This window comes from Salmo salar, chromosome 01 (genome assembly GCF_965601325.2).
Source record: "Salmo salar chromosome 01, fSalSal1, whole genome shotgun sequence".
NCBI lineage: Eukaryota > Metazoa > Chordata > Actinopteri > Salmoniformes > Salmonidae > Salmo > Salmo salar.
Genome location: NC_138291.1, coordinates 103,372,596 through 103,489,216, shown reverse-complemented (window position 1 = coordinate 103,489,216; position 116,621 = coordinate 103,372,596). Strand labels below are relative to the sequence as shown.

At 41.8% G+C, this 116,621-nt stretch overlaps 2 protein-coding genes across 10 annotated transcripts; one reads left to right on the top strand and one right to left on the bottom strand.

The window, feature by feature from the left end:
• The first annotated feature begins 8,853 nt into the window (after positions 1-8,853).
• Positions 8,854-93,111, top strand: LOC106611248 (mitogen-activated protein kinase kinase kinase 4). 7 transcript variants are annotated; one of them, XM_045687015.1, is made up of 28 exons: positions 8,854-9,106; positions 44,349-44,512; positions 44,853-45,457; positions 45,549-46,193; positions 46,460-46,969; positions 49,701-49,964; positions 50,185-50,337; positions 53,181-53,338; positions 53,491-53,607; positions 56,223-56,322; positions 56,580-56,663; positions 56,894-57,178; positions 57,540-57,689; positions 58,066-58,227; positions 74,925-75,137; positions 75,249-75,327; positions 75,588-75,681; positions 76,015-76,152; positions 79,037-79,137; positions 79,607-79,690; positions 79,921-80,112; positions 80,353-80,423; positions 80,626-80,742; positions 80,990-81,149; positions 81,456-81,575; positions 82,992-83,098; positions 91,026-91,205; positions 91,342-93,111. In XM_045687015.1, exons 1-28 carry the CDS (start codon positions 9,075-9,077, stop codon positions 91,360-91,362), a joined length of 5,106 nt encoding a protein of 1,701 aa, XP_045542971.1. In that variant the 5' UTR covers positions 8,854-9,074; the 3' UTR covers positions 91,363-93,111. The 7 variants fall into 7 exon arrangements, with proteins under 7 accessions (XP_045542971.1, XP_045542968.1, XP_045542966.1 ...); XM_045687012.1 differs by having other exon boundaries at positions 44,349-44,548; XM_045687010.1 differs by having other exon boundaries at positions 44,349-44,548; positions 44,850-45,457.
• On the bottom strand, positions 92,764-113,315 carry plcd (1-acyl-sn-glycerol-3-phosphate acyltransferase delta). Of its 3 annotated transcripts, none has more exons than XM_045718041.2 (9): positions 113,011-113,315; positions 103,925-104,102; positions 103,572-103,741; positions 103,190-103,351; positions 102,720-102,873; positions 102,473-102,575; positions 100,842-100,917; positions 99,066-99,264; positions 92,764-95,077 (listed from the first exon to the last, which is right to left on the bottom strand). In XM_045718041.2, exons 2-9 carry the CDS (start codon positions 104,100-104,102, stop codon positions 95,001-95,003), a joined length of 1,119 nt encoding a protein of 372 aa, XP_045573997.1. In that variant the 5' UTR covers positions 113,011-113,315; the 3' UTR covers positions 92,764-95,000.
• Between the last annotated feature and the right edge of the window lie 3,306 nt (positions 113,316-116,621).

Below are 116,621 nucleotides of genomic sequence, written 5' to 3'. Positions count from 1 at the left end.
TTAGGCTACACACTACCATGATACACTTTCACACTCCATCCCCAGGTGGCAACACCAACTGGGTCATGGCTGTGTTCTGACAGAAAGCCTTGGTAATTCCTTAGATGATTGTCAGTCTGGGAAAGAGATAGTTCAGAAGCCAGTCCGGGAAAGAGAGAGGAGGCCAGAAGCCTCTCAGCCGGTATTTGTTTGTTTCGTTGTTGTTAGTTAACCTCTTTAGTTGGGCATGCCATTTTGTAGTTAGTTTTTTGTACATATATATTTTGTTCCCATGAACATATGAATAATTTGCTTGCCCGGGCCAACTAAGAGGTCAAGATGGAGCTGGCCCTGAACTCGGTAAGTTCGCTGTCTCCTGGGCACACATGTAAATACAACATACACTGATTTCTTACATTTATGCACACATCAAATCAGGTTGCAGACCATGTAGCTGGGCCTACGACCCCTAGACATAATGAGTCAGGTTACAGACCATGTAGCTGGGCCTACGACCCCTAGACATAATGAGTCAGGTTACAGACCATGTAGCTGGGCCTACGACTCCTAGACATAATGAGTCAGGTTACAGACCATGTAGCTGGGCCTAAGACCCCTAGACATAATGAGTCAGGTTACAGACCATGTAGCTGGGCCTACAACCCCTAAACATAATGAGTCAGGTTACAGACCATGTAGCTGGGCCTGAGACCCCTAGACATAATGAGTCAGGTTACAGACCATGTAGCTTGGCCTTCGACCCCTAGACATAATGAGTCAGGTTACAGACCATGTAGCTGGGCCTAAGACCCCTAGATATAATGAGTCAGGTTATAGAAAGTGTAGCTGGGCCTAAGACATCAGAAGGCTAGTTATTGGTTTTATAATATAAGTTTGACTCCCTGTTGCTGGCTAGCATCAGAATCTCATGTGCTACCTACTGTTGTTGTGTCCTTGAGCAAGGTTCTTTACAACTAACCTGATCCAGGGGCATCATTCTATGGTTGACCCTCTGCTTCAACCACTCCAACCTCTGTGTGGGTATATATTTTCGGCGGGGTTGAAATGAAAAAGAAATGTGCGTTGGACATTTCTGGACATTGAAAAATAAAGTCCTTCTTTTTAGCAAGATGGTCAAAGGATATCTCTGTTGTCATAGTGACTTGACCCACTGATGCCTTATTGTTTAGAGAAGAAGAATCCACATTGCATGATTACAACAGAACCACAAATTCTATAAAACTAGAATAGGGTTCTAAAAGAACAATACTGTAGAACAGAATGCGTGCCAAAAAGCGGCCATGACTATGACCCATATAGATTGTAAATTGTTAAATACACAGAAAACAAAAGAACCATGCTGTCTATGACTGATGAAGACTTATTGGCTGAAACGTGTCAATGTGACTGCTGATTGAAAACAAATCAAAGGGAAAGTTTAATTGCGAGTGCTGACTGTCTTCTTCATAACATACACGTTTCCTGTTCATAATTAGCCCAGATCCCTTCAAGCCCATTCAAGTTGAGTGGTGTGTGGTAATTGTGAGGTAAATGTGTTACTGGGCCACAAATTGTATTTTTCATCAGACATAACCACATTACAACACACTGGGGTTGTGCAATTTTGATCCAATTTAAAAAACCAACAGACACTGGGATCTCATAAACCCTGGACTAACCATGTTTCAAATGGAAACTAATGGAATTACCTTTTATGTGAAAGACGTTGGAAGGACAAACAGACAAAGAAGCTGGAAGCTAGAATTTGAATAATCAGTCATATACTGCAGTTTTGGTACCATCCCCTGTGTTGTGCTCAGGGACAGACTGGCCATAGGGCACACCTCATGGAAATAAATGGACCAGTGTTTGGGCCTCAAGGAAATACATGGACCAGTGTTTGGGCCTCAAGGAAATACATGGACCAGTGTTTGGGCCTCAAGGAAATAAATGGACCAGTGTTTGGGCCTCAAGGAAATACATGGACCAGTGTTTGGGCCTCAAGGAAATAAATGGACCAGTGTGAGGGCCTCAAGTGTCACGTCTGCTCCTGCTCCCCCCTCCGGCATACGATGTCGCCAGAGTACTAACCACTGGTCCTAGGATTCGTCATTATGCACACCAGGCACTCATCATTGCGCACACCTGTGAATCATTATGATCATTATGATTCACACCTGGACTCCATTACCTTCATAATTTCCTCTCTTTTGTATGTCACTCTCCCAGGTTCACTCACCAGTTGGTATTGTTCTTGTGTCTCGGCGTACTGCCTTATGTTAGTGACATGCTCTTGGTTTTGTTTTTTTATTAAAATGTTTCACCTGCTTCCGACTAACCGCCCCATCATTACATCAAGGAAAGAAATGGACTAGTGTGGGGGCCTCATGGAAATAAATGGACCAGTGTGTTGGAAATGTGTCATGGACGTTGAAAGGATTGGACCAAGGCGCAGCGGGTATAGTGCTCATCTTCTTAATTTATTTAAAGAAGACACTTAAACAAAATGACAAAACAGTTCCGTAAGGCAACACAGGCTATACAGGAAAACAACCACCCACAAAACCCAAGTGAAAACAAACCCAACTAAATATGGCCTCCAATTAGAGACAACGACAACCAGTTGCCTCTAATTGGAGGTCATTGCCAAAAACCCAACATAGAAATAGAAAACTAGATATAGAAATATAAAATATAAAACATAAACCAAAAACACAGAACCACACAAAACAAACACCCCCTGCCACGCCCTGACCAAACTACAATGACAAATAACCCCTTTTACTGGTCAGGACATGACAGTACCCCCCCCCAAAGGTGCAGACCCTGAATGCACCTCAAAAACAAAAAAAAACACAAAACAACCCCAAACTTAAAGGGAGGGAAGGGAGGGTGGCCACCGTCAACAACAGTCCCTGTGCTACACCCCCACTTCCCAATCCTCCCACTACGGAGGTGGCTCTGGCTCTGGGCGTAGCTCCCGTTCAGAAGACCCTAGGCTGGGAAGCGTCGCCGAAGGCTCCCGGCTGAGGAGCGTCGCCGGAGACTCCGGGCTGAGGAGCGTCGCCGGAGGCTCCGGGTTGAGGAGCGTCGCCGGAGGCTCCGGGCTGAGGAGCGTCGCCGGATGCTCCGGGCTGAGGAGCGTCGCCGGAGGCTCCGGGCTGAGGAGCGTCGCCGGAGGCTCAGGGCTGAGGAGCGTCGCCGGAGGCTGCAGACTGGTGAGCGTCGATGGAGGCTGCAGACTGGAGAGCGTCGCTGGAGGCTGCAGACTGGAGTGCGTCGCTGGAGGCTGCAGACTGGAGAGCGTCGCTGAAGACTGCAGACTGGAGAGCGTCGCTGGAGGCCGAGTGATCACAGCAGGCACTGGCTGTACCGGGTTATGGAGGCGCACTGGAGGGTGAGTGCGCGGAGCAGGAACAGGACGTACTGGACTGGGCAGGCGCACTGGATGCCTGATGCGTGGGGCTGGCTTTGGAGGCGCCAGACTAGTAACACGCACCTCAGGGCTAGTCCGGGGAACAGGAACAGGACGTACTGGACTGGGCAGGCGCACTAGAGGCCTGATGCGTGGGCTGGCTTTGGAGGCGCCAGACTAGTGACATGCACCTCAGGGCTAGTGCGAGGAGCAGGAACAGGACGTACTGGACTGGGCAGGCGCACTAGAGGCCTGATGCGTGGGACTGGCTTTGGAGGCGCCAGACTAGTGACATGCACCTCAGGGCTAGTGCGAGGAGCAGGAACAGGACGTACTGGACTGGGCAGGCGCACTAGAGGCCTGATGCGTGGGACTGGCTTTGGAGGCGCCAGACTAGTGACATGCACCTCAGGGCTAGTGCGAGGAGCAGGAACAGGACGTACTGGACTGGGCAGGCGCACTAGAGGCCTGATGCGTGGGACTGGCTTTGGAGGCGCCAGTCTAGTAACACGCACCTCAGGGCTAGTGCGAGGAGCAGGAACAGGGTAAACTGGACCGAGGAGATGCACTGGTGGCCAGATGCGCTGTGCCGGCGCACTTCTCCCTGGCTGCCGGCCAACTCTCGCCTGGCAACGCTGCGGAGCCCTTATTGACCGCACCGGACTGAGCACGCTTATGGGCGACACAGTGCGTATCTCCGCATAACAAGGTGCTTGCTTGATCCGTCGCTCCCCATAATAAGCACGGGGAGTTGGCTCAGGTCTCCATCCTGACTCTGCCCAACTCCCCATGTGCACCCCCCAATTTTTTGGGGGGGGATGACTCTCGGCCTCGTCTAGCTCCCTTAGTTTCCTCTCCCCGAAACGTTGTTCTGCCTCCCACGTCCATCCTTCTCTTCGGTGCTCCAATCCCCGCTGCTTGGTCCTTGTTTGGTGGGTGGTTCTGTCATGGACGTCGTAAGGATTGGACCAAGGCGCAGCGGGTATAGTGCTCATCTTCTTAATTTATTTAAAGAAGACACTTAAAAAAAATAAACAAAACGACGAAACAGTTCCATAAGGCAACACAGGCTATACAGGAAAATAACCACCCACAAAACCCAAGTGAAAACAAACCCAGCTAAATATGGCCTCCAATTAGAGACAACGACAACCAGCTGACTCTAATTGGAGGTCATTGCCAAAAACTCAACGTAGAAATAGAAAACTAGATATACACATAGAAATAGAAAATATAGAACATAAACCAAAAACACCGAACCACACACAACAAACAGCCCCTGCCACGCCCTGACCAAACTACAATGACAAATAACCCCTTTTACTGGTCAGGACGTGACAAAATGACAGGATTGATTTCTGGTCCAGGACCAAGTCCATCCCTGGTTGTACTGTTTGATGACACTTGTGCTGGGGACCTAAGTGTGTACAGTATTCATGCCTCTAGCATCATGCAAAGCATAACATCTACTGTTACAGTGTTCTATTCAACTGACAATAGCACTCCACAATAATGAGGTCATTCCATTATTCTTTGAGCACCATTATGTTCACTGACCCAAAGAGCCTGCAGGGCAACGACCATACAGTAGGAGTTAGCTACACGGCACAAACAGATCTGGGACCAGGCTACATCTGAAAGGCTGAAATATGTGTTGAGATAGGATGACTTATCATACCGTTGTTATAGCACTGTAATATTCACAATATGTTTTCAGATAGGAATGCTTTTAGGATGACTTATCGGGCCATTGGTATAGCACTGTAATATTCACACTAAATCCAGGTGTTAAATAAACGGTAAAGAAGAGGAAAGGAACAAGACTGTTGAATGCCTGTGTTGTTCCCATAAGGAAACTGTAAATGGCTTATTTTCACTTCCTCACACGTACCTTCATCTGATAGACCTTCCCTTCCATAAACTGTACATTCATTGATTGACTTCCTGGTTAATCACGGGAAACCCACAAAATCCCTGGACCAGAACTAGACTACGAGCGACACTGCACACCAGGAACTCTCATGCCCAAGGGCCATAGATAACCCTGTAAATGAGAGGCCATGTATTTTCATCAACTCTATTTCCCTTTTTTACAGCTCTGAAGGCTGTGTGTGTGTGTGTGTGTGTGTGTGTGTGTGTGTGTGTGTGTGTGTGTGTGTGTGTGTGTGTGTGTGTGTGTGTGTGTGCATTCACGTAAACATTTCTGCATAGAGATTGGGAAAAAAAAGTGACGATAGTTTCAGATAAGAGACGATAGATTGGCGTGAGTGAGAAAGATTGACTGCGATTGTAACTGTGTGAAAGAACTGAGGTGTGGCATGGGTTTTAAAGGAGATAGCAACAAATGCTAATCTACCAACTACATAATCTATTAACCCTTTATACCAGATACATCTACTTTGCAGGTTACGCAATTATACTGCTCACAGTCCAGCAAACTTCATTAAGCTTTTCATTGCCTATGTGTGGACTTCTTCACTTCCCTTCACTGGTTTAAGGGAAATTATGGAACCTCCCTCTAGCCCATGGCTCCAGTAATCAATTGCTTTTAGATTTGTGAGAAGTAGGGCATGCTTTTCAGTAGTTTGTGGTGTTATTCACCTGCTTTTGTAAAAAAAAGAATCAAGAAGTTCTCTCTCTCTAACTGCAAACTATCTTTGGATAGTAATATTGTCCTGACACCTTGTGGTTGTAAGTAGAACTGCAAGTCAGGAAACTGCAGGAAATTAACGTTAGACCACAACACAGGCAGCCCAATTCTGAAGGGAATCTTTTTCACTTAATTGCTCTTTTGACTAATCAGATCAGTTCTGAAAAAGATCTGATGTGAAAAGATCTAATGTGATTGGTCAATAGACCAAATAGTGGAAAAATTGCCAGCAGCATACTACCCTGCATGCCACTGCTGCTTGCCTCTGAAGCTAAGCAGGGTCAGTCCCTGGATGGGAGACCAGATGCTGCTAAAAGTGGTGTTGGAGGGCCAGTAGGAGGCACCCTTTCCTCTGGTCAAAAAATAAATAAAATATCTCAATACGCCAGGGCAGTGATTGGGGACATTTCCCTGTGTAGGGCGCTGTCTTTCGGATGGGACATAAACGGGTATCCTGACTCTCTGTGGTCACTAAAGATCCCATGGCACTTATCATAAGACTAGGGGTGTTAACCCTGGTGTCCTGGCTAAATTCCCAATCTGGCCTTCATACCATCATAGCCACCTAATCATAGCCAGTTTACAATTGGCTCATTCATCCCTGTAACTATTTCCCTGGTCATTGCTGTAAATGAGAATGTGTTTTCAGTCAATTTACATGGTAAAATAAGGGTTAAAAAAAATTGGGCTCCCTGTCTAAATACGGCCTATTATAGTAGAAATAGTGCCTCCCACAATGCAGATGATGGCTGCCGGTGAGGAGCAACTGCAGAAAATATAAGTCAACTGCAGTTGAAATGTCATGAACTTTGATCACATGGTTGTTGTAAAGTTCATGTAGGCACAAGTTGGACAATTTGTATTCCCATAATGCAACACACTTTGAAAGGTGGTGACCAATGATGATTATCTGCTTGAATGCACACGCCCATTGTATCGATGACAGACATTACCATAGAATATACACAGTCAAACATACAGTAGCCAAGTGCACAGACACACACACATACAGTTTTGTTCAGGCAGTACCCACATTTCCCAGTTTTGTTTTTTTAAATCTGTCATGCCATTAAATCTTGTTAAGGAGGCCTACATACAAACAATTATTGGGAATTGATTGTAAGTTAATTAAAAGTACTTAATTGTTCAACCAAAGATTTTTCAAACTAAGGTTTTAGCGCATCTGTTTCTGTGACAAACTAATATTTCAGACTCATAGTATACTTCCTGGTTCAATCAGCTGTTTTCCCCCGTTTGGTCAAAGGGTGTCCTTGGCCAGAGGTGCACACTGTTATTGATTGGTTTGATGTCACTGCAGAAGTCCACTTTGCTTATGTTTATTATTGTGTGTGTATTGATTTATATAAATGTTCAAATTTCCGAAATATTTACTAGAATGTATAGAGATTAAGTTTATGATAACGTGTTTATCATTGAGACACTTACCTGTGGTTGAAGGAAATGTAGCCTACCCCTGTTATTGAACTAGATGGTAGGCTTGAAGCAAATTTACACACACACACACACACACACACACACACACACACACACACACACACACACACACACACACACACACACACACACACACACACACACACACACACACACACACACCTGTCACGCCCTGACCGTAGAGAGCCTTTTTATTTCTCTATTTGGTTAGGTCAGGGTGTGATTTGGGTGGGCAGTCTAGATTATGTTTATCAATGTTTTTTTTTATTTCTATGTTGGCCTGATATGGTTCCCAATCAGAGGCAGCTGTCTTTTGTTGTCTCTGATTGGGGATCATATTTAGGCAGCCTTTTCCCACTGGGTTTTTGTGGGATCTTGTTTTTGTATAGCTGCTTTGAAGCCTGCAGAACTTTACGTTTGTTTTTGTATTTTGTTGTTTTGACGGTGTTCATTTAAATAAAGAGAACATTTTCGCCTGCCACCCTGCGCCTTGGTCTCCTTCTTCAGACGAATGTAACAACACCATGTAAGGGTACTCTAGTTATTCTATGTAACTATGCAATTTTCTGTCAAACAGACAAAATGTCCACATGAATGAGCTCCATATATAAACTATACAGTCCTTTCTGTGATCAACAAAAATGACTAGCTACCCCCAACAGACCACATCCTTTTGAAGGGGACATTTGTTGTTCACTGTATGAAGAAGAAATGTTGAAGAAATGTTGCTCCATATATAAACTCCCAGTAATTTATTGGGTATTTACCAACGCTTCGGTATCACTGTGCCTTCTTCACTGTGCCTTCTTATGGATCTATTTTATCAAATAGAACCAGAATTACTCTAGTGCTTTAGGCGATGGAGAGGCCAACAATCTCTAGAATGCAATGAAATAATGTAAAATAGTTGCAATAAATAAAGACAATTCCTTATAAAGAGTGAATCTTATGAGCATTTAGAGAGCACTGAGAGCAGGGAACATTCCTATTAGCCCCTTTTTGTAAGCTACAATTGTATCTAAGGAAGTAAGTATTTTCCAGTAATCTCAAAAAACAATGTAATTCTGACAGTTGAAACGATTGTCTTTTGTGTGATATAAAATAGATTTTATAACAAGATAGAAAATGAGGTAGTCTGGCCCTGGTAACGCTTTAGTCGAGAAAGCCAACAAATAATGCGTTGATGCTCGTTATAAGCATGCATGATCCTTTATAATTACATTGTAAGGGGACAGAATTCGATACATGCTTATCGCAAGTGTTATAATGCATTATAACCACATCATACTTGTCACACCATTTGGCTATATTACTTGGCTGCTGAACGGAGGAACTGTGCGGGTTGCCGTAGCCATATATACAGTCATTGGCCGTAGCTCTCCTCAATGACTGCTGGAAAGATGGCGACAGCACCCAAACCGGGGAGCTGCAACTCTGCAGGGGGATAAAAAAACTTCGCAGAAAGACGCCTTTTCGACCAGCTCTTGCAAAAAGAAAACGTGCAAACAGCGTTTAAACTGTTATGGTCATGGATGGTCCCATGCACCACTAGAACCGAGGATTTGTCGACCTACTATGGAGCCTCCGGATAATAACGAACCTAGCAGGTAGGCGAATAATCAGTGCGATTTCGTGAAAATAAAGAAACTACACAGCCGGGGTTTAGCTAGCTGCCACATTGTGAGCTGAACGTGACAACCCAAGCGGGTCAATTGGCGCGCTTGCGCATTTATAGGCAACCACCTACTGTCAAAAAGTGAGCCGCGTACAGTTGCAACATTTTTGCAGCGTTCAAGTTGCAAAGTTTTTAGGAGATAAATCTGTTCTCTGAAATATCACTTTGCACAGTGTTTATATTTGTTGTGGAATTCCTGGAGGATGGAGGAAATGCTTGCCTTTTGAAAGTGGTAACTATTTTCACTTCACATTGGATTTGCAACATCAAAAGGCAGCTAGCTAGTTTTCTAGGCTAGTCAACTAGCTATGTGGCTAACGTTGCTTTAGCGCTTCGTTGTTTATTGTTCACAGTTTTGTCGAAGTGGCAAGTTACTTCATCCTTGCAAAGTTTGGTATCGTTTTTCACCAGGATTGTGGTAACACTTTCTAGATGTATGCACAACATCTCAATAGAACTGTATTTGAAACATGAGTTGAAATGTTGCACTCATTTTCTTGATTTGTTAACCAACGTTAGCTAGCTAACTTTAGCCTGTTAGCTAGGCAGTTACCTAGGCTGTACGTCACAACTAGTTAGCCAACTTTGCTGGTGACCGGTTCAAGTAACTATTCAGTGGCTGGGCTGATATGCTGTCTTGCTATGACTTCTTGGACGGAGGAAGTTGATGGGGAAACAACTCATGTTTTGAAATGTGTGATATAGTTTTCCTAGAAATGGAAGCTGTTCTCAGAAAGAAATGCACGTAGCTGTGCCGTGTGGCTCCGTTGGTAGAGCATGGGGCTTGCAACGCCAGGGTTGTTGGTTCGATTCCCACCGGGGACCAGTACGAACAAGTACGGCTAATGGCGTCTGCTAAATTACAAAAATCCAAATGTTTGTTGTAAGTTACAATGTGGAACATGGATTACTAGATATAATAGCCCACTGATTGCTTAGATTGATTGCAAATGTGTAATATATGCTAAATTATATACTGGGTGGTTTGAGCCCTGGATGTTGATTGGCTGACAGCCGTGGTATATCAGACCATATACCACGGGTATGACACGGGCACGGTGATGCTGTTTTAAAATGAAACACAATACCTTGCTCTTGTTAAAGCTTTTAGAATTGATTTGTTTTATACCACGACTAACGGCTGTGTCCAGGCACTCGGCGTTGTGTCGTGCTCGGGAACAGCCCTTAGCAGTGTTACATTGGCCATATACCACACCCCCTGGGCCTTATTACCTGTTTACCCAGCCAGGAATTTCCTGCACGCTGTTGTCTATGATCATTCATCATGTACACAGTGCAAGCATCAGGGAAAATATTGGTTCCCAGCTTGAGCGAATGGAACTAGTATTGCAGTATATCCAATGATGCCTGCTCTTTGTTCGGGGAGAGAATGTTCACGTGTTTTCTACTAGAGCATCTTTGAAGCTTTTCACATGCCATTTGTTATTAGTCAGGGACTGTATGTACACTCTGTATGCTCTGGAATCCATTGGAAAATGCCCTCCGAGTTAAATTATAATGGTTCTAGAATCTGCTAAATCATATATTTCTAGATTCTATAAAGCAATTTTGGAATGAATGCTCACGGAACAGTTTTTTTCATGTGATTTTTATTGTCAATGATTGTGTATTAGTTTAGATTGCGGCAGCATCACACTACTACAGATATTTCATTGCCAATTGTTTCTAGCTGTTTTTCGTGCCAGTGGAATGCATGCTGTTGAATGTTTTTCCTTCTATGTACGTCCTTTCTGACCCCACACGACGTCATCACGCTTGTTTGCTCCCGGTGACAGATTCTCTGGAATCCAATGTTATGTCTCTCTCCCCTCCTCCTTCCCCTCCTCCCTCCCTTGAAGCATTTTAAATGTCATTTTTTATTGGACCTTTATTTAACTAGACAAGTCAGTTAAGAACAAATAATTATTTACAATTATTTAAATAATTATCTACAAGCATGCAACAGTGCCTGGCCTACACTGCATGGCTTACTGAATTGAACAGATAGCAGTCAACAGCATGTGCTAAATCGTGTTCAATGCTTTCAAGTGTGGTTCTTGATTATGGTCTGTGTCATCACTTTGATCGTTCCGGCTGACTGTGTTTTCAATCCAAGTCTTCTTTGCAAGCACACAGACTTGTCTTGATGTCGAGTCACTGTACTGGTGATGTCAGACTAGCCTAGTCCCACATTTGTTTGCACTCTTTCCAACTCCATTGCTCTTGTTGTCAAGCTGAAAATGGCATGACCATTAGTTTAAGTAGCTGGCGGGATGCCACAGGCTGTTGAAATCATTGCCTATAGTGTGCATCCCAAATGACTCCCTATTTAGTGTAATACTTTTGACCTGGTAAAGTTAAAAAATTGTGCACTATGTAGGGGATAGGGTGTCATTTGGGACCTAAGCATAGTTATGCAGCATATGAGTGGGGACTGGGGAGCTTGAAGTTCCCCTCTCCCAGGAATCAGTTTGTGTACTGCTCATTTTATTTGTGTACTGCTCATTTTATTTGTGTCCTAACTCATAGGTGTGTCCCACACAGCACCCTATTTCCCCTTAGTACACTACCTCTTTACACTACCTCTTACCAGAACCCAATGGCACCCTGTTCTCTAAGTAGTGCACTACTTCTGACCAGGGCCCATAGGGCTGGAACTGGGATTGCATTGGGCTTGAATATTTGAGCGATGATGTCATGGTGTCAATCTTAAAGTTATAAGTTCCAACAAAGCTGTGTCCCAAATGAGGAAATGGCACTCTATTTCCTACGGGCCCTGGCCAAAAGTAGTGCACTATATAGGCTGCCATGTGGGACACAGCCCCTATGCTGAACAGAGACAAACAAGGCACATGGTTGTGCAACTGTCTGTCATCTGGAGTTAAGGTCACCCCTGTCCCTAGCTATTAAAAATATTGCCTAGTCAGACCATTATTCTGTTCCAGCTGGCTGATGGATGGTATTAGATGGCTACTGTTTGGCGTATCACAGAGAATTTTAGACCAACCTTAACTTGTCCATACTTCCCCAACAATGTGTACACCGCCATCTTGTCCATTTTAAAGTATTTTCTTATTGATCGAGACCGGTGCGTGTCATCATGAGGGGGTAGTCTTACCCTGGTCCAGTCAGTGTGCCCCCTCCGCAAAATACCGCTGGGCTAAAAAATGAAGTTTAGTAATTAATTTAACATCTGAATTATTATTATTTTTTATCTGAGGGGGCACGTGTCTTTTGTGCCCCCTATGGGCATGAGGGGTGGCAGGTAGCCTAGTGGTTAGAGTGTTGGACAAATAACCGAAAGGTTGCTGGATCTTAATCCCTGAGCTGACAAGATAAAAATCAGTTGTTCTGCCCCTGAACAAGGCAGTTAACCCACTGCCCCGGTAGGCTGTCATTGTAAATAAGAATTTGTTCTTAACTGACTTGCCTAGTTAAATAAATAAAGGCTACATTTTTTTTTAAGTACTTTTTTTTTTTAAGAAATTGGTTGTCTTCCAAGTCAGGAATTGAGGAAGTATCACCAAGTTAAGGTATGTCAAATTCTCTGTGCTACGCCAAACATGACCTAACCTTTAATGCTAATGGAACATCCCATTAGCCCCTTACAATCTGCAGCTACCCTGTCCCTGACTGTGCAAGACCACATCATTTGCAAGCATGGTTAGAAATGCATATGCAATTTACTCACTAACTATTCATTGCTGCTGCCAACCATTGCAGGGAAGGACAGGATGGAAATCTTTTGTCAATGCTGTTTTGGGATTCTGGCTGGCCCAGTAGCATTCAGGCATTCTCCCACAAGCATTCCATGGATTTCAGGATAGTGCTGCGTAGAGAAGATGATAGCCATCTCATGGCCCAGAGCAGGAGGAGCCCTTGGCTAGAACTCGTTAATGCAACTCTGTGGATGGAACACTCAGGACCCACCCACCCAAGCATTCCCAGCCTACAGCCCATCACTGCCCTTCAGGCTCCATCACTGCTTCAGGGATACAAGGCTACAAAGCTCTCATCATAGCACTGTTAAAGACGTCTGCCACTTAGTATTTTTGTTTTTCTCTCCGTCTCTCTCTAATAAACAGCTGCTGCATTTGCATTTGCACGCTTGGAAAAGACTGGTGCGCATCATGCCACACCATGTGATTCAGGAAGGAAGTGTCCTAAGGTTATTCAGGCCATAATCATTACATGATTGTCTGATTACATTACTCCCTAGCAGTGTTTCCTCTGGAAAGGTTGTAGAATTTTTGTTGAAGTACTGAGAAGCTCAGCTCTGGTGTGTTTTTAAAAGGACTTTCTACTCCAAAATGACTGAAAATAGAATTATGCTGACGCTGTTTAAAATATTATTTCCACCTCCAGAAATGAGCCCAATAACATATTGGTAAAATGATTTCACATATTAGAACATGCATATATCCTATACATGGTCCATATTATCAGGTATGCTATTAGCAATAAGCATTATGACCTGTAGCCCAACTGAAAATAGGCTGAAGCATGGGGTTGCCTATCTGCATTTACCGTATTGGGCTAATCATTAGCAAGATCTCAAATGTGATCCTTCTACTAGTTAGCATCCTATTGATGAATTTTATGTCCCAGAAAATGTGCATAAACACAGTGAATATAATGTAGGCCTACCTGTTACAATAACTTTGAGTAACACGCTCCCTGCCTGTAGTTTTCACTGAAGCCACTTCAATGTCACAATTTCCCCCCAACACTTTTCCTGTTTGCCACTACTCTTGCAAAATTTTTTTTTATAATAATCTGTCTCCTCACAACTTAAGTCACATCCCCCAAAAAGATGTTGAGGTAGGGTGGCGTTTTACCCCAAGTAACCCTAGAATTGTCTTACATTTAGCCCCACTCTCCGATATGCACTAGGCAAATTGTGATTGGAAGAATTGTTGTGCATTGAATGTATGTTCCCCTCTATGGCACACGTAACTGGAATGCCCCTTGAGAGGAATATTTCTCTCACACAGAACACACAACAAGCCGACTAGGTAACTAGATAAACTATTCTACTGTGGGATTGTCTGGTTGTTCTAGTCATTACTCTTTTCGTTTGCAGAGAAAGTCAATGTGAACTGTTCTAGCATCTTCAAATTGGTGTTGTGGCAATGATTTTTGTCGTGGCACAGTGCCAAATCTAAATGACTGCAGTGGAAACACTGCACCCTAGCTAGTACTGTTTGGCTTTAGCAGGGAGGGCAAGCTTCTCACCACTTTTTTTCTCCTGTCCCTGTTGTCTTTCACTGTTGTGTATTATGCCATGTGTTGTGTGGACCCCAGGAAGAGTAGCTGCTGCTTTTGCAACAGCTAATGGGGATCCTAATAAAATCCCAACTCATATCGTCAGCCAAGGCTGTGGTTGCCTTTTCTGTGTTCTATGTGGCAATCAGAGGATTCTCGGGGTTAGACGTGATTCTCGGGGTTAGACGTGATTCTCGGGGTTAGACCCTCTGTTCTCCCATGGATCTGAAACATTGGCAGGGCATTCCAATCCAGGCATTACAGTTCTAGATTTCAGTTTTAAATGCCACCAGCTGGTCTCTTGGGATGCAATGTCATGTTTCATTGTTGTCGTAAGTACTGTGCAGCAAGCAGCACCAAAAATGATGAATTTCCCTTTTTTTGCAAAATTATTTTGATCAGGGTTCAAGCGCATTCTTCATGCAATCAAAGCTGTGTGTGGGCATGGCTGTGTGGGCATGGCTGTGTGGGCATGGCTGTGCTTGTGTGTGTGGTGCTGTCCGATGTAGGGCTGTGGTATTTTTCACATTTCTGACGGTATTTGACAGTATTTTAGGTTTTTGATTAATGAAAGCCCTACATTTGCTTTATGAGTAGTGCGTGACCATAGGGTGGCAACACGTATATTCTAAATTATTTCAATGGGTCTTTCTCCATTCTGATTGGTTTATACTGTTCAATTCAACTTCAACCTAAAATAACTTCTTGCATTTCCATCAGTTTCTGCATTTCCTGCACTAATTTGAGATCATTTCCACACTGCCACGAAATGGGCAAAATACTAGGCCTTATTTTTAACCAGATGTTGCAATTGCGATTTAGATCAAAACACTTGGGTGAACTTTTGGAATCATGGAAATAGAATGTTTATTCTAATTCTATAGTTAGAATATAATAGTGGGCACTTTGAATACAATAGTGGGCACTTTGAATACAGTGTTGGACATGACAACAAATGAAAATGCCATGGACGCGTTATTGTGACAGGGTAGGAACCAAAGTGATGTTCAGTGTTTCCTAGGGAACCCTATAATCTTTGGCTACATTAAATCTTTATTCATGTAGCCAACATATTCATGCTTTGCCTATTCCTCTTTGATTTAGAAGATACTGTTGCACAAACAACATGTTGATTTAGGCCTCCAAGGCACTGGTATCAGGCTGTATTAGCTAGCTACATTTGCTCTGACTCAGTACTTTTCATTAGCCACCAATACTAACACAATTTAGCTTAACCTCTTGGGGCTAGGTGGGACGCTAGCGTGCCACCTGTGGTGCACTCCATCAACAGCAGGTGCATTTCAAGAGCGGCAAATTTGAATCCAAATAAATGTCAAAATTCAAATTTTTCAAAAATACAACTATGTTACACCATTTGAAAGATAAACATCTCCTTAATCTAACCACGTTTTACGATTTCAAAAAGGTTTTACGGCGAAAGCATAAATTTAGAGTATGTTAGGACAGTACATTTACAAGAGTTGTGTGTAATGTTTTGTCAAGTCAAAGACAGGGTCACCAAAACCATAAAACCAGCTAAAATGATACACTAACCTTTTACAATCTCCATCAGATGACACTCCTAGGACATTATGTTAGACAATGCATGCATTTTTAGTTCTATCAAGTTCATATTTATATACAAAAACAGCGTTTTACTATGGCATTGATGTTGAGGAAATCGTTTCCCTCCAATAACCGGCAGTCAAGTCAGCGTCAGAAATTAAATAATTAAAATTAGAAAACATTGTTAAAATATTATATTGTCATTTAAAGAATTATAGATTTACATCTTTTGAACGCAATCAACTTGCCAGATTTAAAAATAACCTTACTGGGAAATCACACTTTGCAATAATCTGAGCACTGTGCCCAGAAAAATACGCGTTGCGATACAGACTAGACGTCATGTTGGGGAGATCTAAAATCGAAAATACTATGTAAATAATCCATTACCTTTGATTCTCTTCATCAGATGTCACTTCCAGGTATCACAGGTCCATAACGAATGTAGTTTTGTTCAAAAAAGCTCATCATTTATGTCCAAAAATCTCCGTCTCGTTAGCACATGATGTAAGCCAGCCGGACTTCTCGTCATGAACGAGGGGAAAAAATATATTTCCGTTCGTTCAAACATGTCAAACGTTGTATAGCATAAATCATTAGGGCCTTTTTTAACCAGAACATGAATAATATTCAAGGTGGACGAATGCATAGCCTTTTATAACGTATTGGAACGAGGGTACCCAACATGAAGTAGCGCGCCAGGTGTCTAATGGGACATCACCGTTCCATGGCTCTTGTTCGGTCAGATCTCCCTCCAGAAGACTCAAAACACTTTGTAAAGGCTGGTGACATCTAGTGGAAGCAATAGGAAGTGCCAAAATATTCCTAAACCCCTGTGTCTTTCAATGGGATAGCTTTAAAGTCAATACAACACATCAGGTATCCACTTCCTGTCAGAAAATGTCTCAGGGTTTTGCCTGCCAAATGAGTTCTGTTATACTCACAGACACCATTCAAACAGTTTTGGAAACTTTAGAGTGTTTTCTATCCATATATAATAAGTATATGCATATTCTAGTTACTGGGTAGGATTAGTAACCAGATTAAATCGGGTACATTTTTTTTATCCAGACGTGCAAATGCTGCCCCCTAGACCCAACAGGTTAACTTGCTAAGAAAATACAAACTAGCTGTTTGCAGATGTAAGAAACACAAACTAATATTGTAATTATAGAACGCTTGTGGACTTATATTAAGATCAAAGTGGAAACAACATTGTTGCATGTGCTGCATTGACCATGCAGGCTGAACGCAAGCGTCTCGTGGTCGAGCAACAACAACATGCTCTCCTTGAGTGGAGTGGGAGAGTGACTCAAGTAGCGGAATCAACTATACAAATGGGCGTTACACACGGCGTATCACATTTAACAAACCAAACATTCAAATAAAGTTATAGAAGGTAAAGTTAAAAACCCAAACCGGTCCCCGCATCAATACCGGTCTATATAGTAAATTACGGTATACCGCCCAGCCCTAGTCCAATGTTGCTATATCAAATCAAAGTTTATTTGTCATGTGCGCCAAATACAACAGGTGTAGACCTTACAGTGAAATGCTTACTTACAGGCTCTAACCAATAGTGCGAAAAAAGGTGTGTGGGTAAGTAAAGAAATAAAATAACAGTAGCGAGGCTATAAAAGTAGCGAGGCTACATACAGACACCGGTTAGTCAGGCTGATTTTGAGGTAGTATGTACATGTAGATCTGGTTAAAGTGACTATGCATATATGATGAACCGAGAGTAGCAGTAGTGTAAAAGAGGGGTTGGCGGGTGGTGGGACACAATGCCGATAGCCCGGTTAGCCAATGTGCGGGAGCACTGGTTGGTCGGGCCAATGGAGGTAATATGAACGTATAGTTAGTGACTATGCATATAAGATAAACAGAGTAGTAAGAGAGGGGTTGGGCGTCAGTCACACATTCACACTGTTTTCTGAACAGGCTGGGGTCCGGTTTGGCCTGTTCTGTTCTTCTAATTTTCTTCTGGTTTAGTGGCAGATATTCCGCTGTCATCTTACTGGTGTTACAGAGAATGTTGTTGAGGAGCTAGAGACACCGATACATTCAACACAAGAATGGTAATTGCATAACACTTGCATAGAATTAAAAAGAAACTCAATTGCACCTTTCAGTAATTCCAAAGCTGTAGCCTATGTTCTGACATAGTGGTTTCAGATAAGATCCATTACTGAGTTTTTTTGCAACCTAAAATCTTTCCAGAGTGGAGTGTGGCATCATCACGTTCACGTGTGGTTGTGTGAACCATAGTAAGCTTCTGCATCCGATGGAGCTTTTCTGTCATTCTTCCTCACTACAGTGAAAAGTGGGCAACAGGCACATGCTTTCTTGTAAAAGTGACTCAGAAATGCTCCTCCCTAAAAATAAAAATCCTCCTTGTCAATTGTACAAGAATGACACATTTTTGCTGAGAGCTTGTTGCTCCTGCAAAAATAATCCAGCCAATCCCCCCCTCCGGCCCCCTCCTAGCTGAACAATCATTCAATTTGTTTTTTAAGGCAATAGGCATTGTGAGCAAGGGAGTGTTCCAAATGGCACCCTATTCCCTATGTAAGGCACTACTTTTGACCAGGGCCCATAAGTAGTGCACTTTTTAGGGAATGATGTGCCATTTGGGACATAATCCAAGTGTGCTGCTCTCAAACATATGACTATTTTACACCATTTTAAAGACAAGACTCTCGTTAATCTAACCACACAGTCCGATTTCAAAAAGGCTTTACAACGAAAGCAAAACATTAGATTATGTCAGCAGAGTACCCAGCCAGAAATAATCAAACACCCATTTTTCAAGCTAGCATATAATGTCACAAAAACCCAGAAGACAGCTAAATGCAGCACTAACCTTTGATCTTCATCAGATGACACACCTAGGACATTATGTTATACAATACATGCATGTTTTGTTCAATCAAGTTCATATTTATATCAAAAACCAGCTTTTTACATTAGCATGTGACGTTCAGAACTAGCAAACTTCCGGTGAATTTACTAAATTACTCACGATAAACGTTTACAAAAAGCATAACAATTATTTTAAGAATTAGAGATACAGAACTCCTCTATGCACTCGATATGTCCGATTTTAAAATAGCTTTTCGGTGAAAGCACATTTTGCAATATTCTCAGTAGATAGCCCGGCATCACAGGGCTAGCTATTTAGACACCCAGCAAGTTTAGCACTCACCAAAGTCAGATTTACTATAAGAAACATTTTATTACCTTTGCTGTTCTTCGTCAGAATGCACTCCCAGGACTTCTACTTCAATAACAAATGTTGGTTTGGTCCCAAATAATCCATACTTATATCCAAACAGCGGCGTTTTGTTCGTGCGTTCAAGACACTATCCGAAAGGGTAAATAAGGGTTACGAGCATGGCGCATTTCGTGACAAAAAATGTCTAAATATTCCATTACCGTACTTCGAAGCATGTCAACCGCTGTTTAAAATCCATTTTTATGCCATTTTTCTCGTAAAAAAGCGATAATATTCCGACCGGGAATCTGCATTTAGGTAAACAGACGAAAGAAAATAAATTATGGGGTCGACTCGGGCACGCGCCTAAGCCCATAGTACTCTGATCGGCCACTTGCCAAAAGCGATAGTGTGTTTCAGCCAGAGGCTGCCTCGATATCGTTCAGCTTTTTCCCGGGCTCTGAGAGCCTATGGGAGCCGTAGGAAGTGTCACGTTAGAGCAAAGATCCTCAGTCTTCAATAAAAAGAGCCCAGATGAACAACAACTTGTCAGACAGGCCACTTCCCATATAGAATCCTCTCAGGTTTTTGCCTGCCATATGAGTTCTGTTATACTCAGACACCATTCAAACAGTTTTAGAAACTTTAGGGTGTTTTCTATCCAAAGCCAATAATTATATGCATATTCTAGTTACTGGGCAGGAGTAGTAACCAGATTAAATCGGGTATGTTTTTTTTATCCGGCCGTGTCAATACTGCCCCCTACCCCCAACAGGTTAATGGCCTTGCCTACACCTAGCAACTTTTTAAAAATTATATGAGCAAAACCTATTCTATTTTATTTGGAAAGGCAGGCCATACAAAATTTAAACGGGCCTACAGTGGCTTGCTAAAGTATTCCTTGGCATTTCTCCTATTTTGTTGCCTTACAACCTGGAATTAAAAAGACATTTTTTTTTAGGTTTGTATCATTTGATTTACACAACATGCCTACTAGAGGTTGACCAATTTAATCGACATGGCTGATTTTAATTAGGGCCGATTTCAAGTTTTCAGAACAATTTGCATTTTTGGATGCTGATTATGGCCGATTACATTGCAATCCACGAGGAGACTGCGTGGCAGGCTGTTACGCGAGTGCAGCATCAAAAGGACCTTGTGGCTGCAAGGAGCCAAGGTAAGTTGCTAGCTAGCATTAAACTTATCTTAAAAAAACAACCTTCACATAATCACTAGTTAACTACACATGGTTGACGATAATACTAGTTTAACTAGCTTGTCCTGCGTTGCATATAATCAATGCGGTGCCTGTTAATTTATCATCGAATCACAGCCTACTTCAACTTCGCCAAACGGGGGATGATTTAACCTGTTTAGGATGGGGGCAGTATTTTCACGGCCGGATAAAAAACGTACCCGATTTAATCTGGTTATTACTCCTGCCCAGAAACTAGAATATGCATATAATTATTTGATTTGGATAGAAAACACCCTAAAGTTTCTAAAACGGTTTGAATGGTGTCTGTGAGTATAACAGAACTCATATGGCAGGCCAAAACCTGAGAGGATTCTATATGGGAAGTGCCCTGTCTGACCATTTCTTGTCCTTCTATAGCCTCTTTATCGAAAATAGAGGATCTCTGCTGTAACGTGACATTTTCTAAGGCTCCCATAGGCTCTCAGAAGGCGGCAGAACGGGGAATGATGACTCTGCAGTCCCTGGGCGAAAAACAGTAGGGGTTTTGGAAAGTGGTCGTTCTGAGAACAATGACACTGGCGCGCGCGTGCATGTGAAGACTCCATTTTCTATTTTCAGTGTTTGAACGAAAACAAGGTCTCCCGGTCGGAATATTATCGCTATTTTACGAGAAAAATCGCATAAAAATTGATTTTTAAACAGCGTTTGACATGCTTCGAAGTACGGTAATGGAATATTTTGAAAAAATTGTCACGATACGCGCCGGCGCATCACCCTTCGGATAGTGTCTTGAACGCAAGAACAAAACGCAGCTATTTGGATATAACTATGGATTATTTGGAACCAAAACAACATTGGGTGTAAAGTAGAAGTCCTGGGAGTGCATTCTGACGAAGAACAGCAAAGGTAATCCAATTTTTCTTATAGTAAATCTGAGTTTGGTGAGTGCCAAACTTGGTGGGTGTCAAAATAGCTAGCCATGATGGCCGGGCTATCTACTCAGAATATTGCAAAATGTGCTTTCACCGAAAAGCTATTTTAAAATCGGACGCTGCGATTGCATAAAGGAGTTCTGTATCTATAATTCTTAAAATAATGTATGTTTTTTGTGAACGTTTATCGTGAGTAATTTAGTAAATTCACCGGAAGTTTTCGGTGGGTATGCTAGTTCTGAACGTCACATGCTAATGTAAAAAGCTGGTTTTTGATATAAATATGAACTTGATTGAACAAAACATGCATGTATTGTATAACATAATGTCCTAGGAGTGTCATCTGATGAAGATCATCAAAGGTTAGTGCTGCATTTAGCTGTGGTTTTGGTTTTTGTGACATTATATGCTAGCTTGAAAAATGGGTGTGTGATTATTTCTGGCTGGGTACTCTCCTGACATAATCTAATGTTTTGCTTTCGTTGTATAGCCTTTTTGAAATCGGACAATGTGGTTAGATAAAGGAGAGTCTTGTCTTTTAAAATGGTGTAAAATAGTCAAATGTTTGAAAAATTGAAGTTTTGGGATTTTTTAGGTGTTTGTAATTCGCACCACGCTCTCATTGGATATTGGCGAGGCGTTCCGCTAGCGGAACATCTAGATGTAAGAGGTTTTAACAAAAGCACATTCGTGAACAAAAGCACATTCGTGAATAAAGCACAATCGTTGCACCAATGTGTATCTAACCATAAACATCAATGCCTTCTTAAAATCAATACACAAGTATATATTTTTAAACCTGCATATTTAGTTAATATTGTCTGATAACATGAATTTATTTTAACTAGGGAAATTGTGTCACTTCTCTTGTGTTCAGTGCAAGCAGAGTCAGGGTATATGCAGCAGTTTGGATCACCTGGCTCGTTGCAAACTGTGTGAAGACCATTTTTTTCCCCCCTAACATAGACTGTAATTAATTTGCCAGAATTTTACATAATCATGACATATAATTGAAGGTTGTGCAATGTAACAGCAATATTTAGACTTAGGGTTGCCACCCGTTCAATAAAGTACGGAATGGTTCCGTATTTCTCTGAAAGAATAAACGTTTTGTTTTTGAAAAGAGTTTCTGGATTTGACCATATTAATGACCTAAGGCTTGTATTTCTGTGTTTATTATAATTAAGTCTATTATTTGATAGAGCAGTCTGACTGAGCGGTGGTAGGCAGAAGCGGGCTCGTAAGCATTCATTCAAACAGCACTTTACTGCGTTTTCCAGCAGCTCTTAGCAGTGCTTGAGGCACAGCGATGTTATAACTTCAAGCCTATCAACTCCTGAGATTTGGCTGGCAATTCTAAAGTGCCTATAATACTAAAGTTCCAATAAGAACATCCAACTACAACCTAAAACTTCTTAACTGGGAATATTGAACCACCAGCTTTCATATGTTCTGAGCAAGGAACTTTAAAGTTAGCTTTTTTACATGGCACTTTTACTTTCTTCTCCAACACTTTTTTTTTCTTCATATTTTTATTTTTTTAACCAAATTGGGCATGTTTCATTATTTACTTGAGACTAAATAGATTTTATTTATGTATTATATCAAGTTAAAATAAGTGTTCATTGTTCATTCAGTATTGTTGTAATTGTCATTATTACATACATTTTTATTTTTTTACATTTATTTAAAAAAAAATCAGTATAGGCTTTTTTTTGGGTCCTCCAATAATCGGTATCGGGATTGAAAAATCATAATCGGTCGACCTCTACTTCTTTCCCCAAATGCAGGTGTGCCAAGCTTGTAGTGTCATACCCAAGAAGACTTGAGGCTGTAATCGCAGCCAAAGGTGCTTCAACAAAGTACTCAGTAAAGGGTCTGAATACTTACCTTAATGTGATATTTCATTTTTTTATGTTTAATACATTTGCAAAATTTCTAAAAAGCTGTTTTTGCTTTGTCATTATGAGGTATTGTGTGTAGATTGAGGGGGGGAAAAACAAATCAATTTTGGATAAGGCTGTAACGTAACAACATTTGGAAAAAGTCAAGCGGTCTGAATACTTACCGAATGCACTGTATAACAACCAGCCTTTCACATCACAAGCACACAGTAGCATAACCAAGTTACAGGATTTAAACCGTAATATAACAGTCAGCTACTCTAGTAGTGTATATGTGCAGCCTTCTTTTCCCCACTAAAATGAAGTGCAAGGTTGATTCAAAGTGTTTGAGGTGACCAGGACATGGGTGTGTCCTCCGACGGATACGAAGAAGCCGGTGGTGGTAGTTCTGGGGCCTGGCCAGCAGCCGGTGGTTCTGGGGCCTGGCCAGCTTGCACAGCTAACTGGTCATTCTGGGCAAGCTGCAGTGACAAAGGCAGAATCCTCCCTGTATGACTCACAAGCTTTCAGCACCAGCTGTCAGAGCAGCTCACAGATCACTGCACCTGTACATAGCTCATCTGTAAATAGCCCATCCAATCTACCTCATCCCCATACTGTATTTATTTATTTATCTTGCTCCTTTGCACCCCAGTATCTCTACTTGCACATTCATCCTCTGCACATCCTACCATTCCAGTGTTTCATTTCTATATTGTAATAACTTTGCCACCATGGCCTATTTATTGCCTTACCTCTCTTATCCTACCTCATTTGCACATGCTGTATATAGATTTTCCTACTGTATTATTGTATGTTTGTTTTATTCAATGTGTAACTCAGTGTTGTTGTATGTGTCGAACTGCTTTGCTTTATCTTGGCCAGGTCGCAGTTGCAAATGAGAACTTGTTCTCAACTAGCCTACCTGATTAAAGGTGAAATAAAAACATTTAATAAAAAAAAAGTGACTGGAGTGGAATTGGGGCTATAGAGTGATCAGTTTCCATTTCTACAGTTCGGTATAAGCAGTCAGCAGATGCAACTTGCATACCAAAGAGACCCATTGACTAACTGGAACATTATCCCAGCCTGAATGATGCTGGGGATTAGGGCTGGCCCCAACAACAACAACAATATCTGATGACTGAGAGTAGTCTGTTCTTTCAACTAATCGATTTGTGTATTTTTCCATAAGATCTGCATCTGATGGTCAGTCTGGAGGGAGGGAAGAGGCTGCCTCAGCATTCATGCGCTCTTTCTCCCTCTGAGAATGACGGGGACACAATCTTCCAGCTAATGGCGGAACTCGAGTCGCACTTCATTATTTCTGCCTCATTCACCAATTCATGTTACTCCTATGACCAGAGAACACAGTATTCCTTGATATTAAAGACAAAAGCCACCAATAATAACACACAAGCCTATTGATTCACTTTGTAGCGTGAGGGGATAGCCTGGGCTGGAGAGGGTGTTATATGGTTTGTAAATTTGCTGAACCATTCTGAATAAAATCTTAAACATGAACTCACCCATGAAAACAGCAGCCCTTTCCTCTATTTGTTGACAGTCGCTCTCTCGTCATTGTTTAGAAATCTCCTTCAGTAACCTATCAAGCTGTGAAAGCTGCTGACACAAGCTCTGGCCAGCGGTAGGCCTATAGGTGCACTTGATTTACTCTCTGGACCTGCCGGGTAGGCGGAGTTTATAACTTCTGACACATGAGATGGCTGGATGGAACAGTTTGACTACCAGGTGCACAGGGCAGCTGAATCAAGTGCACTACTGCAAACAGCGCCATTTCCGCGGCCTCTGAAATGGGTTAGTCCACGGAAACAGGCGTTTATCAGACGGGTGTCTCATACCCCATGAAAATCAATTTGCGACAGCTCGACTAAAGAGATCTCTGTCAACCAACAGCATATTGACCAAACAATCGACCATAAATGGGGTCAGCTCTACTGGGGATACTCCAGTAGTGGAATGGTTGGTTGTCTGATTGTGGAGAGTCTGTGAAAGCTGTCACCTAATTGGCCTGTGAGTGGATTTTTTTTTTTTTTATGTTGAATGGCAAAGGAAAAAGTCCTAATTCTTCATATTCCTTTTGGAAGTCCTGTAGGATAATTTTGCCGATATTAACTGTGAGTGGTTGGTATTGGGGGGGGGGGCACACGCACGCCCAGCAGGAGATATGGGGCGTGACAGAACTTGTGCGTGTGACCTCAGGTTAGTTAGTCATCATAGCCTATGACCTAGTTACACTAAGAAGTTTTGGTTGTGAGGGACATGGCAGAGCTCCACACTAGAGGTCGACCGATTATGATTTTTCAACGCCGATACCGATTTTATTGGAGGACCAAAAAAAAGCCGATACCGATTAATCGGTATTATTATTATAATATTTTTTTTTGTATATTTATTTATTTGTAATGACAATTACAACAATACTGAATGAACACTTATTTTAACTTAATATAATACATCAAAATCAATTTAGCCTCAAATAAATAATGAAACGTGTTCAATTTGGTTAAAATCATGCAAAACAAAGTGTTGGAGAAGAAAGTAAAAGTGCAATATGTGCCATGTAAGAAAGCTAACGTCTAAGTGCCTTGCTCAGAACATGGGAACATATGAAAGCTGGTGGTTCCTTTTAACATGAGTCTTCAATATTCCCAGGTAAGAAGTTTTAGGTTGTAGTTATTATAGGACTATTTCTCTCTATACAATTTGTATTTCATATACCTTTGACTATTGGATGTTCTTATAGGCACTTTAGTATTGCCAGTGTAACAGTATAGCTTCCGTCCCTCTCCTCGCTCCTACCTGGGCTCGAACCAGGAACACATCGACAACAGCCACCCTCGAAGCAGCGTTACCCATGTAGAGGAAGGGGAACAACTACTCCAAGTCTCAGAGCGAGTGACGTTTGAAACGCTATTAGCGCGCACCCGCTAACTAGCTAGCCATTTCACATCGGTTACACCAGTCTAATCTTGGGAGTTGATAGGCTTGAAGGGGTGGGTATAATTTGTGGAACGTTCCAACAGGAATCTGTTCCAAAAAACGTAAAGTAAAAGGTTGCCAACCAACAACGCATACAAAGTAGCAACACATACAAACCTAGCTGCCGAATAGGCATCAACTCACCACGTAGCTTATTCTTAATGTTTGTCCATAGGCAACCAGAGTGAGGACAGACATTTTTCGGAATAAACGTGATGAGTGAAAAACGCAATGAAATAGACCACTCCCTACCCGGTATCTTATTCTGCCGCCATACAACTTTGTATGCGTTGTTTTTTTGGCAACCTTGTTATTTACGAAGTTTTTGGAATAGATTCCTGTTGGAACGTTCCACAAATTATACCCACCCGGCTTGAAGTCATAAACAGCTTGAAGCACAGCAAAGAGCTGCTGGCAAAACGCACGAAAGTGCGGTTTGAATGAATGCTTACGAGCCTGCTGCTGCCTACCACTGCTCTATCAAATATTAAATCATAGACTTAATTATAACATAATAACACACAGAAATACGAGCCTAAGCTCATTAATATGGTCGAATCCGGAAACTATCATCTCGAAAACAAAACGTATTTATTTATTTTTTTCAGTGAAATACGGAACCGTTCCGTATTTTATCTAACGGGTGGCATCCCTAAGTCTAAATATTCCTGTTACATTGCACAACCTTCAATGTTATGTCATAATTACGTAAAATTCTGGCAAATTAGTTCGCAACGAGCCAGGCAGCCCAAACTGTTGCATATACCCTGACTGTGTGCAATGAACGCAAGATAAGTGACACAATTTCATGTTAGCAGGCAATATTAACTAAATATGCAGGTTTAAAAATATATACTTGTGTATTGGTTTTAACTTCTATGGGCTAGACCTGCGGGACACAGCCAGTGAAATTTCAGGGCGGCAAATTCAAAAACAACTTTCATAATTCAACTTTCTCAAACATACAACTGTTTTACACCATTTTAAAGATACACTTCTCCTTGATGTAACCACATTGTCCGATTTCAAAAAGGCTTTACAGCGAAAGCAAACCATTATATTATGTTAGGAGAGTACATGGAAAATGGCTGTGTGATTTATTTTTTGTCAAAGCAAGGACGTGTCAATAAAACCCAAAACACAGCTAAATGAAGCACTAACGATCTTCATCAGATGACACTCCTAGGACATTATGTTACACAATACATGTATGTTTTGTTCGATAAAGTTCATATTTATATCCAAAAAAGCATTTTACATTTGCACGTGATGTTCAGAAAAAGTTTTCCCACCAGAACGTCCGGTGAATGTGCACATCAATTTACAAAAATACTCATCAACGTTGACAAAATACATAATTATTTAAAGAATTATAGATAGACTACTCCTGGATGCAACCGCTGTGTCAGATTTTAAAATGGCTTTACGGAGAAAGCACATTTTTCAATATTCTGAGTACATAGCTCAGCCATCACGGTGAGCTATACAGACACCCGCCAAGTTCGGGACAACCTAAACTCAGAATTAGTATTAGAAATATTCTCTTACCTTTGCTGATCTTCGTCAGAATGCACTCCCAGGACTGCTACTTCCACAAGAAATGTTTTTTTTTTCTTCTCGAAATAATCCATATTTATGTCCAAATATCTCAGTTTTTGTTCGTGCGTTCAGATCACTTATCCAAAGGCATAACGCGCGAGCGCAGAACCAGAGACAAAGTCAAAATGTTCCATTACCGTACTTAGAAGCATGTCAAACGCTGTTTAAAATCAATCTTTATGGCATTGTTAACGTAAAATTGCGATAATATTCCAACCGGACAATAGCGTATTCATTCAAGGAGAAAAAGAAGGAACAGCGTGGTCGCGTGAACGTGCATATCCAATCCCTTTGTTGCCAGGCAGTCCACTCAGAAACTGAGCTCCTATTATCTGCCCAGTGACAGAATGCTCAAACCACTTTCTGAAGGCTTTAGACAGCCAATGGAAGCCTTAGGAAGTGCAACGTAACCCCACGGATAGTGTAGTTTCGAAAGGGACTAGAAAGAACTACAATTCTCAGATCCTCCACTTCCTGGTTGACTTTTTCTCAGGTTTTTGCCTGCCATATGAGTTCTGTTATACATAGACACCAAACAGTTTTAGAAACTTCAGTGTTTTCTATCCAAATCTTCTAATAATATGCATATTCTAGTTTCTGGGCCAGAGTAGTAACCTGTTTAAAGTGGGTACGTTTTTCATCCGGCCGTGAAAATACTGCCCCCTAGCCCAGACAGGTTAAAGAAAGGCATTGATGTTTATGGTTAGGTACATTGGTGCAATGACAGTGCTTTTTTTTCGCAAATGCGCTTGTTAAATCAACACCCGTTTGTCGAAGTAGGCTGTGATTCAATGAGAAATTAACAAATTAACGTTAGAGAAACTAGTAATATCATCAACCATGTGTAGTTAACTAGTGATTATGTTAAGATTGATCGGTTTTTATAAGATAAGTTTAATGCTAGCAAGCAACTTATCTTGGCTTCTTGCTGCCCTCGCGTAACAGGTAGTCAGCCTGCCATCCAGGCTCCTCGTGGAGTGCAATGTAAGGCAGGTGGTTAGAGCGTTGGCCTAGTAACCAGAAGGTTGCAAAAACGAATCCCCGAAACCCCCATGAACAAGGCAGTTAACCCCCGTTCCTAGGCCGTCATTGAAAATAAGAATGCATTCTTAATCTGACTTGCCTAGTTAAATAAAGGTGTAAAAACATTTTTTTTTAAAATACAATTTGGCAAATCGGTGGCCAAAAATACCGATTAACGATTGTTATGAAAACTTGAAATCGGCCCTAATTAATCGGTCGACCTCTACTCCACACACTTGAAGATTACCCCTGGGCTTTGATGAACAGTGAAAGTGTTGCAGAGGAGGTGGATCTGATCAAGCATGGTACACAAAGACCACTATGTCACAGTCAATCCCCATCTACCATAAACGATCACATACAGCAAGTTGTATTATTCTAAGGGGCCTCTTGTTTGTCATAAATGTCTACAGCAACTCCAGGACAGAAAGTAATTTGGCAACTCCAAATGCAGTGAGGCAGTAGGTCATGTTGGATTCAGGCAGACTTATTGGACTAGCAATGAATCAAAGCTCACTTCTAAATGATAAGGAGGTGACTTAAGAGCACAAGTTATACCACAGTGGGGGCAAGTTTGTTTCTCACTATTGTATCTGCGTTTACAGGTCTATATTTACAAAATGCTTTAAGATACACAAACAAAAAGCATTAGGATATGTCATTTTTACAATATCAGAGCTTGCAATATGGGGTTACAGGAGTTTATTCCACCACCCCTCCTCCAGCCAAGTATTATTTTGCACTGTTTAAGGGTGTGTGTCACGTCTATCAATTTAACCACTTTTGCAGTAAAATATTTTTATACAACCATCCATTTCATATATAGGAGACCTTAAAGATATGGGAAAAACAACATGGCTGTGCTTTGTTATACCTCCGGAAGAGGTATCTCAAATTAAAGCACTTTTTGCAGACTGGCCACTAGCTGAATGTGTAGCAAGCAACATGGGAGATCTCTAAACAATGCAAAATGGAATAAAAATTATGGAATTAAGTTAGTTAAATGAGGAGTACGTAGGCTGTTGTTTAATCGGCATGGAGTTGTTGTACACTAGGACAGTAAGTGCAGCAAAATGGCTCCAATTAACATAGCTGGCTAACATAGTTAGGGATTTTGGAAATCCTTGGGCTGGCCGACCGAGCGTTAAAAAAAAAATATAATAATTATATATATATATATATATATATATATATATATATATATATATATATATATATATATATATATATATATATATATATATATATATATATATATATATATATATATATATAAAAAAAAAAAAAAAAGAGAAATCCCCTTTGGTTCGCCCATGTCCAAAAAAAAATAAAAACTTTGGGATGGAAAAATGTTTTCAGTGTAAACTTAAACCACTAAAACAAGCAGCTACAAAGTATGTAGAAAGCTGATGGACCTATATTTTTCAATTATATATTATTTGTTTATTCTCAATCACAAAAATAAAAGCAGGACTGTCATGGATCATTTTGAATTCCAAAAACAAATTTAGCAGTATTGATTTTATGTTTGAGCAAAAGAACACACAACATTTTTAGAATTGCAGAACATTTTCTTTGAAAGTGCAAAAATATATCATGGAGAAATGTGTAGAATTGCAGAAAATGTACTTAAACCGCCAAGATAGGGTCCTGTAGAGTTTGCTCTAAAATTCAGCCACGCCAACAACACCCATTGCCACAGCCCCTTCTACGCCCACCACCTTAGCCCTTTTGTGAACCAGAAAAAGCCCTGTTCGCTAGCTTCTTTAGTGATTTGATGCAGTCAAGACGAGCAGTACCAGATGGGATGATAACCTATGGCATCTAAAAGTTTGTCTAACTAGCTTGTGTCTGTATGGCTACTCTCTCTACCCCCCTAGTCTATGGCTTGGGTGGTTGGAGCATGATTTTCTGGGCCTTCCTTTCACACCGCCTGATATAGATGTTCTGGATGGCAGGGAGCTCAGCTCCATTGATGTACTGGGCTGTCTGCACCACCCTCTGTAGCACCATACGATCGAGAGCGGTGCTATTGCCATACCAAGCAGTGATGCAGCCAGTCAAAAAGCTCTCAATGGTACAGCTGTAGAACTTTTTGAGGATTTGAGGGCCCATGCCGAACTTTTTCAACCACAACATTTTAAGCCTTTAGTGATTTGGACACCGAGGAACTTGAAGCTCTCGACCTGCTCCACTGCGGCCCCGTCGATATGGATGGGGGCGTGCTCGCCTCCCTGTTTCCTGTAGTCCACAATCAGATCCTTGGTCTTACTCAAAATCGAATTTTATTGGTCACATACACATGATTAGCAGATGTCATTGAGAGTGCAGTGAAATGCTTATGCTTCTAGATCCGACAGTGCAGCAGTATCGAACAGGTAGTATCTAACAATTCCACAAGAAAACCTAATACACACCATCTAGTACATTTAAAAAATAAAAAATGCACCTTTATTTTACTAGGCAAGTCAGTTAAAAACAAATTCTTATTTACAATGATGGCCTACCGGGGAACAGTGGGTTAACTGCCTTGTTCAGGGGCAGAAGGACAGATTTTTACCTTGTCAGCTCAGGGATTCGATCATGCAACCTTTTGGTTACTGGCACAACGCTCTAACCACTAGGCTACATTCCGCCCCACAAAAGGAATGGGATGAGAGTATATAAGTATAAAATATATGGATGAGCTGTGAGCGCAGCTAAGGTGCAATAGATGGTGAAGTGTGTGTATATATAGTATATACAATATAGTATATACATAAACTCAGCAAAAAAAGAAATGTCCCTTTTGCAGGACCGTCTTTCAAAGATCATTTGTAAAAATGATTAATGAACATGCACCTGTGGAACGGTCATTAAGACACTAACAGCTTACTAACAGGTAGGCAATTAAGGTCACAGTTATGAAAACTTAGGACACTAAAGAGGCCTTTCTACTGACTCTGAAAAACACAAAAAGAAAGATGCCCAGGGTCCCTGCTCATCTGCGTGAATGTGGCTTAGGCATGCTGCAAGGAGGCATGAGGACTGCAGATGTTGCCAGGGCAATAAATTGCAATGTCCGTACTGTGAGACGCCTAAGGCAGCGCTACAGGGAGACAGAATGGACAGCTGATCGTCCTCACAGTGGCAGACCACGTGTAACATCCGAACATCACACCTGCGGGACAGGTACAGGATGGCAACAACTGCCTGAGTTACACCAGGAACGCACAATCCCGCCATCAGTGCTCAGACTGTCCGCAATAGGCTGAGAAAGGCTGGACTGAGTGCTTGTAGGCCTGTTGTAAGGCAGGTCCTCACAAGACATCACCGGCAACAACGTCGCGTATGGGCACAAACTAGAGGTGACCGATTATGATTTTTCACCTCCGATTATTAGAGGACCAAAAAAAGCCGCTACCGATTTAAATCGGCGGATTTTATTTTTTTATATATAATAATAATAATAATAATAATAATAATAATAATAATAATAATAATAATAATTACAACAATACAGAATGAACTTATTTTAACTTCATAGAACACAAAAATAAAATCAATTTTAGTAAAAAAAAAAAATAATGAAACATCTTCAATTTGGTTTAAATAATTCAAAAAGTGTTGGAGAAGAAAGTAAATGTGCAATATGTGCCATGTAAGAAAGCTAACGTTTAAGTTCCTTGCTGAGAACATATGAAAGCTGGTGGTTCCTTTTAACATGAGTCTTCAATATTCCCAGTTATGAAGTTTTAGGTTGAAGTTATTATAGTACTATTTCTCTCTATACCATTTGTATTTCATTGACATTTGACTATTGGATGTTCTTATAGGCACTTTAGTATTGCCAGCCTAATCTCGGGAGTTGATAGGCTTGAAGTCATAAACAGCGCTGTGCTTCAAGCATTGCGAAGAACTGCTGGCAAAGGCTGTAAAGTGCTGTTTGAATGAATGCTTACGAGCCTGCTGCTGCCTACCACCGCTCAGTCAGACTGCTCTATCAAATCATAGACTTAATTATAATATAATAAACACAGAAATACGAGCCTCAGGTCATTAATATGGTCAAATCCGGAAACAATCATTTCGAAAACAAAACGTTTATTCTTTCAGTGAAATACCCTCAACATTTATTTCTATGGTCGTAATATTGGCAAGTCTACTTTGAAACAAGGTAAGGTATGCTTCATAAAATGACATAAAAAAAAAAAAAAAAAAATCCTGGTTTTAAACAATTACAGATTGCATTATGCAGAAATTGCTCCGCCATTTCCTGGTTGCTAAAATTAGAATAGTTCACCTAGTTTCAGTTTGTGACAAAACCGCTATGAAAGCTCTTTTCAATAACCAAAAATATTGCAGTTTCAGCTGGTGTACAAAACCGAAAGTAAAACTAAAACGTAAGCGTGGGAAGCATAGAAATGGCACACATAGAACAGATCTACCATTTCTTAGACTTGCTTTCAAGAAGAATGACAGATCTATAAATCACATTTCTATGTGAATTTGGTCAGTTCGCCCAAAAAAGTTAAATATCGCAGCTTTAAGTTGATGGTTAAATAGTTTTAAAATGCTGACCAGCTCAGATTCAAGGTGGGTGATGTGCAGTTAGCAACAGGCACCGTCCTTCACTCTCAGGCCTTGTGACCATTTGATCTAAACAAACCATACGTTATGGTTAATGTTCGTTATACATTAATGTTCATTATATTTGTCAAACATGACTGGCCTTTAGCCTCCTTTTAAAGTTTGGCTACATTTTCTGGCACCTCCATGTCAGCATGGGTTTGGACATGCATATTACCTTCACTTTGACCTGTAGGCTTTTTAATTTATGTAAGCCAAATGAAAAGTAGATTTGAATATTATTCCATTGTTGGCCTCTCTTATCAAGAGTAAATGTTTGATAGTGTGATTTGTGTGAATTATTTTGTCCATTTGGACAATTTAAATCTATATTCCTCTTGTGCACCTATTTGTTATACTTTTCCCAGACAAAAGGACCAGCATTAATGTCGAGCCCGGCAGAGTAAGAGTGATATTACTGAACCCATTAGCACAGAGAATAAAAACTAACCAAGCTCTCAAAGCACTTCCACACTTCCTTTTAAGTGAAAGAAACAAAGACAAACAATTAAAACAAAGGAAGAATGCAGGGAGGGGGCATGCAGTCCCAGATTACCCTGGCTGGATGCGGGGAGGGGGCATGTCGTCCCAGATTACCCTGGCTGGATGCGGGGAGGGGGCATGCCGTCCCAGATTACCCTGGCTGGATGCGGGGAGGGGGCATGCCGTCCCAGATTACCCTGGCTGGATGCGGGGAGAGAGCATGCCGTCCCAGATTACCCTGGCTGGATGCGGGGAGGGGGCATGCCGTCCCAGATTACCCTGGCTGGATGCGGGGAGGGGGCATGCCGTCCCAGATTACCCTGGCTGGATGCGGGGAGGGGGCATGCCGTCCCAGATTACCCTGGCTGGATGCGGGGAGGGGGCATGCCGTCCCAGATTACCCTGGCTGGATGCGGGGAGGGGGCATGCCGTCCCAGATTACCCTGGCTGGATGCGGGGAGGGGGCATGCTGTCCCAGATTACCCTGGCTGGATGCGGGGAGGGGGCATGCCGTCCCAGATCACCCTGGCTGGCGCAGCTTTGTCCCTCTAAAGCTTTTCAGAGGGGATTTTAATACGATTAGAGAGGGGAGGGCGGGCGGGGGAAGTTGACCCCGAGAACTAAAGCCAATAGAGATCGGGGAGAAATGGGTCCCCTAAACATCAGCAGTCTCTCCATCCATCAACTGATTCGAAGACATTCCCCCACACGCGTGTGTGTGTGTGTGTGTGTGTGTGTGTGTGTGTCACTTGATTGGGTGGAGGGGCATTGGTGGATCGCTTTCACTAATAGGAGAAATACTGGCCAAAGCCTTTCAGTGAGGGAGAAAGACACATGGAGAGGGGGAGCACACACAAAGAGCCACATGGAGAGCACAGGCCCCTACTGCCCATCTGGCTGGCTCAACGCAGAGACCATAGAAAGTGGCCACCCCTCTACCCACCGACTCTTCTATACACACACTTCACTCTGTCCCCAGGGAGCAACCAAGGACTTCCAAACAAGACACCTGCTGCAAGACGTTGGGCTTCCAACGTGCCAGAGCAGTGTGTGTGTACGTGGCTGTGCCAGACAGGAGTCCAGATGCACCCAGTGTTTGGGTTAGATAATAGGAGGGCTGGGAGAGTAGATTCATCTGGGCTTTACCATAGATGCACATTCCTGGAATTAGTCATTTAAAACTTTAACAGGACAAGGACAGTCATAGAATTACATATCAGAACTTAGTAATCGGACCTCTGTGGACATAGTGCTATTTTTCATTAGTCCTACTCCAGTCTCCTTTCCACCTCATTTAACACCGATTTACTTAGCAAAAGGCACCTCTCAACAGGTGGTCCAGGTATGACATGTCACAAGTGGGGGGGGGCTTTCCTCTTGTCCTGTATTGTTTATCAAAATGTGTGTTTTTTGGGGGGCAGAAATGCCTTCTGGAACATGTGAACTTTCATGTACCTTAACAACAAAGTTGTATGACATCTGTAAATATGAATATAATTGTTAAATTATAAGCCGAGTTGGTATAGCCACAGAAAAAGGCAGCAACCTTCCCGCTAGCCATGGTTGGCTGAGATAATGAGTGGGCTGGACATTTATTTAACCTTTATTTAACTAGGCAAGTCAGTTAAGGACAAATTCTTATATACAATGAAGGTGTACCTCAGCCAAACCTTAACCCGGGCGACACTGGGCCAATTGTGCATCGCCCTATGGGACTCCAATCACAGCCAGATGTGATACAGTCCAGGATCGAACCAGGGACTGTAGTGACGCCTCTAGCACAGATGCAGTGCCTTAGACCGCTGCGCCACTCGAGAGCCAAGAGAGATGAGTTTGGATTGGTCTGCCATGTAGCACGCTTCTGTCTGTTTGAGCTGGTCATGTGTGTAGTAGGTAATCCTTTTTAACGCAGCTTTTCTTGGAAAGATATCATGTAGTAGAACTGCATAAGTGCTGCTCTCTACTTTCTGGAGGACCAAGTTTTGAAATCAGTGGAATTAGAGTATGATCCCTAAGGAGATGGTGAAAACACCTGTCTCCGGATTACATCTTCAAATTAAGGGCAACCATGGCATCCTTGACAGGTGGAGAAGCGTCCATCTATCTTACATGGTCTAGCTAGCTACATTTTCAGACATTACACGTTTCTAATTTTGTTGAGGGAGCGTGCAATTGGCATGCTGGGTGCAGGAAAGTCCAACAGAGCTGTTTCTCTACCATAAGCCGTCTCCAACATTGTTTTAGAGAATTTGGCAGTACGGCCAACCGGCCTCACAACCACAGACCACGTGTAACCACGCCAGCCCAGGACATCAACATCCGGCTTCTTCACCTGCGGGATCATCTGAGACCACCCACTCGGACAGCTGACGAAACGGAGGAGTATTTCGGTCTGTAATAAAACCCTTGTGGGGATAAACTCATTCCGATTCACCCATGACTGCGTGGCCACAGACGACTCCAACACGATTATCAAGTTTGCTGATGTCACGGCGGTGGTAGGCCTGATCACCAGCAACGACGAGGCAGCATACAGAGAGGTCTGTGACCTGGCAGTGTGGTGCCAGAACAACAACCTCTTCAACGTCAGTAGACAAGATGGTGCCGATAGAGATGGCAGCTTCGCTTCAAGTCCTTAGGAACTGAGTCATTTTTTAAAAATGTATTATTTCTTACATTGCTAGCCCAGAAAACCTTAACCTCTCTAGGGTAGGGGGCAGTATTTGCACGGCCGGATAAAAAAACGTACCCGATTTAATCTGGTTATTACTACTGCCCAGAAACTAGAATATGCATATAATTATTGGCTTTGGATAGAAAAAACCCTAAAGTTTCTAAAACTGTTTGAATGGTGTCTGTGAGTATAACAGAACTCATATGGCAGGCAAAAACCTGAAGATTCCTTACAGGAAGCGCCCTCTCTGACCATTTCTTGGGCTTCTACACTCTCTTTATTGAAAACTGAGCATCTCTGCTGTAACGTGACACTTCCTACGGCTCCCATGGGCTCTCAGAAGGCGGCTGAATGATGTCTTCCCAGGCCCTGGCTGAAAAACAGTAGCGCATTTGGATAATGGTCGATCAGAGAACAATGAGACTGAGGCGCGTGCACGAGGCCACACCATGTTTTTATTTTCTCTGTCTTTGAACGTAAACAGGGTTTCCCGGTCGGAATATTATCGCTTTTTTACGAGAAAAATCGATTTTAAACAGCGGTTGACATGCTTCGAAGTACGGTAATGGAATATTTAGACATTTTTTGTCACGAAACGCGTTGGGCGCGTCACCCTTCGGATAGTGTCTTGAACGCACGAACAAAACAGAGGATATTTTAACATGACTATGGATTATTTTGAACTAAACCAACATTTGTTATTGAAGTAGAAGTCCTGGGTGTGCATTCTGATGAAGAACAGCAAAGGTAATCAAATTTTTCTAATAGTAAATCGGAGTTTGGTGAGGGTCAAACTTGGTGAGTGTCTAAATAGCTAGCCCGTGATGGCTGGGCTATCTACTCAGAATATTGCAAAATGTGCTTTTGCCGAAAAGCTATTTTAAAATCTGACATAGCGATTGCATAAAGGAGTTCTGTATCTATAATTCTTAAAATAATGTATGTTTTTTGTGAACGTTTATCGTGAGTAATTTAGTAAATTCACCGGAAGTTTGCAGTGGGTATGCTAGTTCTGAACGTCACATGCTAATGTGAAAAGCTGTTTTTTGATATAAATATGAACTTGATTGAACAAAACATGCATGTATTGTATAACAATGTCCTAGAAGTGTCATCTGATGAAGATCATCAAAGGTTAGTGCTGCATTTAGCTGTCTTTTGGTTATTTGTGATGCTTGTGGTTGGTCGGAAAATGGCTATGTGGCTACTTTTACGATATACTCCTCTAACAAAATCTAATGTTTTGCTTTTGCTGTAAAGCCTTTTTGAAATCGGACAACGTGGTTCGATTCAGGGGAGGTGTATCTATAAAACGATATAACATAGTCCTATATTTGAAAACAAAGTGTACAATTTTTTTTTTATGCTAATGGCGATAGGATTTTTCGCTGGATGTCGGACGGAGCCCGTCCAGAGGTTAAAAGTGCCTTCCTCACCATCTTAAATAAGCATGCTCCATTCAACAAAATTTGAACTAGGAATAGATATAGTCCTTGGTTCACTCCAGACCTGTCTGCCTTTGACCAGCACAAAAACATCCTGTGGCGTTCTGCATTAGCATCAAATAGCCCCCGTGATATGCAACTTTTCAGGGAAGTTAGGAACAAATATACACAGGCAGTTAGGAAAGCTAAGCCTGGCTTTTTCAAGCAGAAATTTGCATCCTGTAGTACTTACTCAAAAAGGTTCTGGGACACTGTAAAGTCCATGGAGAATAAGAGCACCTCCTCTGTTGCTCACTGCTCTGAGGCTAGGAAACACTGATACCACCGATAAATCCACTATAATTTCAATAAGCATTTCTCTACGGCTGGCCTTGCTTTCCACCTGGCTACCCCTACCCCGGTCAACTGCCCGGCACCCTACACAGCAACCCGCCAAAGCCCCCACCATTTCTCCTTCACCCAAATCCAGATAGCTGATGTTCTGAAAGAGCTGCACAATCTGGACCCCTACAAATCAGCCGGGCTAGACAATCTAGACCCTCTCATTCTAAAATTATCTGCCCAAACTTTTGCAACCCCTATTTACTAGCCTGTTTAACCTCTTTCGTATCGTCTGAGATTCCCAAAGATTGGAAAGCTGCCGCAGTCATCCCCCTCTTCAAAGGGGGTGACACTCTAGACCCAAACTGCTACAGACCTATATCTATCCTACCCTGTCTTTTCTAAGGTCTTCGAAAGCCAAGTTAAGAAACAGATTACCTATCATTTCGAATCCCACCGTACCTTCTCCGCTATGCAATCTGGTTTCCGAGCTGGTCATGGGTGCACCTCAGCCATGCTCAAGGTCCTAAACGACATCATAACCGCCATCGATAAGAGACATTACTGTGCAGCCGTATTCATCGACCTGGCCAAGGCTTTCGACTCTGTCAATCACCACATTCTTACTGGCAGACTCGACAGCTTTGGTTTCTCAAATGATTGCCTCGCCTGGTTTACCAACTACATTTACATTTACATTTTAGTCATTTAGCAGACGCTCTTATCCAGAGCGACTTACAGTAGTGAATGCATACATTTCATTTCATACATTTAATTTTTTCCGTACTGGCCCCCCGTGGGAATCAAACCCACAACCCTGGCGTTGCAAACACCATGCGTTGCAAACACCATGCTCTACCAACTGAGCTACAGGGAAGGCTAATTTTCTTCCAAACTAATTTTCTTCCGATCGTAGTAGGCTTTTCCCTTTGCTGTTGATTTCTCCATGTTTCTAATGGCGATGTCATAGGCTTCCGCCATCTGTTGCTGCCACTTCTTAGCATAATCCTGGTATGATTTCTCCTGTTCCTTTATCTGTAACCCAAAAGACAAGGTCAACAGGTAGCCGTGGAGCCTTTCCAAATAGCAGGAAATACAGTGAGAACCCAGTAGCATCACTGGTGGTAGAGGTTGACTGATTATGATTTTTCAACGCCGATACCGATTTATTGAAGGACCTATATATATATATATATATATATATATATATGAGGTCGACCGATTAATCAGAATGGCCGATTAACTACTTCTCTGATAGAGTTCAGTGTGTCAAATCGGAGGGCCTGTTGTCCGAACCTCTATCAGTCTCTATGGGGGTGCCAATGGGTTCAATTCTCAGGCCGACTCTCTTCTCTGTATACATCAATGATATTGCTCTTGCTGCTGGTGATTCTCTGATCCACCTCTACGCCGACAGCACCATTCTGTATACTTCTGGCCCCTCTTTGGACACTGTGTTAACTAACCTCCAGATGAGCTTCAATGCCATACAACTCTCCTTCCGTGGCCTCCAACTGCTCTTAAATGCAAGTAAAACTAAATGCATGCTCTTCAACCGATCGCTGCCCCCACCTGCTTGCCCGTCCAGCATCACTACTCTGGACGGCTCTGACTTAGAATATGTGGACAACTACAAATACCTAGGTGTCTGGTTAGACTGTAAACTCTCCTTCCAGACTCACATTAAGCATCTCCAATCCAATATGAAATCTAGAATCGGCTTCCTATATCGCAACAAAGCATCCTTCACTCATGCTGCCAAACTTACCCTCGTAAATCGCACTATCCTACCGATCCTCGACTTCGGTGATGTCATCTTTAAAATAGCCTCAAACACTCTACTCAACAAATTGGATGCAGTCTATCACAGTGCCATCAGTTTTGTCACCAAAGCCTCATACACTACCCACCATTGCGACCTGTACGCTCTCGTTGGTTGGCCCTTGCTTCATACTCGTCGCCAAACCCACTGGCTACAGGTTATCTACAAGTCTCTGCTAGGTAAAGCCCCGCCTTAGCAGCACCCACCCATAGCACATGCTCCAGCAGGTATATCTCCCTGGTCACCCCCAAAGCCAATTCCTCCTTTGGTCATCTTTCCTTCCAGTTCTCTGCTGCCAATGACTGGACGAACTGCAAAAATCTCTGAAGCTGGAGACTCATATCTCCCTCACTAGCTTTAACCTCTCTAGGATATATGGGACGGTAGCATCTCATCTCGCCAACAGCCAGTGAAATAGCAGAGCGCCAAATTCAAAACAACAAAAATCTCATAATTCAAATTTCTCAGACATACAAGTATTATACACCATTTTAAAGATAATCTTCTCATTAATCCAACCACATTGTCCGATTTCAAAAAGGCTTTACGGCGAAAGCATAGCATACGATTATATTAGGACAGCACCGAGACAAGAAAAACCACACAGCCATTTTCCAAGCAAGGAGAGGCGTAACAAAAACCAGAAATACAGCTAAAATTAATCACTAACCTTTGATCTTCATCAGATGACACTCCCAGCACTCAATGTTACAAAATACATGTATGTTTGGTTCGATAAAGTTCATATTTATATCCATAAACCCCATTTTACATTGGCGCGTGATGTTCAGAAAATGTATTCCCACCAAAACCTCCGGTGAATGAGCACATCAATTTACAAAAATACTCATCATAAACGTTTATAAAATTTACAACAGTTATTGAAAGAATAATAGATACACTTCTCCTTGATGCAACCGCTGTGTCAGATTTTAAAATTGCTTTACGGCGAAAGCACATTGTAATATTCTGAGTACAGAGCTCAGCCATCAAAGCTAGCTAGACAGTTACCCGCCAAGTTCTGGAGTCAACTAAACTCAGAATTAGTATTATAAATCTTCCCTTACCTTTGCTGATCTTCGTCGGAATGCACTCCCAGGACTCCTGTTCTTTTTGTTCGAAATACTCCATATTTATGTCCAAATACCTCCGTTTTGTTCGCGCGTTCAGATCACTAATCCAAAGGCGCGAGCGTAAACCAGAGACAAAAAGTAAAATAGTTCCATTACCATTCGTAGAAACATGTCAAACAATGTTTACAATCAATCCTTAACCTTAATTGCCTACCATCTGTAAGCTGTTTGTGTCTTAATGACCATTCCACAGGTGCATGATCATTAATTGTTTATGGTTCATTGAACATGCATGGGAAACAGTGTTTAAAACCCTTTACAGTGAAGATCTGTGAAGTTAATTCGTAAAAATCCAAATATCTTTGAAAGACAGGGTCCTGAAAAAGGGACGTTTCTTTTTTTGCTGAGTTTAGTTCCTAGCTGTGCCTTACAAAATGACAATGTGCGCATTGGTTCTAGTTGTTTTTAACAGAATAGCCTGAAATGTTTTTTCAGCTCCGATTTACTCAAGGCATACAACACAGCTTATAGGCCTAGTGTTTTTGTTTGTATTCAAAACATTTTCAGGTCACTGCTTTTATTAATTTTTTAACACACCAGAGGGCAAGTGAGCTGGGGTGGCTTTGCGTGACCTTTAGGTTAACCTTTTGAACTTTGACTTAGTGCCGTATGGATGGACTTCACTAGTTACAACAGACATAAACACCGCCTATTTCTACAATTTATATTCTTAAAATCTGGTTTTAAACCTAACCTTAACCACACTGCTAACCTTATAAGACCAAAAAGCAAATTTTTGTTTAAATGAAGTTTTATGATATAGCCAATTTTTACTTTGTGGCTGTGGTAACCAGTGACAGGCCTAAGTGGTTATGTCCTTTCTTCTGAAATGTGCACTTGTTCACTTCACTCTCCTTCACGGATTTAACAGCATAGGATTCTAAGTATCAGCTGGAGGGAGTTATTTTTGTCCATGATTGTTATATTTCCCAATTGTTAAATCCATTCAAGAAAGTGTGGAAGCAGAAGGGTTGGGAGACAACCCTACAGAGGGGTACTACTTGCTCTCTTCAGGCTGAGAACCAGCAGTGAGGTTTACCTAGTAGTGAAATGTGAATCCCCGTAACTTATTCAGGGCTCCAGACTAATATTTGCTCAGGGTCAGACAATTATAATACATTTGAGTCATCTTATAATGTAATTCACTATGCTTTATTAAGAGGTGTAATAGATTACTAAGATGTAACACATTTATTGAATACCATCTAACATGTCCAAGCAGGAATGCATGATTCAAAATATTTTGATATGAATCCTAATCCAGTGATTGTCATGAATTTTGGACAATTAGCCAATTGTTTTTGTTATATTACTGTCAAAATATGCACTAATAAGGCTTGTAAATACGGAGCGAGCGAAATTGCGCATCGGCCATTGCAAGTGCACTTGGTCTCCATTGTACATCATTTAAACATATATTTTTTTTTTAGGACATTACATTTAATCAAGGCCCAGAGGGGTGTGGTATATGGCTAAGAGTTGTTCTACGGTGAAACGTGGAATGCCTGGGCCATATTCCATAAACCCTGAAGTGCCTTATTGCAATTATAAATTGGTTACCGAAATAATTAGAACAGTGAACAAGTAGTTTTGCATCATACCCGTGGCATATTGTCTTTATATACCAGGTCTTTCAGCATTCAGGGCTTGAACCACCTGGTTTATAATTAGAGTTAGCGATCTAGCTAATGTGTTTTGAGTTTCCACTTCCTCAGGTGGTGAATTAGCATCAATTGAATAAGGCCTATCTTGACTGTAAAAAAGTATGCTTTGAGCTCAGTAATGATTGTTGAGAAATAAACATTATATAAAGCTGAGACCCTCTTAATGTGGATGACTAGTTGCACCCCCCCCCCCCCCCCCCCACACACACACACACACACACACACACACACACACACACACACTTGCATTTTGGGATGTTCTACAATCACAAGGGGCACACGAGGGTGGAGAGAGTGTGTGAGTCTTAATCATTACATTGGCAGAGCAGACACTTTTATTACACGGATCATGAGGATAATACTGTTTAACAAATTCAGGATTTTATCCGCTTAAAAAAAAATGGGATGTTTGAGGTGACCAGGTAGAATGTGTAGCTCGCACCAGTGTGACCATTTTAAAATGTTTTACTCGCACAGCCAAACCAAATGGTTGCATTTTTCGGTGTCTGTCTGGCCGTCTGCGGTACATAGCCTACACATCATTGCTACTGTTGGGGGAGCTGAAGGAAGCAGCCAGTCAGTAAGGCTCCAGACAGACAGTAAGGCTCCAGACAGACATCTGATATGCTATAGCAAATATGGTGCCGTTCCCGATGTAGTGCTATAATAAGGAATATGGGGAAATATCAGACACCGTCATGTTTACCTTAGAGATGTGAACTATGAACACCCACCACAGTCCATTGTCCTGTCTGTCTGGCCCTCTGTGGTCATACAGAGGGCCAGGAGGCAGTGGAGGCTGCATCCCGGCAGGCTCCAGACTAGACGGACGTCCTAGTCAAACCACTCATTATCAGTCAGATGTACCTAGAGCAGGTAGTCAGTCTGGCTGCAGTTAAAGGAATAGTTTGACATTTTGTCAATTAAGCCATTTGTCTACTACCCAGAGTCAGATGATCTCATGGATACCATTTGTATGTCTCTGTGTGCAGTTTGAAGGTAGTTTCGCGAGCCATTGCTAGCTAGCATTAGCACAATGACTGGAAGTCTATGGGATCAGCTAGCATGCTACTAATTGCCAAAATCTCGCACTATCCCTTTAAGTGGAGAGCAAACCCACTGCATGAGAATAGATTGGCTGGCTGCCTGCCATGGATAGGCCTACACATGGATTGGATAAATAGGAAATCTTGACAACTCTAGTAATGTACATATCATCAACTTTCAGATTTCTTTCTCTCTGACCACACCCCTCATCTCCTCCATAGGACGTTTTCCGTTGAAGACACTAGGTTTGTTTTCATAGAATCCCTACTAAACAACTCTACTCTTGTCCCGCAGGCAGGCCAATCCCTCAAAATATGGTTTGGTGCATCAGAACTGCGAGGTGGAAGAGTTGTGGGACAAGCGCAGCAAGGAAGAGGAAGCTCTGCACAGCACGTCTCCCCCCTGCACCCCCCGGCAGATGAAACGCATGTCGGGGAAACACCAGAAGAACCGCCAAGGTCAGGGAAGGTCGGCTAGACGCTCTCCTAACAAGGGTAAGTTAGGGGGTTAAGATGTGGTCAGACGTAGAGAGGACAGGGGGGTAGTGTGGTAAACATGTCACGCAAACGCCAGAGGAACAGCCAGGGCAAGTCAACTGGACGCGCTCATAACAAGGGTAAGAGAAATAAACATTAGATAAACCCACTCTACCTGTTAGGGTAACTGCAACCAACATAGTGGCCTGAATTTGGAATGAGCCAGTAGCAGTGAGTAAAGGAACCATAATGTGGATTTTCTTGACAAGTAAAGGTTCTAGAATTAGTATTGATTTTCCACTCTCTCTCTGGATTTCAGCAGACAAGCAGACGTCCCCCTCCAGCCCATCCCAGCTCCAGAGAGAGAGGCAGCCCAACCCCAACAGGATCAGAGAAGGGGCCGAGCGAGACCAAGACAAAGACCCCCACCTCCAGCCCCCGGAGGCCGGGCAACATAACTACAAGTTGGGCAAGAAACAGACCGACCCTTCTGAGGGGATCCAAATAAACAAACAAGTAAAGAAACAAAGCGAGGATCAACAACACAGCTACAAACAGGGTCAAAAACAACGCGCCACCCTGCGTTCCAGCGAGAGAGACCACAAGAAGACCTTCCACGGTTCCTTCATGCTGGACCCGCTCACCAAGACCTCCAGCCCCTTCGGTGGAGGCTCAGCCCTCAACATGGACCCCAGGAAACCCTACCTGTCGTTGGGCTGCGGCAGCGGCAAGCTCCTGGTCACTATGCCACACTCCATGGCCCACCGCACGCACCGCCAGACGTCCCGTACAGACTGCCCTGCTGATAGACTCAAGTTCTTTGAGACGCTGAGGTTGTTATTGAAGCTGACATCCATGTCGTCCAAGAAGAAGGAGAAGGAGCAGCGCGGCCTGGAGAACACCGCCTTCATGGCCCAGAACAATGATGTATTTATTCACTGACTTATTTACATATTTGTTTATTCACTTATTTATGCATACTGGTGTATTTTTATCTCGCTCTCTCTCCAACACCCAGGTGGTGTGGCTGGAGCTCCAGGCGTGGCACGCGAGACGCTCCGTCAACGACCAGGACCTGTTCCTGTTCACAGCTCGTCAGGCCATCCCAGACATCATCCACGAGGTCCTCCACTTCAAGGTTAACTACCACAGCCTGAGCCCCAGCACCGTAGGCCTTGGGCAACCTAGCCTGCGGACGGGGGTAGGAGTGGGAGTACCAGGGGCATCTCTAGACCAGGGGGCCCAGAGGACTCTAGTGTTCACAGAGTCCGGCTGTGGAGGTCCAGGCCAGGTGTCCAAGCAGAGGTCTCCAACCCAGGGCTCAGAGACTGTTTCTGGGGAGGAAAGAAACTCTAACCAGCCTGCTGCTGGTGGAGCTCCAGAGACTAACCATGCTGTTTCAGTTGACCCGTGGGGCTTCAGCGCCAACCCCTCCTCGGCGGTAGACGCAGCGGCCCCCCTGGGTTCCGGGGTGGGGTACAGGGAACACCTCCAGCGCCAGCGGCTGGCTTTCGAGCAGGTCAAACGGGTGATGGAGCTCCTGGAGTCAGTAGAGGCTTTGTACCCGTCCCTGCAGACCCTCCAGAAGGACTATGAGAAGTACGCGGCCAGGGACTTCCAGGGCAGGGTGCAGGCACTCTGTCTCTGGCTCAACATCACACAGGTATGGTGGGGGATGGAGGAGGGTTTTACTCTATGCACATTCAAAGTAATACCAGAGCTGGGCAATGGGAACGGGATTGTCCTCTCAATGGCAAAGCAATCCCTTTTTTCTCTCTTCTGTGGTCCTAGGTGGCTCAGTTGGTAAAGCAGGGTGCTTGCAACACCAGGCTCATGGGTTTGACCATTATGTCAAAATGTAACCAATGGGTGTGAAAAATGTTTGTATAAAAGCGTCTGGTAAGTGGCATATATTTGTTATTATATTAGGATCTGAACCAGAAGCTGCGTGTCATGGCCACTGTCCTTGGCCTCCGGGACCTCTCCCGTATCGGCTGGCCCGTCTTCGAGATCCCCTCGCCACGCTGTTCCCGCGGCAATGACGACGAGGATGAAGACGAGAACGACTCCACGGCAACCTTCATCGCCGGCGACAGCGATGGAGAGGACCGGGACCTAGTGGTGGAGGATGGGGGAACGGACGAGCCCCAAGGGATCAAGACGATGGGAGAGCTCTTCCCCTGTTTGACTCCTAAATTCCCCCACTTACTATCCGAAGACAAATTCCTCCCAGCGGCCGGGACTGGGACTATAGAGGTGGTGTCAGGGGGAACGGGGACAGGGGGGATATACTGTCCCACAGCCATCTACAGACCCTTTGTAGATAAGGCCTTGAAACAGATGGGGCTGAGGAAACTGATCCTGAGGCTACACAAGCTGATGGACCCCTCCCTCCAGAGGTCCCGGGCAGCCCTGCTCAGCCACATGCCTGCACAGGAGGTAAGAGAGCGAGAGCTGCCATATTGTTTTAATGTGGTTTTATACAGGAAAAGATTACATACGAGTAGGCTTTGATGGTATCCAGATTGTCATACCTTCATACTGACCTTGTGCCAAACCGGGATATTCGGTAATACTGGCACTGAACACGAGGCGCTTTTTTTCAAACCCAACTGATGTTCTGTTATCTGAAGGTACGCAGTGCTAACAAGTACATGTAAAATCACATAGAGAATGCTAACAAGCCCATTGCGAACATTTTCTACTGTCTCTGAACTAAAGTATTTGTAGGACAGACATCCCAGCTCATACAAGTAACTCAAAACGGCTACTCAGTTTGCTGCGCACACAAAACAAATATTAGACAGCAAGGCTCTTGATTCAGGAGGGGATTCTCTGCTCTTTGATTTTATTTTGGAAGAAGCTAAGCACTTCGCTAACTAGCTACTAAATTAGCAAACCAAATGCACAAACTAATGGACAACACTTAGGCTTCTACTTCCAGCTTATACAAACTATATACATTTTACAATAGTTTTATTTTGTTTGGTGTTAGTCCTGGCCTTCCGCTAACCTTCACCTCTCCCATATATTTCTGATGTACATCCAGTTTGATTTCTATTTGCCATATGCTTTTTTTAACTGTGCTATAACACAAAAGTTCTGAACCTATTTACATTTTCCACACAGTACATTTTAGACAGTTAACTTAATAGTTAAGATGTCTATCTGGCAAACATTTATACTGAACAAAAATATAAACGCAACATGCAACCATTTCAAAGATTTTACTGAGTAAGGAAATCAGTCAATTGAAATAAATTCATTAGGCCCTAATCTGGATTTCACATGACTGGGAAGGGGTGCAGGCATGGGTGGGGAGCCAGGCCCAGCCAATCAGAATGAGTTTTTCCCCACAAAAGGGCTTCATTACAGACAGATACTCTTCAGTTTCATCAGCTGTCCGGGTGGCTGGTCTCAGACAATCCCGCAGGTGAAGAAGCCGGATGTGTAGGTCCTGGGCTGGCGTGTTTACACGTGGTCTGCGGTTGTGAGGCCGGTTGAACATTCAATTCTCTGGCAGCGGCTCTGGTGGACATTCCTGCAGTCAGCATGCCAGTTGCACGCTCCCTCAAATTGAGACATCTGTGGCATTGTGTTGTGTGACAAACCTGCACATTTTAGAGTGGCCTTTTGTTACCCCAGCACAAGGTGCACCTGTGTAATGATCATGCTGTTTTAGTCAGCTTCTCGATATGCCGCACCTGTCAGGTGGATGGAATATCTTGGCTTAGGAGGAATGCTCAAAAACAGGGATATAAACAAATTTGTGCACATAATTTGAGAGAAATTAGGTTTTTGTGCATATGGAAAATGTCCAGGATCTTTCATTTCAGCTCCTGAAACATGGGACCAACACTTTACATGTTGCGTTTATATTTTTGTTCAGTATAGTTGTGAGTTCCATACTTGAACTACATCACCTGACGCGTGCTGTACAACAGTGAGTGACTCACAAGGCTCCGGTCTCTTGTCATTGTGTGCTTGTAAACAAACACCACGTGACTGGGGACTACCGGTAAGTTTCATAATTAAACATTTCACCGGTCACAATGTTTAACGCAATCATCTTTATCTCCTAACACGTTGAACAAGTTGACTTCAGGTATTTACTTAGAAAGTAGATGGGTTCGGTTACGCCTTGATCACACCGATAGTGTCATTGCGCAAAATGGTACGCAGCATGATCTGGATATTTGTGCAACAAAAGTCCAAAATTCACCTTCTGCTACCATTTGCCAAGCCGTCTACGCATACAGTTTGACACATACATTAGATAAATCCAACATATGCACCACACAGAACACACTGCAATTGCCTCTGCTATGCAATGCTGCAAGGAAAACGCAGTGTTCCATTGGAAACTAATGTACTTCTGGTGTACCAAAATGCAATGATACTGTCGGTGTGATGGAGGCGTTAGGGTTTAGGGTAGCGATGTCCCAAGGATCCTGGGGACATCGCTACATAAGCTCACAGAACGGGACCGCCAAGTGCTGAAATAGGTAGCCCGTACAAATCGTCTTTCCTCGGTTGCAGCGCTTACTAACGAGTTCCAAACTGCCTCTGGAAGCAACGTCAGCGCAAGAACTGTTCGTCGGGAGCTTCATGAAATGGGTTTCCATAGCCGAGCAGCCACACACAAGCCTATCACCATGCACAATGCATGTTATACTAGCTAAGTGCTCTCTCAGCTGTGACTGGTCCATGTGTTATACTAGCTAAGTGCTTTCTCAGCTGTGACTGGTCCATGTGTTATACTAGCTAAGCGCTCTCTCAGCTGTGACTGGTCCATGTGTAGAATCACAGTGTGCACAAAAAGCTATCCATAAACATTCAGGATGACTAAGTCACCTTCCCTGGGGCCCTAGGAGGGAAGGCTTGGTCTCTTCTCTCTGAGGTGGTCAATTATCTGTGAAAGCAACAACGCTGTGCTGGTTGAAAAACAAAGTTCACCACACACTCAACTTGTAAACAGCAAGAGATTCAGCTAGGAATGTACACTGCTCTTGTTAGGGATATTTTGAGATTTTTTTTCTTCTCAGTTGACCACTCAAGAGGTTTGGAAACTCCATTCCACTATCCTTACCTCATCCTCTCCTTCTCTGTAGTTTGTCGACATGCTAACCTGTCTGTATTGTGTGTTTTGTATGCGTGTGTCTACCCCTAGTTCACAGACTTCCCAGACCCCATGCTGTACAGTGACTACCTACCAGAACTGTCCCGCCACCTGTCCTCCTGTAGCGCCCCCTGTGGCCCGGAGCTGGGGGCAGACCAGGTCTCTTGGGAGGAGCTGTTGGACATGGACCTGCCCTCGTTCCGACCTGCCTTCTTGGTCCTTTGCCGGGTCCTGCTGAACGTGATACACGAGTGCCTTAAACTGAGACTGGAACAGAGACCTGCAGGGGAGCCTTCACTGCTCAGCATCAAACAGGTCAGCAGGCACACTGTTTTCTTTATTGACTGATTAACGCTATTGGGCTGACCAGAACCTCAGATATTGTCCTTTTTAAAGCACAGTTCTATCATCTATGGTGGATGTGTAACCAGGCCAGCCTAGTACAGCTCGGCCTGCTCTGTTTGGCTCAGTAAAATGAAATGGTTAGGCTATATGTTGATGCCCATGTTAACCGGTGTCTCCATCTGTCCTGTAGTTGGTGCGTGAATGTAAGGAGGTGTTGAAAGGTGGTCTCCTGATGAAGCAGTATTACCAGTACATGCTGAGGCGGGTGGTCACAGACCCCCAGGGACTCCAGACCAACGCCAACATAGACGAGTTTGAGGACGACCTCCACAAGATGCTAGTGGTAAAACAGACCTACTGAGTCACGATTAGGGTTTCCAGAAATCCTGGATGGAAGATTAGTGGTAGCGTCCCACCTGGCCAACATCCGGTGAAATTGCAGAGCGTAAATTTCAAATGACAGAAATATAAATATTTAACATTCATGAAAATACAAGTATTATCCATCAAAATAAAGCTGAACTTCTTGTTAATCCAGCCGCTGTGTCAGATTTGAAAAAGGCTTTACGGCAAAAGCACACCATGCGATTATCTGAGGACAGCGCCCCGCATACAAAAAAAAAATTCAACCAGGCAGGTGCGACACGAAAGTCAGAAATAGTGATATAATAAATGCCTTACCTTTGAAGATCTTCTTCTGTTGGCACTCCAAACGGTCTGTTACTCAAAAGGACCATTTGTAATGTAACGGGCAGTTTACTTTGGGCACGCTTTTCATCCGGATGTGAAAATATTGCCCCCTACCCAAGAGAGGTTAAGAGGTCTTGAGGACAGGAATGATGGTCATCTTAAACGTGTGGATTACAGACTGACAAGGAGAGTTTGTCCCAGGTCTGGTAGAGCGGCATCATTGGGCAGATCACGGTTGGGTCTTCCTTTGTAATGCGTAGTAGTCTGTAGCCCCTGCCACATGCGGTGGGCGTCGGAGCCTGTGTAGTATCATTCCACCTTATTCCTATATTGTCATTTTGCTCATTTGATGACTCTGCGGAGGTCATAGTGGGACTTCTTGTTCCTGTCCTCAGCCGTAGCATCAGGGTTGTCTACGATAGCTCTGTGTGCGGTAGCCCTGCTCTTTAGTTTAGAGCCAACCTCTGTGTTAATCCTGGGCTATTGATTGGGGGACAATGTTGCCGATGCATTTTCTAATGCAACCGGTGACTCGGGTGGTTAGCTCGTTGGCGGAGTCTCAAAACATATTCCAATCAGCGCTAGCAAAGCAGACCTGTAGCATAAGCTCTGATTCTGGTGACAATTCTTCAACCGAGCGAGTCACGGGTACTTCCTGTTTTGAGTTTCTGGTTGTAAACAGGAAGTAGGAGTACATGATCTGATTTGGCGGATAAGGAAGGACCTTACATGCTTGCTTGTTGGTAGAATAACAGTGGTCTAGGACTTTATCGCCCCTAGGGAATAGGGTGCCGTTTGGGACTCATCCAGATTAGAGGTGTACTATATGAGAGGCTGTCTCTCTGGATAGCTGGCCAGTACCCAGGACTGAGGCTCAAAGGTATAGCTCCTGGTAAATCTGCTTAAGAACACTGTGTGCTGATTTCTGGTGTGAGTGTGTTTTAACCAACCACTGCAAAGCTGAAGCAGCACATGGTAGGGGTGTGGCAGGAATTGGCTTTAGTCAATCACTGATTACTTCTCAGGAATTTAGGCGGCATAGTTTTCTTTCCTCGCTGTCGGTCTTTTTCTCTGAACAGACGGCCGGCCAGTAGTCTGATAAAAGCCTGATTTAACACTATGTTCCTGAATTCCAAGAAGGCTCAGAACAACAGCACTGTCAGGGAAAAAGTTTAGTCTAGTCTACTGCCTGCTGCCAGCACTCAACGCTTTCCTTTAGGAATATCACGGGCCTGCAGAGCATGGGGTGGGGCCTGCAGAGCATGGGGTGGGGCCTGCAGAGCATGGGGTGGGGCCTGCAGAGCATGGGGTGGGGCCTGCAGAGCATGGGGTGGGGCCTGCAGAGCATGGGGTGGGGCCTGCAGAGCATGGGGTGGGGCCAATACAATAAGAATGAATGTATTCTCCAGTATCTCTGCCATCTGCTGACGAATACAGAGCAACACCACCAGATGCCTTAGGGAGGATGGTATACATTATAGGGGGAATTTGTGTTAGGATAATGGTGGCGATATCACAAGCTAGGTTTATGTCCCAATTTGCGACAGATTTTCATGAGAATATTATAAAATCTGCATAAAAAAATATGTGCGTCTTCATCAGACTGACGTTGTTGCGGATAAAAGGCTGTACGTGATGACGTAGTGCACATATAAGCCACTTTTTTGTGTTTAAGTTTTCATGTACTGAATAGAAAACCATGAGTTGGTTTCCATTGCATTTTCCACTCTAGCAATTTTAGTTTTGTTACAAACTGTTGCGATAGATGGCAGACTTGCCCATTCTGGTTTTCGCACATGCATGTTCTCTAGACAGTTGGCTGATATAGTGGACACTGGACAGATTAGGGTATATGATGAGATTGATAAAAGTAAAATAGTTGTTACTTGGCAGCTAAGCACCGATCTTCATGTCACTAGCATACAAATGAAGACCCTGAATTTTATTGGAATGGAGCATCAGTCTCACTGTGCACTTTCATCATCCTGTAGCCTAAACTGCATGCTTTTCCAAGTAGCAATGGGAGGACCACACAACATAGCATCGCGGGACTACAAATTTACCTCCACATGGTTATTCTATCAACAATTGCGCAATAAATTGTTTCCACTGCAATTCGTCGCATAATACAATTTTACCAACACAAAAAGATCCCACCATGTCAAACTAAGAAATTGTCTGTCGACATTTTATAAAATTGTAACGACACTTTCTGTTTCCATCAGAGCTGTCGTGATTTTGTTTTTTTTATTCAGCATGACTTGACTGGCATAAAAACGGTAGACAATCATACGGTGGAGAAACCATGCAAAGCAATTGTGAAAACATACATTTAGGAACTAGATTTGATTATCAAATGTCTCAAACTTGAGACGAAACTAACTGATGCATGCACCTTTTATTTAAATTAATAACATTGGAAATACACCTTCCTGCAGGTAGGCAAAAATATCCACTTACCTGATAATCACCACACATTCATCCCTCTGTCTGCAGGTGTACTTTGACTACATGCACAGCTGGATCCAGATGCTGCAGCAGCTTCCCCAAGCCTCCCACAGCCTGAAGAACCTTCTAGAGGAGGAGTGGGACTTTACCAAGGTCATCACCCCTTACATCAGAGGAGGGGAGGCTCAGTCTGGGAAACTCTTCTGGTTGGTGTTTGACTGATTTTGTTTCCTTGTTCTATTGTATCTCATGTTGAGTGTCTATGCTCCTTGGAAGCATCCAACTTGCTTCCTCTTTTTAACATTGTGTTTAGTTAGCTCCGCTTGGCTGAAGATCCCCTGCCTCTTCTCTCTCGCAGTGATATTGCTGGGATGCTGCTCAAGTCCACTGGGGACTTCCTGGACGCGGGCCTGCAGAGGAGTGGTGATGAATTCTGGGAAAGTGCCGATGACAGTACAGTCTCAGATGAGATCAGGTATGTCTTGTTTTAGATGGTAGGAACTGCCAAGGACCTCATGATATGATATTATCACCATACTTAGGTTTTATGTTTTAGATGGTAGGAACTGCCAGGGTCCTCATGATATGATATTATCACCATACTTAGGTTTTATGTTTTAGATGGTAGGAACTGCCAAGGACCTCATGATATGATATTATCACCATACTTAGGTTTTATGTTTTAGATGGTAGGAACTGCCAGGGTCCTCATGATATGATATTATCACCATACTTAGGTTTTATGTTTTAGATGGTAGGAACTGCCAGGGTCCTCATGATATGATATTATCACCATACTTAGGTTTTATGTTTTAGATGGTAGGAACTGCCAGGGTCCTCATGATATGATATTATCACCATACTTAGGTGCCAAAACAGTGTGTATTGCAATTCTCACAATTTTAATTACATTTTATCTTCCAAATGTATTGCTCATTGTATAGGTCTGCTGCAGAGAGATGAGAGTGCATGAGAAAATGGATTTTGATCAGTCATGGAAATAAGTGTTGAAACCTTGTTGGCTCACTATTTCAAAAGAAGATGAACAAGCTATATGATGAAAAATATCTGCATTTGTGGTACAGCCGACTAGCACCAGCTCACGCAACTTTGCAAAAAGTATATACACAGAGTATACAAAACGTTAACATCTGCTCTTTCCATGACATAGACTGACCAGGTGAAAGCTATGATCCCTTATTGATGTCACTTGTTAAATCCACTTCCATCAGTGTAGATGAAGGGGAGGAGATGGGTTAAAGAAGGAGTTTTAAGCCTTGAGACAACTGAGACATGGATTGTGTATGTGTGCCATTCAGAGGGGGAATGGGCAAGACAAAAGATTTAAGTGCCTTTTAACAGGGTATGGTAGTAGGTGCCAGGCGCACCGGTTTGTGTCAAGAACTGCAATGCTACTGGGTTTTTCTCGCTCAACAGTTTCCCGTGTGTATTAAGAATGGTTCACCACCCAAAGGAAATTCAGGCAACTTGACACAACTGTGGGAAGCATTGGAGTCAACATGGGCCAGCATTCCTGTGGAAACCTTTCGACACCTTGTAGAGTCCATGCCCCAACGAATTGAGGCTGTTCTGAGGGCAAAGGGGTTGGGGTGCAAATCAATATTATAATGTAATTTATATTTTTTTATTTAACATTTTTTTAACTAGGCAAATCAGTTAAGAACAAATTCTTATTTACAATGACGGCCTACCCCGGCCAAACCTGGACGACGCTGGGCCAATTGTACGCCGCCCTATAGGACTCCCAATCCAGGGCCGGTTGTGATACAGCCTGGAATCAAACCAGGGTCTGTAGTGCCGCCTCTAGCACTGAGATGCAGTTCCTTAGTTCCTTAGACCGCTGCACTACTCGGGAGCCCCATTAGGAAGGTGTTCCTAATGTTTGGTATAGTCGGTGTATATATAGATTTATACAACAGGTGGGTCAAATCCTGAATGCTGATAGTTTAAAATCGCATTCCAGCCGGTGTCTTTTCCACAAGTTACCACAGATTTAGTCGGTGACGTTAAAATGCCTATTTACTCTGTTCCATCTGACTGCGCAATCCACTGTCTCATTAGCCCAGCCAGGCAATTTATGAACTTGATCTCCACTATAAAAAGCATCTAGATATTATCTCACATTTTCTTTTAGACTAACATTTAGTTCTCAACAACAGAAAAGACTAGAAAACAGCTTAAACAAATGCAGTTACATTTGTTATTCTGGCTGCACTGTTTGATGTTACTAAGTTAGCAAGCAAAGGATAAGAACGTTGCCAGCCAGTATGGCAATGGAACATTTAGAATGAACAACTGGGTCGCTCGCGTCCATAAATACAGAACAAAAAGTCTGAACGACTGTGTTGTTCAACCGAACCTATAGAACGACCAGCCGGCTTGGGTAGCAACTCTAGATTTGTGTCGGGGCTATATCTTGTGGAAGGATGAGTATGAATAAAGTCATCAAAATACAATTTTTAATGAAAATATGTCAATCATTATTTAAATATGTTGGTAACCCGTTGTATAAAAGCGATAATGCCCTGGAAGCCGGTGTTTGGAGAATATATTGGCACGGTTTTCCTCGACTTTGTCTCGAGCCTAGCACCCGTGCCATTAAATCCTCCAAACACCGGCTTCTCGGGCATTATCACTTAAATATGTACTGAACAAAAATATAAATGCAACCATTTCAAAGATTTTACTGGGTTATAGTTCATATGAGGAAATCAGTCAGTTTAAATAAATTGAATCAGGTTCTAATATATGGATTTCACATGACAGGGCAGGGGTGCAGCCATGGGTGGGCCTTGGAGTGTATAGGCCCACCCACTTGGCAGCCAGGCCCAGCCAATAAGAATGTGTGTATATATTATTCATGTTTGTACATGTTTTAAAAAAAAATGTATTACATTTTTTACAAATTGATACTTGGAGTCAAAGCATCGCTATAATATTGTGATATGTAATAATGGATTACCCCCTGTCACTATTAGATATGACCAACTGAATTCCTCACTGTTGGGTTAATAAAGTGAACTTGATTATCTAAGAGGCTAATGTTGAGCTGGTTTGTTGTTCTACTAGGCGGTCGGTAATCGAGACGAGCCGGTCACTCAAGGAACTGTTCCATGAGGCTAGAGAGAGGGCGTCCAAAGCTCTGGGCTTTGCCAAAATGCTCCGTAAGGTGAGAGACAGCAGTTTTTGTTTTCCCCCATTTTCTTCCTGCTTATTTTTACTTGGCAAATGCACAGATGTATTGTGTATGCAAGTAAATGTATGCTGCGTTTTTTGGTTATGGCTCACTTGTAAAAAATAAATAAAAAAAAAAGAACAAAAAAAGGAAAAGGTTAGCGATCTCAATGTGATTTCCCAGGTTAAATCTAGGAAGTATGAACATAAAATAATTGTATTTTGAGTGCTCTGACTCCCTCTCCACTACAGGACCTGGAGATTGCTGCAGACTTCAGCATTACCAGTGGGGTACCATGCCTCCTGGAGGCCCTCATGGAGAGAAACTATGTCAAGGTGCCTCAAATGACCCCTTTTGTTCCTTTTCAATCTCCGTGCTATTCATTCTGTGTTCTACAGAGGGTCTGGGTCAATCCAGTTCAGGAAGTTTCCATTCCGGAGCTAAACTAAAATTCAAATATTCATCATTGCTTTTTCATTGAAATTGCCATTTTGATGTACTTCCTGAATGTCCCTTCCCTTTTTGAAGGATGAAAATGCTAACCTGTCTGTCTGATTGTCTGCAGGTCCAGATCCCAGGGCTGGAGGAGCTGGAGGTGTTTGTCCCCTGTTCCCTGATGGACCAGCGGGCCCTCATTCTCCAACTTCTTAATGCTGCAGCTGGTAAGGACTGCAGTAAAGAGCCTGACGAGATGATGGCAGAGGATGAGGCCTACCTGCTGATGAGCAAGCACGGAGCAGGGGACTCTCCTGGCGAGGCAGGCCAGGCTGCGGTGCAGTGGCAATGGGACGGGGAGCTGGTCAAACTGGTGCCTCAGATGGAGACTGTGGACACGCTACGGGCCATGAAGGTCGGTTTGTGGGAATTCTGGGAACAGGGTTTATTAATCAATTTGCAGTGTAGCCATGACAAGGTGTGTGTGATCCCATCTCCCATTCTGAAGTAGATTATTAAGCCTGCTTTGCAATGGGACCCTATGTATAACATAATATGTTGCTGCTTTGCACTAACTAACATGTGTAAGAGAAGAGAGACTGATGACTTGACTCAAACTCAGCTGTTAGACTTGACTGTACTATGACTCGTCCTCAAGGAATTGAGACTTGACTCTGTAAGACTTGAGATTGACACTGACTTGTCTGAAGTGATGCAGCCGGGCCACCTGGTGGCCCAAAGGAATTGTTTGATTGTTTTCTTATTATATTGATCAGGTGGAGAACCTGCTCCTGATAGTGATGCAGTCAGCCCACCTGGTGGCCCAGCGTAAGGCCTTCCAGCAGAGCATGGATGATCTGCTCACCCTCCACAGGGAACAAACTTCCAGCCAGCCCCTCATCGCCCACTCCCTGGAGCAACTCAAGGTACAATCCACTGTATTTATTTACCTTGATCATGTACTGCTTTTCATTTCCCTGTTGTAAATAAATATTCACATTAAGCCCAAGTTTATTGAGCTGCTATTGGGTAAGTTCACAAATTACTTTGCACAAATGTCATGTTTATACTGCAGTGAGCTGTGAAAAAAAAGTCATGCACATCACTGTTGTCTTATTCTACATCACATTGTTTTCAAAATCTGTTAGCTTTCTCTCTCCTCGACTAGATTCCTGTGTGTCTGTGGTTGAAGCAGCCCTCATGAAGTGATGTATTTTTCCTTTTAGTTTGTGTTTTTGACTCCCTCTCTAACTCATTATTTCTCTTTTTCTCTCCATCCCTCTTCTCTTTCTTCTCCCACAGAACGAAGCCTTACAGCTGTGTATAAAGATCAACACAGCCATCGACCGGGTGGAGTACATGTTCACGTCAGAGTTTGAGGTGGAGGTGGAGGAGTCGGAGTCGGCCACACTACAGCAGTACTACAGAGAAGCCATGATACAGGGATACAACTTTGCCTTCGAGGTTAGATAATACTACAAAATATTATAATGGTTGGGTTGATGAGGGTGGGTGTATGATGAGCAGTATTGTAGCAGTCCAGTCTCCAGACACATAGTGTCTCGGTCTTGTCTCGGTGTCAGATACATTTGTATTCTGTCTCGGGACAGTGAGGACTCATCATTTAGTTTTTTACTGCACTGGTCTCCGGAAAAAATTATCAGCTTCCATTCAGTCAGCGCATAACCGCTTCGCCAGGCCACATATTCTTAAAACATGAATACAGTATCTCAACAGCCTTTATAGCTATTATAGACCATGTTTGTGCAGTGGCAAACCTATAGTGTGTAACATGTTGGTGATTCTGAAAAGGACAGCAACACAGTAATACTAGTGTACTTTTTGTAAAAACACAAACACGGTATACGCAGGCCAGTGGTGTAGTGGAGGGTGTACGCAGGCCAGTGGTGTAGGGGAGGGTGTACGCAGGCCAGTGGTGTGGTGTAGGGGAGGGTGTACGCAGGCCAGTAGTGTGGTGTAGGGGAGGGTGTACGCAGGCCAGTGGTGTGGTGTAGGGGAGGGTGTACGCAGGCCAGTGGTGTGGTGTAGGGGAGGGTGTACGCAGGCCAGTGGTGTGGTGTAGGGGAGGGTATACGCAGGCCAGTGGTGTGGTGTAGGGGAGGGTATACGCAGGCCAGTGGTGTGGTGTAGGGGAGGGTATACGCAGGCCAGTGGTGTGGTGTAGGGGAGGGTATACGCAGGCCAGTGGTGTGGTGTAGGGGAGGGTATACGCAGGCCAGTGGTGTGGTGTAGGGGAGGGTATACGCAGGCCAGTGGTGTGGTGTAGGGGAGGGTGTACGCAGGCCAGTGGTGTGGTGTAGGGGAGGGTGTACGCAGGCCAGTGGTGTGGTGTAGGGGAGGGTGTACGCAGGCCAGTGGTGTGGTGTAGGGGAGGGTGTACGCAGGCCAGTGGTGTGGTGTAGGGGAGGGTGTACGCAGGCCAGTGGTGTGGTGTAGGGGAGGGTGTACGCAGGCCAGTGGTGTGGTGTAGGGGAGGGTGTACGCAGGCCAGTGGTGTGGTGTAGGGGAGGGTGTACGCAGGCCAGTGGTGTGGTGTAGGGGAGGGTGTACGCAGGCCAGTGGTGTGGTGTAGGGGAGGGTGTACGCAGGCCAGTGGTGTGGTGTAAGGGAGGGTGTACGCAGGCCAGTGGTGTGGTGGAGGGGAGGGTGTACGCAGGCCAGTGGTGTGGTGGAGGGGAGGGTATACGCAGGCCAGTGGTGTGGTGGAGGGTATACGCAGTAGAGGTCGACCAATTAATCGGAATGGCCAATTAATTAGGGCCGATTTCAAGTTTTCATAACAATCGGAATTTCTTTTCCCCAATTGTTTTAATTTTTCACATTTTTTATTATTATTATATATATATTTTTAGATTTAACAAGCACATTTGTGAAAAAAGCACTGTCGTTGCACCAATGTACCTAACCATAAACATCAATGCCTTTCTTTAAAATCAATACACATGTATATATTTTTAAACCTGCATATTTAGTTAATAACCTGTTAGGGCTAGGGGGCAGTATTTGCACGGCTGGATAAAAAAATGTACCCGATTTAATCTGGTTACTAATCCTACCCAGTAACTAGAATATGCACATACTTATTATATATGGATAGAAAACACTCTAAAGTTTCTAAAACTGTTTGAATGGTGTCTGTGAGTATAACAGAACTCATTTGGCAGGCAAAACCCTGAGACATTTTCTGACAGGAAGTGGATACCTGATGTGTTGTATTACCTTTAAACCTATGCCATTGAAAAACACAGGGGCTGAGGAATATTTTGGCACTTCCTATTGCTTCCACTAGATGTCACCAGCCTTTACAAAGTGTTTTGAGTCTTCTGGAGGGAGATCTGACCAAACAAGAGCCATGGAACGATGATGGCCCATTAGACACCTGCCGCGCGAGTTCATGTTGGGTACCCTCGTTCCAATACGTTATAAAAGAGAATGCATTCGTCCACCTTGAATATTATTCATGTTCTGGTTAAAAAAGGCCCTAATGATTTATGCTATACAACGTTTGACATGTTTGAACGAACGGAAATATATTTTTTCCCCTCGTTCATGAAGTGAAGTCCGGCGGGCTTAGATCATGTGCTAACAAGACGGAGATTATTGGACATAAATGATGAGCTTTTTTGAACAAAACTACATTCGTTATGGACCTGTGATACCTGGAAGTGACATCTGATGAAGAGAATCAAAGGTAATGGATTATTTACATAGTATTTTCGATTTTAGATCTCCCCAACATGACGGCTTGTCTGTATCGCAACGCGTATTTTTCTGGGCGCAGTGCTCAGATTATTGCAAAGTGTGATTTCCCAGTAAGGTTATTTTTAAATCTGGCAAGTTGATTGCGTTCAAGAGATGTAAATCTATAATTCTTTAAATGACAATATAATATTTTACCAATGTTTTCTAATTTTAATTATTTAATTTGTGTTGCTGACTTGACTGCCGGTTATTGGAGGGAAACGATTTCCTCAACATCAATGCCATAGTAAAACGCTGTTTTTGGATATAAATATGAACTTGATAGAACTAAAAATGCATGCATTGTCTAACATAATGTCCTAGGAGTGTCATCTGATGGAGATTGTAAAAGGTTAGTGCATCATTTTAGCTGGTTTTATGGTTTTGGTGACCCTGTCTTTGAATTGACAAAACATTACACACAAGTCTCGTAAATGTACTGTCCTAACATACTCTAAATTTATGCTTTCGCCGTAAAACCTTTTTGAAATCGTAAAACGTGGTTAGATTAAGGAGATGTTTATCTTTCAAATGGTGTAAAATAGTTGTATTTTTGAAAAATTTGAATTTTGACATTTATTTGGATTCAAATTTGCCGCTCTTGAAATGCACCTGCTGTTGATGGAGTGCACCACGGGTGGGACGCTTGCGTCCCACCTAGCCCATAGAGGTTAATATTGCCTGCTAACATGAAATTGTGTCACTTATCTTGCGTTCATTGCACACAGTCAGGGTATATGCAACAGTTTGGGCTGCCTGGCTCGTTGCGAACTAATTTGCCAGAATTTTACGTAATTATGACATAACATTGAAGGTTGTGCAATGTAACAGGAATATTTAGACTTAGGGATGCCACCCGTTAGATAAAATACGGAACGGTTCCGTATTTCACTGAAAAAAATAAATAAATACGTTTTGTTTTCGAGATGATAGTTTCCGGATTCGACCATATTAATGAGCTTAGGCTCGTATTTCTGTGTGTTATTATGTTATAATTAAGTCTATGATTTAATATTTGATAGAGCAGTGGTAGGCAGCAGCAGGCTCGTAAGCATTCATTCAAACCGCACTTTCGTGCGTTTTGCCAGCAGCTCTTTGCTGTGCTTCAAGCTGTTTATGACTTCAAGCCGGGTGGGTATAATTTGTGTAACGTTCCAACAGGAATCTATTCCAAAAACTTCATAAATAACAAGGTTGCCAAAAAACAACGCATACAAAGTTGTATAGCGGCAGAATAACATACCGGGTAGGGAGTGGTCTATTTCATTGCGTTTTTCACTAATGTTTATTCCGAAAAATGTCTGTCCTCACTCTGGTTGCCTATGGACAAACATTAAGAATAAGCTACGTGGTGAGTTGATGCCTATTTGGAAGCTAGTTAGCTAGGTTTGTATGCGTTGCTACTTTGTATGCGTTGTTGGTTGGCAACCTTTTACTTTACGTTTTTTGGAACAGATTCCTGTTGGAACGTTCCACAAATTATACCCACCCCTTCAAGCCTATCAACTCCCAAGATTAGGCTGGTGTAACCGATGTGAAATGGCTAGCTAGTTAGCGGGTGCGCGCTAATAGCGTTTCAAACGTCACTCGCTCTGAGACTTGGAGTAGTTGTTCCCCTTGCTCTGCATGCGTAACACTGCTTCGAGGGTGGCTGTTGTCGATGTGTTCCTGGTTCGAGCCCAGGTAGGAGCGAGGAGAGGGACGGAAGCTATACTGTTACACTGGCAATACTAAAGTGCCTATAAGAACATCCAATAGTCAAAGGTATATGAAATACAAATTGTATAGAGAGAAATAGTCCTATAATAACTACAACCTAAAACTTCTTACCTGGGAATATTGAAGACTCATGTTAAAAGGAACCACCAGCTTTCATATGTTCCCATGTTCTGAGCAAGCCACTTAAACGTTAGCTTTCTTACATGGCACATATTGCACGTTTACTTTCTTCTCCAACACTTTGTTTTGCATTATTTAAACCAAATTGAACATGTTTCATTATTTATTTGAGGCTAAATTGATTTTATTGATGTATTATATTAAGTTAAAATAAGTGTTCATTCAGTATTGTTGTAATTGTCATTATTACAAATAAATAAATAAATAAAAAATCGGCATCAGCTTTTTTTGGTCCTCCAATAATCGGTATCGGTGTTGAAAAATCATAATCGGTCGACCTCTAATACGCAGGCCAGTGGTGTAGTGGAGGGTATACGCAGGCCAGTAGTGTAGGGGAGGGTATACGCAGGCCAGTAGTGTAGGGGAGGGTATACGCAGGCCAGTAGTGTAGGGGAGGGTATACGCAGGCCAGTAGTGTAGGGGAGGGTATACGCAGGCCAGTAGTGTAGGGGAGGGTATACGCAGGCCAGTAGTGTAGGGGAGGGTATACGCAGGCCAGTAGTGTAGGGGAGGGTATACGCAGGCCAGTGGTGTAGGGGAGGGTATACGCAGGCCAGTGGTGTAGGGGAGGGTATACGCAGGCCAGTGGTGTAGGGGAGGGTATACGCAGGCCAGTGGTGTAGGGGAGGGTATACGCAGGCCAGTGGTGTAGGGGAGGGTATACGCAGGCCAGTGGTGTAGGGGAGGGTATACGCAGGCCAGTGGTGTAGGGGAGGGTATACGCAGGCCAGTGGTGTAGGGGAGGGTATACGCAGGCCAGTGGTGTAGGGGAGGGTATACGCAGGCCAGTGGTGTAGGGGAGGGTATACGCAGGCCAGTGGTGTAGGGGAGGGTATACGCAGGCCAGTGGTGTAGGGGAGGGTATACGCAGGCCAGTGGTGTAGGGGAGGGTATACGCAGGCCAGTGGTGTAGGGGAGGGTATACGCAGGCCAGTGGTGTAGGGGAGGGTATACGCAGGCCAGTGGTGTAGGGGAGGGTATACGCAGGCCAGTGGTGTAGGGGAGGGTATACGCAGGCCAGTGGTGTAGGGGAGGGTATACGCAGGCCAGTGGTGTAGGGGAGGGTATACGCAGGCCAGTGGTGTAGGGGAGGGTATACGCAGGCCAGTGGTGTAGGGGAGGGTATACGCAGGCCAGTGGTGTAGGGGAGGGTATACGCAGGCCAGTGGTGTAGGGGAGGGTATACGCAGGCCAGTGGTGTAGGGGAGGGTATACGCAGGCCAGTGGTGTAGGGGAGGGTATACGCAGGCCAGTGGTGTGGTGTGGTGTAGGGTGTACGCAGGCCAGTGGCGTAGTGGAGGGTATACGCAGGCCAGGTATAAGCCATATACCTTATTTCAGTGGGCATTGCCTATACCCACTTCTTAATCCCTACTGATGTGTATCAAAGTAGTGTAGTTGAGGTATATGATATAGTACAATAGAGAAATGGTGCACAAAGTAGCCTACACAATTGCAAAGCACATGAAATGTATTAATATGCACACAGCCTAGTTTCAGCGGAATATCATCTGCAGACAGCAAGAGTATGCAGCTGTCAACTGGATTTGGCATGGAGCAGCTCACAGAACACTGACATCGGTAGCTGGTAGGGTAGGAAAGACATTTAAATGTATGATATCGAACAGCAAATGCAACAATGGGTATGCAAACCAGGTATTAAAAAAGTTTCGTCCGAAGTGTTGGTTAGTAGGCTATTTGATGCGCAATTGTCATCATGCACTGTTTGCATCAGGGGCGTAGACATGGGTGGACTGAGGCCCACCCACTGGGGAGACAGCCCCTGACAGGCCCACCTAATCAGATTGATGTGGTTTAAGCATTGTTCATTTTTTTCTTCTATGAAAACAAAGTGTGAAATCGGAAAAATCTATAGGAAAGCTCATAAAAAAAAACAGGAAACCATAGGATTTTTCATACAGGGTGCCTTTCCTTCGCTGGACGGGCCATTTGAGAACCTTTTGGCAAAATTAGAGTATACCCACTTCTCCAGGCACCACTGCATAGGGCCGATGGAAAGACAGCAGTCACACACAGCATGATGCTAAAGGATAAGCAGTCCATTCACTCAGACATAATGAGGCCAGTAGGTCCCAATCATAAGAATACAAAAACATAACCATTTCCCAATCGAATTGTACAACTATTGCTTCCCATTGCAATAAACATTTCATATTTAGCAAACAAAGTAGCCGGTGACCTAAAGTTAAAAGTGCAACTGACAGCATTTAACTACTTTGCCGATTTGTAACAGCCAATCATCATATCAGTCAAAAATATCAAATTCACAGTTTATGCTACAAAACCAACTTTATAAGAGGTTCTATTTGACGTACACTAAAAGGCATTGTTGGCAGAATAGATGGATGCAGTTTAATGCATGATATAATTCACCAATACATTTCTTGGTAGTCCCAAAAATATTGCTATCAGGTTGTAAATCACAGCTGTCCTGGTACATTGTTTGTTGCCTCCATTCGGGATGCACTGTTTTAGTTTCAATGACTCAGTGTTCTGGACAAATACGGACGAATGTAACTAAGGCTGGGAATGTCAATACAATCAAACTAGCAAGGGCTATGATCACAAGTCAGTCATAACGTGGCTTATAGACTAGTGTATCTAATTTACGTAGCAACCTAAAAAGACGGAGCCTAACGTTAGCTAGCTAGCTGCTAGGAGGATGTCATGCCATTGGAGGAGTGGGTGAGTAACTGACTTTTTCCCCCCTCATATCGTTTTTCGGTGAATATACACAGCTAGAGATGCAGGTGTCATTTGGTTAGCTAGCAAGAACAACAACTTTTATCTAGCTAGCATATCTCTTGCCTTTGCAAATTCACTCTACTAACCAGCTCTGCTAAGGCGAGTAAAATTGGCAGTGAGGTGTTCTCTCATTTGTCTGGAAGTAGCAAGCTAGCAAACTTTAGCCAGTTAGCTTGGGTGCTTGGTTGGAACAAGCATGCATTGGCAGGCGAGCTGCAGAAGGACAAGGAGGCTACAATTCCCCATTGTTTCAGTGCAATTTTGACGGCCAACTAGCTGAAAAAGTTTGAGAGTTTATGTAATGTTCCTTCGTTAGATTTTAGCTCATCTTGCTCTGGCTAGCATTTTAGATTTTTTTTATTTAACTAGGCAAGTCGGTTAAGAACAAATTCTTATTTACAATGACGGCCTACCCCGGCCAAACCCTAACCCGGATGATGCTGGGCCAAATGTGCACTGCCCTATGGGACTCCCAATCACGGCCGTTTGTGATACAGCCTGGAATCGAACCAGGGTCTATAGTGACGCCTCTAGCACTGAGATGAATTGCCTTAGACCACTGCGCCACTCGGGAGTTGTTGCTCTTATTGGTGTGTGTGTAACTGAGGGAGCGAGAACCTACCTTTTCATGGTTGTTTGATCAATAGGACTGTAAAGTTCCCACATGTAATACTCCCTTGGTGTTTACATATTTTCAGAAATCCATTCAGGTGTATTTTGTGGTTTTTGGCGAATGCGTTCTAATGATCTAAAGTTGCGCTGTTGCAACTGCCTGTAAACACACAGACCAGTTCAAAGTGAATGATGGCAGGTCCAACTGCCTGTAAACACACAGACCAGTTCAAAGTGAATGATGGCAGGCCTGTGTGGCAAATGGCTTGTTTGTATAAAGGCCTACTGTATCTCTGATTGGCTATAGCGCACCGGTCTGTGAAGAATCTGGTCCTGGACACGACAGATGTTTTATTTCCTGCAGTGTCTATTAAGTGTCCATACGCACGGCCGCTTTCACTCTCTATATTGCTATAAAATGTTCACAAATGCCTTAGTATACATCATTCCAAAACATTCTAAGAATCTATGAAAATAACCATTAAGTGGTCACTTGTCAGAAAATGTTTTAAAAAGTGTCATTCTTCCTGCGGGTGTATACGGACAGATTTAATAAGATTTCATGTTGCTAAAATGCATTTATTTTATTTAACCTTTATTTAACTAGTCAAGTCAGTTGAGAACAAATTCTTATTTACAATGACGACCTACTTGTAAAAAAAAATTGTCACTGGCCTACACACAATACCCCCAATACCCCATAATGTCAAAGTGGCATTATATTTTTACAAATGTATATACATTTATGAAAAGCTGAAATGTCTTGAGTCAAATAGTATTCAACCCCCTTTGTTATGTCAAGCCTAAATACGTTCAGGAGTAAATATTTGCTTTACATGTCCCATAATAAGTTGCACAGACTCACTCTGTGTGCAATAATATTTTAACATTATATTTTAATGACTACCTCATCTCTGTACCTAGCACATACAGATAATTGTAAGGTACCTCCGTCGAGCAGGGAATTTCAAACACAGATTCAACCACAAAGACCAGGGAGGTTTTTCAATGCCTTGCAAAGAAGGGCACCTATTGGTAGATAGAAAATAAAAAAGAGCTGACATTGAATATCCCTTTGAACATGGTGAAGTTATTAATTACACTTTGGATGGTGTATCAATACACCCAGTCACTACAAAGATACAGGCGTCCTTCCTAACTCAGTTGCCGGAGAGGAACGAAACTACTCAGGTATTTCAATGGTGACTTTAAAAAAGTTAGTTTAATGGCTGTGATATGAGAACTGAGAACAACATTGTAGTTACTCCACAATACCAACTTAAATGCCAGAGTGAAAAGAAGGAAGCCTATACAGAATAAAACTATTCCAAAACATGCATCCTGTTTGCAACAAGGCACCTAAGTAATTCTGCAAAAAATGTGGCAAAGCAATTCAATTTTGTCCTGAATACATAGTGTTATCATTTAGAGGTCGACCGATAATGATTTTTCAACGCCGATACCGATTATTGGAGGACCAAAAAAGCCGATACTGATTAATCGGCCGTTTAAATTTTTTTTTAAATTTATATATATATTTTTTATTTATTATTATTTATTTTTTTAAATTATTATTTTTTAGAATTTTTATTTTTTGTAATATTTTTATTTATTTATTTGTAATAATGACAATTACAACAATACTGAATGAACACTTATTTTAACTTAATAATACATCAATAAAATCAATTTAGCCTCAAATAAATAATGAAACACAAAGTGTTGGAGAAGAAGTAAAAGTGCAATATGTGCCATGTAAAAAAGCTAACGTTTAAGTTCCTTGCTCAGAACATGAGAACATATGAAAGCTGGTGGTTCCTTTTAACATGAGTCTTCAATATTCCCAGGTAAGAAGTTTTAGGTTGTAGTTATTATAGGACTATTTCTCTCTATACAATTTGTATTTCATATACCTTTGACTATTGGATGTTCTTATATGCACTTTAGTATTGCCAGTGTAACAGTATAGCTTCCGTCCCTCTCCTCGCTCCTACCTGGGCTCGAACCAGGAACACATCGACAACAGCCACCCTCGAAGCAGCGTTACCCATGCAGAGCAAGGGGAAAAACTACTCCAAGTCTCAGAACGAGTGACGTTTGAAATGCTATTAGCGCGCACCCGGCTAACTAGCTAGCTATTTCACATCGGTTACACCAGCCTGATCTTGGGAGTTGATAGGCTTGAAGTCATAAACAGCGCAATGCATTGCGAAGGGCTGCTGGCAAACACACGAAAGTGCTGTTTGAATGAACGCTTACGAGCCTGCTGGTGCCTACCACCGCTCAGTCAGACTGCTCTATCAAATCATAGACTTAATTATAACATACAGTGGGGGGGAAAAGTATTTGATCCCCTGCTGATTTTGTATGTTTGCCCACTTACAAAGAAATGATCAGTCTATAATTTTAATGGTAGGTTTATATGAACAGTGAGAGACAGAATAACAACAAAAAAATCCAGAAAAACGCATGTCAAAAATGTTATAAAATGATTTCCATTTTAATGAGGGAAATAAGTATTTGACCCCTCTGCAAAACATGACTTAGTACTTGGTGGCAAAACCCTTGTTGGCAATCACAGAGGTCAGACGTTTCTTGTAGTTGGCCACCAGGTTTGCACACATCTCAGGAGGGATTTTGTCCCACTCCTCTTTGCAGATCTTCCCCTATTCGTTAAGGTTTCGAGGCTGACGTTTGGTAACTCGAACCTTCAGCTCCCTCCACAGATTTTCTATGGGATTAAGGTCTGGAGACTGGCTAGGCCACTCCAGGACCTTAATGTGCTTCTTCTTGAGCCACTCCTTTGTTGCCTTGGCCGTGTATTTTGGGTCATTGTCATGCTGGAATACCCATCCACGACCCATTTTCAATGCCCTGGCTGAGGGAAGGAGGTTCTCACACAAGATTTGACAGTACATGGCCCCGTCAAATGATGCGGTGAAGTTGTCCTGTCCCCTTAGCTGAAAAACACCCCCAAAGCATAATGTTTCCACCTCCATGTTTGACGTTGGGGATGGTTTTCTTGGGGTTATAGGCAGCATTCCTCCTCCTCCTCCAAACACGGCGAGTTGAGTTGATGCCAAAGAGCTCCATTTTGGTCTCATCCAACCACAACACTTTCACCAGTTGTCCTCTGAATCAGATGTTCATTGGCAAACTTCAGACGGACATGTATATGTATTCTTGAGCAGGGGAACCTTGCGAGCGCTGCAGGATTTCAGTCCTTCACGGCGTAGTGTGTTACCAATTGTTTTCTTGCTGACAATGGTCCCAGCTGCCTTGAGATCCTTGACAAGATCCTCCCGTGTAGTTCTGGGCTGATTCCTCACCGTTCTCATGATCATTGCAACTCCACGAGGTGAGATCTTGCATGGAGCCCCAGGCCGAGGGAGATTGACAGTTCTTTTGTGTTTCTTCTATTTGCGAATAAGTGCAGCAAATGTTGTCACCTTCTCACCAAGCTGCTTGGCGACGGTCTTGTAGCCCATTCCAGCCTTGTGTAGGTCTACAATCTTGTCCCTGACATCCTTGGAGAGCTCTTTGGTCTTGGCCATGGTGGATAGTTTGGAATATGATTGATTGCTTCTGTGGACGTCTTTTTTACAGGTAACAAGCTGTGGTTAGGAGCACTCCCTTTAAGAGTGTGCTCCTAATCTCAGCTCGTTACCTGTATAAAAGACACCTGGGAGCCAGAAATCTTTCTGATTGAGAGGGGGTCAAATACTTATTTCCCTCATTAAAATGCAAATCAATTTATAACATTTTTGACATGCGTTTTTCTGGATTTTTTTGTTGTTATTCTGTCTCTCACTGTTCAAATAAACCTACCATTAAAATTATAGACTGATCCTTTCTTCATCAGTGGGAAAACGTACAAAATCAGCAGGGGATCAAATACTTTTTCCCCCCACTGTTATAACACACAGATATACGAGCCTTAGGTCATTTAATATGGTCGAAACTATCATCTCGAAAACAAAACGTTTTTTTTTTTCTTTCTGTGAAATACGGAACCGTTCCGTATTTTATCTAACGGGTGGCATCCCGAAGTCTAAATATTCCTGTTACATTGCACAACGTTCAATGTTATGTCATAATTACGTAAAATTCTGGCAAATTAGTTTGCAACGAGCCAGGCGGCCCAAACTGTTGCATATACCCTGACTGTGCAATGAATGCAAAATGACACAATTTCACCTGGTTAATATTGCCTGCTAACCTGGATTTCTTTTAGCTAAATATGCAGGTTTAAAAATATATACTTCTGTGTATTGATTTTAAGAAAGGCATTGATGTTTATGGTTAGGTACAGTCGTGCAACGATTGGGCTTTTTTCGCAAATGCGCTTTTGTTAAATCATCCCCCGTTTGGCGAGTCGGCTGTCTTTGTTAGGAAGAAATAGTCTTCACAGTTCGCAACGAGCCAGGTGGCCCAAACTGCTGCATATACCCTGACTCTGTTTGCAAGAGAAGTGACACATTTTCCCTAGTTAAAAGAAATTCATGTTAGCAGGCATTATTAACTAAATATGCAGGTTTAAAAATATATACTTGTGTATTGATTTTTAAGAAAGGCATTGATGTTTATGGCTGGAGCAACGTGTATCTAAGCGATTATATGCAACACAGGACAGGCTAGATAAACTAGTAATATCATCAACCATGTGTAGTTAACTAGTGATTATGATTGATTGTTTTTTATAAGATAAGTTTAACGCTAGCTAGAAACTTACCTTGGCTTCTTACTGCATTCGCGTAACAGGCAGGCTCCTTGTGTAGTGCAATGTAAAGCAGGTGGTTAGAGCGTTGGACTAGTTAACCGTAAGGTTGCAAGATTGAATCCCTGAGCTGACAAGGTAAAAATCTGTCGTTCTGCCCCTGAACAAGATTTTACCGATACTTTAGAAACAAATTATTTTATTGCCCTCTCTATAGGAGTCGGCAATAAAATAAATTATTTTACTGTCGACTCTATAGGACAAAAAAATATTGTGTTAAAGGACACCGTTTACCCACCCACCGTTCCTAGGCTGTCATTGAAAATAAGAATGTGTTCTTAACTGACTTGCCTAGTTAAATAAAGGTCAAAAATAAATAAATCGGCATACAAAAATACCGATTTCCGCTTGTTATGAAAACTTGAAATCGGCCCTAATTAATCGGCCATTCCGATTAATCGGCCGACCTCCATCTTTGGGGCAAATCCTCCACATCACTGAATACAACTCTCCATAATTTCTAGCATAATCAAATCAAATCTTTGTCCAGTTCTAGGGGAGTAATCGCTGTTCTGATATCCAGAAGCTCTTTTCCATATGTACAAAATAGAAAAAACACACAAAATAGCACAATTGGTTAGAAGCCCGTAAAACTGAAGCCATCTCCTCCGGCGCCATTCTATAGTGGTGGCTGCTTCATGTTATGAGTATGCTTGTAATCTTTAAGGAATGGTGAGTTTTTCAGGAAAAAAAAGAAACAGAATGGAGCTAAGCACTGCAATATCCTAGAGGAAACCTGGTTGTCTGTTTCCACTAGACACTGGGAAATGAATTCACCTTTCAGCAGGACAATAACCTGAAACACAAGGCTAAATCTACACTGGAGTTGCTTAATCTACACTGGAGTTGCTTACCAAGAGACTGGTGAATGTTCCTGGGTGGCTGAGTTAAATTGGCTTGAAATATATGGCAAGACCTGAAAATGTTTGTCTAGCAATGATCATAATATTTTAAGAATAATGGCAAATGTTGCACAATTCAGGTGTGGAAAGCTCTTAGAAAATTACCCAGAAAGACTCATTGCTGTAATCACTGCAATAGATGCATCTACAAAGTATTGACTTAGGACTGTGAATGCTTATGTAAATTGGATATTTCTGTATTTCATTTTCAATACATTTGGAAAAATTCTAAAAACATGCTTTCACGTTCTCATTACATGGTATTGTTTGTAGATGGTTGAGAGAAAAAATAAATTCAGGCTGTAACACAAAGTGGAATAAGTTGAGGGGTATGAATACTTTCTGAAAGAATTGTATGTTATTTTGAAAGAGATGGCTGCAGCAAGTGCGCTGCAATTAAAAAACATTGTTCCACTCACCTGATGATGATGATGATGATGATGATGATGATAATTTGAAACATAACTTCTTGTTGAAAGTTATTCTTGAAAAGGGAGAAGCTAACAAAGTAGCAACAACGTCCTCTTTGATAACACTGCTGCAGCCGCTGCAAACTAGACGACGCGAAAACTACTGCTCGCTATTGCGCAGTGACCTGTTGGCCAGAAGTTTCTGTATGTTTTTGAAAAAACGATCCCACCCATTAATTCAAATGGAATGGACTTGCATTTTTCTGGTCTCGGACCCCTTGTCAAATCAAATCAAATGTATTTATATAGCCCTTCTTACATCAGCTGATATCTCAAAGTGCTGTACAGAAACCCAGCCTAAAACCCCAAACAGCAAGCAATGCAGGTGTAGAAGCACGGTGGCTAGGAAAAACTCCCTAGAAAGGCCAAAACCTAGGAAGAAACCTAGAGGAACCAGGCTATGAGGGGTGGCCAGTCCTCTTCTGGCTGTCCCGGGTGGCGATTATAACAGCACATGGCCTAGATGTTCAAATGTTCATAAATGACCAGCATTGTCAAATAATAATAATCATAGTAGTTGTCGAGGGTGCAACAAGTCAGCAACACAAGAGTAAGTGTCAGTTGGCTTTTTCATAGCCGATCTTTGAGAGTATCTCTACCGCTCCTGCTGTCTCTAGAGAGTTGAAAACAGCAGGTCTGGGACAGGTAGCACGTCCGGTGAATAGGTCAGGGTCCTAGCAGGTCTGGGACAACAGGTCTGGGACAGGTAGCACGTCCGGTGAACAGGTCAGGGTTCCATAGCTGCAGGCAGAACAGTTGGAACTGGAGCAGCAGCACGGCCAGGTAAACTGGGGACAGCAAGGAGTCATCAAGCCAGGTAGTCCTGAGGCATGGTCCTAGGGCTCAGGTCCTCCTCCGAGAGAGAGAGAGAAAGAAAGTTGTCCTCCTCCCGGTCTTGACTCCGTATCACACCCCTCCCCCCCATTCCACAATCCGGTCTTGACTTGGACTCGCTCCGGTCTTGGTCTTGAATCGCTCGCTTTAGGTGATCTTGAACACAACACTGATGATAAGGATGCTAACTAGTACAGAGGGTGCTCTGGCTAAACTTTGCTTTTGAGGTTAGAGGCCAAGGGTCACTGCTGGAGTCAGGGGTCGTTTGGCTGCATGGTGTGGGGGACAGGGTGGGCTAATGGTCAGTGTTATAGTTGGAACACTACCCCAGTACTACAGGGCAGGGCTAATGATCAGTGTTATAGTTGGAACACTGCCTCAGTACTCAGGGCAGGGCTAATGGTCAGTGTTATAGTTGGAACACTGCCCCAGTACTACAGGGCAGGGCTAATGATCAGTGTTATAGTGGAACACTGCCTCAGTACTCAGGGCAGGGCTAATGGTCAGTGTTATAGTTGGAACACTACCCCAGTACTCAGGGCAGGGCTAATGATCAGTGTTATAGTTGGAACACTGCCTCAGTACTCAGGGCAGGGCTAATGATCAGTGTTATAGTTGGAACACTACCTCAGTACTACAGGGCAGGGCTAATGATCAGTGTTATAGTTGGAACACTGCCTCAGTACTCAGGGCAGGGCTAATGATCAGTGTTATAGTTGGAACACTGCCTCAGTACTCAGGGCAGGGCTAATGGTCAGTGTTATAGTTGGAACACTGCCCCAGTACTACAGGGCAGGGCTAATTATCAGTGTTATAGTGGAACACTGCCTCAGTACTCAGGGCAGGGCTAATGGTCAGTGTTATAGTTGGAACACTACCCCAGTACTCAGGGCAGGGCTAATGATCAGTGTTATAGTTGGAACACTGCCTCAGTACTCAGGGCAGGGCTAATGATCAGTGTTATAGTTGGAACACTACCTCAGTACTACAGGGCAGGGCTAATGATCAGTGTTATAGTTGGAACACTGCCTCAGTACTCAGGGCAGGGCTAATGATCAGTGTTACAGTTGGAACACTGCCTCAGTACTCAGGGCAGGGCTAATGATCAGTGTTACAGTTGGAACACTGCCTCAGTACTCAGGGCAGGGCTAATGATCAGTGTTATAGTTGGAACACTGCCTCAGTACTACAGGGCAGGGCTAATGATCAGTGTTATAGTTGGAACACTGCCTCAGTACTCAGGGCAGGGCTAATGATCAGTGTTACAGTTGGAACACTACCCCAGTACTCAGGGCAGGGCTAATGATCAGTGTTATAGTTGGAACACTGCCTCAGTACTCAGGGCAGGGCTAATGATCAGTGTTATAGTTGGAACACTACCTCAGTACTACAGGGATACAACTTTGCCTTCGGGTGGTGGAGGGTAGCAGTGGGCTAACTGGCCATTTTAGTTATGATGCAGCCAGGGACTGCTAGCGGCAACACGAGGGTGGGTTACTTTAGGTCAGAGTCTTTAGAAACTTCCTGAGTATTTCCTCAGTACCCCTAGTGTGGAAGGTAAACTGTGTATGGGAATGAGTGTAAAGCTGTCTTTCAACACAGTGTTATAACTCATTTAAAATGTTCTGCTCATTGCCTTGGAGGGTTGTGTTAGTACAGTGATGAGATGTAAGCTGGAGGTAATTGGAGGTATGTTAGTAATGTTACATTGATGAGCTGTTAACGGAAGGTAATTGTCAATGTATCTATTTGGGTCTGGTTGGACAATTGTTCTCTTTCTGAGCAAGGCTGACACGGAAACACGGCATTGTTTTTTACAATAGGTTCTATTGAACATGCCACAGAAATAAAGACATTTGAATAATAGCAAGATTGGCTTGGTCCTCGTGTTTTTGTCTAACCTGTCTGACCCCTAAACCAGAGTACAACTGACCCTCCTATTGGCTGCGTTTACAGACCAATTCTGATATGTTGCCCAATTATTGGCAAACGAGCTGATCTGAGGCTGCCTGTGTGAAGGCAGTGTTAAGTTCCTCACAGTAGCAGCACAAGGATGAGTGCTGTGGTTCTGTTTGTGATGTAGGGGTTCTACTGTTCCAGTGAAGAGCACCTTCAAATGTACCTTTTTGTTCTCCCTAGTACCACAAGGAGGTGGTGCGTCTGATGTCGGGGGAGTTCCGTCAGCGGATCGGGGAGCGCTACATCTCTTTCGCCAGGAAGTGGATGAACTATGTCCTCACTAAGTGTGAAAGTGGCCGGGGTACCAGACCCCGCTGGGCCACTCAAGGCTTTGATTTCCTCCAAGCCATCGAACCTGCCTTCATCTCTGCTTTACCGGAGGACGACTTCCTAGTAAAAACATACTACTTCTTTGACTGATTTATTAAATGACTACGTTATTGATTAATTGATTGGGTATTTTGCAGAATGGTATTGTAATTACATAAATCCTTCCCTCTGCAGAATTTGCAAGCTCTGATGAACGAGTGCATTGGTCATGTGATCGGGAAGCCTCACAGCCCAGTCAGTGGCCTGTACATAGGTAAGACCCCACCTCACCTGCACAAATATGTGGGCCTGTGTGGCTCAGTTGGCAAGACCATGGTGCTAGCAGCAATGCCAAGGTTATGGGTTCAAGTCCCTCAGGGATCACATGCGCATGATGAACATGTATGCACTCATTGGATTAAAAAAACATCTTGTTTGCACTAAGGGGCCAGAAACTAGTGTGTAGAAATAGGAGGGCTGGAGTCGTATATCTTGGCCTTGTTCAGGATGGCCCTTCCTCTCTTCTCCACTCAGCCTCCAGGAACAGTCCTCGACCGGTCAAGGTCCCTCGTTGCCATAGTGACCCCCCCAACCCCCAGCTGTTCATCCCCAATGCAGAGGGCTTCAGGTAGGTCAAAGGTCATGCTTACAATGAGACACTAAGAACCATTTGCGGCCTGTTATAATACTGTGTTTTTATAATGTGTGTTTTCCTGCATGTTCTCATATTCCTCCTGTTCTCTGGTCTTGTGCAGTAATTGATGGGTTTTAAATTGGGTGGTTGAACTTGTATTAATGCTTTTCTGACTCTGTATGAGTTAACACGGAGTGTGGGTGTATGTTCTTATGTGTAACTGGTGACACCTTTGAAAGGATGTTACTGTTTGGGTGCTTGGGACACATGCACACACCTCATCTCCAAGGCACTCTCCAGAGTTCCTCAGTGTGTTTTTGTCACCAGCTCTAGGAGTCTCCCTTGCGACCTACGGACTCAGCTGTGTCTACCTACAGGCCCCCGCACAGTCCCTGCCCCTCAGGGCCCCGCCCCCGGGGAACACGGTCCGACCAAAGCACCTGGATCCACCCCAAATGACGTCAGGTAGCCCCCCACCCCCCCAGTTCCAGTACCTACCAAGTACTACTAGGGTTGTACTGTCAACCCAGAGCGCCACAGCCCAGCCACAGCCCAGCCACAGCCCAGCCACAGGCTGATATCCCACCCCTCCCATCTGAACTTGTCAACTAGTGGTTCAGGTTTCATATCTATATTTATTTCCCCTTATTTGACCAGGTGAGTTGACAGAGAAGTCGGGTTGACATGCCCCCGGTGGTTTACCCTGCCATACTATCTCACAGTTTGGAGTGGACCCAGAGAGTAGCATGTTCTGCATGCTTATCCAGATATATATATGTGTGTGTGTGTGTGTGTGTGTGTGTGTATTGTCACGTGCAGTGAAATGTGTTTTACAAGGTCAGCCATAGTAGTACGGTGAAAATTAGGGTTAGGTGCCTTGCTCAAGGGCATAGACAGATTTTTCAGCTTGTCAGCTCGGGTATTCGAACCAGCGATCTTTCGGTTAGTGGACCAGTGCTCTAACCGTTTTGTATGTGTTGCCGCTAACAGAAATGTGCATTTTAACCTCTTGGGGCTAGGTGGGACGCTAGCGTGCCACCCGTGGTGCACTCCATCAACAGCAGGTGCATTTCAAGAGCGGCAAATTTGAATCCAAATAAATGTCAAAATTCAAATTTTTCAAAAATACAACTATGTTACACCATTTGAAAGATAAACATCTCCTTAATCTAACCACGTTTTACGATTTCAAAAAGGTTTTACGGCGAAAGCATAAATTTAGAGTATGTTAGGACAGTACATTTACAAGAGTTGTGTGTAATGTTTTGTCAAGTCAAAGACAGGGTCACCAAAACCATAAAACCAGCTAAAATGATGCACTAACCTTTTACAATCTCCATCAGATGACACTCCTAGGACATTATGTTAGACAATGCATGCATTTTTAGTTCTATCAAGTTCATTTTTATATCCAAAAACAGCGTTTTACTATGGCATTGATGTTGAGGAAATCGTTTCCCTCCAATAACCGGCAGTCAAGTCAGCGTCAGAAATTAAATAATTAAAATTAGAAAACATTGTTAAAATATTATATTGTCATTTAAAGAATTATAGATTTACATCTCTTGAACGCAATCAACTTGCCAGATTTAAAAATAACCTTACTGGGAAATCACACTTTGCAATAATCTGAGCACTGCGCCCAGAAAAATACGCGTTGCGATACAGACTAGACGTCATGTTGGGGAGATCTAAAATCGAAAATACTATGTAAATAATCCATTACCTTTGATTCTCTTCATCAGATGTCACTTCCAGGTATCACAGGTCCATAACGAATGTAGTTTTGTTCAAAAAAGCTCATCATTTATGTCCAAAAATCTCCGTCTCGTTAGCACATGATGTAAGCCAGCCGGACTTCTCGTCATGAACGAGGGGAAAAAATATATTTCCGTTCGTTCAAACATGTCAAACGTTGTATAGCATAAATCATTAGGGCCTTTTTTAACCAGAACATGAATAATATTCAAGGTGGACGAATGCATACTCTTTTATAACGTATTGGAACGAGGGTACCCAACATGAAGTAGCGCGCCAGGTGTCTAATGGGACATCACCGTTCCATGGCTCTTGTTCGGTCAGATCTCCCTCCAGAAGACTCAAAACACTTTGTAAAGGCTGGTGACATCTAGTGGAAGCAATAGGAAGTGCCAAAATATTCCTAAACCCCTGTGTTTTTCAATGGGATAGGTTTAAAGTCAATACAACACATCAGGTATCCACTTCCTGTCAGAAAATGTCTCAGGGTTTTGCCTGCCAAATGAGTTCTGTTATACTCACAGACACCATTCAAACAGTTTTGGAAACTTTAGAGTGTTTTCTATCCATATATAATAAGTATATGCATATTCTAGTTACTGGGTAGGATTAGTAACCAGATTAAATCGGGTACATTTTTTTTATCCAGACGTGCAAATGCTGCCCCCTAGACCCAACAGGTTAAAAAGACCACTTTATAACACTATCAAAACTACAGTTTTATAAGGACTGTCTTTTTAAAGGAATAGTTCACTCAAATGTGTTACCTTACCCTGAATGCCATCTATGGATATGGAGAGACTTTAATCCATGCTTTCGTTTTGTCCACCTGGCCAATGTCCCACAACACACATTCTCCAACACGTGGTTGTGCATGGCGTGAGAGATGTTAACACAACGTTACCTCGTCATGCTGTGGGAAAATACTATGCCAGAGTTACTCTGCTATTAATCCATATTAATAGTGTGGCCTTGCTTTTATTCTAAGCATCTGATGGGGCGCTCTTCTTGATCTTTGGCTTGTTTGGTTTCTGTCCTTTTAAAATGAAAGCATGTGCTCTAGCTGAGCTCTCTGTTTGACCTTTGAACTTTGGTGGGATGGGCATAGATCTAGAATCTATATATTTCTACGGGTGTGGGGTAGGGTTGAGAGTTATTCTATCACGTATTTATGTTCCATCTCGATAATCACAAGCCTCTTGACTGATATTGGTTGACCACAGGTCCCAGATATGTTTGTGCTGTGTTCTACGGTCATTGTTATGGCATCACAATAGCCATAGAAGTTGGCAACAGATCTGCAACACGAGCCGGGCTAGTCTGGGTTCTGAGCTGTACAGGACAATGCAGGATCAATGAGTTGGCCAGCTAACTTGGCAAAATATTTTGATTATGTTTATTTGTTTTAAATATACAAACAAACACATTATCTAAGTTTTTTGCTTTTTTTTGTGAACCAGAAAATCTAGTTATTTCAAAATAAAAGTTGTCTGGCTAACTCATTGGTCCTGCTTTGTAGTATACCCCTCTGATGGCTGACAACATGGGTAGATTGTAGTTGATTGTATGATACCTGCCTCTCCCTGTGCAGAGGGACCAACCTCCAGGAAAACGACAGGCTGTGGTCTGTAGCGGCCGAGATGCATTTCAGGTCTCTGAGCCGACACTCCAGTCCCACTGAGAACAAGGAAGGTATTAGACACTTCTAATTGTTTGCATTATCCTGTTGAGATGTTTATGATATTGTCTTAATGGAACTGTGCATTCTGCATAATTCCGTCTTTTGGCTTTGAACAAGAATGAAATAAAATGGAAAGTAGGAGTAGTCACTTGACCTGTGTTTTTGTACCTTAACATAGCTCCCATCTTACTGCCTGTCTGTGTTCTCTCGCCCTCTCTCGCCCTCTCTCGCCCTCTCTCGCCCTCCCTCTCGCCCTCCCTCTCGCCCTCCCTCTCGCCCTCCCTCTCGCCCTCTCTCTCGCCCTCTCTCTCGCCCTCTCTCTCTCGCCCTCTCTCTCGCCCTCTCTCTCTCGCCCTCTCTCTCTCGCCCTCTCTCTCTCTCTCGCCCTCTCTCTCTCTCTCGCCCTCTCTCTCTCTCTCGCCCTCTCTCTCTCTCTCGCCCTCTCTCTCTCTCTCGCCCTCTCTCTCTCTCTCTCTCTAGAACCCTCCTATCCTAAGGGAGGAGAACCCAGCAGCACAGCTAGGAGAAGCTGGGAGCTCCGCACCTTCATCAGCCAATCAAAAGGTGAGAATAACGAGGGGGTAGATGGGGGTTGCAAGTCCTAGGTGCCATCTCTGGCTGTTGTGCCCTTGTGCAAGGCACTTAATCTCTAAACTGCTCCAGAGTAGTGTGTAGAGTCCGTCTGTTCTATGCCTTTCCATTTCTCACCTTTACACAACTGAGAAAGTACCCGGGTCTGTTTTCTATTCCTCTTCATTCCTGAGAGTCTGTCCTCTACACCTCTTTCTCCTCAGACACGGCAGCCAGGCAGAGCCCCATGGAAGCTGTACGTCGCTCCATACGCTCCTTCGAGGACAAACGCTACGCAGTCATGAAGCAAAGGAACATCATTGGCCAGGTGTGCGACACCCCCAAATCTTACGACAACGTCATGCACGTTGGCCTCCGCAAGGTCACCTTCAAGTGGCAGAGGGGCAACAAGATAGGTATGTACTGTACACCCTATTCCCTTTATAGTGCACTACTTTTGGTCAGAGCCTCGACTGAACTTGTGTCCCCCCATCCTCTATATACAGGGCTTTCCTCCAGAGCCCACGAGGCCCTGGCCAACAGTTGTACACAGTAAAGGGAATAGGTTGCCATTTTAGATTTTCCCTGGAGTTTGTCCTTTAGTATTGTTGTCTCATTTATCATGCCCATGGTGTTTCATCTGTCTCCCGCTACAGGTGAGGGACAGTATGGCAAGGTGTACACCTGCATCAACGTGGACACTGGAGAACTCATGGCTATGAAGGAGGTAGGTAGCCATGGCCTGATAGGCTTTTGTAGCCACAACAATGTAGCACGGGAGCAGAATGTTGCCCTGAATTGAAAAAGATGTTTATGGTCATTTTAATTCACTGCCAGTTAACAGCCATTCCTATCAACAGTTCCCATACTATTTTCCCATACCTTTGAAAAAAAATGTTTGCCCAATAAAAGTTTATTTTCCAAATCAGATCCGGTTCCAGCCGAACGACCATAAGACGATAAAGGAGACAGCAGATGAGCTGAAGATCTTTGAGGGCATCAAACACCCCAACCTGGTCCGCTACTTTGGTGTTGAGCTACATCGGGTAAGAGCATGCATGTATGGGTTCCAAAGTTCTAGAAACTTTCCCTGGCTTTTCAGATATTCTAGTTGGAGGTTCCCTTAATCAAGAGGGAATCCTCCAACCGGAATCTCTGAAAAGCCAGGGAACTTTGGGAAAGTTTGAAAGGTCAAACTCAAAGTCTGTGTGTGATGACACTATGTATGAACGGGCTATAACATCAGATTGGATGTATGCATTAACTGTCTGTGTCCCTCCCTCTCCCCACCAGGAGGAGATGTACATCTTCATGGAGTACTGTGATGAGGGGACCCTGGAGGAGGTGTCCAGGCTTGGCCTACAGGAACACGTCATCAGGCTGTACAGCAAACAGACCACCACGGCCATCAACGTGCTCCACGAACATGGCATCGTGCACCGAGACATCAAGGGTCAGTTAGCACCTCTCTCTGGGGGAGATGTCTCTTTCTCTCTAGCCTACTGTTGGTCTCTTAATTCAATGTCAGGGTTATGCAGGCACCTTGTAGCAGTGTTATGAATCAGTTAATGCATTTTAGCTATAGTGACATTGGCTGGGGGTTTATGCCATAAAGAAAAGCTATCATAAATCTCAGATTGAGTTATCATCCCTTCCTGTGGCTCCAGTGTCATTGACACAGCAGGAGTTGTTCTTACTGTATGGATGTCTCTCTGAGCCCAGTGTCTCTCTCACTGTTCCTCCTCTCTCTCTACCATAGGAGCCAACATCTTCCTGACGTCGTCAGGCCTGATCAAGCTGGGGGACTTTGGCTGTTCTGTGAAGCTGAACAATGCCCAGACCATGCCTGGAGAGGTTAACAGCACCATGGGAACGGCAGGTGAATGAGACACATTAATCCTTGTTATACGCTCCCTTTAGAAAGCATTCATTCCCCCTCACCTATCTACACACAGTACCCCATAATGACAATATGAAAGCATGTTTTTAGACATTTTTGCAAATGTATTGATAATTAACTAATTTACATAAGTATTCACACCCCTGAGTCAATACTTTGTAGAAGCACATTTGGCAATGATTACAGCTGTGAGTCGCTGGATAGTGCAACATTTGCCCAATTATTATTTTTCTAATTCTTCAAGCACTGTCAAATTAGTTGTTGATCATTTCTAGACAACCATTTTCAGGTCTTGCCCTAGATTTAAGCTAATTTAAGTCAAAACTGTAGCTCAGCCACTCAAGAACATTCACTGTCCAGTGTAGATTTGGCCTTGTGTTTCAGGTTATTGTCCTGCTGAAAGGTGAAATCATTTCAGTGCCTGGTGGAAAGCAGACTGAACCAAGTTTTCCTCTAGGGAAAAATGACGAGTTTACAAATTCATGATGAAACGACACCTGTATCTTTGTAGTGACTGGGTGTATTGCTACACCATCTAAAGTGTAATTAATCATGATCAAAGGGATATTCAATGTCAGCTCTTTTTTATTTTTACCCATCTACAAATAGGTGCCCTTCTTTGCAAGGCATTGGAAAACCTCCCTGGTCTTTGTGTTTGAAATTCACTACTCGACCTTACAGATAATTGTATGTGTGGGGTACAGAGATGAGGTAGTCAATCAAAAATCATGTTAAACACTATTGCTCACAGTGAGTCTGTGTAACTTGTGACTTGTTAAGCACATTTTCACTCCTGAACTTACTTAGGCTTGACTCAAGACATTTCAGCATTTTACTTTTGGACATTATCGGGTATTGTGTGTAGGCCAGTGACACAATCAGGTTTAAATTCCAGTTGTAACACAAAATGTGGAGAAAGTCAAGGAGTGTGAATACTTTGAAGGCCCAGTATGGAACCTGGACGTCTGCTGTGTACAACTACGTAGGTTTATTTTTGAACAATTCCCCAAAATAATTTCCTCCTGGGGGGAAAATTGTATTCTAATCTAATAGGACTTTAGTTTTTAATATCACCACCTATTGGTCACCCCTTCTCTTCTGGTAAAAGGACTAATGAGGCGATATGTGAGTTTACAAAAGCCTGGGTAATTAATTATCATAGTGAAACTTTAACCATCGCTGTGCTCCTTTGGCATTGTTGTTGTCTTTTCGGTTATGGGTCGGACCCCAGTAAGACTAGCTATCGACTAATGGGGATCCTAATGAATAAAACAAATCTAATCAATCTCCCTGCTGTCACAATTCATACACTTATCAAGATCTAAGAATAGAGATGTTTCAGATTATTGCTCATTCAGTTGAGTTAACCTGCTCTTTCCCTACACTATTCATCAGCATATATGGCACCTGAGGTCATTACGAGGGCAAAGGGCGAAGGTCACGGGCGAGCCGCTGACATCTGGAGTTTGGGATGTGTCCTCATCGAGATGGTGACTGGGAAGGTAAGAGCTCGCTCAAGGGGAGGATTGAGCAGACATTTAACCACAATGGTGTTCATACAATTCATCTGGTTCTAGCATTTCTACTGCTGCTGCTACTACTACCACCACCTAACATTACCATTACCACACTAGCTACTACTAAACTACCACTATTCAGTACTACTATTATTAACTACTATAATTATTCACCACTACTACAATTCACTACTATTTTACTAATTATTATTCACTACCACTGTTATTCACTACTACTATTAACCACCTATGACTTTTCTACTAGTATTATTATTCACTACTTTCACCACCTACGACTACTACTATTCTACTAGTATTATTCGCTACTACTACCACCTAACACTAGCTACTTATTATTCACAACTTTCACCACCTACTACTTATTATTCACTACTACTATTCACCACCTACGACTTATTTTCTACTCGTTTTTATTCACTACTTTCACCACCTATGACTACTATTCACTACCACCTAACACTAGCTACTTACTATTCACTACTACTTATTATTCACTACTACTATCACTTATTTTTCACTACTTTCACCACCTATGACTACTAGCATTCGCTACTACCAACTTATTCACTACTACTCATTCACCACTACTACTACTACTACTATTAACAACTTTCACCACCTGACTACTACTACTCACCACCTACTACTTATTTATTACTACTACTACTTAATAATTACGACTACTACTACTTAATAATTACAACTACTACTACTACTACTTAATAATTACTACTACTACTACTTAATAATTACTACTACTACTACTTAATAATTACTACTACTACTTAATAATTACTACTACTACTTAATAATTACTACTACTACTTAATAATTACTACTACTACTTAATAATTACTACTACTACTTAATAATTACTACTACTACTTAATAATTACTACTTAATAATTACTACTTAATAATTACTACTTAATAATTACTACTTAATAATTACTACTACTTAATAATTACTACTTAATAATTACTACTTAATAATTACTACTACTTAATAATTACTACTACTTAATAATTACTACTTCTTAATAATTACTACTACTTAATAATTACTACTTAATAATTACTACTAATTAATAATTACTACTAATTAATAATTACTACTATTTAATAATTACTACTATTTAATAATTACTACTATTTAATAATTACTACTATTACTACACCTATTACTACTACTACTACTACTACCACTACTACTACTACCACTACTACCTATTACTACCACTACTACCTATTACTACCACTACTACCTATTACTACTATTACTACTACTACTACTTCTTATTACTACTACTTCTTATTACTACTACTTCTTATTACTACTACTATTACTATTAGTACTACTACTACCACCTACTACTACTACTACTACTTATTACTACTACTTATTACTACTTCTACCACCTATTACTACTACTACCACCTACTACTACTACTACTACTACTACTACTACTACTACTACTACTACTTATTACTACTACTACTTATTACTACTACTACTACTACTACTTATTACTACTACTACTTATTACTACTACTACTTATTACTACTACTTCTTATTACTACTACTACTACTACTTATTACTACTACTTATTACTACTACTACTACTTATTACTACTTCTTATTACTACTACAATTACTACTACTACTTCTTATTACTACTACTACTACTTATTACTACTTCTTATTACTACTACTTCTTATTACTACTACTACTACTTAATTATTACTACTACTATTATTACTACTACTATTATTACTACTACGTTATTACTACTACTACTACGTTATTACTACTACGTTATTACTACTACGTTATTACTACTACGTTATTACTACTACTACTACGTTATTACTACTACTACGTTATTACTACTACTACGTTATTACTACTACTACGTTATTACTACTACTACGTTATTACTACTACTACGTTATTACTACTACTACTACGTTATTACTACTACGTTACTACTACTACGTTACTACTACTACGTTACTACTACTACGTTATTACTACTACTACTACTTATTACTACTACTACTATTACTACTACTACTACTACTACTACTACTACTATTACTACTACTTCATTACTACTACTTAATTACTACTACTTAATTACTACTACTACTTAATTACTACTACTACTACTTATTACTACTACTACTACTTATTACTACTACTACTACTACTACTACGTTATTACTACTACTACTACTACGTTATTACTACTACTACTACGTTATTACTACTACTACGTTATTACTACTACTACTACTTATTACTACTACTACTATTACTACTACTTATTACTACTACTACTATTACTACTACTACTACTACTACTACTAATTCTACTACTTAATTACTACTACTACTACTACTACTATTACTACTATTACTACTACTACTACTATTACTACTACTACTACTACTACTACTAATTCTACTACTTAATTACTACTACTACTACTACTACTACTACTATTACTACTACTACTACTATTACTACTACTACTATTACTACTACTACTATTACTACTACTACTACTTAATTATTACTACTACTACTACTTAATTATTACTACTACTACTACTACTTAATTATTACTACTACTACTACTACTACTACTTAATTATTACTACTACTACTTAATTATTACTACTACTACTACTACTACTTAATTATTACTACTACTACTACTACTTAATTATTACTACTACTACTACTTAATTATTACTACTACGTTATTACTACTACGTTACTACTACTACTTATTATTACTACTACTTATTACTACTACTACTACTTATTACTACTACTACTATTATTACTACTACTACTACTTATTACTACTACTACTAATTACTACTACTACTACTATTATTACTACTACTACTAATTACTACTACTACTACTACTACTTAATTATTACTACTACTACTTAATTATTACTACTACTACTTAATTATTACTACTACTACTTAATTATTACTACTACTACTACTACCACCTATTACTACTACTACTACCACCTATTACTACTACTTAATTATTACTACTACTACTACTACTTATTACTAATTATTACTACTATTTACTACTTATTATTTTTACTACTACTTTATAATTATTACTACTACTTTATAATTATTACTACTTATTACTAATTATTACTACTATTTACTACTTATTATTTTTACTACTACTTTATAATTATTACTACTACTTTATAATTATTACTACTACTTTATAATTATTACTACTACTACTACTACTACTTTATAATTATTATTACTACTTTATAATTATTATTACTACTTTATAATTATTACTACTACTTTATAATTATTACTACTACTTTATTATTATTACTACTACTTTATTATAATTATTACTACTACTTTATTATAATTACTACTACTACTTTATTATTACTACTACTACTACTACTTTATTATTACTACTACTACTACTACTACTTTATTATTACTACTACTACTTTATTATTATTACTACTACTACTACTACTACTACATTATTACTACTACTACTACTACATTATTACTACTACTACTACTACATTATTATTACTACTACTACTACTACATTATTACTACTACTACTACTACATTACTACTACTACTACTACATTACTACTACTACTACTACATTATTACTACTACTACTACTACTACATTATTACTACTACTACTACTACATTATTATTACTACTACTACTACATTATTATTACTACTACTACATTATTATTACTACTACTACTACTACATTATTATTACTACTACTACTACTACATTATTATTACTACTACTACTACTACTTTATTATAATTACTACTACTACTTTATTATTACTACTACTACTACTTTATTATTACTACTACTACATTATTATTATTACTACTACTACTACTACTACTACATTACTACTACTACTACTACTACTACATTATTACTACTACTACTACTACATTATTATTACTACTACTACTACTACATTATTATTACTACTACTACTACTACATTATTATTACTACTACTACTACTACATTATTATTACTACTACTACTACTACATTATTATTACTACTACTACTACTACATTATTATTACTACTACTACTACTACATTATTATTACTACTACTACTACATTATTATTATCTACTACTACATTATTATTATTACTACTACTACATTATTATTATTACTACTACTACATTATTATTATTACTACTACTACATTATTATTACTACTACTACATTATTATTACTACTACTACATTATTATTACTACTACTACATTATTATTACTACTACTACTACTACATTATTATTATTACTACTACTACATTATTATTACTACTACTACTACATTATTATTATTATTACTACTACTACTACTACTACTACATTATTATTACTACTACTACTACTACTACATTATTATTACTACTACTACTACTACTACATTATTATTACTACTACTACTACTACTACATTATTATTACTACTACTACTACTACTACATTATTATTACTACTACTACTACTACATTATTATTACTACTACTACTACTACATTATTATTATTACTACTACTACTACATTATTATTACTACTACTACTACATTATTATTATTATTACTACTACTACTACATTATTATTACTACTACTACTACTACATTATTATTACTACTACTACTACTACATTATTATTATTATTACTACTACTACTACATTATTATTATTACTACTACTACTACTACATTATTATTACTACTACTACTACTACATTATTATTACTACTACTACTACATTATTATTACTACTACTACTACTACTACATTATTATTACTACTACTACTACTACTACATTATTATTACTACTACTACTACTACATTATTATTACTACTACTACTACATTATTATTACTACTACTACTACATTATTATTACTACTACTACTACTACATTATTATTACTACTACTACTACTACTACATTATTATTACTACTACTACTACTACTACATTATTACTACTACTACTACTACTACATTATTATTACTACTACTACTACTACATTATTATTACTACTACTACTACTACATTATTATTATTACTACTACTACTACATTATTATTATTACTACTACTACTACATTATTATTATTACTACTACTACTACTACATCATTATTATTACTACTACTACTACATTATTATTACTACTACTACTACTACATTATTATTACTACTACTACTACTACATTATTATTACTACTACTACTACATTATTATTATTACTACTACTACTACTACATTATTATTATTACTACTACTACTACTACATTATTATTATTATTACTACTACTACTACTACTATTATTATTATTACTACTACTACTACTACTACATTATTATTACTACTACTACTACTACTACATTATTATTACTACTACTACTACATTATTATTACTACTACTACTACATTATTATTACTACTACTACTACATTATTATTACTACTACTACTACTACTACATTATTATTACTACTACTACTACTACTACATTATTATTACTACTACTACTACTACATTATTATTACTACTACTACTACTACATTATTATTACTACTACTACTACTACATTATTATTATTACTACTACTACTACATTATTATTATTACTACTACTACTACATTATTATTATTACTACTACTACTACTACATCATTATTATTACTACTACTACTACATTATTATTACTACTACTACTACTACATTATTATTACTACTACTACTACTACATTATTATTACTACTACTACTACATTATTATTATTACTACTACTACTACTACATTATTATTACTACTACTACTACTACATTATTATTATTATTACTACTACTACTACATTATTATTACTACTACTACTACTACATTATTATTACTACTACTACTACTACATTATTATTACTACTACTACTACTACTACATTATTATTACTACTACTACTACTACTACATTATTATTACTACTACTACTACTACTACATTATTATTACTACTACTACTACTACATTATTATTACTACTACTACTACTACATTATTATTACTACTACTACTACTACATTATTATTACTACTACTACTACATTATTATTACTACTACTACTACTACATTATTATTATTATTATTACTACTACTACAACTACATTATTATTACTACTACTACTACTACTACATTATTATTATTATTACTACTACTACTACATTATTATTATTATTACTACTACTACTACATTATTATTATTATTATTATTACTACTACTACTACATTATTATTATTATTATTATACTACTACTACTACATTATTATTATTATTACTACTACTACTACTACTACATTATTATTATTACTACTACTACTACTACATTATTATTACTACTACTACTACTACTACTACATTATTATTATTACTACTACTACTACTACTACATTATTATTATTACTACTACTACTACTACTACATTATTATTATTACTACTACTACTACTACTACTACTACTACTACATTATTAGTATTACTACTACTACTACATTATTATTATTACTACTACTACATTATTATTATTACTACTACTACTACATTATTATTATTATTACTACTACTACTACATTATTATTATTACTACTACTACATTATTATTATTACTACTACTACTACTGCTTTATTATTACTTATTATTATTACTATTATTATTACTACTACTACTTTATTATTATTACTACTACTACTACTACTACTATTTTATTATTATTATTATTATTATTATTATTATTATTACTACTACTACTACTACATTATTATTACTACTACTACTAGTACTACTTTATTATTATTACTACTTTATTATTATTACTACTACTTTATTTTTATTACTACTACTTTATTATTATTACTACTACTTTATTATTATTACTACTTTATTATTATTATTATTATTACTACTACTTTATTATTATTATTACTACTACTTTATTATTATTATTACTTAATTATTACTTATTACTACTTAATAATTATTACTACTACTACTTTATTATTATTATTATTACTATTACTACATTATTATTACTATTTCTACATTATTATTATTTCTACTTTATTATTTATTTCTACTACTATATTATTATTATTACTACTTTATTATTATTATTATTACTATTATTATTACTACTACTACCACTTTTATTATTACTACTATTACCACTTTATTATTACTACTACCACTTTATTATTATTACTACTACTACCACTTATTATTACTACTACTACCACTTTATTATTATTACTACTACCACTTTATTACTACTACCACTTTATTATTATTATTATTATTACTACCACTTTATTATTACTACTACCACTTTATTATTATTATTACTACTACTACTACTTTATTATTATTATTATTACTACTACTACTACTGACATTTTCTACTAGTTATTCACTTTCACCACCAATTCACTACTACTATTCTACTACTTATTATTTACTACTACTACAGTAACGTTATTATTCACTATTACTACTGTGAATGCTTCAGAGTATAATTAGTTTGTACAATGTATTCAAGGTTGTTTAAAATTTGAGCCTGATTTGAGTCTACTCCCTCACCAATCCTCTCTCTCTCTGTTTCCCTCTCCAACCCTCTAAATGTCTGTTTTGTTTGTAGGCTATACTGATTGAGGAAGTGTTGTAATCTAAACCCTGTTCACGTCTGAGGTTGAGAAAGGTCTCCAGACTGATCGTTCTGTCCTCCTCCCCTCTCCCACCATGCAGAGGCCATGGCACGAGTATGAGCACAACTTCCAGATCATGTACAAGGTGGGTATGGGCCACAAGCCCCCCATCCCAGAGAAGCTGTCCACCGAGGGGAAGGATTTCCTGGGTCACTGTCTAGAGAGCGAGCCCAAACGACGCTGGACCGCCAGTACCCTGCTAGACCACCCCTTCGTCAAGGTCTAACACTTTCTATTTTGCGAGATGTTCACTGCAAGGGTAGACTTTATGCTGGCAGTCATATTGTGTTCTAACTAGATTCAATGTGAAGATCACAAGTCTAATCGAGAGATCCTCTCCTGTCTTTCAATCCCAGGTTTGCACGGATGAAGAGTGAGGGGGAACTGACACCGCTGCTCCCACGTTTACAAACTATTAGCACTACTGTTCATGTTGGCCAGAGACAGAAAGACGAGGGTCTTGTGAACACAGGAAATTATGACTGCAGGCATATAGAGCTAAACTGAGGAACTTTATTAAGACATCATTTCCGATGGACGACTAAACTGGATCACTTGGATCGTGTTCCTTACAAACCAGGCGGAAGAAAACTGACTGCAACAGGGAGAGACACTACCTGTATCTGTTGAAAAACGTTTTGCTAGTGTGCCCTAATGACCCTGTAGTAGAAGTCATATGTCCTGTACATACTGTAATAATAGGATTGGTTCATTGGATCCTTCCTTGTATAAACAATATTGTAAAGCTTAGGTAATAAGTATAGCCACATCAGGTTGTTCTCTCACTGGTGAAGATGAGATGGAACAAGGCAAATGAGGAAGAAATTTAAAAACAAAAGCTATGGCACTTTAAATAAATTTGTTTTCCTCCTTTCAGTGAGTGTACTAGGGACAGTTGAGATGTAAGTTCACAGCAGACATTTGGGCCTTGTTCAGTAGGCAAATGTTACATTGCAGCTAGAAATGTTTGTTTTACATAACATATCCGAATGTGCCCCAGGTTTGGTCGAGGCAGCGGTCTTGCCTTCAGTCGTTTTGAGGTGAGTGTCATTGCACAGAAGCCGGGAATGCTGTACCTACAGTGCCATCTGTAATTATTGGGACAAAACATTTTTTTGCCTTTATACTTCAAAAGTTTTTATTTTAAATCAAACAATGACTGAAGGTGTTATCATCCATATCAGGTGAACCGTTTACAAATTACAGCACTTTCTGGACATTAGTCCCACCCATTTTAGGGGACCAAAGTATTGGGACAAATTCACAGCAAAATAAATGAAGTTTTTGGTCCCATATTCATAGCTCTACATCAAGCGTGTGACCAAACTTATTGGATAATCTTGAATAATGAGTGAAAGTTCACTGCACAAATATCATACCCCCCCAAGACATGCTAACCTCTCGTTGTGATGCTGAGACGTTAGCTTGTGCTGTGACCTCACTCATCATTATAGCGTTCAAAGTGTATTTTTTACAATAAGTGACTCCAAAATGACACCGGCTTGTTGTAGTCCTTGTGTGCTATAAATATGGGACCAAATACTGACTACTTTAATAAACAAGTGAATTTGTCCCAATACTTTTGGTTCCCTAAAATGGGGGGCGGGGACTATGTACAAAAGGTGCTGTATTTCTAAATGGTTCACCCGATATGGATGAAAATAACCTCAGTCATTGTTTGATTTCAAATCCAAACTTTGAGTCCATGAGAAAAAAATGGTTATGATTACAGAGGACACTATTTCCACCCATACATTAAATTAACAAAGGCTGTGGGGAAGAGTCTAGGAAGGAAAGTTTATTAGTTGGATTTGTTTTAAAATAGTTGATTTCGCCTTGCTGAGGCTAGGATCCCATTTTTACAGTTGGAGATAAAGCTTATGTCCCAACTGGTACCCTATTCCCTAATATAGTGCGCCATTTGGGATGTAGAGGATATGGGCAGCACTGATTTGGTTGACAGTCAGACAGGTGTGTTCCGATTGGAGAGCCACGGAACTGAAGCATATCCAACCGAGGAGAGAGACAAAGGTCCGATCTCACTCCCTGCTGCTGAATGCACACACACTTTCTGGTCCTCTTAGTGTTTGCTATGTACAAACAATATTAAATCTTTTTTTAAGAAATGCTGTGAGATTAGTTTCATGTGCTAGATTCATCAAACATAACATGGTAATGTTTACACAGGATCTTAAAATAGAAGGGATTGCCTGCGTTTGTACGTACACACTGCAGAAACTAAAGCCAGCATCAACCTGTGAAGTGGGCTTATCTGGTACTTTAGTTTATTACAGAATCTCATGTGCAAAAAAGTTATACATTTTGAATTGAGTCCATTCTCATCAATTTTAGTGCATTTAACGTCACAACACACTTGTCATACATGTTGGTGTATGACAGGGATGCATGCCCTGAACCTACAGTGCATTCGGAAAGTATTCAGACCCCTTGACTTTTTCCACATTGTTACGTTAACCTTATTGTAAACTGGATGGGGAAAAAAATAAATAATCTCACAATGAAAACATATCTTATTTACATAAGGATTCAGACCTCTTGCCATGAGACTCAATTGAGTTCAGGTGCATCCTGTTTCCACAACTTGATTGAAGTCCACCTGTGGTAAATTAAATTGGTTGGACATGATTTGGAAAGGCACACCCCTGTCTATATAAAGTCCCACAGTTGACAGTGCAAAAACCGAGTCATGAGGTCGAAGGAATTGTCTGTAGAGCTCCGAGACAGGATTGTGTTGAGGCACAGATCTGGGGAAGGGTACCAAAACATTACTGCAGCATTGAAGGTCCCCAAGAACACATTGGCCTCCATTCTTAAATGGAAGAAGTTTGGAACCACCAAGACTCTTCCTAGAGCTGGCCACCCAGCCAAACTGACCAATCGGGGGAGAAGGGCATTGGTCAGGGAGGTGACCAAGAACCCGATGGTCACTCTGACAGAGCTCCAGAGTTCCTCTGTGGAGATTGGGAAAGTTGTCCTTCTGGCGGGTTAACTATCTCTGCAGCACTCTACCAATCAGGCCTTTATGGTAGAATGGCCAGACGGAAGCCGCTCCTCAGTAAAAGGCACATGACAACCCGCTTGGAGTTTGCCAAAAGGCACCTAAAGACTCTGACCATGAGAAGCAAGATAACTCTGGCCTGAATGCCAAGCGTCACATCTGGAGGTAACCTGGCACCATCCCTACGGTGAAGCATGGTGGTGGCAGCATCTTGCTGTTGGGATGTTTTTCCAGCGGCAGGGACTGGAAGACTAGTCAGGATCGAGGGAAAGATGAACGAAGCAGAGTTCTCAGAACCTCAGACTGGGGCGAAGGTTCACCTTCCAACAGGACAATGACCCTAAGCACACAACCAAGACAACGCAGGAGTGGCTGCGAGACAAGTCTGAGGGGCCCAGACTTGAACCCGATCGAACATCTCTGGAGAGACCTGAAAACAGCTGCGCAGCGACGCTCCCCATCCAACCTGACAGAGCTTGAGAGGATCTGCAGATAAGAAATGGGAGAAACTCTCCAAATACAGGTGTGCCAAGCTTGTAGCGTCATACCCAAGACTCGAGGCAAATCGCCTCAAGGTTTTAACAAATTACAGAGTAAAGGGTCTGAAGATTTAATGACTTTTCCCCAAACAATTCTTAACCTGTTTTTGCTTTGTCATTATGGGGTGTTGTGTGTAGATAGAGGGGGAAAACGATTTAATCAATTTTAGATTAAGGCTGTAACGTAACAATCTGGAAGAAGTCAAGGGGTCTAAATACTTTGAATGCACAGTATGCTTGTAGGTGCAGTATATTCATGTATTGGCAAGAGTAAGACTGCTGAAGCACCTTCCACCCTTCTTCTCATACTTGAGTTGAATGCAATGCTATCTCTGACCAGCAACATTCTTTCTTTGGAATGAGTTATCTGCTGGAGGTGAACTGTGCTGTAGGGATCAGATTGGTAATGTGAGTGGTCCCTGGGAGCTTGGAAGGATCTTGCAGTTGTAAGGCCATCTCAGTTAAGTGGGACCCCATAGCTGGAGCTTCTCTTAATCTCAGTCTGTCCAATCATCCAGCGCACACCAACTGACACTGAGAATGGAATAGAAAGGAAAGGGATGAACATGCTGTATGCTGAGGCTCTTATTATGAAGTCTGGTTACAGTATCCAGTGGAAATGTTTGACCAACTTTTTCAACGGTATTTGTGCTAAAACTATCGTGTAAGCGATACCAACCAATGGCATTACATGCATATTATTCAGTACTTTCCAAGAGGAAGGAACAATCTGTTCTTGCTATTGATCAGTTAAAAATATTTGGTAAACAATGGATAAGATACTAACAAAAATACCTTTTAGCAAGAGTTAGACACAAAGCGGCCCTGGTTGAAGGTGAGTTTAGTCACGAAAAAGATAACATTGGGCTTGCAGTTGATGTACGACGCCTCCTGGCGGCCATGTTGGAAGACCACCGCATTCATTATTCTGACAATAGCCGAGTGGCTACCCCAAACGGCATAAGTGCATAAAACTAGTTAATTCATCACCACAGTCATTTTCTGTAGAGTAACAAGGCAGCAAAGACAACGGGGGAAAAAAATGTTTACAGATTCGCCGCAATCATGAAACACCGTTAGTGACATGGTTGAGAGGCGTCTCAAGAACTGTCAGAAAAGTGAGGAAACCATCAAGACCTCAATCCAGACAGCTGTCAGTAACAGGTCTGCTACTGTACGATCATTTCATCACTGGTAAATCAAGTCTGATTTTCGAGTTTAGTTTAGCTGTTAACACTAAATTAAACAATTAGAGTGCAAGCTAGCGGTTAGCATGTCACCTGAGTTTAACATTTTGGAAGCCATTTATCACCATAAAAATGCACCTTTATAACAAAGGATTGCATGCCTCATCGCATTTGCAGACTAATGTAAGCCTAATATTCCTAATGTGATGTAGATTGGATAGAACATTTAGGCTAATAAAACGCACAGTGGCATAGGTTTATAGGCCATATCAGAGACGTTTCCTTTGTACGGGATTTTATTTAACGAGGTTGGCCAGTTGAGAACAAGTTATCGTTGACAACAGCGACCTGGCCAAGATAAAACAAAGCAGTGCGACACATGGGATAAACAATCGTACAGTCAATAACACAATAGAAAAATCTGTATGCAGTATGTGCAAATGGATTGCGGTGGTAACACCTTACCTTGCCTTTGATATGCAATTCGACTACACGATTGCCCATACGAAAAAAAAAAAAAAAGTGCAGTATGCTGTAAATACTGCGTCCAAAATACCACAGCCGACTGCAGTTGCGAAACTGCTGTATTTTTTTTTTGTAAGGGTGGATAAATTAGCAGAATTTTTTAATACGATGGTAGCCTAGGCCTACTCTACTAACACTGACAGATGAATAAAAACGACCTTGTCTTCAATGCAACCATGTAACCAGCTTTTGTCAAAAGTTATTTTGTTGCATTTATAGCTAACCATAACCTTCTGCCTAAATTCTAATCTGCTACGAAATGTCATGACGGTAATTTGACAATAGCTGGATCCCTTCTATCCATGACCATGAAAAGAGTAGACGCAAATTGTACAATATGACCTCCATATAGTCGAGGTCATTGTTAAAAAAAAAAAAAATACATTCTGCTTGTGATTATTCATAAGAGGGATGGGCATTACAGGGCAAAGGCCTCAATGTGATAAGACAACCTGCTGTGTGACTGACTGTTCCAGCCCAACAATAGATTGTCATAACAATCAAGAGCCCTGATGGTATAGGTGACCTGAAGAAGTGATAGTCTAACATCAGGTGTCCTTTTCATATGTTTATGTACTGTAGGTTCACCAGCTGACCTCAAAACACCCATGTGGATGGGACTCCCACTGAAGATGAGAAATGCATCAGTTTCTACTACATTTTCCAGATATGAAAAGGAGACAACCATCTCATATAATTGAGGGTTGTCATATGCTGTGCTTTGGTCAATCTGAATGAGTCTGTTGTGCCATTTGAGTAGAGCGCCTTCACATCAAAAGTGCCCCCTTAAACCATATGAATATATCAACTGCAACATGTAAAAGATGCAACATGTAAAAGACTTGTTGATATTGTAAACATACAGTTTAATAGGATATTGTCTGGGTGAAATGAAACATATTGTCTCATCTCTGCTGAGACTAGCCCCATTGAATAGAAGTATTTCTTATAGCCCAACTTTTATTTCTTTACAATTTAAACACATTTCACATAGACAATGTAATTGTTGTGGTAGTCTTAGGCTAACCATCTTCATTATCAGTGGCACTCAGATGTTCTGGGAGAAAAGTATCTGGCATTGGACTTGGTAGTTGTGTGTTTTTAAGCTAATGATCGCATTTCACTACAAGGGTTGGATTTGAACCAACGCATGTACAAAATCCAGTATAATGATTAGCCTCATACCATTGTCTACTGGTATGGTTTTTAAAATTGAGAACATATAGCTGAACAATATGTGATGCAATGTCAAGGGGTGCATAGCAAATGCCTGTAAGACTAATGCCATCATACTGTAGGCCAGTGGTTCCAAACTCCAGTCCTTGAGTAACCCCAACAGTACATTTTTATTGTAGCCCCAGACAAACACCTGATTCAACTTGTCAACTAATCATCAGGCCCTCTGAGTTGAATCAGGTTTATTTATCCTGGGCTACAACAATGTGTGCTGTTGTGGGGAACTGGAGGACTGGAGTTGGGAACCACTGCTGTAGGTCTATGGCTGCATTGGTGTTGCATGTCATTATCAACTGCAAAATGGGTCACATGGCTGATATCCTGAAATTGTGACAATCAAATATAACTAATTGGAGAGCTTATGACTGAACAAAAAGGTAATGTTCATTTGAGAATTCAACAGAATTGTGATTAATCAACAATAGTTAAGCTAATTAAAACAAGTTTAACACTTACCTTATACAGTTTGAAATTATATGAAAGTGTTCATTCTTTGAAGATAACTTACCTGTAAAGGTTTGACATTTTAGTAAGTAAACTGTTATGACAAACAATGCCAGGTAAAAAACACCACTGCAATGGAGGTTGGTGGCACTTTAATTGGGGAGAACAGGCTCATGGTAATGGCTGCAGTTTAATGGTATCAAGTACACCAAACACATGGTTTCCATGTGTTTGATGCCATTCCATTCGCTCAGTTCCAGCCATTATTATGAGCCGTTCGCCCCTCCATTGCTCCCTGATCTACAGTGGGGAGCACACTTGATTAACTACTTAGGTTTGATACATTGAATCAGGTGTGTTAGTACTGGAACAGAAGCCTGCACACCCAGCAGGGTTGGCCTGCTCCAGTTGTAAAATGTTTATACATCGTCACTTTTAACCTATTTTTGCTAACATACTGTAGGTACACATAATCCATGGCATACAAGGATGTACCCTTACTCTCTTGGGACATTCATCTGCAGACGGATCCATAGCGCTCTGTAGCTGAGGACAGAAAACATCAAAGAAACGGGCTTCATTGTACAACAGCACTGAATATTATGTTGAAATATCTCTGTCCTTAGTTTCTCGCTCGGGACTCGAACTAGAGAATAGTTTCATGAGGTCCTCCCACAAAAGGTACTTGCCCTATCCAGAGTAGCCTTCTCTGACAGCTGGAACAGCTAGCTAATCCTTTCACCCTCTGGCTGTTAGCTAGCAAACTGGTGAAATTTAATTCACGCAGCTAGCTACACAGTATTTAATGTTAGCCTGCAAACTAGCTAGCTAATAATAGTTTTTGATCATTTTCAAAATATATTGACTTTCTGGGTCCTTAGAAAAACTAGATAAAGGGCAATCTTCCCAAAGTTTTTGGTGGTAGCAAAACGCAGCTAGCCATGTAGACAACTGAAGGACTTCCAACATGGCGCTTGGTGGGTTTTCTAGGTGATTTGTGACGCAACTGCAAGCCCTCTATAGTGAGCTTGAATAATCTTGGCCGGCTCCATTAAAATTGTCTCAAGGGCCGGATTTGGCTCGGGGGCCACTAGTTGATGACCTCTGAAATATATACCAATAAGACCAACCTGCAGAGCAGAAGGCCACTGTTGCCAGTAGGGTGAGAATAGACCCAGAGTTGACCAGCTGGACCAGGAGGAGGTACAGGGGGTATAGGAGAAGGCAGGTCCAGCCTATCCAGTTGATCAGGGCCCAGGGCCCACGTGGAAGGGCAACTACAGGGCCAGGGAAACACCCTGTCTGGCTGTAATCCTCCTGGAACTGGTCCTAGAAGCACAATACATGAGCACATCAGTAACCTAACAAACAGGAGCATAGTCCATTGGCTTTACAGCCATAACCACAAGAAAGTGGGAAGGGAGGGGTTCAAAGTCCTTAAAGCTGTCATTTTGTATATCTGATATAGTATGTCAATATCATGTATTTTTGTGGATCTCTAATGCAGTGCAATTTAGTACTAATCTAATGGGCCAAGGGTACATTTTACAGATTGTGCAAGTGCTGCTACCATGTTGTGTTGCTACCATGTGGTGTTGCTGCCTTGCTATGTTGTGGTTTTGGGTCTCTTTATGTAGTGTTGTGATGCGTGTTTTGTCCTCTATTTTTAATCCCAGGCCCCCGTCCCCGCAGGAGGCCTTTTGCCAGGCCGTCATTGTAAATAATAATGTGTTCTTAACTGACTTGCCTAGTTAAATAGAATAAAAATACATTGATGAAAGTGTTTGGGTAGTAACTTGGTTAAATAATATTTTCTTGAAAATTGACCATTTTAACATTGTCTCCAAGAGCACATGTTCAACTTCATAAAAAAAAAAACAAGTTCATCTCAAGAGGTTAAATAAAATGTTTTATATAGTGTGCCAAAGTGCCAAATAAAGTAACAGGGTTGACGATTTCTTCTTAAAAAAAAATCGTCCATAAATCCCCATGTGACGGGGGAATGGAAACTTTTGTGCAACAGAGTGGCAATTGAATGCAAGCTTCACAAAATTGTTTTAATTGTTAAAACATTTCTAGCCTGTCTATGGGTAACAGGGTTGATGTGTTATGCTCAACCTGCTCAGTTTCCCACCACAAAATGGCCAAAAAGAGTAGAATCAGCTTTAACGCTATGATTTCACTATTCGATGTTCAATGGAAAACATTAACTTGGATTTCTTTATTTTTTTTAAGGAATAGTTTCATCATATTAAAGCAAGAGTTCAGTTCACTTAACAGGGTTGACCTTAAAATGAAGGACAGATGTAAATGCTGAATTTTGGCACTTTAGCAAGCCTTTAATATTAAAAATCATATTTACTGAATTTCACCATGCAGTCTATATTAAAGGGCACTTAATTTAATAAAACATGCTTTTATAATCCAATATTGGTGCACAATTTCCATTTAAAATATCAAAGGGACGCAAGAGGCACTTTTTGTGGAATGACCTGGCAATTTACATAATATAAAGTGTAAATTAAGCGAGTTTGAGCTTTTAGCTTTGCCCTTGGTGCTTACTGCACTCCAAAGAGCTGGCTGTTCAAAAAATAAAGTTTATCTAATCTAAGCCAGATGCATGACACTATAATAATAAAATGAGTCAAACTAACAGGGGCCAAGGGGCCATTTTATCAGAAAGAGTTTGGTGCAATGTTTGTGAATTAATCATTGGGGACAGAACAAAGTTAAAATGTGAAGAGTAGGTATTGACATTAAACTAATTTAAATGGAGAGTTTTAGCTTTGTCCTTGTTTTTATTCCTTTAATAGTGAACAAATAGATGCAAACTCTACACCTTGTGCAAATGCTTAGTTAGTAAATCTGGTCAATAGTGTGATCCCTCTCCTCAATTATAACACTACCTTCTCCTGGTAGAGTTTGTGAAGCCAGGCAGAACATTCAGCCTCATCTTCTGGTACGGACTCCAGAGGGATTCTCCTAGAAACAGGGAGGCATAAGAGACAGGGAGCAGAAGAGACAGGGAGGCTTTCAGCTGTCCAATTCAATTCCATAGAACTTTATGGTCCATTAAAATACACTGAACAAAATATAAACGCAACAAGTGTTGTCCCCATGTTTCATGAGCTGAAATAAAAAGATCCCAGAAATGTTCTAATTAACACAAAAAGCTTATTTCTCTAAAATGTTGAACACATTTGGTTACATCCCTGTTAGTGAGCATTTCTCCTTTTCAAAGATAATCCATCCACTTGACAGGTGTGGCATATCAAGAAGCTGATTAACAGCATCATTATTACATAGGTGCACCTTGTGTTGGGGACAATAAAAGTCCACTAAAATGTGCACACACAATTCAACAGATCTCAAGTTGAAGGAGAGTGCAATTGGCATGATTACTGCCGGAATGTCCACCAAAGCTGTTGCCAGAGAATTTAATGTTTATTTCTGTACCATAACCCGACTGCAATGTCGTTTTAGAGAATTTGGCAGTACGTTCAACTGGCCTCAACCCCAGACCACATGTATGGCGTCGTGTGGGCAAGTGGTTTGCTGATGTCAACGTTATGAACGGCATGGTCAGGCATAAGCTACGGACAACGAACACTTATAAAAAAAAAAATATATCGATGGCAATTTGAATGCACAGAGATACCGTGATGAGATCCTGAGGCCCATTGTCGTGCCATTCATCTGCCGCCATCCCCTCATGTTTCAGTAGGATACTTATTTTTAAATTACCTTTATTTAACTAGGCAATCGGTTAAGACCAAATTCTTATTTACAATGACAGCCTAGGAACAGTGGGTTAACTGCCTTGTTCAGGGGCAGAACAACAGATTTTTTACCTTGTCAGCTCAGGGATTCAATCTAGCAACTTTTCGGTTACTGGACCAACACTAACCACTAGGCTACCTGCCGCCCCAACGCACGGGTCCATGTCGCAAGTATCTGTACACAATTCCTGGAAGCTGAAGATGTCCCAATTCTTCCATGGCCTGCATACTCACCAGACATGTCACCTATTGAGCATGTTTGGGATGCTCTGGATCTGCATGTATAATATCGTTTTCCAGTTCCCGCCAATATCCAGCAACTTCACACAGCCATTGAAGAAGAATGGGACAACATTCCACAATCAACAGCCAGATCAACTCTATGCGAAGGAGATGTGTCTGGCTACATGAGGCAAATTGTGGGCACCAAATACTGACTGGGTTTCTGAACCATGCCCCTACCTTTAAGGTATCTGTGACCAACAGCTTCATATCCATGTTCCCAGTCATGTGAAATCCATAGATTAGGGCCTAATGAATTTATTTCAATTGACTGATTTCCTCATATAAGCTGTAAGTCAGTAAAATCTTTGAAATTGTTGAATGTTACGTTTATATTTTTGTTCAGTACAAGTCCAATAGGCCAATATAAGGGCCTTGAGATCAGTGAGTTTAGCCTCTAACCAATGGCCATCCCAGGTTCCACTCTCAGCCCAGCTTGCGATAGAAAATGCAGACTGAAATTAATTATTATATACCTTATGTATAAATCTGGATGATATTTTTTCCCATTGATAACTCCCAGCAAGGTTGGTGTTTCGTTGTTTCTGAAATTTAGTGTACAACAGTACACCGCAGCAACTGAAGGGGTTACAGAGACAAAAACATGAAGTTGTCAAAAGTTTATTGGCATCAGTCTTTATCCAAAATAATGCAGAGATACACAATCATGAGTCATGACATGTGTAGCATTTTGTCATTCTGGAGCTCCCCAGGGTTCCATACCTGTCCCTCTGAGGTTCTGGACGGCTACCCAGAAGCCCTTGGTCCTGGGCAAGAGGTGGTGTTTGAGTTTAGGCAGGCCTTTCTTCTCTGCCACCTCCATACTGATCTGATGCTTCTCCTCTGTGAAGCGTGTTCCCTCACAGTGGAGCAGGAACTGGCACACAGAGATTCACTGTAGTGTCACTGCTGTGTTTTGACTGATCAACCATCCTGCATACTCAGGTTTACAAGGTGAGTATCATTATATTCTCACGTTATCCTTCCTAGACTTGTGACATAATATTGATTGTGTCGATCAATACAATCTTCTAAATGAACAATCATACTGCATACGCATGTTTACATAGTGGCAAAGAAAGTTTGGAATACAGAGTTTGAAAAGACCTGTTACATCCTCTCATGAACTATACATGCCCAGTCAACGTTTGACTATTAATTGTCATTATTGATTGCTTGTGTTCAAGGCTCACCCAGAAGTTCTCAGGGTAATCCCGTAGGTTCTGAAGGCTCTGGACAAAGCTCCTCTTATCCTCCTCCCACTTCCTCTTAATAAACACCATCTCCAGGAAGTACCACATCCAGCCAATCACAGGCAGGTATGACAGCTCTTTCTTGGCTAAACATTTGGAGGCCTGGAAAGGGAAAGATTATTCAAACACATTAACAACTTCTGAAAATCGTAGTCTTTATGCAATTCCTTGCTTCCCACCTTCTTCTCGACAGTATTGGAGGACAAGTTCCAAGGTCCCTCCCATTGGACTTTCTTCTCCACTGCGTTTTGAGAAGGAGATAACGAGAGAGGATGCGAGGAATCTAAGACAGATAAATTGAGAAAAATCCCTGTTCTCTTACCCCAAGGACTCCGAATCTGTCACAGAAGGTCCAGCCACACAGAAAGTCTATTTCAAAGTTGTGGTTAAGGACGACGATGGCGTTCTCTTTGCCGTAGATTTGGTAGTTCGCTGGGTCTGTGTAGAAAGTTACTTCAGTGCCAGACCACCACTCTAGGAGAGCCACAGACTCTGGGGAACACACAACATAACATTAACATACCACAGCATAACCTAGCAGAGCGTAAATAATAGACCACTATCAGCAGCTACAGTAACTTAATATTTCAGTTATTGCACGACGTTAGAGAGAGTATAGCCCCTGCAGCATCAGTTAAGTGAAACAATAGTGAAAGAGAGCGATATCCTACTCACGGCTGGTGAGGGAGTATCCCAGTTTACAGTTGATCCGCCGGGCCAGCTGCTTGTTGATTGGCCAGAGGGGCAGAGTGCAGATCTGTAATAGGTTGACCAGGAGACCGCTGACCAAGAACCCATAGCAGATGATCAGGTGACACAAGAACTGACCCTTCAACCACTGTACCAGACCCATCTACAGGGGAGGAAATGAGAGGAGTTTATTAGGCATAAAATATATAGTTGATGCACAGCAGGTGACATAGGAACCACTGCACCAGCCCCATCTTTCCATTGGAAGCTAGACCCTGTTGGTATGAAAACAACAGAAATGACTAGTGCTTAAAAATCTGACCACACCTTCCCTTCTTCTGTGCTGATTGGAAAATGACTTGACAGGTGAAAATAAGCTCATCATTCAGCTGGCCAGTTCTTTCAGATCAGAGGACAGATCTTTGAGACAGCGCCAGACATTTTGGTCATTTAGCAGATGCTCTTATCCAGAGCGATTTACAGGACCAATTAGGATTAAGCACAGACTGATTTTTCACCTAGTTGGCTCTGGGATTTAAACCAGTGACCTTTTGGTTATTGGCCCAACACTCTTAACCGCCGCCACAGACAGATCCAATCTCGTACAAACATCCAATATCCTGAACAACATACAATAGCCAAGTGTGAAAGATGGATACGCATCAATGAGAGAACTTGTAGTTATCAGTACAGGTCTTTCTCATTAAACAACCAGGATCACCAGAAGCATGCACAGAACAATGTAAACATGCAGGAGCTGGCCTAATATGCTCTGCCTGCATGCATTTACATCATGTGCGCATGCTTCTGGAGACAGATATGAACACACTACCAGTGTTTTGAAAAGTCTGATTAATAATACTTTCCTGTGGATATTTTGTCTCAAATTCCCAAAGGGTATGAGGACCAACCACACAGAAAACAAGTTGAGCAGGTAATAATTGTGTGTGTGGGATTTTCATTGTTGGACATAGGACAAACCCCCCCCCCCCCCAGAAAAATCAGCTCCAAGTGATTAAGTTAAGAAATCTGTTCCCAAGTATTCCCACGCATAGAGAGATTTGACGTGATCATATGCAAATGAAGCAAGCTTTGAAATTATATTTAATCAAACATATCCGTTTGGGTTTCTCGCAGTCAATTTGCAGTCTACAAATTATTTTTAAATTACGCGCCGGCCCCCGCTCAAGAAAAAAAATAAAAAAAATAAAAAAAGAATCAACCCACGGCTGAATCTAGTTGATGATCACTGTGGTGGAGTAAGTTCAAATATTATTTTATTCAACATTCTGTCTTGGACAGGTCCTAAAAGGAACATTTCCAAATAGTTGAACTGCTATATATTATAGACGTGAATTGCGAAAGCTAATTTAAAGTCGGGCAAAGTTCACCCCACCCTTGCTCCAGAACAGTGGGAACTACCCTTATGACTCATCTCTCTCTCCTGACCGAGACTGACCTCCCCCTGACCGAGGCTGACAAAGTGAAGCGCTCTCTGCCCGCCAAAGAGCTGGCTGTTCAAAACTAAATTCAGCCATTCTTCAATTACACTTTTTCTTCTCTCGCTCTATACAGCTGGGACCGAAGGAGAAGTCATTGAGGTTAACTACGATCCATAAAGATTGACGACATACTCCTACTAGAATCAGGACAGAAACAGTCTTGGTTCCAAAAGTAATGTTTGATAGGAGCTTCTTGTTCATGTAGAATGATCACAAGCACTCACTGTGTCAAACCTGTTCACTGCATAAGAACTGTGAATAGGAATCTTCCTATAGAAAGGTAACAATTCCCTGTATAATATATGGTAGCATTGGAAATAGTTGATAGTCCGCAGAACTCACTCCGTTTCACCTCCTAGCTGCTCAACAGGGCACGTCTAGGCAGACAACTGTTTTTGCAAGTACACATGGTCTGACTGCTATCTGATGACTATACAGAGTTGTGTACATATTACCTCAACTAGTCTTTAGCCTCGTTAATGTTACGCTGCCCTTATATTACTTAACTTATTTTTTCTTAACTGCATTGTTGGTTAAGGGCTTGTAAGTAAGCATTTCACTGTAAAGTTGTACTCGGCATGTGAAAAATACCATTTTATTTGATGACACCCTGCTAGGTTACACTCTGGGAACTACTACAGTATATACCAATAGTAGACTGGCCCTACTGCACCACACCACAATACAATCTACTATGGAGGAATTTACCTCAGGGGAGTGGTTGTGTACAGTAGCAAATCAAACCTCCAGTGGCGACCCGCCATTCAGGGCAGAGCCCCACATTTTTAGCATACACATAAAATGTTTTATTTTTTTTGGTGGGGGCTTGCCTGTTTTGCATGTTATTTTGGCATTAATACATGTTACATATCAGTTTGCAAATAATGTAAAAAATATATTGAGTTAATAAAGCCTCATACAAAACATGGTCCCTTTTGTTTTCTTGAGTAAGGCAGCTTCAAAATGCAGGCGATTCAGCCTAGCTCAGTGCTTTCTGTGCTGGTAGGGCAAGCCAGCAGAAAATACAGAGCGTTGCGCCATGATTGGCTCAGTGTTCTGTCACTCATGGGGACACTACGTCACCACCAAGTATAAGGTTAGAGCTAGAAAAGTCAAGCCCCTTGGGTGCTGCCATAGAGTTACATTAGAAGTCCCTATCAACGAAAGCTCAAGGTCATTGGCCACAGATTTTTTTTTAATTGTATTTTTTTTAACCTTTATTTAACAAGGCAAGTCAGTTAAGAACAAATTCTTATTTTCAATGACAGCCTAGGAACAGTGGGTTAACTGCCTTGTTCAGGGGCAGAACGACAGATTTGTACCTTCTCAGCTAGGGGATTCGATCTTGCAACCTTTTGGTTACTAGTCCAACACCAACCACTAGGTCAACAGTAGCTTTGATTGGACTGATGTCAAAATCATACTTTCAAAATCTTCGCTAGCAGTCATCATGAATCAAGTCGACAATCTTTTATTTATTTCACCTTCATTTAACCAGGTAAGCTAGTTGAGACCCATTTCTCATTTACAACTGCGACCTGGCCAAGATAAAGCAAAGCGACACAAACAGAGTTACACATTGAATAAACAAACATAGTCAATAATAGAATAGAAAAAGTCTATATACAGTGTGTGCAAATGAGGTAGGATAAGGGAGGCAAGGCAATAAATAGGCCATAGTGGCGAAATAGATACAATATAGCAATTAAACACTGGAGTGATAGATGTGCAGAAGATGAGTGTGCAAGTAGAGATACTGGGGTGCAAAGGAGCAAAATAAAGAACAGTATGGGGATGAGGTAGTTGGATGGGCTATGTACAGATGCAGTGATCTGTGAGCTGCTCTGACAGCTGGTGCTTAAAGCTAGTGAGGGAGATATGAGTCTCCAGCTTCAGTGATTTTTGCAGTTCGTTCCAGTCATTGGCAGCAGAGAACTGGAAGGAAAGACGACCAAAGGAGGAATTGGCTTTGGGGGTGACCAGTGAAATATACCTGCTGGAGTGTGTGCTACGGGTGGGTGCTGCTATGGTGACCAGTGAGCTGAGATAAGACGGGGCTTTACCTAGCAAAGACTTGTAGATGACCTGGAGCCAGTAGGTTTGGCGACGAATATGAAGCGAGGGCCAGCCAACGAGAGCATTCAGGTTGCAGTGGTGGGTAGTATATGGGGCTTTAGTGACAAAATGGATGGCACTGTGATAGCAAATTGGAAGCAGTCTGAGTAGTGTGTTGGAGGCTATTTTGTAAATGACGTCGCCGAAGTCAAGGATCGGTAGGATAGTGCGTTTTACAAGGGCATGTTTGGCAGCATGAGTGAAGGATGCTTTGTTGCGAAATAGGAAGCTGATTCTAGACTTAATTCTGGATTGGAGATGCTTAATGCGAGTCTGGAAGGAGAGTTTACAGTCTAACCAGACACCTAGGTATTTGTACACATATTCTAAGTCAGAACCGTCCAAAGTAGTGATGCAGGACAGGTGGCAGCGATCGGTTGAAGAGCATGCATTTAGTTTTACTTGCATTTAAGAGCAGTTGGAGGCCACGGAAGGAGAGTTATGGCATTGAAGCTCGTCTGGAGGTTAGTTAACACAGTGTCTAAAGAAGGGCCAGAAGTATACAGAATGTTGTCGTCTGCGTAGAGGTGGATCAGAGAATCACCAGCAGCAAGAGCGACATCCTTGATGTATACAGAGAAAAGAGTCGGCCCGAGAATTGAACCCTGTGGCACCCCCATAGAGACTACCAGAGGTCCGGACAACAGGCCCTCCGATTTGACACACTGAACTCTGTCTGAGAAGTAGTTGGTGAACCAGGCGAGGCAGTCATTTGAGAAACCAAGGCTGTTTAGTCTGCCAATAAGAATGTGGTGATTGACAGAGTCGAAAGCCTTGGCCAGTTCGATGAATACAGCTGTACAGTATTGTCTCTTATCGATGGTGGTTATGATATTGTTTAGAACCTTGAGCGTGGCTGAGGTGCACCCATGACCAGCTCGGAAACCAGATTGCATAGAGGGGAAGGTACGGTGGGATTTGAAATGGTTGGTGATCTGTTTGTTAGGTCTGTAGCAGTTTGGGTCTAGAGTGTCTCCCCCTTTGAAGAGGGGGATGACCACGGCTTTCCAATCTTTGGGGATCTCAGACGATACGAAAGGAAGGTTGAACAGGCTAGTAATAGGGGTTGCAACAATTTTAGAAAGATAGGTCCAGATTGTCTAGCCTGGCTGATTTGTAGGCGTCCAGATTTTGCAGCTCTTTCAGAACATCAGCTATCTGGATTTGGGTGAAGGAGAAATGGGGGAGGATTGGGCAAGCTGCTGTGGGGGGTGCAGAGCTGTTGACCGGCGTAGGGGTAGCCAGGTGGAAAGCATGGCATGCCATAGAAGAAGAATGCTTAATTATCACAGATTTTAATCGGTGGCGAGTGTTTCCTAGCCTCAGTGCAGTGGGCAGCTGGGAGGAGGTGCCCTTATTCTCCATGGACTTTACAGTGTCCCAGAACTTTTTGGAGTTTGTGCTACAGGATGCAAATTTCTCTTTGAAAAAGTTAGCCTTTGCTTTCCTAACTGCATGTGTATATTGGTTCCTAACTTCCCTGAAAAGTTGCATATCGCGGGGGCTATTCGATGCTAATGCATTACGTCACAGGATGTTTTTGTACTGGTCAAGGGCAGTCAAGTCTGGAGTGAACCAAGGACTATATCTGTTCCTGGTTCTACATTTTTTGAATGGGGCATGCTTATTTAAGATTGTGAGGAAAGCACTTTTAAAAAATAACCAGGCATCTTCTACTGACAGAATGAGATCAATATCCGATTGATTAGGTCAATTAGAAAGGCCTGCTCACTCAAGTGTTTTAGGGAGCGTTTGACAGTGATGAAGGGTGATCGTTTGACCGCAGACCAATTACGGACGCAGGCAATGAGGCAGTGATCGCTGAGATCCAGGTTGAAGACAGCAGAGGTGTATTTGGAGGGCAGGTTGGTTAGGATGATATCTATGAGGGTGCCCGAGTTTATGGATTTGGGGTTGTACCTGGTAGGTTCATTGATCATTTGTGTGAGATTGAGGGCATCAAGCTTAGATTGTAGGATTGCCGGGGTGTTAAGCATGTCCCAGTTTAGGTCACCAAACAGCACGAGCTCTGAAGATAGATGGGAGGCAATCAATTCACATGGTGTCCAGGGCACAGCTGGGGGCAGAAGGTGGTCTATAGCATGCGGCAACGGTGACAAACTTGTTTCTGGAAAGGTGGATTTTTAAAAGTAGAAGCTCAAATTGTTTGGGCACAGACCTGGATAGAAAGACACAACTCTGCCGGCTAACTCCACCCCCTTTGGCAGTTCTATCTTGTCAGAAAATGTTATAGATAGGGATGGACATTTCAGGGTTTTTGGTGGTCTTTCTAAGCCAGGTTTCAGACACTGCTAGGACATCCGGGTTGGCAGAATGTGCTATAAAACAAGTGAATAAAACAAACTTAGGGAGGAGGCTTCTAATGTTAACATGCATGAAACCAAGGCTTTTACGGTTACAGAAGTCAACAAATGAGAGCGCCTGGGTAATGGGAGTGGCGCTAGGCACTGCAGGGCCTGGATTAGCCTCTACATCACCAGAGGAGTAGGATAAAGGTACGGCTAAACGCTATAAGAACTGGTCGTCTAGTACGTTCGGAACAGAGTTTAAAAGGAGCAGGTTTCTGGGCACGGTAGAATAGATTCAAGCCATAATGTACAAACAAAGGTATGGTAGGATGTGAATACAGTGGAGGTAAACCTATGCATTGAGTGACGATGAGAGAGATATTTTCTCTTTAAATCTACTGGCAAATCCTTGTCATATGAAGAGAAATAATGAAGAGAAATTATAGATCGATCAAAACCTGATACATTTTATCTGCCATTGGACAAACATTACACAACAAGTTGGAAATCGCAAATTCAACAATGAGTGGTTTGGAAGTATCATTGGCTAACTGCAAGCATTGCAAAGCAATCATTAGCCTGATATTCAGTGGAGTGGCTGTGTGGTCCCAAGTCTAAGATTAAGGGTCTCTTTTCCTAGTTTAAAATTATAAAAACATTCAACATTGGCCATTCTGTCAATGAAGCAGGATTTGTGCCGCGCTCAAAACTTAACTCGCAACTGCAAAATCTGACTTTAGTGAGTTCAAGACAACTGGGAACTCAGGGAAAAACGAGCTACGACTGGGAAAATAAGTTCTGAACTTTCATCCAACTCGGAATTGTAAATCCGGAACTCGGGCCTCTTTCTAGAGCGACAACCTGAAACTCACTGATGTCATCATGAGTCAAGCTTTATTTTTCCCCAGAGTTCCCAGTTGTCTTGAAAGCACCATAAATCCAGAGAATGCCAGACTTTGATGACAAAATTTGCCCACGAAGGACCTTCCTGTTGACGTGAGCACATCACAACAAGGTTAGTCCAAAAATGTTTTGTATGGGGCTGCATAAATGATGTAATATGCCAGGGAGATGTGTACACTGTAGCTAAGAAAGTAACACTAAGTGCATGTTGGGCTACTAACGGCTTTCTACACGTGCCTCACCTTAATATTTTGGTCAATTTTTTTATTTAACCTTTAACTAGGTAAGTCAGTTAAGAACAAATTCTTATTTAAAATGATGGCCTACACCGGCCAAACCTGGCCCAATTGTGCGCCGCCCTATGGGACTCCCAATCACGGCCGGTTGTGATACAGCCTGGATTCTAACCAGAGTGTCTGTAGTGACGCCTCTAGCACCGAGATGCAGTGCCTTAGACCGCTGCGCCACTTTGGAGCCCATATTTTCATCTCTTAAATTTCACCTACTGTTCCGACTTACTAGTGCACATGTAGCCTTTAACCGGTTTTTGAGAAATGTAATTAGCGAATATTGTAAGAGCCTTCATTGTCTGCTTATATGCCCCCTTTATTCATCCTACGGTTCTGACTTGGTGTACAGGGAGAACACTGTAAGAACGGCCCATGTTCTGAATTCTGTCGCTGTACATTTCAAAGTGCTGAACAAATAATTATATTACTACGTCCGTCCTAGCTCGCTCATTAATGTCTTAATCAAAGTTACGGATTGCCTCTTATCCGCTTGTCGTCCCCTTATGCCATAGTTTGTACATCTCAATTGTCAGTAGAAACCACATTTGTTTAAGCAAGTCAGCCATATCAGCTGTTTTTTTAAAGGCAGTAAATGAGGCTGAATGAACTGTTTCGCTGCCAGACAAGGCTCCGCTGATAGCCAGGTGTAGCAGTGGTAAGATGTTGGGACTGCTGTTGGGACAGCTTTATGTAGGCCCTAACAGTTTGTGGGCACGGTTTGTCACCGTTATAGTGCAATTAATGTATTGTGGCTTTGCTGGCATGCATCCCACATGTATTTTTTTTGCCCACCAAGATTTACATGCTAAAATCACCACTGCAAATCTCACCTATGCTTTTAGGAAGCATCAGGAAGGGAGAGGAAAATAGTTTTGCGTGCTCATTAAGAACACCAGCTCTTTCCATGACATAGACTGACGAGGTGAAAGCTATGATCCCTTATTGATGTCACTTTTTAAAATCACTTCAAATCAGTGTAGATGAAGGGGAGGAGACAGGTTAAATGATTTTTAAACCTTGAGACATGGATTGTGCATCTGTGCCATTCAGAGGATGAATGGGCATGACAAAATATTGAAGTGCCTTAAAACGGGGTATGGTAGTAGGTGTGTCAAGAACTGCAACGCTGCTGGGTTTTCCACACACACACACACACACACACACACACACCCTGTGTGTGTCAAGAATGGTCCACCACCCAAAGGATAACCAGCCAACTTGACAACTGTGGGAAGCATTGGAATCAACATGTTATCATCACCAAAATAACCTGTGGAGGAGATAAATAATTTTGCCTATAGTTTGAAATGAATTTCATTTTTTTAAAGTAATTTTGCTCTAATGAAATGTCATTGCCCTGCAGATAGAAACCAAGAGCTATTTGACATGAAGATGTCTGTGGAACACTTGAAACCTTGTAGAGCCCATGCCATGACAAATTGAGGGGGGGGGTGCAACTTAATATTACATTTTACATATTTAGCAGACGCTCTTATCCAGACGCTCATTACAAAGGTGTTCCTAAAGTTTGTAACCTGAAGCTACAATGTTTTTTTTCTACAGATGATTCTAAGCAAATGCATCCCATGACATCTTCATGTCAAATAGCTCTTGGTTTCTATCTGCAGGGCAATGACATTTCATTAGAGCAAAATTACTTTAAAAAAATGAAAATCATTTCAAACTATAGGCAAAATTATTTATCTCCTCCACAGGTTATTTTGGTGATGATAACATTAATCTCATAAATTATATACTTCAAAGTATATTTCAATGATTGAAATCTTCCAGACTATGGCTTTAATTGTAATCAATAATCTTACCAAGGACTCTTCCAAGTAGTCTAGTTGTATTATAATGACAATACAGGAGTAGCCTAATATGACAGAGTGGGGGGGAAAAAAAACACATTTAGATAATAATAAATAATACAAGTTTGTTACAGTACCTACCTTGTCCGTTGTCCCTGGCTTTGGTTCCTTTCTGGCAGCGATAAAGCTGTCCAGACACTGACGGAAATGTTGTCTCCAAACTGTCTGTCTGCAGGCTTGATCAGAATGAGCATTGAGGAACGGACCAAAAGTGTTTGAGAGATGTCCTTATGTCCCCAAACTAACTCCTTCAATCTAATTATAGGAACACCCGCCGCCAGAAACCCCACCTGACAACACGCCACTTTTATTTGGCGTTTTCTCAATTGGTCAAAGTTCGCCCTCTCCGGTTTCAAAAGGAGACGAGGAGAGGACGGAGGAGAGGACGCGAGTAATCGAGAAAATTCAATATGATTCTCCGCATTCGGGGGGGTTGCATTGGGTTCGCCTACCCTACGTGTTTATTACAGCTGATGTGAGGAAATCCCTCTTGCATTTGCTCGCTGCTGCTGTGTGTAGAAAGAAGAAACTTCTCGTGCGAAAACAATAGGCAGGGTTTATAACTTTGCCACTTGCCCAGAGAATGACAACCCAAACAATATAGCGCCACTGCTGAACTTTCTGTCTCAACTTTCTATTTCATTATTTGGCCTGTAGCTTCCTCTACTGTCTGATTAAGTGTATTGCATTAATGCAGCGTTTCCTACATAGCTGTGTGTACTAGGGCTAGGCTTCTTCAGTATTTGATCTGCCTATGATATTTAGTAATAGTGTGTTAGTTGACTGCTTCTCTATGTAGCATTCACATGTTATATTACCGTTGGACTTATTTAGAAAACCTTCTAGAACAGTGGCTGACAGCAGAGCGATGGTATGCCTACAGCCTCTCCCTCCATAGTTATTTCCTTGAATGAAGATATCTACATTTAGTGAACCTAGGTTATTTCTCTCTCATTGTTCCAAAAGTAGAAGCCACGGTCTCATACAAGGCATCTAATAGTGGCATCTGAGAGAGCGTGAAGAGAGAAGGCTACATGCCCTGGCCTTGGAATCAAAAAACATCCTCATGAGAGCCAGTAGAGGGTACTAGAGATTTATTAAACAGAAGTTCCTAGAGGTGTCCTCAGCCCCAGTTCACAGAGGTTCCTAGAGGTGTCCTCAGCCCCAGTTCACAGAGGTTCCTAGAGGTGTCCTCAGCCCCAGTTCACAGAGGTTCCTAGAGGTATCCTCAGCCCCAGTTCACAGAGGTTCCTAGAGGTGTCCTCAGCCCCAGTTCAGAGGTTCCTAGAGGTGTCCTCAGCCCCAGTTCACAGGTTCCTAGTGGTGTCCTCAGCCCCAGTTCACAGAGGTTCCTAGAGGTATCCTCAGCCCCAGTTCACAGAGGTTCCTAGAGGTATCCTCAGACCCAGTCCACAGAGGTTCCTAGAGGTATCCTCAGCCCCAGTTCACAGAGGTTCCTAGAGGTATCCTCAGCCCCAGTTCACAGAGGTTCCTAGAGGTATCCTCAGCCCCAGTTCACAGAGGTTCCTAGAGGTATCCTCAGCCCCAGTTCACAGAGGTTCCTAGAGGTATCCTCAGCCCCAGTTCACAGAGGTTCCTAGAGGTATCCTCAGCCCCTTTCTAATTCTTTAAAAGTGCATCCCTCCTTCTTCCTTTACTTCACCTGTCCAATCATGATCACTTCAATGAAGAAAGGAAGCAAAGATACACATGCTATTTGAACGGGGCCCCTTTCCAGAAAATACATGTTGTCAACTTCAGGAGTTATTGTTTCTCCGTCGCCATGGAGACTAAGGCCTGTATTCTAGGATCAGTTTTGCCTTTTGAATCATAATGAATAACCTGATCCTAGATCAGCATTCCTATTCTAAAACACTGTATGGATATGGACCCAAATATGCTTCTTTAAATAGGTCAAGGAGTCTGGTGACTGTTTCACCTTGATGCCTGTGTGTGTGTGTGTGTGTGTGTGTGTGTGACTGGGCATGCGTGTAAGCATGTGTTAGTGTAACGTCCGTCGTTAAAGGTAGACTAAGGCGCAGCGTGGGTTGGGTTCATCATATTTTATTTAACGGTGAACCAGCAAAAACCAAAACAATAAACAACACAAACGAAAAGTTTTGCAAGCTACTCACAGCAATACAAAAACAAGACCCCACAAACACAGGTGGAAAAAAGGCTGCTTAAGTATGGTTCCTAATCAGAGACAACGATAGACAGCTGCCTCTGGTTAGGAACCATACTCGGCCCAACACAAAGAAAAACAAAACGTAGAATGCCCACCCCACATCCTGACCTAACCACATAAAGAAACAAACCCTCTCTCTCAGGTCAGGGCGTGACAGACTGCTGCTGAAGACTCTGGGCTGCAGACCGTCGCTGGATGCTCCAGACTGGGGAGCGTCGCTGGAGGCTCCGGGCTGGGGAGCGTCGCTGGAGGCTCCGGGCTGAGGAGCATCGCTGGAGGCTCCGGGCTGAGGAGCATCGCTGGAGGCTCCGGGCTGAGGAGCATCGCTGGAGGCTCCGGGCTGAGGAGCATCGCTGGAGGCTCCGGGCTGAGGAGCATCGCTGGAGGCTCCGGACTGGGGAGCGTCTCTGTAGGTTCCGGACTGGGGACCTTCGCTGCAGGCTCCATGCCATGGATCATCACTACTGGTTCCGCGCCATGGATCATCACTGGAGGCTTTGTGCCATGGATCATCACTGGAGGCTACGGGCCATGGATTATCACAGGAGGCTTCGTGCCATGGATCATCCCTACAGGCTCCGGGCCATGGATCATCACTGGAGGCTTTGTGCCATGGATCATCCCTACAGGCTCCGGGCCATGGATTATCACTGGTGGCTTCGTGCCATGGATTATCACTACAGGCTCCGGGCCATGGATCATCACTGGAGGCTTCGTGCCATTGATCATCCCTACAGGCTCCGGGCCATGGATCATCACTGGAGGCTTTGTGCCATGGATCATCCCTACAGGCTCCGGGCCATGGATTATCACTGGTGGCTTCGTGCCATGGATTATCACTACAGGCTCCGGGCCATGGATCATCACTGGAGGCTTCGTGCCATTGATCACATCACTGGAGGCTTCCTACTGGGAGCTGGAACCGGTCTCACCAGACTGGAGAGACGCACAGGAGTCTGGGTACGCAGAGCAGGCACAGGGCACACTGGGCCGTGGAGGCACACCGGAGGTCTGGCGCTCAGGGCTGGCACACCCCGTCCTGGCTGGATGGTCACTGTAGCCCAGCAAGGGCGGGGCGCTGGTACAGGACGAACTGTGCTGCGCTGGTGAATGGGGGGGTACCGTGCATTGAGCAGGCGCAGGATAACCTGGGCCGTAGAGACGCACTGGAGACCAGATACGCTGAGCCGGCGCACTTCTTCCTGGCTGATGGCCAACTCTAGCACGGCAACGGTGAGGAGCTTGTACCGGGCGCACCGGGCTGTGAGTGCGCATGGGTGACACAGTGCGCATCACCGCATACCACGTTGCTTGTTCAGTCACTCGCTCCCCACGGTAAGCACGGGGAGTTGGCTCAGGTCTTAAAACCGCCTTAGCCAATCTACCCGTGTGCCCCCCCGAAAAAAACATGTTTGGGCGCTGCCTCTCGGGCCTCCGTTGTTGACTTGCCTGTTGATCTCGTCGCTGTACCTCCCTCGCTGCTTCCACCTGTTCCCATGGGAGG

What these genes read in the sequence shown, in the direction of transcription:
- LOC106611248 (XM_045687010.1), top strand. Translation starts at nt 9,075, where the DNA reads ATGGAGCCTCCGGATAATAACGAACCTAGCAG. An exon ending in TCATGGCCCAGAACAATGAT is followed by an intron (nt 45,458 to 45,548) that starts GTATTTATTCAC and finishes TCCAACACCCAG; the next exon opens with GTGGTGTGGCTGGAGCTCCA. An exon ending in CGTGCACCGAGACATCAAGG is followed by an intron (nt 81,150 to 81,455) that starts GTCAGTTAGCAC and finishes TCTCTACCATAG; the next exon opens with GAGCCAACATCTTCCTGACG.
- plcd (XM_045718041.2), bottom strand. Translation starts at nt 104,102, where the DNA reads ATGGGTCTGGTACAGTGGTTGAAGGGTCAGTTCTTGTGTCACCTGATC. An exon ending in GGGATACTCCCTCACCAGCC is followed by an intron (nt 103,742 to 103,924) that starts GTGAGTAGGATA and finishes TGTGTTCCCCAG; the next exon opens with AGTCTGTGGCTCTCCTAGAG. An exon ending in ATTACCCTGAGAACTTCTGG is followed by an intron (nt 102,874 to 103,189) that starts GTGAGCCTTGAA and finishes TCTGTGTGCCAG; the next exon opens with TTCCTGCTCCACTGTGAGGG.